Raw genomic sequence first — 130,277 nt, forward strand, 5'->3', positions numbered from 1 at the left:
CCGTATAACCATACCGGTCGGGATTGTGTAGTAAAATATTGAGCTTTTCAGGTTCGGATATCCGCTGGCTCCTATTTCTACGCTCCTACTAACAACCAACTAAAAGTCGCACAAAACCTATAAAAAAGAAGGCCTAAGAAACCACTTAAACAACATCAAAAGCACTCAAGGAGCAAAGCATCCAAGAATACAGTAAAGAAAGATAAAGAAGAAGAAAAACACATCTTCGAACTTCACCAAGAAGCATATGTCAATTTTTTTAGTTTCCATTACAATCTTTAAACACCATCAGATCTTATTGAGAGAGCAAATCTGGGGCATCAACTTCTAATCGATGAGTGAAGGTGCATAATTAACAGTATCTTCTTGGAGTCCCAATTTGGTTCAAATTCTTAGAAAATCATTTTATTCCGAATATACCAAATCGACCATGATATACATAAAACATTGAGATTCACAACTGCTTGATAAAATTGCAAAAGGGAGTGCCCAAACCAAGATAGGAAGCATGCTATTAGCTCCTTGGTAAGCAACGTAATATATTCCACCTATTGCATTAGTAGTACCAAAGGCTACTAGAGACCATCCAGGGGCCGCTGCAAAAAATTTTGTGAATATATAGGGGCTCTGCTATATTTTATATAGTCAAAATTTATGTTGATTTAAAAAATATTCTCTTGCATGTTCTATTTTTCTATTATGAAATGCCTCATATTAAATGGTTCATTTAATTTTACTATTTTTTGAATGAACCATACATTATATTAACTCATTTTTCTTTAATAATATATAAAAATATGACTATCACCTCCATTTTTTGTAAAACAACTCTTTTTATACATTTGGTGAAAATCCGTAAGTGAACATAATCATATGTTTTCATTTTTGTTACATGAAATAATATAATAACAAGCTTGTGACAATAGTAGTCGACATCATGCCTGCATAAATTTTGAATTGAAATTTACTTCCAATATAAATACATTAACTCGTGGTTTCAATATATCACCATAAAATAAAAAACCATTAGAATCTAAAGCAAGAGAATTAATTTATGCTTCATCCACAACAACTTCTTACACCCTAATAAAAACAAATTAGTCAAACTAGTACTACATTCACCCTATTTCCTTTTGGGCCGAAAGCTAATTTCATTTGAGCCCAATGTTCTTTGGATAGCATTTTAACAAATACTAAAATATTGTGAGCCCAATAAGACTAAGGCCTCACTCCATAAACGTTTTTATCCCTTCAGATTCTCCACTCCTTTGCTGTTAGTGTTACTACACAAGTTATTCAACACTTTGAAACCACACAATTCAATTAAGATTTCTAATAGAGATATTAGAAAAGAGAAAGAAAAGAGGAAATGGAGAGAACAACAGAGAAGAGGGAGCAGACGCTTATTTTACCATCTCACTCTTATATCGATCACTCATTACAATCTCTCTGTTTTTCCAATTTTTTATGAATTAAACAGAGGAAATAATTAAAGAAAATTAAACCCTTAATTAAGCCTTAAAAATGAAGCATTATTGAGTTGTAATTATTATTAATACTAATAAGCAACAATGATTATTTAATACAATTAATATGTAATGAATAACCAAGTGTTGGTTGATAACGTCGGATATAAGTCTGGCTTTTTGGTAAAAGAGATATTTTTTGTTCTAAAGGAACATAAGAGTACCAATTATCCTTTACAATGTGACCAAGTATACACACAAATTGGAAACACCTCTCTCTTTTCACCGTTTTGAATTTGTCTAATATACAATCAATTACAACATGGATATTGCGGATGGTTCTTCAACAAATTTTGTAAACCTCATTTTATCAACACATAAGCGGGCGGTTTAGGATACAGCAGATCTTAGCCGCTGAGACGTACGCTTTAAACTTAGTTTATGTTGCCGTAAGCCATGCCAGCAGGACGCGTCTAAACCAAGCCTCGCAACTTTGTTATGCAAGATTTCGAGATTGACAAGAGGGACGGTTGTTGGTCGGCCATGAGCACACTGGAAAGCAGCGGGATCAAATATGTAACAAAATCTAAACGAGGTGACAAACCCGAGTTTCAGTTTTAGTATCAGCTTTACCTGGAAACAAAGTGAAGTCTGTTTCAGCTCGTCGACAATGAGGGAACATTCTGAAGGCAGCAATGTATCTCCAAACATAATCGCCCCTGCATAAAGGTACGACTTATTGAAGTCGGAAACTAGATGTTTGGTGAGAAAGTTAAGGCTAAATAGACTTCTAGATGCTTGACGTTACCCCTGCATGCTTTGCTGTTTAGGACACGGTGAACGGATGGTGGTATGGTTGAGGACCCATCTGTGTCGGCAAGCTGCAGCATGAGAAACTCAGGTCAAACTAAGTTTTAGAGATACGAAGGGAAGTGAAATTGCGTTAAAGCAGCAAAAGAGACAAAGGTATTAAACAATGTTACCTGTTGAAGGAACTCTAGGAGATCAATATCATTTAAAACCACACCCAAAATGCAAGGTACCTGAATCAAATTCAAGCTTTTAGCAAATATAGTTGGAACTTGACTCTGGAAGAAAATGGGATAGAAGCAACATGAGCATGACACAAGATTGAGCCCAGTGTCTCATGCTCTCATCGAGAGTTTCAAAGTGAAACACAGCGGAGTGTAACAGAGGTTCTTAATTTTTCCTGCATTTTACAATTTCAAATGATACCATATCCAAATGGATTTAAATCCACTATGGATCAAAATGTAAAAAAATGAGAAATTCAGGATTTAAATTCCAGTGCATTGATATTATTCAAATATATGGATCTGAGTCTTCAGCCAACTTTGTTAATCCAGATTGGGCTTAATAGATCTCATTCTTAAGCATCTCCATGTACAATTCCTCAATCAACATTACAAATACTTGTTTAATAATTATATCCTTATCAGCAAGAAAATCAAAACATTGCTACAATGATATCCATCAAAATAAAATCCACTTTCTGGAACATTGTAAAAACAGCTATACCAAAGAGACCTAAGTAATTTCACAATAAAAAATAGCAGGCCAATTTTTACATGGAATAGATGCAACTATTTTCTCATCAGGTTTGCATGTCTAAAAAAAATTTTCAACATTATACATAATGTTCCTGTAAAAAAAATTCTTAGGTTCTCAAGCATCTAAACCCCGAATACATTCAGCAAACAAACATAACTGGAAGTTGACTATAAAAGATGACAAGTGTGCAGACAAGAAAAAATGCCAAATTTGAGATACCGAAAAAAAAATGGAGCTCTACCGCAAGAAGTTTGATTACTGTTGGCTGCCTGTGTAGAGAATCTAAATGTCTGCATTAAAAAAGACCATAACATGGTGAATATAGTCTGTCATAGGCTAAGGGCACCACAAGGGGACACTACAGAAGAAGCCTCACTGCATATAGGTATGTGCAGTTAAAACATATAAAGCGTTTGATGGATGCTTTAGTTATTACTTTGTAAAGGAATTTGAGTCCTGAGAATGTATATTGCAAATCCAACCCCAAGTTTGAATTTGTTCTGCATAATTGTGAAGTAATTGATAACCAATTTCAGGCAAGACCTGTACAAACATTAGATTCAATACCATAAGTACTTTAAGATTAATCTGAAGAAATCATGATGGCATCCGGTGATGAAAAGTATATACCAGTTCATGCTCAGAATCCAGATACTTGATAGTTTTCATTTCTCCCGATAATACCTGATGTTTTCAAAGAATGAGTCAGGCATGCTAATATTCCCCAAGAAGAATCTTTTAACACCTTAAGTGAGTAAAAAGGTTACCTTACTTCGTAGTTCCTCCAGTTTAATTCTTTCATCAGCAGCATGCTGTCAACCAGCAAATGTTCTGTCAGTTCTATTTTAGTTTTGAAATTGTTCAGGTGGCCTTATGTATGTCTGTTTTGCACAAAACATGTATTTCTAGTTTTCAGTTTTCATGCTTAATATAATTCTTAATGCAATATATACTAAGGATGACCATGTATAACCAAATCCTCTGAGATACTAATCTTGCCCCAATCATCCTTCAATGTAGAACCAATGAATAGATTGGCCTTTGACTCAAGTCCTACGAATCAATCATGATTATGTAAAAAAAAACTAAATGCTTACATGTAAATTATTTGAAACTCAACTAATATTGCAAAAGCAACAGGGAGGGGAATTTTGAAAAGAAGGAAACCAAACATTAATTGAGTTGAAAAGAAAATGAAAATTAAATAATCACATGCAGAAAAAGACATCTACAAAGAGTAAAATTTTCAACGATGGTGATAAGAAGGCAACAACCTGATCAATTATAGCAAGGGTTTTTCCAGCCACAATTGCAATGAATTTCTTATCCACCTGATCGAGAACTTTAGCATTCTCAAGGCAAGCCCTCTCAACTGATTTAGGAACCAAGGAGGCGCCATCAAGTTGCAAGGAATCAGAGATGTTAAGGATCCCGTCCTGATTTCTTTTAATGTCTGAGCTGCTATTACCCTGTAGGAAAAATTAAATCTCATTTCTGGAAATCAGACATAGAAGAGCCTGAAACTTAACGCATTATTCATAATTTGACAAATAATAAAGTTACTCAACTGCAGTGGCCAAACTACAATTTCTCCATTTCCACCTGGAGTCTAAAGAATCCTCAATTTCTTTCGAACCCAGACCTGACAAATAGAATTTGATTGTATTTTACGGGACATCATGCACGTAACCATGTAATAGTATATGTTAGTAGAAGAAAAGTAAAAGTATCATATTTATGTAGGAAACCAATTCAAATTCAAAAACCTGGAAAGAAAATAAGGTGTTGTGAAATGCTTATAAACATGTACTAATCATATAACAATTTGTAAAGTTTTTCTAGGTCAAATTATTCATTGTGTTGTTCAAACTAGCTGAAACATGGAGTAATAATTAAGTCAGTAAGCATATCAATATATGTTGATATGCACATTAAAAGGTACCATGGGTGTGCTTCTAAATATGAATGAACCATATAAAAAATGTGATTTTTTTCTCTAGTAAAATTATTGATTTAATGTTAGATAATTAACATAATATTATACACATATAGTATATAAGTATTATAGTGATAAAATAGTACTCCTAATTTTCAAACGTTCTTTTACCTGCAAGACAACCTGCAGGAGACCCTGTTATCTGAGCAGTACAGAGGTAGGTGCTACTCTAGTTTTAAAATTATTATTGAAAGCAGGATTACAGAAAGGGGACATGATCTCCACCTAATTGTTCTTAGTAAAGAGAAGACACTTACACTCAACAGGCTCAATGTTGGTAAATTCCTCTTCTTTTTTTCCTTTTTTCTGAACTGCTGTGCTTTCAGGTTTTATTTCAAGCACTGATCTGCAAGCAGAAAAAAATAGATTGAGAGCTGAATTTCCATTAAAATGTTTTGAACAAAGTCCAAAGCATTTAGACCTTTTAGAAGCTGTGCAATCCATGACTTGCTTTCCCCTTGGCGACAAGTAGAATTGACCATCAGGTTTATCTGAACATTTAAAGCCCATGTCTTCTACACGAAGTTGTTCATTGCTAAAGTCACCAGCCGCTGCACAATTTAGTGTTTTTTTTAACTTATCCTGGTACATACTTCAAATTAGGATATTGAGTTAATAAATAAGAGTTGGTCTTTAGAGCAAACCTATGGAGGAATATCCGCCAAAGATGCTCTCAGGTGATTTTATTACAGACAAGGACATGGTGTCAGTCAAATCCAGAAATCCTCTCTTGGTCGAGTAATATGGTGGAGCTGGATGGCTTTTAGAGAAGCACATTTTTTTGTTGAGCAGTGTCCCCTGATTCCTACAATTGTGCATTCCATGTTCACGCTCATCTGGAGAAGTGTCATCTGATGGTGCCCCTGTAAAATTCTTGGGACTTTCTTCACAGTGAACGGGTGACAGTGACCAGTATGCATCTGTTAATCTCTTGAAAGGCTTTAAAGAGAACAAATTCTCAAAATCCAACAGAGTTTCACCAATTTCCTCATCAGGGGAATGGTTCGTGAAGGAGCAATCCTGCTGCAGCCTATTATATTTTGTATCTCCAAGAATTTCTCCTTGAATAGGACATCTGTGTAAAATATCTTTGCCTAATCCAGGGTGACCTTCAACTGAAATTTTCTCAATTGGATAAGTCCTATAGTCAAGAAACTTGATCTCAGTTTCCATTCTAGTTCGAGGAGACCATCCAGATCTGAATGAATGCAAACTAGAAGTGGATTCCCAAAATTGCTCAGAGTCAGGTAGATTATTCCCCAGGAAAGATGACTTCACTGAATCCCTTACAGGAGACTCCAACATTCCATCGATATCATGTCTGGTCACTGGAGAAAACTGAAATGGTTGGAGAGCACTGCACTCAACATCACCTCCTAACATCACTGAATTGATATCATCTTCCACGATATCACAACAATCAATCCGCCTTCTTTTAGCTCTGCCATCTCGTCCAAATTCAAATCTCGCATCCTTTGAAGGTGATCTTCTCTCTTTCATCAAGCTTTTGTCAAAGGAGCAACTTCTAAGAAATGATATGCCACATTCCTCATCAATATGTCTATTATCACCAAAATAATGACAATCAATAGAAGCCCCACCCGCTATTGACCTGCTGTCCACATTCTCATTGGTTGCAGGTAAGGCGTACCCTAAAGCTGAAGATAGGTCATCCTTCTTTCGACCATATGTTTTTGCCACATGTAATGGTGAGGAAACGCACCAAGGAGAAATTTGGTTTATAGTCTCTTTTCCCCTAAATCCTTTCTCACCAACCATAGATCCATCACATGTCTCTTTTCCCCTAAATCCTTTCTCACCGACCATAGATCCATCACATGCTTGGCTTATGTAGTCATTTTCAGGTAGTAAATCTGCCTCTGCCTCAAAATTTTCAAACTCAAGAACTTCTCTGCAAGACTTTCCAGATTCATATGTGGTCTCTTCTAAAGCCAGTGAGTTATCGTGGTTTTCGTATGGCTTATCCCAGTCAGAGGAGCAAACATCTAGAGGAACTACGCTGGTCTGTGTCTGGCACCTTCTTTTTCCACTTTCAGGATTACCTAACATATCTTTATATTCAAACAGGAAAATTTTAGAAATCAACTATCATTTTCATGATTTTAAGAAAATTGAAATCGACATCCTAAAGACTCAAAATCAGTACAGTGCTCTTCCAATGCAGACAACGATGACAATGAAGACTCCTCCCTAAAGAAGGAAGACAGAAAGGGGTGGTGCCAAGGTGTAGAAGTGACCCATTGCTTCTATAACCAGTATTGCTCACTCATTCAAATGTTTCACTGATAATTTGATAGACAAGGCTAAAACAGCTATTTTCAAATATAATACTGAGAGACTTTCTGACAGGTAGAACATAATTGATAAAAACCAAATTTAGAATTCCCCATCATCAATGTTTCATAGACTCATATCAAAGACTTAGGACATTAGTTCAGTTCTTGAATCTCTCTATCATGGAGAACAAAAATTTATTTTAGCACACGATTTTTCAACATAAGTCTCGTGAATTACCATGAGAAGTATTTTTGGTCCAAAGACGCATCACACCATCCTCTATGAAAGTAAGGACGGGTGCCCAGTCCTATTACAGAGAAGCAAATACAAAAAATAAATCATCAGATTGTTGACATACAATTAAAATACATTTCGTTAGTAATCTAGTGAAACAACAGCTAAATTCCATTAATCTAGTGAAACAACAGTTAACACAATAGAATTAACTGAAACAATCATTTCTAGAGATGAAGTTGAGACCAGGAACAAGTTGAAGTATCCAGATTACTTAAAAAGAATCATAGGAATTACACATTAAGTTCTTATCAGCTCTGACAAGCACTTGGTCAATCTAATATTAACATGAATAATGCCATAGAATCTGTTTTGCCTCCCTATGAGCACATCTCATGTTAATAACAAATCGGTTTTACTCTATAGAGACAATAGATGCAAGAAACTTCACATCCAACATAACTTAATCATGCTACACCAGATCAAAGACTACCTTAAATTCAACTGAGGTCCTCAATCGCTCAGAACCAATAATATCATAATAAGATGTTGGGCATTGTAGATTCAAAATAAAGGCTGGCCATTTGTCGTACTTATTCTGCTTCATCCTTTGAGAACTGGTGGTAAGCTGCCAGGGGCTGGACAAATCAAATTTAGCAGCCAACTGATTCACTAGCTTATGAATGGGTCCCTTGTAAACAAGTCTTGAATTGATGTCTGTAAAGAAAATTTAAGAAATACAAGACTAAAATTTGACGTCTTCAGAATACTACTTCCACCAAACAACAACTCTAGAAGGGGATAGTAGACATGGATACAGACATACTGGATTGCCTGCAATATCAATCAACCATCAATCAAAAGAAGTTTTTTTCTCTATTAATTAAATAGTAAAGAACTAATTGAACCAAATCATACCTTCGGAGAAAAGATTCCATGAGGCTCAGAAATATACCCAGAAAGATTCAATTCTCTATCAGATAGAACCAGTTTGTGGAAACTAGCTGAACTCTCAATGCCAAAATATGTAGAAAGTATTGGTAACGGGGAAGCTGAAGGTCCAACACAAAGCAGCTCATCTAAGCTGCATCAAATAGATATAACAATTGATCTTAGAGAACTCTAAAATAGGAGGTGAAGAAGGAAGCTCCAGCATTGAAGCAGCCCCACCACACAATCTTGTCAAGGAACAAAACGGCTTTTATAAATAAAAGGTGAATGGCAATACCTTTCCACATCAACAACTCTGAAGAACACATTAACATGAACAAGGGCAGTTCTAAGCACACTCATTTTGATCGAATCCAGCACCTTCTTGGGGCTACAGTTTCAGAGACACAAATCATAATCACACCATACTGCTGTAAAACCATCATCAGCTAACCCTAAATTTGCTATAAGGCTAAAACTTTAAATCTTCAAAAATTATTTCACTTTCCAAATGAACCTGGATTGCATGTGTTTTCTTCGAACAGGCTGATTGTAAAATATATCATGAGATATGACTGCAAAAAAGAAAGGCCAAGATAGTAGATTAAACGAATGAAAGAATCGCACAAGGCTAATACAGCAAAAATTATTTCTACATCCAGGCTTAACCATAGAGAATCAGGATTTGTAATTTGAAGAATCTACAAATTAGTGTGTCCAATCCTAGTTACTAAATTTTGAGAAGGCTAGACCCTATAGAAATGTGTCCAGAGGAAACAAGTAGAATAATTGCTTTCTTAATAAGCAACAAGAGCATTAATCTAAACCCTATAAGCGTGTCTATCCAAATTCGTGATGAGGTAGATAGAATCAATTCAGAATACAACGTAAAAAGTCCTCCTTCCCAGGATGTGTGTTTTTAAATTTTCATCTTTCACCAATCAAAGATTTGCTACTTAATTTGTTACACATTTCAGCTGCTAATGGTGATAAACCATAAGAAGAATACCTGTAGTTCCCACTTCTTCTCTGTCATTATTGATTCCAATGAACACACACTTCCTTTTCTGCAACAGAATAGCAAGTCATAGACAAACACTAACAGTTGCACTTGGGTTAGCAAACATGCATTGTACCTAAAACAGCTTGGTAGTCAGTACCTTCAGTATCTTTTTGTATCCAGTTGATTTCCCTCTTGCTTTTGTCACAATCTCCAACAGAGAAACATCAGAAATCGAGCACAGAGCTTCTCCATGATAGTCAAGGTTTTCAGTAGTACTGGCATCCAGAGCCAAGTAATCAACTTTGGATGTTACTGTGGCAGAGCAATGATAAAAAATGGTCAAATAAAGGGACACAGGTACAGTAAGAAGCCTTGTGAAGATTTCATAGATGATCCGAAAATCCCTTGACTTCTCATCCTATGCAAGGGCAACAAGCTTCGACATTATTTTCATCAGCAACTATGCAACAGAATTGAACCAAGGGCCAAATCAGTATTTTCATCAGCAACTATGCAACAGAATTGCCTAAGAATCCAATTAACTACTCTTGTCCATATTGAGATCAACATTATTTCTTAACTCATTTTAAAACAAGATAATAAGACATTAATCATATACCAAATAGAAGTACAAAATTAACATAATTATGTCAGAAAATTTAGCAAAAATAAAGTCACTCAAATTAACAAATTGGCTTAAGCTTTCACAATAACCACTAGTTTTTGAAATGTAACCTTGTTTTCATACAAAAACTTACTAGGGCAAAATCACAGATGCAGGCAGAGACAAATAGTATGTGAATACATATGTTATCCATTTTACCATATCGTTCTCCTAATAGCAGTAGTCCATCCCGCGTAATTCCAGATCCTACAAAAGATAAATATTTGTATACTGAAGGAATTGCAGAATAATCTAGGATAGAGAAAATATGTTAAGCCACCTTATTCTTAGAGGTACTATCACTATATTAGTTATATTTGGGTGTAAGAGAAAAGGAAATGAAAAAAAAATCACTATTTCATCTTTCATTTTCGTTCTGCCTATGGCTAGTTTGCACTCATTTGCTATTCATCCATAGCCCTCAGAGGAAATGGAACCAAAAAATAAACGGGACTTACCATTATCCACCACTTTGAGGTAGGAGCTACCAACCCCTACTGACACTGCAACCTGGTTAAGCAACCAGAGTTAATATTCAAGAGTGAACCATCAAAAAAGAGGACCGAAAATATGGTCACTAATCACAATAATATAGGGCCCACCAGAAGACTTATTCCATGCCATTTTCGATTAACCCCTCCCTTTGCTAACATGTGAGCACAAAAAGACACAACAACAACAACAACAAACATGACAAACAAGTTTCTTTCTATATCTCAGTTATGATTCAGAGTTAAACCATCCCCATTATCAATCCACTGTTACACCTTAAAGCAATGCCTACTGCTCCTAACCATATCTATTGTATGTGTTGATACTATAAGGCCATGACCCACTGTTCTAGCAACAAATGCCATTTAACCTGTTTTGCACATCCAACAGCCAAACCTATCCATTACAGTCACTTCTTGAAAGAGGATGAGATGAAGCAAAGACAGAAGAGAAAATAACTCTCATGTAAAAAAAGAAAACAAAAGTCCCACTAAAAACAGAAGATCTTCTCATTTCATTCCAAGTGCAATACCAAATCCAATGTTGCACTTCCACTCCAGACCAACTATCCCTCCCTAATTACCAGAAGCCAGTCGGTAGCCACACCAATAAAGCAACTTAACCAAATATTAGTACCTCAGTAGCACCTGCATCAAGGCTGTTAAACACTAACTCCTCAACAATCCTCGTCAAATCACATATCACGACCCCGGACCGCACCGAGCTGTGAGTAGTCTCAGGCAACCGTTCGATGCTCCTCATCTCCAAAACAATTACTTCGCCACCCTACGTTAGGATTAACAGATGATCATCAAGAAAACAGAAATCACAGCACGCCGCATTCAAATTAAAATTACGAGTGTATCGTAGTGTAAATTTTCTCCGCACGATTACCCTAAGTCAGAACCTTCCCGTTGGTCAGTGAAATGTTCCAAGTGACCCCATTTTCAAATTTTCACGTCCCTGGAAAAATGGCGCAACGAATCGCGTCGCAAGAAGGTTGAAGATGTTAAAATGGGGATTAGGGTTTTGGATTGTGGAATTAGATTTCGCGATAGCTTCGTTACAACGTCGGTTCACTGCATGATGAACTAGTGCAGAAAACAAGCACCGCTTCTTTTTAATTAAAAATTGTTTTGTCACTTTTTGTTATTTTCATTCCCTCCAAATATATCCACCACATTGTATTTTCATTATTTTTTTTATCAATTTTAGTAGGGCAGGTAATTCCATCGGTTTACAACCCGGTTAATCGATATCAAAAGTAACTGAGATTGAAGAATCGAAATCGAAACCGAATTGGCCTCGGTTCGATTCGGTTCCACTGCATAGGAAAAATGCCTACCCTAGCCACACCACTTGCGCTACATTGCATTTTTTGTATTTATAGTTGTAGAAAGAATTATGTATGTACTTTGTATTAGAAATTAGTAATATAAAAACAACCTATTTATAATATACTTAATCCAACAAAACAAAAAAGTTTGCAACCTACTCAATCTAAAAATTGAAATATTTTAAAAAGTAAACAACTCCAACTTCAAGCTTCCAAAACAACAAATTCAATAAATCAAAGTATATAACCTACTTAGAGAATCTCCAGGGGAGAGGATAAATAGAGAGATAAAGAGAAATAACTACCATATTTACCTCTTCTTCATAAAATTTCATGCTCCAATGGAAAGGGTATTTGAGGAGGTATTATACCTTCTTTCATTTTGAGAAGGTATTTTTACCTCTTTTTGGTAGAAAAGGTAAAAAGTTAGTTATTTTGTTTGTCTTTTTAATTTGCCTTCTTTTTTTGAAGTCCATTATTTTTTAAGAAGGTATATTAATATTTTTAAGAAGATAAATGAGAAATATACATTCTCAATATACATTTTCCCCTTGGAGATGCTTGCTTAATCCAAAAGTTGAAATATTCTAGCACAAAATTACGAAACAAAAATAGGTTGCGTCGCAAAATTAGTGACCGGAAATCACTGAGACTTTCTGTATCGCCCTTAATCCATTATCTAAATAATAGAGTAACTAAGTGATGTCATACCGGAATGTTTTTAATTATTACAAAGGACATGATTTTGAAAAATTGGCAGATTTTTTTTCCTCAGTCTCAAACTTAGAACAATAATTCCCCAAATAGATATCATAACTAAGTTTAGCAGCAAAATTAATGTAGTAGAGGAAGAAGGAAACATAGGATTCGACATTGAGAGAGATTTTGAGGTGGAAGTGTCAAATGTACCAAATAGAAGACTTACCAAAGGAAGAGGCATGATTAGAGGAAGAAGATATTTAATTGATATGGAATAAATGTATAATACATAGGTTAAGAATAGATTGATCTATTACCTGAATTACATTGTATTTTTCCCTACGTAAAGGGGAATAGCCGATGTCATTGAATACATTGAATACAAGAATTATGTTATCCCTAAATCTTTCTTACTACTAAGAATTGCCCTATGAATTGCCTAACTCTTGATTACCATCTCTAAGATAGTATCAGAGCAGGTTTATCCGGGCTTGAAACTCGGGAAAATTTCATCATAGTCTCAAATACCTTTCCCGACCCTTTGAAACCTGCAAAAACACAGCCAAAATGTCAAACTCAGAATTTGATAATCCTCCAAAAACCAATACAGCCGTAACCCTCTCAGCAGTACAATTTGCTGAGTTCATGAAACTAAGCATGTCTCAGAAAAATCATACCCAACAACCTTCATCCGTTGAATCACTAGGCGAGGTGCGCCTGGCAGAGAAACTCAACGGGGATAACTACCCGTTATGGGCAAAACTGATGAGTCGAGGGATCCGAGGGAAGGGTCTGGCATCTCACATAAATGGAGTTACAGATCCCCCCTCTGACAGTCCCAAATTACAATCGATGGTAGCAGCGGGACGATTGTTGCTTCAATTGGATCATCAACAACATCGATGCCAGCCTCTTAAACGAGGTATCTGATAAGGCTAATTTCATGCATGGGTCTAGGGATTTAATTCGTGATTTTACTAGGACTAACGCACGTTTTAAGCCAGGTGTGTGAAGGAATTCGCCAGGTCCAAGAAAGAAGACCAAAAAATCACAAGGTCGAGGAACTGGCGATTTAGTGAACGATTATGAAGAGAATTGCTCGACGGAGGAAGCTCCAGAGTTGAAGGGTAGAATAGGGATTTCTACGAAGACTCAAGGGCTATGTCCGCATCTATAAAAGGCAGAAGCATGCAAGCTGGAGGGATCTTCTCGGGGGGAGACCTCACCACAGCCTGTTGCTTAGTTCACTTTCCCACACACACACTTGATACTAGTTTTGAGGAGATCTCAGTTCGCACGTTCGGGTTTCATCTTAGCTTCCGATATGGTGTAACACCGCTCTTGTTAGGAGCGAAGAAACAATTTATTTTCCGCTTTCCGTATTTTACTTACTCTGCCGAGCTTCGTTGTTCGAAGCTCGGTTCGCTGTTCTCACCGAATAGTTTCTGGTTTAAATGCAAGTTTGATTTTCCGTTATGGCGATTGTGTTGATTTCTGGTTTGATCGTTTCGCTTATTGAGATTTTGGAGTTTTAAATTGTCTGAGTTGGATGCGTTTCGCAGTTGTTTACTGAGTTATTGTAGGTTAATGGTCAGATCCGGGAGATTGGAGTTGGATTGTGGAAGAATTTTGGTTGGATTTGCTGGATTTGTTGGTTGTTGGGTTCGGATGTCTTGGATCCGGAGTGGATCAAGTATTCTGACGTGAATCTGAGTAGTTTCGATCTGATTTTCATGCTTAGTTTACGTGTTTTTCTTTCATTCCGTCTAGTGTACGCAGATCTGATGTGTTTCCGAGTTGCAGCAAGATAACGACGACCAAATCTCTATATTCTGTTCGAATCTCGCTTTTTGCTCTGTTTTGTTCATCTGCAAGTTTAATTCGGTTGAGAGGATGCATTTTGCTGCGAGCTAGCGTCAGAGTTTGTTAATCTGCAGTTCTTTCCGTACTTGCCATTTTTGGAATTATGGTCCCCACTTTCAGTCATATTCTGTTTAGCTAGATTAGGTAGTTGTTTACACTGTCTAGGAAGTGGTTATGTTTCTTGTTGTCGAAGTCTGAATTTACAAGTTTAACATGTCCTAGGTCTAGCATTTACATTTTCTGCCTAGGTCTAGAGTTAGTTTAAAATTCTCAACCCTTTTGTTGCGTGGCAGCAGCCATTTGTCTGTCCAAAGTCTCTGAGCACTACTTTGCGAGTCCATCTCTGTGGGATCGACCCCACTTCCCTATACTAATTCATAGTATTCGGGTTGAGGGATTTATATTTTTTTGAAGGGGAGTCGATGTGTGTCCAACGACCAAGCACTTTATGTTCTCTTAAGTTCCTAGACCTTGTGCTCTAGTGGATTTAAGGAGCGTGGTGTCTTGACCAAGCGCTTGCAGTGATCTATTTCTGTGCACACATGTTAAAAAATCCTCGTTTCAAATGGCGCCGTTGCCGGGGATGGATGGCGTACTTTGTGTTAGTGCCTAGAGTTTTTGGTGTGAATAATTTTAATTTACTTTTTCTTTCCGTTTTCTTTGTAGTACATGAGCAGGAGCTTCCACCGGAGTAACTCGTCTGGTTGGAAATACGGTCAGTTCGTTTGGAAGATCAAGGATACAGCCTCCACCGTGACTACCAGATCAGGGTTCACGACGGGAGATCCGTTCCCGACTGAGTTTTTGAGTGACGAATCCTGGGAATCTTCAGGACGAACAGATCCGGAGTCCCCACCAGAATCGGAAACACAGTCAGAAACAGGGGAGGAAGAGGAAGTTGAGATGGCACACGTAGCGGACCCAGATCCAGAAATAGGGTCACTAACGGCTCATCTCGATGGAGAGCCAGCACACGCAATAGTGATGAACCCACGTCAGAGATCTATTGAGATCAAAACGAATGTGTTAGGTGTCTTGCCAACATTTTCTGGGCGAAGGAGTGAATGCCCGTACGAGTTTTTGAACGAGTTTAGCAAGTTATGTGGCATTCAAAAGAGGCCTAATGATGCGACAGAGGAGGACTATCGCTTGCGCGCGATTCCTTTCACTCTAAAGGGGGAGGCAAATACATGGTTGTTGAGATTACCCCCGGATTCTATCCGCACCTGGAGGGACTTTAAATTGGAGTTCCTAGATTACTTCTTTCCATCCAACAAGACGAACGCTCTGAAGAAGGAGATAGTGGAATGCAAGCAGGATTACGATGAGTCATTGAGCCAATACTGGTCAAGGTTCAAGGGATTGCTGGACGCATGCCCGAATCATCGGATGATAGAGGCAGAGACCTACTCTCTGTTTTATGAAGGGGCAACTCCCGAGTCTAAGGATTTGATGAACTCCTCGAGCGGGGGGAATTTTACAAGAAAGAGAGGAAGTGAGGCAAGAGAGATTTTGGGAAGATTAATCGACGCCAAGAAGGCGTATGACAGTACGAGGAATGCTGTGAGAAGAGGCTCTGTGAATGTATTGAGGGAGCAGGAGGATGACAAAGTTGAAGCAAGGATTGATAGGCTGGAGAAAGCCTTGCTGAATGCTATCGAAAAAACTAATACAGCCGCACCAAAGGAAACGGCTAAGTTGTTAGGTCCAGTAGATAATCAACTCCAGCAATATTACGGACCTCAGGAAGGTGATTACCAGGCCCAGGCGAACGCGATGGGAAGTTGGAATCCTGATGGAAGTTGGAACCAAGGAAGACAAAGAGATGCACCCTGGAGGAATCACCCGAACTTTAGATGGTCTGAAAACGAGCAAAGCCAGCCAGCACCCCAACTGAGTATACAGTCCGCACCGCAGCCCGAGAGGCAGGGTAACTGGAGAAATCATGAGGGGCAAGGAAATTGGAACAACCGTAATCAAGGAGATCACTCGACCTGGGGAAACAAGAATCAAAATTATCAAGGGAATTCTTATGTACCACCACATCAAAGGAATTTCCAAGCACCTTACCCAGGTCAAGGAAGTAATTTCAACAACAATCCAGGAGGTCAAGGGCACATTCGCCCAGGCCAAGGAAGTGGAACAAACCAAAATATAGGGCCAGGCCCTAGTCAGCCAAGCTCTAGACCAAGGAACCTTGATGAGATGGTTCACGACCTCGTTAGTTCCCAGCAGCACATTCAGAACAATTTACAGTCGAACAATGATGTGGTCCACAAGCTTCAGGATGCGCAGCAAGAACAGAAGGCGGCAATGGATATGTTGGCCAAACAGTTGTCTCAAATAGCTACTTCCTTGAGTGATATGCGGGGAAACGAGGGCAAGATTCCTGCATCGGTAAGACCACCTGACAAAGCCAATATTAGCCAGATCACGCTGAGATCTGGGAAGGAGTACGAAGGGCCGGTCATGAGGTACAGAGAGGTCACGACCCCCATTAAGGATAAGGAAACAGAGGAAAAAACCACTGAATCAAGAAACTCGGTTGAAAGCAACCCTGCAGTTAGAGATGAACTTCAGGCAGGAGATTTAGAGAAACGGCTGCCCAGGACAATCGAACCATTTTTCCTAGATCCAGAACCGGAATTGGTAGAGAAAAAAGGAGTCGATGAATCTTCAGCAGGTGAATGTTCCGGAACCGGGAAACGACCAAAACCTTTCCCAAACCGAGGAGAGGCAAAGAAAAAGAAGGATGAGCCAGTGGATCTTATGGATATTTTCGGGAAACTGGAGATAAATCTACCCTTCTTACAGGCTTTGAAAATGCCAGTTTTCAGCAAGTTCATCAAAGAGTTTATAGCTGGGAAGGCTAGACCTAGTGGAAAAATCTTGATAGGCGAGAATGTGTCCGCGGTAATTCAGAAGCGGAGGATGCCTTCGAAATGCAATGACCCAGGTATGTTCACCTTGCCTATTTCCATCGGCGATGTAAAAATTGAGCATGCTATGTGTGACTTGGGAGCATCCATAAATGTGTTACCCCTGTCCATATACAAGAGGTTAGTGGGAGTAGGTATGGTGGATACGAAGGTTGTGATCCAATTGGCGGACAGGTCATGCATCTGCCCTGAAGGAGTGCTCGAGAACGTAATAGTCAAGGTACACGACTTCCTGTACCCGGCTGACTTCCATGTGATTAAGATGAGCGATAATGAGTCTGTAGAGTCTGGCGGAGTATTATTGGGGAGACCTTTCCTGCGAACTGCTAAGACTATCATTGATGTCTTTGATGGTACTATCTGTCTCGATTACAATGGGGATAAATATACATTCAGCATAGATGAGGCAATGAAGAAGCCACTTGATGTTGAAAATTTGCATTCTGTAGATATCATTAACCCCTTGGTCCAGGAATACCTCGAGACTGAATTAATGCAGGGACAGATTGAGAACTCAGAGATGAGTCATGCTGTTGATAGGGAGGTGGCCAGTTGGTGCCAAGCAATGAATACGAGCAAGTTGTCAGATGAAGAGCTAGCAGAAGCAATTCTGGAATTTTGCACCAAGCCCGAGCTAGCCAGATCGAGGGAGACACTTTATGGGGCAAGCAAGGAAGATCTTCCTGGATCGACTAAGGGGATGACGACTGGAGCAGCAGAAAAGAACCCCCTGCCCCAGGAAAAAGATGTTCCCAAGAAGGAGTTGAAAACACTTCCGCCAGGCCTAAAGTATGCTTACCTTGAGGCGAATGAGACTTTTCCGGTGATTATCAACAGCAACTTGATCAAGGAACATGAAGAGGAGCTGCTGAAAGTCATCCGAAGGAACAAGAACGCTATTGGTTGGACACTTTCTGACTTGGTAGGGATTAGCCCTGATCTGTGCATGCATCACATTCGATTAAATGAAGGAGCGAAACCCTGCAGAGACCCTCAACGCAAATTGAATCCCAATATGAGGGAAGAGGTATTGAAGGAGGTATTGAAGTTGTTATCCCTAGGAATCATTTATTCCATACCAGACAGTGAATGGGTTAGCCCAGTACACATGGTACCCAAAAAGTCGGGAATCCAGGTTGTCAAGAACGACAAGAATGAGTTGGTACCGACCAGGCTAGTCACCGGTTGGAGGATGTGCATTGACTACAGAAAATTGAATGAGGCAACCAAGAGCGTTCATTGACCAGATGCTGGAGAGATTAGCAGGCAAGCAATATTTCTGTTTCTTGGACGGATATAGTGGGTATTTCCAAATTTACGTGGACCCCGAGGACCAGGAGAAGACAACTTTCACGTGTCCGTTCGGAACGTATGCATATCAGAGAATGCCGTTTGGCCTTTGCAATGCACCAGACACTTTTCAACGATGTATGATGAGTATTTTCTCAGACCTGCTGGAAGATTGCATCGAGATCTTTATGGACGACTTCACTGTATACGGGGATTCATTTGATTCATGTCTGGCGAGCTTGGATGTAGTGCTGAGAAGATGTCAAGAGAAGCACTTGGTTTTGAATTTCGAGAAATGCCACTTCATGGTCCCTGAAGGAATTGTCCTGGGGCATGTAGTATCGGAAAGGGGCATACAGGTGGACCAAGCAAAAGTGGACGTGATATCAAAACTGCCCCACCCGACAAATCAAAAGGAAGTGAGGGGATTCCTAGGTCACGCAGGATTCTACAGGAGATTTATAAAGGATTTTGCCAAAATTGCTCAGCCACTCACTCATCTGTTGCATAACGATGTTGAGTTTGTTTTTAATGAGGGGTGCATTAAGGCTTTTCAGCTGCTGAAGGACAGATTAGTATCTGCCCCCATCATCAGAGCACCTGATTGGGGTTTGCCGTTTGAAATCATGTGCGATGCGAGTGACTATGCAGTAGGGGCGGTGCTAGGTCAAAGAGTTGACGGAAAAAGTTACGTGATTTTCTATGCGTCAAAAACGCTAAATCAAGCCCAGAAAAATTACGACACCACGGAGAAGGAAATGTTGGCAGTCGTGTACTCTTTTGAAAAATTCCGACCATATCTGCTCGGGTCGAGGGTGATAGTCTTCACAGATCACGCTGCGATAAAGTACTTACTGGCAAAGAAGGAGTCTAAGCCAAGGTTGATCCGATGGGTGTTACTGTTACAGGAGTTTAACTGGGAAGTCAGAGACAAGAAGGGGACGGAGAACAAGGTGGCTGATCACCTGAGTCGCATTTACCAAGGTGAGACGGATGAAGCAATACCTGATGCGTTCCCGGAAGAACATCTTTATTATTTTAACGATTCTCCTAGACCTATCAATTGGGAAGAAGTAATGGCAGCAACAGGTCCAGGAGATGCTGAAAAAAGGAAATGCCAGGCGAATGCAGAGCCATGGTTCGCTGATCTAGCAAATTACTTGGTCACTAGAGAAGTGCCCAGTTCCGACGAAATTTCCCGGGCCCAGAAGATGAAATTAAAAAGTGAAGCCAAATACTACTTTTGGGACGATCCGTATTTGTGGAAAATGGGAGCTGACCAGGTAATTAGGAGATGCATTCCGGAGTGGGAGCAAAGGGATGTGCTGAATCATTGCCATGCTTTAGCTTGTGGGGGTCACTTTGGACCTAGGAAGACTGCAAGGAAGGTTCTAGACAGTGGTTTCTACTGGCCTACATTACATAAGGATGCATTCGAATTCTGCCAGAATTGTGAAAGGTGTCAGTAGATTGGAGGAATTTCTAGAAGGGACGAAATGCCACAAGTTCCGGTGATTGTTTGTGAGATTTTCGATGTTTGGGGTATGGACTTTATGGGTCCATTTCCATCTTCATATGGGAATACATACATACTTGTGGCGGTGGACTACGTTTCGAAATGGATAGAGGCAAAAGCTACGACCTCCTGCGAAGCTGTGGAAGTAGCCAAATTTCTGCGGTCTAACATTTTCAACAGGTACGGGATCCCTAGGGCTGTCATCTCAGACCAAGGAACCCATTTTAAGAACCGTACAATAGAGGCTCTCATGAAGAAATACGGAGTCCACCATAGGTTGTCTACACCTTATCATCCTCAGTCCAACGGCCAGGCAGAAATATCAAATAGGGAGATAAAGGCCATTCTCGAAAAAACGGTGAACCCGTCTAGGAAGGATTGGAGTACGAGACTGGATGATGCATTATGGGCTTATAGGACAGCTTATAAGACACCTATTGGTATGTCACCATATAGGTTGGTATTCGGAAAAATGTGCCACTTACCCGTGGGAATCGAACACAGAGCATACTGGGCGGTCAAAGAGATCAACATGAATCCGCAGGCTTGTGAAGAAGAGAGGAAGATGCAGCTCCAGGAACTGGAAGAGTTACGGCTTGAGTCTTATGAATCTGCCATGTGGTATAAGGAAAAAATTAAGCTTTGGCATGATAAAAATCTCCGGGTCAAGGAACTCAGGGTAGGACAGAAAGTCCTTTTGTTTCAATCCAAGCTCAAGTTGATGCCTGGAAAGTTAAAGTCTAAATGGATTGGGCCTTACATCATCATGGGACTTCGAGCAAACGGAGCAGTTGAAATCCAGGGAAGTGCACCAAATTCCATACCTTTTCTTGTCAATGGACATAGGATAAAGGTCTTTAGGGATAGCTCAGAGTTGTGTGTAGTGGACGAAGTGCCACTACGCGCACTCTTTGATATCACCTAACCAGTCTAGGAAGGAAGTGTTTTTAAAATATCTCCTGGGTCTAGTAATTAAAAGTTTGACCATACCCTGATCCAGGAAATTTTGAGAACACTTGACAACAATTTTGTAAATATTTAATTGCTTTCTTTAAATCAAGAAAAATCCAAACAAATAAAAAATTTTATTCTTCCAAAAATATTTTCGAAACACCAGACCCATCGGGAATGTTTTTGATGCTGTCATATCCTAGACCCGGGGAGTTTGGCGTTTCATATTTGTTTTTTTTAGTTTGATGTTTTCTTTTAGTGTGTTTTGGCAGAAGGAATTTACTTGAGCAAGGAATTGTGGGGTAAAAGAGTTTTGGAGGGAGTTGGCACTGGTCCGGATTTCAAAGAGCACTTTATGGGGAGGCGTACGGTCGCTAGCGTCACCACATGCACCCGCCTGCAAAAGGAAACTGTCCTCTCCAATGCCTACACTATGATCGGTTTTGGCCTTCTTATTTTTTTCATTACTCATTCTCTCTCCAAATATTCTATCTCCCAAATCAAAAACCCCAAATTTCAATCTCTCTCTAACCCTAATCTGAAAATTTCGCCCAAGTTCTTTTCAAAATTTTCTGCAGAATACCATGGATAACCAACAAGGAACCAGCAGCGCTTCTGGATCCGCCGAGAAGAGTGCGGCGGAGTTCATGAATGAACTATTTCAGAAGTTCGGAGGGGCCGATAAAGCGATGCAAGCGTTCGCGATGTTTGCAATGGGACAACCCATGCCAGCCGTTCCAACAACCACCGTGACACAACCGGAGGTTGTCGAGACACCACCCACTGCTGTACAAGAAACCGCACCGGAGGCTACTACCATTATTCCAGAAGAAACCACCTCTGCCCAGGACACAGTCCCAGAAACTGCCACCAGGCCGGAGGACGATGCAGTGCCCGCCGTTCCAGGATCACCCATTGCGGAGATTCGCGAAGTAGAGACAGATCTGGCCGCGGGACTGACGTTATTGGCCGTAAGTGAACCCAGGTTAGGTTCTGATTCTCAGAAGGAAACCCCTGTTTTAAAGTTTGGAGGTGATGGTGTTTCAGAGGGAGTAAACCTTGATATTTCTGCTGTGAATTTGGTGGAGAGTGTTGTTGGGGGGGTAGATGCTCTTGTTGCGGTAGTTGAGGACACCGCTATTACTGTTAGTAGGGTTGAGGGGGAAACCCCTGTTCTGGAGGCGTCTGTTGAGAGGGATGCCGTTGTTGATGATGATGATGTTCAAGTGGGCGGAGAAGCCCTAAATTCTGAGAAGGATGTAGAAAAGGAAACCCTAGACGTAGTTGGGGGCGATGAAGCCCAATTTACTGAGGAAGATGTTGATGCGGGAAGGACTCCCGAAAAATCTGTGGGCACTGAAGCCCAACCTGAAGGAAATCTTACGGGGTTAGAAACCCCTGTTTATATCACGGGGGCAACCCCATTGTTAGCAGAGGAAAGTGGAGCACTCGATTCTGAGGGTGCTCAAGAAACTGTCGATGCAGGACTCAACATGATAGTGGATTTAACTGAGGTCTCTGAGGAGGCCGATTCGCAGCTTAATCTAAGGGAAACAAGGAGACGGACACGTCGGAGTATTCTTGATGACATTGACGTATCTGCCCAACAAAAGGAAAAGGATACGCTGGACCTAGCGACAGCCGTGTCTGCGCAGGAAGACTCCGCCAGGCCGAGTGGAAGGGAGAGTGACGAAGAGGGGCGCCGCACGAGGGCTAAGAAGAGGAAAGGGAAACAAATTGCTTCCTCCTCGACCGAGAAGGAGAGGGGGAAATCTACTGAATCCCCACTTCCTCCACCAGCCAAGGTACCATACGCCACAGAGCCCGAGAATCCTGCCAGGTCCAGTGATTCAGAGGAGGAGCAAGACGAGGATGTACTGAACTTTGAGCCGACGGAGATTTGGATTACAAAAGAGCTGCTAGACGATATGAGAAGATTTGACGATCCAAAACGTGTGGCCATATACAAGGAAAAGAGTGCTGAGGGAAAGGTGGCGAAGTCCGGAAAAATGTACCACCCGGCGGAACTCAAACATATTAGCTCTAACGATGAGTTCAGGGGGTATATAGATGCAATCGGTTTTGATTGGTTACTAAAGTACAGCACTTTCGAAGTTCCAGTCGACGCGGCCCGTGAATTCTTTTCCACCTTCCGGTTCAAATCCACCGCCGATTTGGATACGGATTCCATAGCTTTCAGGCTTTTTAATGAAGAACATAGGATGAGTATCCGGGAGTGGACGCTGCGGATGGGCTTGCTAACGAGAACAGAAGATGATGAGGGCCTGTGGAACGACAGAATGGTTGGTCCGCCGAAGTTGACGCCAGGATTTCAGGCACAAGGTGCGTGGGAGTTCTTGACTCACTCAAGAGTGGGTCAATTTAAAACAAGTTTTTCGAAGGCACACCATATAGAAAATCGGGTCCTGCGATTCGCCCAAACTTTTGTTAGCTACAACTTGATGGGCACTGCCAACAACGCCCTGACGACCGCCGACCTATACTTTGCGTGGTGCATGGCCACAGGAGTACGAGTTCATTTGGGTTATTGGTTAGCCCAAGCCTGCCATCAAGTCACCTCCAACCCGTCCAGGCATCTGTACACGTGCCATCTTCTCGGGGCCTATTTGCAGCGCAACATTGTAATTAAAATCAGCAAGGCCTGCCGTGTAGTAAAGATGTGCTCAGCCCCGGAAGTCTTCAATTTCGACTTTTTTTTCAACAAGGGGTTGCTGATCGCCCGAGGGAAGGAGGTGTGTTTTTATGAGGTCGGTAAGTCAGAGGCACAAGTCAAGTAGGAACCCGATGGTGTGGAGGTAAAGGATCAAGCCACTGAGGACGAAGTCAGGCTGATGGTTCAGGGAGTTCAGAAAGAAGTTGAGGAGGTAAGGAAAGGAATCGACGGGGTACGCAAGGAAATGACTGAGATCCGAAGGGAATTCGGAAAAAGCAGGGAAGAGGCCGCAGTCCTGAGGGGACGTATCACCGATTGGGTGGCTTCGTCAAGTGAGCAAACCAACAGGATGGCGGAGGGTGTTGCTTTGATGACGACCATGCTGAAATGGCTGCACAAAAAGTTCCCGGATGCATCAGAAACTATTCCTGGGTCTAGCGGCAACATTACAACGCTAAGTCCAGGAAGTGTATCCGCGCAGAAGCCATCACAAGGCCCGAGGCCTCACATCACCCCCCTCTTCCGCTAGACCCGTGATCCTGAGGACAGCCATACCCCGACCTACTGATGACAGACCAGAGAAGCCGGAGATGCCGGCCAGGAAGAAAGCAAAGGTGACCCAGCCGACGGTGCCACCAAAGTTTGGCTCCCACGGGGGCCAGACACCGAATTGAATTTCCCCTCAAACCCAAGTAACTTTTTCTTTCTTTTATTTAACAGTTCTTTCGTTTTATTTCTGTTTTACCTGCCAGCATGCTAGGTTCTGTATATATGTGTTGAACCCTTCCACTTAGACCAAGCATTGGTCTAAGTGTGAGAAGGGGTTATATGTCATAACATGTTTTGTGTTGTATGTTGTTCCTTCTCCCACTTAGCCCAATGCTTGGTCTAAGTGTGAGAAGTTTGTGTTTTGTTGAGTTCGTTTCATGTCGCCACTAACTGGCCTGCTTTCCACTTCATACGGATTGCTTGGGGACAAGCATAAATGAAGTGGGAGGGGGGACGCAGTTAGTGCAGTTAGTGTCTTGTACATATTCTGTTAGGTCTAGGAGTTTGTAGAAGTTTTTTTTAGGTTTCGTGTTTGCATAACTGGTAAAATAAATAGCAAAAAAGCCCCTTAGGGAGAGTAATTGAAGAGAAAATACATGCTAAATTGTGAATCCTTTTCTCTTAATAAATCAAAGTCAGTTGGATGAAGTAAGAACGATAGAGGATGCCTTAGATAACCCAGTTGTGCAGCCCTACTATAAGAGCGAGTTATAAGCCTATACACTTTGAGCTAACTTGTAAAAAGAATGGGCTACCACTTGATGCTTAGGGAGTAGAGAATAAAGGAGGTATAAGCTGGACGAAGTCCAGGAAAAGGAGGTATAAGCTGGACGAAGTCCAGGAACCGGAGGTATAAGCTGGACGAAGTCCAGGGGAGGAGTTAAAATAATAAAACCGGAGGTATAAGCTGGACGAAGTCCAGGAAAAAAAAAAAAAAAAATTTAAGGGCAGGAAGCAGTAGTAACCAGACCCAGGAATAAAAAGGAGACGGTAGGAAGGAGAAACTCTCATAACCTGATGCATCAGTGGAGTAACTTTAACTTAAGAGCGATCCGATCCTAACATCCCTGGTGAGGAATGAGTGATCGAGTGAATCTAACAATTGGGAAGTCAGAAGGCTATCTTGACGAACTGACAACTCGACTAGATAGAAGAAGGGAAGGGGAGGAATCTGAGGCTGTAAACGCTTGGATTGACCTTAAACTTGTGGGGATGGCTGCTAGGAAAATACCAGTTTATGCGTTTATGTGTTTTCTTTTCTTGTGTTTCGCCGTTGTCTAGGTCTAGGAGTCTGTTTTGTTTGTAGAATAGTACTTGGGGGGGGGGCGTGCATTGAAATTCGCCTTATTTCTTTTTCTTGTCTTTCATACTTGAGGACAAGCATGGTTTAAGTGTGAGCAGTTTGATAAGGCTAATTTCATGCATGGGTCTAGGGATTTAATTCGTGATTTTACTAGGACTAACGCACGTTTTAAGCCAGGTGTGTGAAGGAATTCGCCAGGTCCAGGAAAGAAGACCAAAAAATCACAAGGTCGAGGAACTGGCGATTTAGTGAACGATTATGAAGAGAATTGCTCGACGGAGGAAGCTCCAGAGTTGAAGGGTAGAATAGGGATTTCTACGAAGACTCAAGGGCTATGTCCGCATCTATAAAAGGCAGAAGCATGCAAGCTGGAGGGATCTTCTCGGGGGGAGACCTCACCACAGCCTGTTGCTTAGTTCACTTTCCCACACACACACTTGATACTAGTTTTGAGGAGATCTCAGTTCGCACGTTCGGGTTTCATCTTAGCTTCCGATATGGTGTAACACCGCTCTTGTTAGGAGCGAAGAAACAATTTATTTTCCGCTTTCCGTATTTTACTTACTCTGCCGAGCTTCGTTGTTCGAAGCTCGGTTCGCTGTTCTCACCGAATAGTTTCTGGTTTAAATGCAAGTTTGATTTTCCGTTATGGCGATTGTGTTGATTTCTGGTTTGATCGTTTCGCTTATTGAGATTTTGGAGTTTTAAATTGTCTGAGTTGGATGCGTTTCGCAGCTGTTTACTGAGTTATTGTAGGTTAATGGTCAGATCCGGGAGATTGGAGTTGGATTGTGGAAGAATTTTGGTTGGATTTGCTGGATTTGTTGGTTGTTGGGTTCGGATGTCTTGGATCCGGAGTGGATCAAGTATTCTGACGTGAATCTGAGTAGTTTCGATCTGATTTTCATGCTTAGTTTACGTGTTTTTCTTTCATTCCGTCTAGTGTACGCAGATCTGATGTGTTTCCGAGTTGCAGCAAGATAACGACGACCAAATCTCTATATTCTGTTCGAATCTCGCTTTTTGCTCTGTTTTGTTCATCTGCAAGTTTAATTCGGTTGAGAGGATGCATTTTGCTGCGAGCTAGCGTTCAGAGTTTGTTAATCTGCAGTTCTTTCCGTACTTGCCATTTTTGGAATTATGGTCCCCACTTTCAGTCATATTCTGTTTAGCTAGATTAGGTAGTTGTTTACACTGTCTAGGAAGTGGTTATGTTTCTTGTTGTCGAAGTCTGAATTTACAAGTTTAACATGTCCTAGGTCTAGCATTTACATTTTCTGCCTAGGTCTAGAGTTAGTTTAAAATTCTCAACCCTTTTGTTGCGTGGCAGCAGCCATTTGTCTGTCCAAAGTCTCTGAGCACTACTTTGCGAGTCCATCTCTGTGGGATCGACCCCACTTCCCTATACTAATTCATAGTATTCGGGTTGAGGGATTTATATTTTTTTGAAGGGGAGTCGATGTGTGTCCAACGACCAAGCACTTTATGTTCTCTTAAGTTCCTAGACCTTGTGCTCTAGTGGATTTAAGGAGCGTGGTGTCTTGACCAAGCGCTTGCAGTGATCTATTTCTGTGCACACGTGTTAAAAAATCCTCGTTTCAGTATCCCAATACGAAACGGCCTATGACTTGTGGTCTAGCCACGACGTATGGAAGCGGCGCCGATCAATTCCAGATCTCAGACCTGCACAGACAGGCATATAGCATCAAACAAGGAGAATCATCGTTGGAGAGTCTCTGGCAGAAACTACAAGATCTCTGGATATCAATCGATACCAGGGATCCAAACCCAATGGACACTCCGTCAAGTATCGAAATATACAACCAGAACATACAAAGGCACCGATTGTACCAGTTCGTGTGAGCACTGGACGATCAAAGATACAACAAGATCAAAAGAGAAATCCTAAATATGGATCCAATTCCAACAGCAAGGAAGGCATACGGATTAGTCCGAAGAGAATCGGTCAACGAGAAGTTGCTCAACCCAGGAACCAAAGAATCTGGAATCGAAGTAGGGCTCGCAGTACACTATCTAAATCGAGCACCACAACACCTCCATCACCCATCAAGGAACCCTAACTACCAGAAGAAAGAAGACAAAAGCAAGTTAGTATGCAACCATTGTGGAGGAAAGAAACACACCAGAGAGTCGTGTTTCCACATCTATGTGGGAAGAGATGAAGAAGGCGAGGCAGGCCCGAAATACAGGCCGAACTGGTGGAGGCAGGGGAGGCGGGAGAGCCTCAGCCGCCATTGCTCACGACTGCGCCTCCTGCGCCGAAAAACCGACGGGTGGCAGCGGCGGCAGTGGTGTCTCCGGCAGCAGTGGAGAGATCAGAACCTAAGAAAAGCCCCCAATCGCATCCGTCTCCATAGCTCGGACATGGTCAGAAGGTAATCCGTCACAGTTTGGAGTTTTTGCCGGCGAAATCGCCGACGGTAGCGGTGAAAGAAGGGAAGAAGGAGCTGCTAGGGTTCCCACAGGTAAAGAGGGGACGGCGGCTAGGGTTTCACACAAACCCTTTATATACGCCCTACTTTCAAATATACCATATCCCCCCCCACAAAACTAAAAACCCAGCACCTACCCTCCTCAACCATAAATCCCACATTTCCACCCCAAAATTCTTCGAAACCCCAAATTAACCCCCAAACTTCTCATATACTTCGGACCTACCCCCACCGAAACAGATATTCCCGAAACTCACCCCAAATTTCATTTTTTTTGCAAAACAACCCCCCAGTCGCAAAAACTTTGCAAATTGCACCCCAGCCTTCCAAACTCGATAAATCTCAGCCAACCATAACCTGTCACAACTCCTTCGAAGCCTTAGTCTGTTCCTCATCATCCATTTCTGGCCCTAAGGACACTCACTGGATTTTTGACTGTGGGGCAACCGATACGATCTCGTTTGAAGCCTCAGACTTTGTATCGATTACCACTTCCAAAAAATCCTATGTCCAAACCGCCAGTGAGGACCTAGCACAAGTTATGGGGGCAGGCACAATAAATATCTCACCAACTCTACGCCTATCTAATTGCCTTTTTGTCCCGTCTTTATCCCATAAGTTATTATCCATTAGTCATGTGACTAGGGAACTGAACTGCAAATTACTAATGCAACCTCGATTTTGCATGTTACAGGATATCAAGACGTGGACGATAGTTGGGCGTGGCACTGAGTGAAGCGGACTGTACTATGTGGACGAGATAGCCCAACAGAGTGTTGCAATGATGCTGACTCCCGGACTGACAGACAGACAGGCATGGCTTTGGCACCGTCGGTTAGGGCATCCATCTTTGGGATATTTTCGCCTGCTTTTTCCTAAATTAGCTAGATCTCTGAACTCTTTTAATTGTGATACTTGTGTGTTGGTCAAAAACCATAGACATTCTTTCAAGTTAAACAATACGCGAGTAAAAACTCCTTTTGCTTTAGTACACTCTGATGTTTGGGGTCCCGCTCCTGTCACTGGTGGCCATGGTTTTCGGTATTTTGTGTTGTTTATTGATGATTATTCCTGCATGACCTGGATCTATTTTTTGAAAAATAAAAATGATGTGTTCGATAAGTTCGTAGATTTCTATAACCTTATTCAAACCCAGTATAAACACACCATTCAGACCCTTAGATCAGACAATAGGGGGGATTTGTCAACAATAAAATGCAAGAGTTTTTTAAAGTAAATGGGCCAATCCACCAAACCTCGTGTGCATACAATCCGGAATAAAATGGGGTAGCTGAGAGAAAAAACCGTTACATCCTAGAAATCACCCGAGCTCTCTTAATTGAATCCAAAGTACCAAAATCGTTTTGGCCAGAAGCTATAGCCACAACCGTTTACCTCATAAATCGACTACCCACTGACATACTTAGCTTCAAGACTCCCTTAGATGCGTTTTCCCAGCACTTTGAAATCCTATCCTCCCTATCCCTTGAACCCAGAGTTTTCGGATGCTCGGTCTTTGTCCACATTCCTAAACACGAACGTTCTAGATTTGATCCCTGCGCCCTCAAAGGTGTCTTCCTTGGCTATGGAAAGAATCAAAAAGGATACCGATGCTATGACCCAAAAACCCATAAGATACATACCACCATGAACTGTGATTTTGTGGAAGGGGAATACTACTACGCCCAATCTAGAGGTCAGGGGGAGACACAACCTTTAGACAATAGTCCAAATGATGACCTCCTAGATTGACTACCGGATATTCAAAACCACCATTTAGGGGGAGAGTCACCAGGGGAACCACAGACAGGGGGAGAGTCACATCCAAGTCCTGTCACAGACGTTGGTCCACCTGAGGAATTTAGCAACACCGCCGGGCCGTCAAATCTGGTAATACAGAATGACGAGCAAGGTGACACTAACCTGCCCTCAACCCCGCCTTCGATTCCTGAGGTAAATAGTTCAGATTTCGATAATATGCCTTCGGACGACACTAACCTTGATAGGGGAAATGATGAGGAATGTGGAACCAGTGGAAGAAGTGACCCATACGAGTTTCCCCCGATGAGAACAAGAGGAGTACCTCCTCGACGATATTCACCAGACTGGAGAGGAAGGAAGGCAAAATACGCAGTATCCAATATTGCGCAAAGCCACCTATCAGAAATGGCCAGGGCCTTCGAAACTGCTCTATATGAGGAAGAAGACATTCCACAAACATTTGAGGAGGCAAGCAAACATAAACATTGGAGAGAAGCCATGAAGGAGATAGATGCCTTAGTAAAAAATGGCACATGGGAGAAATGTACGTTGCCAAAGGGAAAGAAGCCAGTTGGATGTCGGCGGATATTCACCATAAAAAGAAGAGCAGATGGTTCAATCGAGAGATACAAGGCGAGACTCGTGGCAAAAGGATACACCCAAGTTTACGAAGTGGATTACGAAGAGACATTCTCACCAGTGGCAAAGATGGAGACTGTGCGAGCACTACTATCTGTAGCAGCAAGCAAAGACTGGAATTTACACCAGTTTGATGTGACTAACGCCTTCCTCCATAGAGAACTAGAACAAAATAAGGAGGTATACATGGAGGTTCCACCAGGTTTCTCCGGAGAATTTGGAGAAAGAGAAGTTTGTCGGTTACGGAAAACTTTGTACGGGTTGAAGCAGTCTCCACGGGTATGGTTCGGTAGGTTCTGCCAAGCTATGTTCAAGCACGGATTCTAACAAAGCCATTCCGATCACACACTCCTCACAAAAAGGAGATGCAACAAGGTAACATGTCTGATTATATACGTCGATGACATGATTATCACTGGAGATGATGTAGAGGAAATCCAGAGGTTGAAGGAAAATCTGTTCAAAGAGTTTGAGATGAAAGATCTAGGAGCACTGAAGTACTTCTTGGGGATAGAGGTGTTGAGATCCAAACACGGAATATTCCTAAGGCAGAAAAAATATGTCCTAGACCTGTTGGCCGAAACTAGTCTCCTTGAATGTGAGCCAGCAGACACTCCGATGATTCCCAACCATGGTTTGAAGCTAGAGGAAGGAGCGGAACTCGCAGACAGAGACATGTACAAATGGCTTTTCGGAAAACTCATCTATCTCACTCATACTAGACCCGACATTGCATACGCCGTTGGCATTATGAGTCAATTCATGCACCAACCTCAAGCTAATCACATGGAGGCCGCATTAAGGATTGTGCTTTACTTGAAAGGTACTATAGGATATGGAGTATTCCTAGCCAAGAGGGAAGACTTGGAGATTGATGGATACACCGATGCTGACTGGGCAAGCAATCCGGTGGATAGAAAATCTACGGGGGGCTATTTCACTTTCATAGGAGGAAACTTGGTTACGTGGAGAAGTAAGGAACAAAAAGTGGTGGCCCTATCTAGCGCCGAGGACGAGTTCCGATGAATGAAAAGTGGATTTATGGAGATCCTATGGCTAAGAAGGCTTCTCACAGAGATTGGCTTCCCACCTACTAGAAAGAGTAAGTTGTACTGCGACAACAAGGCCGCGATTAGCATCTCAGAAAATCCAGTACAACACGACAGAACAAAGCACGTGGGAGTTGATCGGCACTTCATTAAAGAGAAACTAGAATGAGGCATTATTGAGTTCCCGTTTTTTCATTCTAAAGAACAACTTGCAGACACACTAACCAAAGTTGTTCATCCAAGAGTCTTCAAAGAAGTATTGGCCAAGTTAAGCATTGGAGATACCATTGCTTAACTTGAGGGGGAGTGTCAAATGTACCAAATAGAAGACTTACCAAAGGAAGAGGCATGATTAGAGGAAAAAGATATTTAATTGATATGGAATAAATGTGTAATACATAGGCTAAGAATAGATTGATCTATTACCTAAATTGCATTGTATTCTTCCCTACATAAAGGGGAATAGCCGATGTCATTGAATACATTAAATACAAGAATTATCTTCTCCCTACAACTTTCTTACTACTAAGAATTGCCCTATGAATCGCCTAACTCTTGATTACCATCTCTAAGAGGAAGGCTAGCGGCGGTCGCTGCGTCGAAAAACAGAGAGCTGTGAGAATGTGTGACGGGGATAGGGCAGGCAGCTGGGAGTCGATGCGTCGCTGGTCGGGGCAGACAGCTGGGAGTTGCCGGGCGGTGGGAAGGAGAAGTCGGGGCGGCGATGGGTGTCTCGATTATTGTATTGAATGGACGGTGGGTGTGGTGTGGAGGAGGAGGACTGCATGAACTAAAAAATTAGGGCTTGTTTGAGAGATTTCGGAATATGGGTCTCAATTCGTTGACCTTTCAAAATTTGGGACTAATTTCGCTAGCCTTTCAGATTATCGGATCGAGACAAGCGAATTTTTCGGAATAAGGGTTTTTTGTTTTTTAATCTTTTTTCTATTATTTTTTCTTATTATTTCCATCCCAACATTTATCCACCCCCAAACTACCCCTCTCAAATTTGGACTCAAATTCTCTTTTCACGTCTGCAACTCTCCATTATTATCGTCAATAGATCCTACACTCGCAGGAAGTGTGAAGCCTAAACCAAATATATAAATCAATTAGCAAATGCAGGCCATGGTAATGAACCAAAACAAATTGAAAATAAGTAACTGAAACACCCTAAACACAGTAGACTATAAAATTCGCGTTTAAGCCTGCATCTTTAGACAAATCAGGTGCACCAACAAGTTGAAATGAGGTAAACAGTAATCAATATGAGACGGTGAAAGTTCCAACATGATTGGAAACTATTTTCCTAAGTCAAACACAACAATTATACAAATTCTGCTTCGACACCACTGGTTGGTCAATTGTGAACTTTTATTCCAAATTCTTCAACTATGCATTGGAGTATTTGAGAAATAATGTCAACTAAATATTCTACAAATCACAACTGATCGTATGAACAAATCAATCGAATTTACGGGAGTGAAAACGAACAACGAGGAGATCGAGTTGGGTTTTCTCGTCGACATTGACAAAGTGTCTGTACCAGACACTGATTTCCTGATCACGCAAACGATTAAGCTTGTGATCGATTGATTTTCAAATTTTTGGTCTAAGTTTGAGATGGGTAGTTTGGTCAATTGATAAATATTAGGATGAAAGTAATAAGAAAAAAGTTGGAGAAAAATATTAAAAAAAATAAAAATCTCTTATTCTGAAAAATTCGCATGCCTCGATCTCATATTCTGAAAGGTCGGTGAATTTAATCTCAAATTTCGAAAGGTCAACGAATTGAGACCCATATTCCGAAATCTCTCCTCTTGTTTTAGATTTTTTATAAAAATGAATAAAAGAAAGGGATTAATTTTTAATAAAAATAATTATATAAATGTTTTAATCGGTTCCAATCGGTTCTAACCGATTGGTTAACCGATAACTGATCGACACCTTGCTCTTGGAACCGGACCGAAGCAATAACTGAAATTTTCAGTTATCGGTTAACCAATAAACATGATAAACGGTTCGGTCATCGGTTAACTGACTAACCGATGACCGAATTACCTGCCCTAAATTTATCCATGGGCCCACATTGTTGAGGTAAGGAATGGGCATAAAAAAATATTTTGGTTTTGTAGGTTTTTATATCTGCATCGGTTCGCCTAGAAATGAAGACATAATTCTCATATACCCCTCTGAAATTGATTTTCCCAAATTCACAGCTTCCCCCCCACAAGCTCATTTACTGAGTTTGTTAATGGCTCATAAGCCCTAATTCCCCTCTCTTTATAGTTGCATCCAAAGTATCCATTCCCGCAACGTTAAATTGAGTTTACCATAAATTAACCTTTCCCTGATAATCGAAGTTCTAATTTCGTCGGCAGTAGTGAACTAGTTGTATTAGACGATACGTCGTCTCTAAGTGTCCCACTGTAGTGCAACAATTCTTCAGCTCGTTAGTTACCAACATGTATGTCGGTTATCCATTGCTTCACACAGTTGCATCTGTGTCATCCGCCAAGTTGAGAGACCACCCACCGTGTGTTCACTCTTGCATTGCATCAAAGGAGGTCACGGTATCTTCAACATATTTGCTTGTATTATTATATGTTTAACCCAATTGATATCCCAATATTCTGTTAAATGTTAAACTATGTCCACACAATTGTTATATTTGTGTTAAACTTCGTCCGCACAATCATGACATTTGTGTTAGTCGACGTTGGTTTGTCACTGTTGTCGGAGCTGTTATCGTTCTAGCTAGGGTTCTCAGGCACAAGAGTATTTGAATCAAATGGGAGATCTTCAAACGACAGGTGGTAGTCGTTCTCATTGCACTGACTGCCACATGCTAGTTGGGAGCATGCACAGTACGCTACAGCTTCAATATTTTCTACACCACCCCAGATGCGCGATCTTTGCCGAAGATACAATTCGTCTCCCAGAAAGGCCACGATTTCGTGCCCATATACTTTGCATTTTTGTCTGCCTATGATATTGTCCAATAAATTAGTTACATAAAAGACATAGGGGTTAATGTAAGCTACTAGTTGTTTGTGACTGTTGCCTTAAGAAATGGTTGTCCATACCTGAACTATCTGATCCCATTGATCGTCGTCGTGATTAATCTTGTGATCACCGTATGTATTTGAAGCCGACACTGGTTCTCCCCAAAACAGCTTTTAGACTAGTGTAATTCTTCTTCCAAGTCGAGATTGTCAAGATTATATGTGGGGGGTACCCTTCAAGTCGGAGTTGCGAAACTCTGTACGGAGACTATCTTCGATCTTACTTAGATACCCAACACGAAAGCCGTTGTCGGATTTTCATCCCGTGGCCACAAGCTTTAGCAGTGTTGCGGCTAGTATTTCCTCTTCCCGAATGGTCCACATTCAACGCAACCTTTCCTCCTTGCGGAACTTTTGACGGGGGGACTCCGTAAGCACTGCAAAAAAAACACACCATTTGACATGCATATAGAACAAATTAAACCCTAATCAATTGTGCAACACCTATTTCATTGGATGCAATAGAAGCAAAAACACCTTCATTGTCGAGACTAGTTGAGAGCTCCCCATGGACGTTCCGTTCTGCTATACCACCCACCACCCCACAATTGATGCGTAAGAATAGTTTTCTAGTTTTTCTTGAGTATAGCAGGTGTAAAAAACAAATAATCGTTGAGACATCCAACTAAAGAAATTTGGAGAACATGAAACCTAACCGATCGCATGCTCAACAATGAGCAAACATAGTTAAGAAACTTTGGGTTAAAACTATTTAGGGGATAGTTTAAGGGATAAAACTATTTATGGGATAGTTTACATGTATTATAAATTAATTCGTAACCTACCTGTGGTGAAAGATTAGTGACTAGAGACTTTGAGACATATTCAGCTTATCTTAGTCATAAAATTCCCTTGTAAGTGTTCAGCTGCAAATGAGCGTAAAATAAACACGATCATTAATTGCCTAGATTGTATTAGGAACAAGCCATGCGAAACAAGTTGAAACAATGCAGAATCTAGTAAGGAGTAGCTCTTGTCCATTTGGTGATCTATCTGTATTTTACTTTTATTGCTTTTACTTTGCTTAATTTTTCTCTCCTCAACTTATCCCCGTTTCCCCCCATTTTTTAGTCTCTAATTAAAAGCTTTTCACCCAATTCGCCTTTCTATGAATTCGACAGACACTATTCTCTTGCAATTTATAATTATTTTAAGATATCTATTGCTTGTTTGTGAATCTATCGTTATATGTTTTCAATAAATCCCGATTAAAATGAAAAGAAAAAAGTTGTTAAAAAATTACAAAGTCACAAAAAATCGATTTAAAATGTTTTTATATGCCGCCACAAATATGAAAAATAAATAACACTAATGAATTTAGGTAATCTTGTAAAAATTCAAGCTTATGTACTATACCATCAAATTTAAAATTTCTTAGTTGTCAAAGCGAATAAAATAGTGACAACATAATATTAGCACACTGTATTCGTAAAGAAGGGATTTATATTATGATAATTGATTTAATAAATTTTAATCGGAACAGTGTTGAATTAAATAAAAAAAGAAAAGAACATCTGGAAATCGAAATTATCATTCGGTGAGAGAAACAATCATTTTTCCCCAATCTCCCCCTACTACCCTCTCTCGATTCTCCCATCACTCCATTTTCTCCGACGCTCTTAGATTCTTCTTCGGCGCCGCCGCCATCGCCGCCGAACCGGAGGTTCCTCAGACGCCTTCCTTCCTGCGGAATTCCGAAGCAATTCAATTCTTTCAGTCGATGCACTCTGCTGTTCAGCTTCGCACCCCACACCAAACCACTACCCATACCTAAAACCTAATCTAGAGATCCCGCTAGCATGCTTTACGGTTAATTTCGATCTGTGCATTGATTCATCGATCGGATTCGTAGGCGTCGCGATTCTCTTTGGAACTGGGGGAAATGGCGGGGCAGAATCCGAATATGGATCAATTTGAGGCGTATTTCCAGAGAGCCGATGTGGATCGGGACGGACGGATTAGTGGGAATGAGGCCGTTAATTTTCTCCAAGCTTCAAATTTGCCCAGACAAGTCCTCGCTCAGGTTCCTCTATTTTTTGGTTTTCTATCTATTTTATCTTTGTCGGTGTTCCATTTCTGGGTAGGAAAATCAGTCTCTTCTGCTCGTTACTCGATGATGAGATGAGTTGCTATAACCACTGTACTATTCTTTACGATCAGTCACCAACTTGCCATCTTAAGATGATTACTAAGTGATATGTTGGTTTTCCACTCTTATCACTGGCTAATTTAGTTCAAGATGCGGGTAGAGTGTCCGGTGGTGCTGAGTTTTCCTTAACTGACCGCTAGTTGCTTAGTAATTAGAAGGTCAAAGCATTTTTGCTGTTAAGTTTTTAGCTAAATATCTCCATAAATTATAGTAACTGGATGAGTTGTAAGCAAATCCAAGATGCGTAAAAAGCGGAGCAGGTTTGTCGTTTTTAGGCTGATCTTTGCTAAATAGCTCCGTAAACTCAGTTGTGAAGGTTAACTTTGCTGTTCCCTTGAGGATTTAGACCATCTTAACTTTGTACGAGGCAGCTGAAACAGTTGATCTGTGAGGATCTGAAGGTCAAACTCCATTGTCAGTTTGGTTTCTGTTGTTCAAGCTTAATCATCTATGGGATCTAGAATGAGAGCATAAGTCATTAGTCTCATCGTTTTGAAGTTGGATGGGATTATGTCTGAATGGTTCTCTGCTTTTTCTGTTTGTTGATTAATGTGTTTGTTTTGGGTGCATGTGTAAATTTTCAATGATGTTTTAGACAAAAAAAATCTTTAAAGTTGGGATGGAAGGAGGTTATGTAATATTACAACTTTGATATTTGTTGATAATTAAGGCAACACATAGGGTAGAGGTGTATGCAGCGGTTCACCTATATATATTTCTTAATCTCGAAGAGAGGTAGGGTATTCCATGCTTTCTTTCATCATAAACATTATATTTATGCATGAGATTTATGCATGTCACTGAAAATTGTTCATATGGTGATGGGTGTTTTCAAACTTGTTTTTAGTGATCTTGCTGTTCTTATTTGAATGCAAGAGCTATGTATTGCTTTAGCAAGAATAGTTGTTACAATTAGACTGTCATGCAAATACCTTAATCTGCTGCAACTACAGCAATGTGCCCTTTGGAAATGTTTTGTATAATGGATACTAAATAATCATTGTGTTGGGCAGATATGGACTTTTGCTGATAAAAATCGACTCGGTTTCCTGGGTCGTCAAGAGTTTTATAATGCTCTTAAACTTGTCACAGTTGCTCAAAGCAAGCGAGATTTGACCAAAGAAGTTGTGGAGGCTGCCTTAAATGGTCCAGCTGCATCCAAAAGTCCTCCTCCTAAGATAAATCTTGGGCTACTGATTCCTCAGCCAAATGCAAGGGCAAATCCATCTCCGGTACAATTGGCTGGCTCTTCATCCCCTTTGCCAGGTATCAGTGTAAGTAGCCAGCAGGCACTTCTAACTCAGCCAAACCAAGTGATGAGGCCTCCTCAGCCTTTGCCTCCTAGTTCTGGATTCCAATCTCACCCAATTGTTGCAACCCATGGTATGCCTGAGACTGGTTTGATAACCACATCTCCTCCTAATTCGTTCGATTCTCTTGGTGGGAGTGTGGATGGCTCCCGAGCTGGAATTTCTTCTCAAGGAAACAACAGCAACTTGATTCCTTCTGCAACTCAGGGTGTCTTTGGCCAAACAGTGTCACCTATGACTCAACCAAAAGCACCAGGGATCAGTGGGTCACTACAATCTGCTTCCCCCACCCTTTCAGCAACAGGAAATGGTTTACCGTCAGACTCGGTGTTTGGAGATGTGTTCTCTGCAACATCTTCTCAACCACAACAGAACTCCTCTGGACCAGCATATCCAACAAGTAGCGGACCTGTCTCATCGATGGGGAATTCAGTGTTGTCTAGAGACCAGCCTTCAGTTAAGCCAAGTGGTGTTTCTGAACCTCCAACTACTCAAGCTCAACAATTCCAGTCCGCTGGAAAAGCAAGCCAGGATGTTTCGGCACATAAACCTCCTCTGTTTCCACCTGCAGCTGGGCACCATCCTCCTGCAGCTGGCCGTCATCCTCCTGCAGCTGCACATCATCCTCCTGCAGCTGGACAATCTAAGGGTCCTTGGCCAAGAATAACCCAGTCTGATGTTCAGAAGTATGGCAAGGTCTTTGTACAAGTTGACACTGACAGAGATGGGAAAATTACTGGTGACCAAGCACGCAAATTATTCTTGAGTTGGAAGTTACCTCGAGGTAAGCTCTAAAATATTTAAATCAGAAAACCCTGAACCCTTCTTTTCCTAAAATAACTCAATCATAATTATTGCTGAAATCTTGTCATCTAAATCTGATCCTAATCCATTCAAATCACCAAAAACATCGCCAAAAACAAAAATAAAACCGTTGCAGCTCTTCTCCTCTTCTCAAGACATTAATTATTCCTTATTATCCTCTTCTCAATTAATTATTCCATCTTCTACTCTAGTTCTTTTTTAGTATAGCAAGAATAGAAGATTTCTAATCTGTTGGTGGACTATCTATGCCTCACTCAGTGCGTGACTGATTTTATCCAATTTGGGAGATTTGACTAGTATTAAAAGGGTAAAATCGTGCTCAAATAATTAAGAGGGTATAGTCTGGTGGAAGATCTATTTTCCCTGCCTTTTGCTGGTCCCTTTGCTGTGAAAGAATGAAGTCTCAAACTTAGGTGGTTTGTTATTAATGGTATTTGCTGGATGGATCTTATGATTGTTTGTAGTCTTTGTAAAAAGCATGTCGCCATTAAAAGTTTAAAACTATATGCTATCACGGCTGCCTCTTACCAGTTTTCCTGATATGGATTGTTGTATTTGTTTTGTTAGAGGTCTTAAAACAGGTCTGGGACTTGTCTGATGAAGACAATGACAGTATGCTTTCTTTGAGGGAATTCTGTGTTGCTCTCTATTTGATGGAACGATACAGGGAAGGGCGCCATCTTCCTACAGTGCTTCCTCACAATTTTATTTTAGATGAGACATTGTTTCCTGCCCCTAGTCTACCTACTGCTGTGCACGGTGTTACATCATTGAGACCACCTTCTGGTTGACATTTTATTCTGTTCATTAACAACATCTACATTGTCAAATGGTTTACTTGACTAATGTCAGTCTATTCTATGTAAGGTTTTCAACCACCCCAAGGGTCTAGCAATGCAAGAGCTATGCCTTCTGCTGGTCCCGGAAGGCCACCACGCCCAGTACCTGTTCCCCACCCTGATGAGCCCATTCAACAAAAGGCTAAAGTACCGGAGCTGGAGAAGCGTCTCTTAGACCAGCTTAGCTCAGAGGAGCAAAATGCATTGAACAAAAAGTTTGAGGAGGCAAAGGATGCTGAGAAAAAGGTTACTTATTTTACGCCGCTCTTCTCTTTTTCCAGAAATTCACTCTTGTTTTGGATACTAAATTTGATCTTGTTGTGGTTTTTGTGCTTAAATGATTTGATTACAATAGTGGATAGAGAAGTTATACTAATATAGTCTCATAGATTGAAATTGTGTATGCATGTGCCATGTATATCTGGACTATCTCTTCTATCCCAACCTATCCCTTTCCTGCTTATTTTCTCCCATGCTCTTATTCTTGTTAAAGTCACACATCAATAGTATGGTGCGGTCAATACACAGAACTTGTAAAATCAACTTTTGTGAAGTGACACTTAGAGTTCAAATCAGAATGCTTTAATACTGGTCAAACTAGTATATAATTTGCTTCTTATTTTAATTGACATTTCTTCAGTGATTTTAAATTGACTAGTTACAATACACAAAACTTGTAAATCAACATTTATGAAGTGACACCGAGTTCAAAGCAGAATGCTTCAATGCTGGTCAAACTAATATATAATTTGCTTCTTATTTTTATTGACATTTCTTCAGTGATTTTGAAATGACTAATTACTCATTGCTGTTAGTGCATTTTTTTGAACTCATGCCATGTAGCATTTGTTGATCATGAAACAGCTTGTTGTTGTAGCTGTTTTCTCACACATCATGTGTCTTTCTCAAGCCTGAAATTAACCTAAGTACATAACTACATATACAATTCAATCCTTAACATAACAGTATCTGATGCAAAATAGGCTATTATCTTTCATTTTGGAGCATTATGTTTTGTACAATGGAGCATTGTCTTTCGCTTAGGCTTGTAGTTGAGCTTGAGGGCAATATGATCAAACCAAAGAGCAGAGAATCTGACATCAGTTTTCTCCCCTTTACTTTGGAACCTTAATTTTTTGACATGCAATCTCTTCAATACAGGTGGTAGAGCTGGAGAAGGATATTCTGGAAGCAAAACAGAAAGTTCAGTTCTACCATGCTAAGATGCAGGAACTTGTGAGTTCTTTGTTCATTTATGAGAACGGCATACAGACACAAATTATGTGTGGGATATACACATGTCAATTTTTTTTATCTCAAAACTTATCTTGAGCTTTTACATGACCATTTCTTTGTTCAAATCACTGATGTTTTCTCCCATTACAAAAATTCTAATAATAAGAAATTCCCATTTGATGTGCACTTATGACATATCTGCTGCATCCCTCATGTACCATTTGATTTCAGGTCCTGTACAAAAGTCGATGTGATAATAGGTTGAACGAGATATCTGAAAAAGTTGTAGGCGACAAGAGAGAGGTATATTCTTGCATATGACTCATTCATGTCCACTTTTTATTGCTATTTGTTGACTCATTTGTCTGAGCTGTTCTTCCTCAGGCTGAATTGTTAGCGAAGAAATATGAAGAGAAGTACATGCAGGTTGGAGATGTTGCTTCCAAATTAACAATCGAAGAGGCCACATTTCGTGATATTCAGGTAACCATTGTGTTTCATTACTCCAGTGTTGTAAAAAACGCGCCAGGGGCGCGCTCGGGGCGCGGGTCGCCATGATCGAGGCCGGCTTCGCCCCAACATGGGTGAGCCGAGCGAGATACGTGGGGCGCCGTCGTGGCGCGCTCTGGGCGGTTGGGGCGTGCTCGGAGCGGCCGGGGCGACTGGAGCGACTGCGGGGGCGACGATGGCCGTGAATCTGTTTTGTGTAGAGGGAGGAGAAATATGACTTGTTTTCCTTTTTTAATACTAGTACCTTTAATATGGAGTAATCTTTTGATAAAACCGAGGCATTCCACCGCCTCTTTGCCCATTAAATCTTTCCAACTTTTTACTTTTCCTCTTTTCTATACTTCTACTTTTTACTTTTCCTCCTTTCTATACTGCTATTAATTTATTATTTCTTCCCATCTTTCATCTTTTTCCAAAATGACTCTATTATAAAATACGTTAATTAAATATTATAATAAGTAAATTGATTATAATTCCTCCAATAATTCTTTTCTACCCAATGTCAAAATTGAACTTTAAAAATATTTTTTTCCTATTATGTAAATATAAGTATTTATATTATAGTGAATTATCTTTAATCATTATTATTACTAATATATAAATAATAAATAATTTTGCGCCCCGATTCGTGGGTCCCTCGCCCCGCGACCGGGGTCCAGCCTCGTCGCCCCGGACCGACCCACGACCCTAACAACACTGCATTACTCTGTGATTTATAACAATGGTGTTACCAGTTCTATGATTCTCATTCTTTTCAGATGTCTGATGATACTATTTTGGTCATTTCATATGTAGGAGAAAAAAATGGAACTGTATCGGGCAATTGTTAAAGTGGACCAAGAGAATGCTGATGGTGCTCAGGTATGTACCACGTCCAATTGATTTAGAGGGGACCTGTGAGAATTTTCAGAGTAAAAAATGTTCACTGTCTACCAGGATCGAGCTAATCAGGTCCAATCAGATCTTGAGGAACTAGTGAAAGCTTTGAATGAACGTTGCAAAACTTATGGATTGCGTGCAAAACCAATTTCACTCCTTGAACTTCCATTTGGTAATCACAATATGTGCATGTGCCATCATTTGCATTTCTTGTAATTTGAATAGTTGAAAACCACTTTATTAGCCCTAGTTTATGCAAAGTACTATGTTATTTGTCACTGCAATCTAATTAATGTGTGGTCTGTTATCAAATCCAGGCAATTAGTTATATGCATATCAGGTACTAAAAGCCGGAATTTAAAACTTGAAAGCATTTAATGTTTGTTATCTATAATCTGCAGCTGTACACCTTCAGTGTTCTCTATCGTTGAAGCTGTTTTCAAATGTTACATGATTTTAGTGTTGACCTCTACTTGGTGTAAGGATGACATTTTGTTTCTTGCTTTGCTTTTGGTTGGTAAATTTTCTTTTATGCTTGACTTGCATAAGTGAGTCAAGCCAGTTAAAGATAATCTACATTTTATCTGTATACCTCCGTCATCTTCACAGTGCAATTGGATAAATGCCTAGGTTGCATACTTTCCACTAGTTATAGGTTTAAAGAAGTATTGATTTGCTCAGGATTTTCACACAATCATAATATATAAAGCTGCCGCTATAGTTTATACTTGGAACCCTAAATTTTACTAACTAAACCACAAAAGACTCTGTACCTTGAGAGAAGCAAGTTAGATGGCAGCTCAACCAATTGGCTTCATTAAACTGATTAAAATAGGATATGATGAAGTTTGTCATGTTTGATGAGATATATTTTTGTTTATCAATAAATCACTGCTAAAGTTCATGTCCAGGCTGGCAACCTGGTATTGAAGGAACAGCAGCCGACTGGGATGAAGATTGGGATAAGTTCGAAGATGAAGGTACTTTTTGTGAAGCTAGATTCTTTTGATGCTAAAAGCATTTTTCGATACTTATCAAGATTCAGAGCAAAATCAGGGTTCAGACAGAGCCTTTTACTTTTACCTAGAAAGAGCAGAGTATTCGTTTTCAAATAATTTGCTCTTATTTGCCTCTGGTGGTGTTCATTATTGTAGGATTCACCTATGTCAAAGAGCTTACTCTTGAAGTGCAAAATGTGATTGCTCCTCCCAAACTAAAATCTGCCTTTAGAGAGAAGGTTTCTTCATTTCACAACAGCACGACTGGAAAATCACCTTCTAAGGCTGATAACAACTCGGAGTTGCCAAGTTCTGTGGAGAGAGTAACTGAGGATGACAGGCTAGAGACCTACAACTCAGAGCATACAGCAAGAACTCCACCTGACAGTCCAGCAGGAAATAATGCAGTTGCCAGCCCGTCCAAGGAATTCCGAGATTTGCGAATGAATAAGGACTTCAACATGAATGGCTCACCGCAGGCATTTGACACCCAAAGGTAATGGCACTACTTGGTTCTCCATATTTTAGATTAAAAAATATTTTCCTCTTTCGATTGTCTGGCAATTTTGACATCTGAGTCTCCATCTAAAGGTTTTTCGATCTTTTTATAAAACTTCTTGCTCTTGTACAAGACATCCTGAAGTAACCTGCTAAACAATTGCAGTGTATATGGGGCTGAATCTATATTTTCTGGGGACAAACGTTTTGATGATCAAAGTTGGGGTACCTTCGATTCACATTATGATGCGGATGCAGCATGGGATTCTGTTTCTGTTGCTTCAAAGGTATGCTGGAATAAAGTTATTGTTTCAGTAGTTTTTCCAGCTTTAATTTGTTGGTTTGCTATGGCATCTTAAGCCTTCCCTTCACATTGTTACTCAGGAAGCTGGTTCGTTGTTTGGCCCTGATGACTGGGGTCTAAACCCAATCAAAACAGGGGCCAGAGGCACAGATGCATCTCTTCCTAGGCAGGGGCCATTTTTCGATTCAGTTCCAAGCACCCCATCCAACATTGGTCTTCCAAAGCAGGGCTCATTTTTCGATTCAGTCCCCAGCACCCCATCCAACGTACCTTCTCAAAAGCAGGGGCCATTTTTTGATTCAGTTCCAAGTACTCCACTTTACAATTTAAGCTCTCCTCATGCGGACAATCTGTTCGCAAGGAATAGTCTGTTTGCAGACTCCGTGCCAACCACGCCAATGTACAACTTCAGCTCTCCGAAAAAATTCAGTGAAGGTTCAGAAGAGCAGCATTCATTTGATAGCTTCTCAAGATTTGATAGCTTCTCAAGATTTGATTCCTTCAACATGCAAGACAGTGGCCCTTTCAGTTCACAAGAGTCCTTCACCAGATTTGATTCCATGCGAAGCACTAGAGATTCTGCTGACTTCGATCAGGGATACTTCGCTCAACCAGAGACCCTCACAAGGTTCGACTCTTTCCGCAGCACTGCCGACTCTGATTATAATTTTGGGGCATTTCCTCCACAAGCGTCAATGACGAGATTTGATTCCATGAGTAGCACACGGGATGCTGATTATGGCCATGGATTCGATGACACAGCTGATCCGTTCGGGTCAGATGAGCCATTTAGGTCGTCTCGTGAAGCTCAAACACCATCGAGGGACTCTGGTAGTTGGAAAGCTTTCTAGTTTCCAAAATTTTATCATTATTTTTTGTGTGTGTGCGCTATCATGTTTGCTATGGAGCTATGTTGTGTGGGAGTTCAAGTTGTAGGTGAGGCAACTTGGTTCTTCCATTTGACAGAGCATTGAGCCGATCAGTTTTATCCTTTTCTTTGTGTAATTACTTTATTTTGACTTGCTCTTGATTATTAGTACTAGTATTTTTTATGTTGTTGATAATAGCATATTCATTTTCAATATTTGTCAGGATTGTAAAATTTGTAACACTGTATGAGAAGTCCTTTCTTTAATGGTCAGACATTTTCAAATTTTGATGAACGTGCTTGTGTGGTTCCCTTCTCATTTGTCACTGAAAATTGTGACTCTATTAATGTGGAATAGAGGGTATGTTTCTTTTCTTTTATAAGAACTGTAATGAGGTTAAGATAAAAATTGTGATGCCAATAATGCTTAAAGCTAGGTTAACGTATCCTTGTTAACTGTGGAAGCTGAGAAGCCACCATTAAGAGCATTCACAATAGAGTTGCTCAATGCATGACTCTATTGCAGTGCGTAAGACAGAGGGACGGCCTTGAAATCCGCTCCAAGTGCCGTGCATTGTTGGGCACTACAGTGGTTTTTTCAGTGCTATTGTGGCCTGAGAGTAATAACAATCACAACGTAATTTATTTATTAAAAAAAACCAATGGGTGTAGTCGAGTGACAAGAGACCTGTCCATGATGGTTCGGGGATCGATCCCTACCTTTGAGTATGAAACAACTTTTAATTTTTGGACTAGCTGTTTCACCCATGAGGTGCGGGGATAGTCACGGGACACATTGCTGGTGAATGTTATTAATTACCAAAAAAAAACCATGTATATATATATATATTATCTATTTCTACACACTTTGGCACATATCTTCATTTCATTTATTTCCATTTCTCACTGTTTTCTTTCTTACACTAGCAAATACACCACCCACTATGAATATGAATCTGACGTGCATTCTCATTGGCATAGCCGGATGAGTAACGATATGAATCATTCGATCACAGCCATACACCGACAAGATCATATGGGGTACTAGTTTTGACTAATGTGAGTTACCCAAAGTAGTTGATGTTCATGAAGTCGCTTAAAAGTGGTACGAACGGACGTGAGGTGTGTTGCAATCCCACTGAACAACAGTAAAAGGTCCAACGCAAATGTGGTGTCAATCATGCATCACCAATGTAATCTACACATGTAGAATACGATAATTGAGGATGACGGAGCTACCACATATGATTGGGCATAAGTCGAGCTCTAAGCTTTAGGAGGAGGCGACACAAGGGATCTCCGTAGCAAGAGTTCGAGAAGATACAGAGGATGTCTCCCTCTTCAATCAACAACCGAGATCCAACATTTTTTCTAACACTACGCTTTTGCATAATCCAAACAAAAACTTCCGCAAAAACCAATTCAAATAATTCTAAATCCCCAACCTCAAGTCCCAACTGAAAGACTGCTATGGAAAGATTTATCAAATTACCGAAACTAGAACAGCCAGGGCTCGCTCACCTGACCCGAAAAAAAGGCCAATGAGCACAAACATGTCTGAAAATGATTTCCTCTACCAACCAAATAAAACAATAAACTCCAAACAGACCCACTTTTCTCAACCAAGGTCTAGACCCAACGAGGAGGTTCGACTCTTTCCCCAGCGCTATCCTGGGGCCAGTGAAGCTCAAGCACCATCTGAGGTTTCATTATATTTTTTGTTAGCCAAGTTGTGTGGGAGTTAAAATCAACTTGGCTCAGTTCCTTAGTCAATCTCAGTGCAACAAATATATAAATATCTCAAATTCAAGCATTTCTATGCTAACAAACACAACAAATAACTCAATCTTCTACTTCAGTATTTGACATCTTCAAGCACAAAGTTTTCAATTGGGATAATGATACATGCTAAACCCTCACAATGCAAGATTGAACTACAGATTCAATCTCTCTCCTTATTATGGTGAAAAGCATTTCATCACAGAGGTATTAAACATGGATCAAATTGCACAAGAATACGCTAAATTCACAAACAACAAGCACGAAGCATTCATTTTTATAATCATAACATCAAGAGTTGATAATTTGTTCAACAAAAATTAACCCTAACAAGCCAATCAAAATGATGAAATCAACCGAGCTCTTTCTGCACCTTAATCCCCATGGAATTCGCAGTTCCAATAATCGACTTCGAGATGGACTCCAGCGACATGTACTGGCAGTAAGGATCGCTCTGCTTGATCTTCGCGATCTCGTACACGTGCTTCACCGTGATCGTCGACGCGCTCACGTGCCCCGGCCGCCCGCTCCCGTTCTCGATCCCCGCCGCCTTCTTCAGGTACCACGTCACCGACGGAGACTTCACCGTGAACTCGAACGTGTTGTCGGTGAAGGCCGTTATCGTCACCGCCATTGGGGTTTCCGCCTTGTATTTCTGCGTTCTAGCGTTGAAATCCTTGCAAAATGCCATCAGATTCAGCCGGTACTGACCGAGAGCAGGCCCCACCGGAGGCGCCGGCTTCGCGGCTCCCGCCGGCACCGTCAGCCGGATCGTCGCCGCCAGTGGCCGCCGTGTTAGGATTTCTTTGAGCGTCGCCATTTTTGGGTGTTGAAGTGAACGACGGCTCTGTTTTACCCTTTTGCTTGGCCCATCAAAGGGTTTTAGGCCCAATAAATGCTTGGCCCATAAAAGGGTTTTAGGCCCAATAAATAATACTCCATGTTTTGACCCCAGAAAAAAACTTTTGTAATTCCTTATTTTTTGCTTTCAACAAATAAAAAAAAAGAGAAAAACACGCTCCGCCTCTTCCACCACTGCAACAGCCTCTCGACGCCGCCGTTTACCTCACAATCCCGAGAGCTTAACACCGAGAAAGAAGTTTGAAGATGTTGCAGAGCAAGTCGTTCGTGAAGAAAACGAAACAAGGAAAAGTTTTGAAGGTCATTGATTTTCCCTAGCTAGATAATTTCTCTGTTATAAATTGAACACGTCGCTCTATTTCATTAGCTTTAGTGATTTTAGTTTGTAGAAATGTAATTTGTAATTTGTTATATTGGAACTAGGGTTTAATTTGGCATTTGTTTATTCAGGTAGTGAGAGAACACTATTTGAGAGATGATATTTACTGCGGCGCTCCTTTCTGCAAGGTTTGCAATGTTACTGGCGCGCGTCTTGACTCGAATGCCTCAACGATTATCGTAGTCGACACCAATGTCGTTCTCCATCAGGTGGAATTTTATTATTTTTGGACAATTGTGAGGAGTTTCAGTACTGTTACGTGTAAGAATTGGATTGTGCTTATGCGTTGTTTTCTGGTCTTTCTTATCATGTTAGATTGATTTGTTGGAAAATCCGGCAGTGGATAATGTTGTCGTGCTATCAATCGTCCTCGAGGAAGTGAAGAACAAAAACCTTGCTGTATATAATAGGCTTAGGGCCCTTTGCAGCAACACACTAAGGAGGTTCTTTGTCTTTTCAAATGAGTATCACAAGTAAGTTCCTATACGTATTTCACAGTTATGCATTAATAGTTGGTTGCTCTGTTTGTCATGTTTAGCATATTGCCACCGGTATGGTATTTGCTTTGCTTTAGATTACATGTTAATTTGTTGAAAGAGCTTTAATGAGCTTTTGTAACCACTGGTTGTAGTCAATAAATCTGATAATTGAAGCTATGTAGCTGTAGTAATTAACTAGGTTGCTTAGTAAACTTCATCTGGGGGTAAGAAAATTTGGAAAATTTGAAAATGCAACAAAAGGTGATGGAATTGTACCATATGAAGTTGGTTTCAAGGTAGATGACAATCATGATATATGTCCAGGAATTCCAGAGCAGACCTTTAGTGGCATCCCATACAGACTGCCTCAGTTAATATGAGAGTAGAGCACAATTTTTGCTAATCATGGGATTTATTAATTCCTCTTTCTTATCCAACATTATTGCTTGCAATATTAATACTCGGTGAATTGTTGCCCTCTGAAAAGATGAAGAAGTGTTACTTATTTATTATTTCTCTTGCTTTAGGGATACATATGTGAAAATTGAGACCGGTGAAAGTCCTAATGACAGGAATGACAGAGGTATTGTTCTTGCTTTTAATACATGGCTCCACCCTGAATTAAGTATGTCAAGATAACTAATGCAACAAAATTTGAGTAATCATACTGGTATAAGAGCAAGAAAAAATCTAATTTTTGCTGAAACAACCAACTAGACTTTTCTGATGCAAAGTGATTCAGATAAATATAAGCAATCTACACTACGAAAGTTAAATATAATTCCCATTTAAATATAATTTTTATGCTTGAAATATTATACTCCCTCCGCCCCATAAAATTATGGCATATGATATGACACGGGAATTAAGACAAAATTGGTAAAGTAAGAGAGATGAGGAGAAGGGTAGTTAAAGTAGTGTTAGTGGATAGTGGGACCCACATCATTATTAGTGTTTTGATGGTGGTATAAGTTGTAAATAACTTGATGTATAGGGAAATTGGGATAACTTTTCATAAATGGAAATGCCTATATTTTTACGGGACGGACGAAAATGGAAAGTGCACAATTTTTATGGGACGGAGTGAGTAGTAATTTTTTACATTAATGTTAATTTCAGCAATTCGGGTGGCGGCCCAATGGTATCAGAATCACCTCGGCGCTGCAGCACGAGTATTGCTGGTTACAAATGATAGAGATAACAAAAGGAAGGCTATTGAGGGTGGCATTCCTGCAGAGACGGGTATTGTTTATTATTTCTGCGCCAAAAATATTGGCTTTCTCTGCACATAATATACAACTTGAGGAGCTGAGTTGGTTTGTAAATACCGTTGGTTCTGGGCTTCCATTCTGCTTGTATATTAGTTTTTCCCTAATTTATATTTATATGCTATGATAATATTTTTTAGCATACTTATTTCAATATAACTGGTAATAAAGTTATTTTACCATTGCAGTTGAATCATATGTCAAATCCCTTGGTCAACCAGCACTGCTTGATCTGATTGTTCAGGCTCCCACTGAAGACGTTGCAATGGAGGATGCTGAAGATTTACGACCCTCAAAGAGAAAAACAATATATGCTGAGGTATTCAGGCCAAATATTCTTCTGCCTGGATGTACTTACATTATAGATTTCTGTTCTTTCACTGCTGGATTTTAATAAATTTCTTTGTAATGTGTCCTCATGCAGCATAAGCCCATGTCTGAAATTACTTCTGGTATGCATCATGGAATTTACCACCAAGGGAAACTTCGGGTTAATCGTTATAATCCATTTGAAGCATATGTTGGGAGTGAAAGTATTGGAGATGAAATTATTATTTATGGACGTACAAACATGAACAGAGCTTTTGATGGTGATATTGTGGCTGTGGAACTTTTGCCTCAAGATTGCTGGAAAGAAGAGAAATCTCTTGCAATAGCAAATGATGGTTTGTGGTTTTAATATATCTATTTTATGTTGACCATCTCTTTGCCTGAGGATTTTTCAATATCTTAAATTGTCATAGTGTTGTTTTCATTCTTACAGTAGACATCCACGGCTATGCTTTTTTTCTACAGTTCTTACTGTGACGTTCCATCTAACCCTTTCTTGTATATCAGATGATGAGGAGGATGATGATGTTCATTTAGCGCCGAGCAGTGCTGATGATGCTCCTAGAGGCTCACATCCATCACAAATTTCAAGCGGAAACAAGAGTGACATGCCTAGTCGCCCATCTGGTCGTGTTGTCGGCATTATAAAACGAAACTGGCACTCGTAAGCTCTAGTAACTGAACTACACTCTTATTTTTCTACATGAAGCAACTTGTCCTCCTGCATTCTTAGGCATTGATTAAGTGCTTCACATCAATAAACCATTTAAGTCCACATCCCTAAACATGATGGTATGTGCATTTTCCTCTGAGCTATGTCTGTTCTGAACTGCCTCTCTAATCCAGAGAAAGTGCTACATTTCTGTGAGAAAGGGTAGAAAATTTAAGATGCGCTTTTGCTGGTCGAATCTACAGACTTAATTTGGGCATGATGATATGAGAATTTTCATGTGAGCTATGTCTGTTCAGAACTGCTTCACTTATCCCGGGAAAGCTCTATATTGCCCCTTATTTACTGTAAGAAACCTTGTAGAGGTAATCAATATGTGCCTGTAGGCATTGAAGGAAAATGTCTGTCTTCTGCTCTTGAACTTGTGAAAAAATCATATAAGCAGCTCATTACAAATCTGAACCAAACAAATAGAAGTTTTGTACAGATAGTATATATCAAACAGAAGGCTAGAACAAGTGTACACGATAGATGACTGTTTGTATTTCACAGCTATTTGTATTCTCTTTATAGTTTATTGCAAACTTTTTCTTATGTGCAGTTATTGTGGATCTTTGGAGCCAATGCCTATGCCTGCTGGTGATGGTGGTATTGCACATGCTCTGTTTGTCTCAAAGGATCGGAGAGTTCCAAAGATTCGCATACAAACCCGACAGCTTGGAAATTTATTGGACAAACGAATCATTGTTGCTGTGGATTCATGGGACCGCTTATCTCGATATCCTTCTGGACATTATGTCAGAACCATAGGCGATATAGGTGATAGAGACACCGAAAGTGAGGTATGTTGTAGAATTTTACCTTTCACAACATCTGGTGTCTTTTCAGTATCATGAAAGTGAGCAACAGTTATGCATTTTACCTAACTATGTTTTCACATTCAAAATCAGCATGCCTTCGTACTTTCGTTAATGAATATCATGCTTAAAGCTTGGCCAAAGGAACTTATAATTTTTTATGATTTTAATATACATACATGAATAAACAAAAAAACTAAAATTGAAGATATATAGTGTGCAGTTACTCTCTTACTTGTTAATGGTAATTGAATAACCTAGTCTTATATTTTGTTTATACCTGCACATTTACAGTTAGTTTGACTGTTTTGTAATCAATTGAATATAATAGGCGATGGCAAAAAGGCCTGAATAAGGTTTTAACCATCAAATAACTTCTCATATATTAATGATTTGAAGTAATAAGAATCTTTAACTGTTTATGGGAATTGGGAAAAAAATAAAGGAAAAGACCTGATAGACTTATGGAAGATTAAGTTAAAATGATACAGTAAAAATATTAGGTAACCAATAGAAGGCCTGCTTAGTTAACAGTCTGGTGGGACCATAATAAATGAAGCACCCATGATCAAACAAAATATCAACCAAAATATGATAATCAGAAAATGCTTAAGTTTTTCCTTCTAACTGGAATATCATGTTAAAATAATATTGGGATGCTCATACCCACCCGTGCATGAGGAGTGCTATTCAATAATATCTTAGTCTGAAACAGCATAAATTAATTTGCAGGTGGTACTGATAGAAAATGATATTGATGCAAGACCATTTTCCTCTCAAGTTTTGGCATGTTTGCCACCCTTACCGTGGTCTGTGTCTGCTGAAGATATAGCAAATCCCATCAGGCAGGATTTGCGTCATATTCGTGTCTTCAGTGTGGATCCTCCAGGTATTTGATCTATCTGTGATTTTGTAGAACTGAACTGAACTGAACCACATCCTCTCTTCTTTAATGATTCCCTTAAATCTCCTACAATATGCATGTGGTGATGGCGCTTTTGGGGTACCATACCTTGGATAAAAGAATTGGTTTTGTTGGTGCAGGTTGCAGGGATATTGATGATGCTTTACATTGTACACTTCTTCCGAGTGGTCATTTTGAAGTTGGAGTCCGTAAGTTGTAGTTATTCACAAATTCGATGAGTATTTAGTTTCCTTGGTTCTTTTGCCAGTGAAGTATTTTAATTCCCGCACTTTCTACATTGTACAAACTCAACTGCCAGTTTTTGACCCATATTTTAGCATGCCTCCTTAGTCCTTAAATCTATTCGAATATGGATGATCCATGGTGTGTTACAGCATAATATTTGGTTATTAGTTGGTTGTGCCATTTATTTTAGTTTGAAGACTTCAGCTGCATTTTAAGATTATTTGTAGTTAAAACCAATATGTGATATTTGTTCTCTCTATATGCTTTAGATGCTGTATCTTATTGAAATGCTATTAGAATGCTTTGTCCCCTTCACAGATAGACTGTAGTCTGCTTATTTGTTGATTTTTTGTTCTGTCCACTAGATATTGCTGATGTTACAAATTTTCTTCATTCTGGAACCCCCTTGGATGACGAGGCTTCACAAAGGGGCACTTCTGTCTACCTTGTCGAGAGGCGTATTGACATGCTTCCAAAACCTCTTACTGAAGGTGGTCTTGTTTACATTTTTTGTTATTCATATTTTGTTTCCAGAACTTGCACTGTTGCTGTAGTTTTACCTTAATGATTAGTCTATTTACATGATGCTTTCTATTTTTGCAGATATTTGTTCTTTACGCGCAGATGTAGAGAGACTAACTTTTTCTGTTATATGGGTACATTCTTATCTCTTTATAATTGGATTGAAAAGGATTGTCTTCCATTATTCCCCCTGTTGCTTTGAGGGTTTGAATGTGTTTCATGAATTGAGATCTGGATCTGCTATCTGAATCACTCTTCTAGAATAATAGTTTGACTAATTGAAGAAGGGTGTCAGCTTCGAGCTGGTACATAATTTGCAGTGTTACGGTTGTACCTAAAAATGATGTGCTTGCAATCATTAGTCTAAGTTATATGGATGCTTTGTGAGCTTAGTATAGTTACACAATTAAGACAGTGCACTGCTTTACACTGTAGAGATTTCTTGCGAATTGTAAAGGCTATTTTGAGGGGATATGGCTTACTTGTAGATACCCTATTCATTTGTCATTTTTCTTGCCGGGCTGGAGGTTTGGAGCTCTTTCAACCATCAACCAAAAGGAATTGGCATTTTGAAAGATATGGATTCAAAGTGTACCTCTCATATTGCTTTTGTGTGTCATGGATTGACATTTGGCAATTTGATTTATTAATTTTCCTTGCAAGTTCCTTTGACTTCCAGATTAGACCTAGTCAAACATTGAATCTTTTGATTTGCGGTTTGCTTTATTCTGTTCGGAATCTTTAGCATGCTTAACAGCCTGATGACGTACACTGCATTATATGTGGCTTAGTCTTATAAAATTTAGCTATTAATCTGTAGTCAATCTATCTCTTTTTCCTTCTTTCTTTATTCTCTCTTTCCCCATTTCTCTATTCTCTTGTTCCCCCTATCCCTGATTACATACCTGTCTATTTCCATTGCTGTGTGTGGGAAACCAACAGGTCACTGAAGATTTCACCTTCTACATTTTATGATGTAGGAAATGACTCCTGAAGCAGAAATTATTTCTACAAGATACACCAAGGCCATAGTTAAATCTTGTGCTGCTTTATCTTACGTTGAAGCTCAGGCTAGGATGGATGATAGGTAGCTATCCCAAGGATCATCTTTCAAATTCATCCTTCAGTTTCTTCCTTTACTGCATGTGGCTGTTCTCTTCTGTTTTATCTAATACTACCTCTTATGTTTTTCAAAACATCTTTCTTTTTTTCAATCTGTTTTTGGCTTGTTTAATAACTTAGAGAACAAATATCTGCTTCCAAATTAGTACTCCTGTTTTGTATAGTGATTGGTCGCTTGTCCATTCATTAAATGTCACACATCTGTAGTTTCATTTAAAATTTAATAAGCAATGTTATGTGATTGCTGAATCAAATAACTGTAACATTATCCATAGTTTCTCTTAATACATAACCTTGATTGAAATTTACTTTGCTTTGTGTGTATTTATTTCGAACTACCTCTTTTCTTAAAGCATTTGGCAATTTTCTGTCATTATTTTGTATGCAAGTGAGACATGGACTAGTTATCTGATTGATAATTTCCTCGCACATAAAATCTTATCTTCTATGAATGTTATTTCCTCCCCTAATCATTTAAATTTACAGTCGCATGGCTGATCCATTAACTACAGATTTGCGGAATCTGAACAAATTAGCTAAGGTAACTTTTGAAAACTTTTTTTAGTAAACATCCTTCCTTTCCCTTCCTATGGCCATTATATAAAATGTTTTAATGTGGTAGATAATGAGGCAAAAACGTATTGAAAGAGGAGCCTTGACTCTTGCTTCTGCTGAAGTGAAGTTTCAAATTGATACTGAAACTCATGATCCTCTTGACATAGGTATGTTTTTCTTTTCATGTCCTTTTAGAGAGAATTCGTTAATAACAGAAGCAGCAAAAGGGGTCTTAGTTAGTCCAGGCTATTTATTATTTCTCTCATATAATTGATTATGAAATCATACTACAAAAAGTCCTTATCCTCTCATTAAAGGGATCATTACTACAAGTATTGTTTTTGTTTTGGTGAGGGGGCAGGGCGAATGTTTTGGGGGGAGAAAATACCCTAATCTGCTACCTCTCATTACACAGACTAAGAACATTAACATGTGATTGAACTTCATTAGTTATGCTTCATGATTAATTTAATGTTTCCAAAATATAAGGTTCATTATCTGTTGCTTTTTAAATATCAGTATGTGTTGAACACAAACACATTTCCTGCAAAAGTAAATTGAAGTCGTAGTCAATAGGTCTAGCCTTTCTGCTTGTGCTGGTTTGCATTTATTGGACATCACTGTGTGTTCTATATGAAGCCCTTTTCTCTTATGTGGTTATTTGATATGTTTATGTGCAGGCATGTATCAAATAAGAGAAGCAAACCAGATGATTGAGGAGTTTATGCTTGCAGCTAATATATCTGTAGCTAAAAAAATTCTTGAACATTTCCCCCCCACTTCTTTGTTAAGGTACTGTTTAAGTCTCTTTCACCAGAAATATTATTTTCTCTTTTGGTGGATTGTCAGTTTAGAATCTGTTGTGAATCTTGTGATTCACAACTAACTGCTCCTTGCTTAAATTAATTTATTGACTGTTCCTATGCATACATGCTGCTATGTCATAGAGAAAGATGATGACTGGTGTATAGTTTTTATGATTCTACGATTATATTCATCGTTGGTGGTGTCAATTGTAGTGATGCTAAATTTCTTATGCAGACGGCATCCAACCCCAACTAATGAAATGCTCGAACCTTTAATTCAAACTGCTGCTTCTGTTGGTCTCTCTTTGGATGTAACGTCTTCTAAAGCACTGGCAGATTCACTTGATCGTGCTGTGGTGAGCTAGTCACTCTTGGAACTTCATTGCTTTAGAAGTCCAAGGACACTTATGTGTAGCGCTTACTACTTATCCGTAATACAAAGAAGAATTTTTCAGTATTCTAATATTCATGTGTAAAACAATTGTCTACGTTCAGTGTTCCCCTTTTCATCCTAGAAATAGCATTTTCTTATAAATACGAGTGCATTACATGGATAGTACTAAACTGTTAAGTTATGCCAGATCAATGTTATACTGCCTGTCTGCCTCAGACAGATAGATATTGTCATATTGCTGTACTCTGCTACAAAGAAATTAGATTTTTTAGGAGATAAGTTAAAGCATGTGGTATGTACGATATATATACCTATTCTCTGTTTTTAGCATGCATATTTATTGCATCCGATATCTGTTTTTCTCATTTAGATCTGAACTCCCTCTTTCCCCCACATATCAGGGTGATGACCCATTTTTCAATAAGTTGATCCGTATTCTGGCAACAAGATGCATGTCACAGGTAACTAACTCAATATAAGTAAATACTACTAGTATATGTTTCTTCGTGATAAGGTACAATAAGAAATGTGGGTTTATCCATGTTGAATTTTCAGGCAGTGTACTTCTGTAGTGGAGATTTAAGCCCTCCAGAGTTCTATCATTATGGTCTTGCTGCTCCCGTATACACGCATTTCACTTCTCCCATCAGAAGATATGCTGGTATGAGTAGGAATCTGTTATTTTTCATCAGTTTGTGATTTTAAAACTCAATATGCTTACAGATGTGATTGTACACCGATTGCTTGCGGCATCCTTGGGGATATGCAGGCTCCCAGATATATTCCAAGACAGACCACGGCTTACTGGCATTGCTGATAGTAAGTATACCACCATGACAGAATTTATTTACGTGAATGCTCTGGAATATATATGATACTTTTGCGATTGTTTTATTTGATAATCTTGGAATACTATAAATTTCAAGTGATGCATCCTAGTGCTACATTATTTGTCTTGTTCATTCTGTAATCTCCATGTGTACTTATTTTAATAATCAAACGATGGAGACACTTAAATTGGGCTAACCTAATCTGTGTTATAGATTGTCACCTTCGGTCATGCCAGATACTGTAGACGACAGATGGTCGTTTATTTCGATGTTCAAGTGACTTCTTCACTAATCTCATTCCACCATTTTCACAAGGAATTGGCTCATTAGCATAACCCATTTTGCCAGAGTATAGCGTAACATGTGGAGCCAATTTTGTTGCTCAATGTCTTACAGTATACTGGTTATGCGGATTAGATAAATTACACCTGATTTTTAGTGGCCAGTTAAATTTGATTTCATTCCGATTGCAGCAAATCGAAAGGTTGCATTGAGTCTGCCTCACATCAAAACTGATGTTATAAACCCAACTTGGCCCTAGGTGGTGATTCAATATGCAATTAACCCAAAAGAAAAAGGGATGCTTGTTTTTATTTTTGTTACTAGAATTATGGTTTAATTCTTTGCATTGATCTTTTGGAGATTGTTGTGTTCTGTTGCGTTGAAATTCTTGTCACTGGTAGTAAAGTGTGGTGTTTTTGTGCTACAGATTTGAATTATCGCCACAGGAATGCCCAGATGGCTAGCCGGGGTTCAGTTGAGCTCCATACACTCATTTATTTCAGGAAAAGGTAGCGACTGAACTAGTGAATCACACTCTTCCTTACTCTCTTTCTCTTCATTCATATGGCTTATGGTATCTCTTGTTCAGGCCGACTGATACTGAGGCAAGAATACTGAAAATAAGAGCAAACGGCTTCATTGTGTTTGTGCCAAAGTAAGTTTCCCTATAACTGATAGCATATTTATGTCTTTCTCATCTCTGACCCATGTCATTTCCCTTCAAACTTGTCTGCTAGTTTAGTAGTCGTTCATATGCTACAAACAAAATCTTACTCCGTTAATTTACTTCTCTGTCCTACAGTTTGAGGCTGTTAACTAATGGTTTTGTACACTAGTAATGTTACCATTTAGTAGTAGTGCCTTGGAGAAAGTCCTGTATAGCCATTTATTTCTTCTTATTGATGATGGTAACACTAAAACTATTGTGCATATTAATCAGATATGGGATTGAAGGACCTGTATACTTGACGTCGAGAGGGCAGAAAGGAGGTGGTGAATGGATCATTGATGAGCAGCAGCAAAAGATTAAGAAGACTAATGGGGAGGTGTCTTACGGTGTTCTGCAGCCAGTGAGGATTCACATGGAGGTCGTAGAACCACAGCCCAACAGGCCTAAGCTTGAACTCACGCTTATCTGATGATGGTGAGACTGTTTCCATGTAGTTTCTTCACTACCCTCTTGATTGTCTGGGTTACTTTACTTCCATTAGCTTTTATAGGAAACTAAGTTTTTGATTTGTTACCTTTATTTTATTTTTTACTCTGTGCGTTAAGTTTATTAGTGATTCTTCGTGGCTGTAGTGTAGACGATGCTGTTATACATCTGTTGTATACATTTTTCCCTAAAATAGATATACAAGTGTTACATTTATCTGGTATCTTATATATTTTTGAGAATTTTGTTTACTAATATTAATTTTTTGGCAACGGGACACAATATATACTTGTAAATACTCAAGAATGATGTTCTATCAGACTCTAATTCTCCACACATTTAGGGCAAAAACTTGTGTACATCCGGCCAGAGTTTTGTACTGTATTTCTTTGCAGTACATGTGCCGACTTGAATGAATAACACTCTCTGTATATATGCATCAATACAATCAACCAAAAAATGAAAATATGATCGAAACAATCAATAGAATACCAAACGAAATAATCTGCTGACTTCACTCGTATCCTTATTTGTTCGACTTTGCTTCTTCTTTTTCATTTTCTTCGGTTTATGGGGCTTCCAAGGATTGTTCGACTTTGGCATCCGAGGTTAAAAGGCATAATCGGTTGCTTAGGACAAAACCCACATGAAAACAGTGCACCACACAGTGAGCGAAAAGGCGGCCGCTATGTAGGTCCAGAGAAATAGGACAGAACACTCCTCTTGTGCGACATCAACTAGCTGTGTCATGGTCCCAATGTTCATAGCTGGTGGAAGAGTGTACTGGACCATGAGCACAAACTGGAACAGAGGATCGTCCGGGAGAAGCCCAAAATGCGCCGCTGCTTTCACAACTCCAATTCCTGCTGCTGGAAGCAACATGTATCTCACTACGATCACCACAACTGCCAGTTTAGGCTCCAATTTCGACTTGTTGAATCCTGCATCCAAACATCATCGTTACTGATAACTCGTTTTTGAATTCGATTGAATCTACTTGATTATTCAAAAGTAGTACCTTCTGTGAGGTTGCCCCCTAGGATAAGGTTGATGCATGGAATGGTTGCATCCCTAAACACAAACCCAAGTTAGATGATGATGAACATATATACATCAAGAGAGGTGAGTTAGGCTCCTACATACCCTATGACTGTGATGGAATCATTGACCACTTTAAGTGGAGCACTGCTGCCAACGACAAGGTTTCTAAGCCATGAAACAGCCCCAAATATGAACCCAACGAACTGAAAAATAACCTCCCAGGTGTGAGTATGGTCATATTCATATATTCATTGCAAGGAAGCGAAAAAACGAGAGAAAGAAACTGACAGCAGCAACGACGGGAGGTGCTTTTAGCTCTTCCAATATTTGACGCAAAACCGCCAACAATTTGTTCCCTAGTGCTTCAGCTGGCTTCAGATCCGTCGCCTACACAGATTTCCCATTTCGCAATCAGAGAAAACAACTTGTAAACAGAAACATCAGTTGAGGTACATACACTACTATGATGAAGAAGAAGACTTGTTGTCTGAGTAGCTTCCAAATCCTTATTTTGTTCGTTTGCTGTCTCCCCCTCCCCCTCAACCATTGCGCGATACACTGTGCTCGAGTTTTGTATCAAGTGGTACGTGTACGTCCACATGTAGAAGCAACCTAGCTGCTCACCATAATCAAACCAAACCAATATTACACATTAAAATCAAACCACATGAGTTTTACTTAGTAAATTTAGACTTACAGCCATTGAGAGAGAAGCATAGGAGAGACTGAGTGTTCTGCAGGTGGATTTTTCACCGAAGGGGTTGCCGGGCTCTTCACACATAGCTGGGATTAGAATGACCATAATGTTTCCCAAGTTGCCAGTGGCACACATAGCCACCACCAGATATTGGAGGTAAGGTTGTGGTTTTAGTATCTTGACAGCTATCCATCCAAGTGTGCCTCCTAACATAAAGGTGATCCCAATGTTGACAGGCATGAACCACCATGAAATTAGGTCTTGGAGCTTCACTGTCTTTGCAAGACTTGAAAACACCAATGCTGGAGTGAACACTGAAAACACAATCTGCCAACACCAACATAAATATATGAGTATTGCAAAAAGTTGGAGGAAGAGAAGGAGGAATGTAATGTAATTACTCGGTTCAAGGCTCGTCGAGTTTGGGAAGGGAAAAGCTTGAGATAATCAGTAGCCATGAAAGCTCCCAACATACACAGTAGAAGCACTTGTAGAATTGGCATCAGAGACACCTCCAACAATGAAACCAACCCCATTTTTCACCTCTTTTTCTGCCCAACTCCAAAAATTAAAAAATCCCACTTTTTGCTTAATCTGCCAACCAAATAAGATCTATTAGAGCAATTGAAACATTTTCATTTTCAACACAACTCATTTGAGGTTGACGTTCACAATTATAACGTGTTCTAGATTCAAAAATAGGATCATGCAAAGAATGACAGTAAGATATTAAGGCGACCTTGAAAACTACTCAAACACCTAGAGAAATAGTAGTAGTAATATTTAAATTCATGCATGTCTAATTTAAATAACTGCCGTTTTAGAATTTTTATTGTAAGACTTTCGATATTTTTTCTTTCTCAATTAACCTCTATGTCAATCAATTTTCTTTAGAAAAAGAGTATGTATAGCTGGATTCTTTTTTGAACAGTGGTCCATACCACATAGTATTTGATTCTCCTATATGGATTCCAGAAGTGAAAATAATATTTTTCATATGAAAAATATCATAATAGGTTAGATGAAATGAAGTGAATTAAAACCATATTAAATAATACTAGTACATTATTTAAGAAATTGACGTTTAAACATTAAATGAGAGAATAAATTAGGAAAAAAATAAAATAAGAGAAGTAAATAAAAAGTAAAGGTATAAAAAAATAAAATATTTTGCTATAAAAAGACTCAAATTAGATCAAAATATATGGTGTCAAAGCGGTCACACCACCTAAATTACATCCTCTACGGGTCAAATCCCTTCTCATATTCCGTAACGAAATTTAACTTTGCATAATGTGGCATCGTTATCACAATTATTCCAATCAAAATTATTTTTGTTCCACCCTAAATTAGTAAAGTATACAAAAAGTTAATAGAGTTCGTTAACTAGTATGATGAATACTTAGAAATTAAGCAATTAAAAATAATTTTAGAAAGTGAACAAAATAATCTGGTCGTACAAGTGTAATTAATTACTCCTACTATTCTACTGTATGTGCTTCTGGAAGTTTATTACTAATAGTAGTAGTACTCCATGTATTTTGCTGACGTAATTTCCAAATAATTATTGAGTTAAACAGATCAAATCATTCTGTTATTTTGAAGAATATTCAAGAATTGATGTTTTGGAATAAGAGAAGTGGTTTTGATAATGAATTTGGACACTTGGTTTTGAAGTCAAAATAATGTTTGAAAAATGAAAATGGTTGGGCACAATATTTATGACTGAAAGTACATTTTTCAAGACAAACTTACCTGTGCATGTTTTTAGTAGTATGAATTTCGGAAGAAAAAAAACAATTTCCCAACATAATAGAAAATTAAAATAGGAATAAAAAGTAAAGCAATTGGTCATTACGTCGGAAAATAGCCAATATTCTCCGTTGCCTGACTGTATAAATCTGGAGAAGAAATAGATGTCAAAATTAATTAATATAAATCCATTAATAAGCTACGCCATAACAACACAGATATTTTATGAATTGATTATATATATATATATATATATATATATATATATATATATATTCCTATATTTGTGCTGTGTGAGTGTCTTAGAGAGAGAGAGAGAGCATGCAAAATTTTGGTAAGCCACTTTGTAAATGGCACAAATCAACAATTTGTTTGAAAAGACAAAGCAAAATAAAGTAGAAGCAAATGTATTTTTAAGCAGATATAATCAAGTAGCAAGAATGAATAGAGAGAAATAAAATAAAATGAAGATACCTTAGTTTAAGTGAGAGAATTTGGAGGCTTGATGTTTTGTTTGTGTATATGAAATAATAGGTATATTAATTGTGGGTAGATGTATGTGTATATATAGGCGATTGGTAGGTGATGACTCAGAGTAGGATATATAGTTGGCAATTTTGGGTTTCACATGTTGTAATTTTATTACTGGCCCCCTACTAACGTGCAACTATATCATAAGTAATACTATTCCCATCAATTTCCTTTCATTATTTGTAACGCAAAAATATAAATACAATCATTGTTCACACTTCGCAGCATGTATGATTTTTGAACCAATGTGAATTTTATGCTACCTAAAATCCTCATCATCCATTATTATTTCCACACACTCATTGCTTTTAATTTAATTAGTTGTTTCCATCAAGGATAAAGCCGTGTATGACCATGCTAATTCTATAACTTTTAGGGTTGTTTATAAATAAACTATAAAGTTTTATAAATGTTAATATGTCCCACTTTAAATGGAATACATTTACTATTTGTCATATAATTTTATGCATTGTTATTTTGTGATTGGAGGGAATGAAGCGAGGATGGTGATATTTTTATTTTAGAAAACATATCTCATTAAGGGCAGTGAAATTAATTTGTCTCGTACCCTAAATCAACCCCCAAAAAATACTGCCATTTTTATAAATCTCCTAATATAATTCAACTTTATTTTTGATAAATTTTTATTTGAATGAGATGGGACCCTCATTCTAATAATAAATACTTCAATCATTTATTTATTTTTTCTATCTCTAATACTTTAACAATTTAGTATTAAAACTCATGTTAGTTTCAAATATTCCGTTTCTAAGAAACGGGGAATTATTGTTTTCAAATTTTATGTTTAATAAATTTAATTACTTTAATAAATATTTAAATAATACTCTCTCTGTCCGCGAATAGGAGTCCCGTTTTTTCATTTTAGTCCGTCCGCGAATAGGAGTCCCGGTTCACTTTTACCATAAATGGTAATAGGGTCTCACCTTTCACTAACCAATTCCACTCACATTTCATTTAAAATTAATATATACAAGTGGGACCCCTATTCCACTAACTTTTTTCCACCCACTTTTCTTAACATTTCTTAAAACCCGTGCCGCCCATAAATGAGACTCCTAATGGCGGACGGAGGGAGTACTATTTTTTTGGGATGCTGCACATGAGTTTGATGTAAAATCCCAACTGTATTGTTGGATTTTTTTTCTTTTTAATGTTGTAGAAATTTGTATTTACTATATATCAAGAATGAAAATGCCAAATTACAAAATACTTGTACTAAAAATTATATGTAGACATTAATTCAAGAAAATATTTTTTTTATTTAAAATGATTTTTAAGTTGTGATTCAAATTTATTTTTGGATTAAATATCAAGTCCCGTCATTGACTCACATCAATCCTAAATAATGCTCTCAATCAACTAACGCCAAGAAGAAAACCCAGTCAAATACACTCTACAATCTAGATAGATCTACTACTATTTTGTTAATACAGTAACTAACAATTATATACAAGCATAGTATTCAGTCATAAAAATTTAAACAAAATTGGTTTTGGGTGGGACTCTTAACAACGCTCATCAAGACAATATTTATATTCAAATTTAAATATTAGTAGTAAAATTATTACGTAAATATTATCGCATATATATACAAATTCGTAGAAAAAGTGCGTATAGCTGAAAACAAAGAATGTTGTTGTGATACAAACGCGGACGAGATTTTACATAATTAATATAGTCAAAAAGTAACATTATGTAAATGATGATAAAAATAATAATTGGTGTGCTTGCGCGTGATTGGTTAGAATCATTAGAAGAGTGTTGATCACGTGATGTGACACATCAATTATTTAATTGAATTTTACAATTTCGGGATAGAAAACGCCAATCAAATTAAATTTGATTTTTTAATAGAAATAAAATTTACAGTTTTGTTCCAATACGAATATTGGAAAGGAAAGAGAAGCGAAGCTGCCTATGTAAAAAATGACAAACAGTAGTGGGGAAATTGAAAGCGTCAAATTTGTCGTCGCATATATATGTAACTCTCTTCCCCAAATTTGTTAATGCTACTCATCTAAACTGGATTATACTCAATTTAATGCTGAGATGGTCCAACAACAACGACGATATATTTACATATTTGTAAAATATATTTAGATTGAAGAAATTTTGGACCTGCAGCCGTTGAAGTTTAATATAGGATTTTTAATTAAGTTATAATGGCTTGTTTAAATCTTACTGGTATTTTAATTTGTGTAATTTCAAAAATTAAAACAAAAAAATGGTGAAATAAGTTGACGCTAATTTTAGAGCTGGTGTTGGGGCGAAAATTAAAAATGCTGCAGGAGAAAAATGGACTCAAAGTAAATTTATTTATTTATAATTTGGCCTCATTTAAATTTATGTATTTACTCATAACATAGTCCAACTTTAGCACGTAATTGATGGAGTACTGTTCTTACTAGTTGTAAGTTCATGTATGTTAACTGTCACATATTATAAGAAGACACAATTATAATTATTAAATGAGCAACTTGTTTTTGGCAATGGTGAAAATTATTGACTTGTATTTTGTACTCCTAATTGATAAGCCTAACCTCGTCAGATATTTTGTTATTATCTCAAACACGATTTCTTAGCTTCAAACATTATGTGGTAGAGGAAAAAGTATACACAAACACATTATTTTAATAAATACATTAAATTTTATTGTTATTATACTCCATTAGAATACAAATTGTTAATGCACAGATATTATCGCCTCGAATGAATCTCGGGTATTCTGCAACTTCTAGTGATAAATGCATCTGAAAATAACTATTTTTAATATTAAAAGTAATAATTTATATTCACATTTTAATTTCATTTGAAAATTGAATGGTTCTAACTAGAACATGCGACATTATTAGACTGAATCAGTACACGATATATTATAGTAGTATAAAATTTGTTTTGTTGTAAATATTAAGTTGAATTATAGAACTGTATTGCTTAACAATAACATAGGTTTAGGAGCAATTCAAGTTCATAATGGGTGCACCACTTCATTGAAAATCATTGTAATATGCCTTGAATCTATATTATTTGCAGTTAGCCAAACGAGGCTCTGTAATCTATAACCGCTATCATAGTACAATTTGTTCTTTGTTTTTTATCAGTGGACGTAGCTAACACGGCGTTGATAAACCACGTAAATCTGTGTTTCTTTACGCTTATGTTTGTTACGATTACTCTATTCCGTCACAACAATCATAACATTTGAAATACAAGCGCATAACTCATGGTGTTTAGATCAAATTTCCCACTACTTGCTATTTAATTACATGAGAATTTTATATACTAATAATCTTGTAGTTTAACTGAAATTTTATTTAGTTAAAAAGTCAACTTCGTAAATCAAGACTCTTAGGTTACTTTTTGGGTTAGGCAAATCGTGTTCCAAATATTTAATAAAATCAAGACTTCTATCTAAGTGGCTATATACTTTATTTAAACACGTTGGTCGCATTAATTGTATGGAATTAATTAGTGCCACATGCCAAGAACGGATTCATATCGCCTGCTTTGATTTAATTGTGAAATCAACTTTTTAATAAACACCCATCACAAATATAATACTCCATATTTGTGATGTCGATTTGCAAATTGTAAAACTATATATACCTTCTACTATTTCACTCCTTCCATTCATCAACCATCATGATATTGATATGCTACACTTAATTCCAAAAGTAAGAGTTTTTTCTTTTCTTTTTTTCGTAAGTAATACTGATCTTTTAAAACCCATTGAGTACAATGGGAATTTATTATTTTCAACTTTGTAAATATACCAATTCCTTCATAACAATTAACAACGTACTTTTTGGCAGCATCAATTAAAAATTAAAAGGCTTGATTGCAATAAATGATAGGATAAAACCTTTAACTATGAACCTCTATATTTAGAAATTAAATTGCAACCGAAACAAATTAATTTATACAAATTAATTTGCAACCTAAACATATTGGGTATATTCAAACAACCCCTTGCAAAAACTATTGCATTAAAAAACATAAGAATAAGAGACGGCGGCTTTTGTAGAGATGGAAAAAAGAAGAGTCAAATTAAAAATGACCCTTTTGTAATTGAACATCCAATTTTGGGCAGTTTATGTTTATGTTTATCTTATATGCTTAATCACACTCTTGATCTTTGATTAAATTTTTCCTTATGACTCTTCCTTTTTCCAAACAACCATTAATTCTTTCTCAAGTGGAAGAGCTCTGCACCACATAAACACGCTACAAAATTTTGTGAATTATTTTTAAAAAACGTACAAAATTGTCACAACGCTAAACATATATAGAGTATTTATAAGAGTTAAATACATTCACACTAAAAAATTCTTAGTAGATAAAGCTGATTACCTAAAGAGTTTTATCTTAGAAACTCAATTATTTAAATAATTTCATAACCTAGAAAATTTTATATTTGAAAGAAAATTAATCAAAAGTAGGAAGAAAAAGTGAGAAATCACGTTACCAAATTGGTCGAAACTGCGAAAATCAACATCAAAATTGGTGACAATGACGTATGGATATGAGATGTTGATGATTGATATCTCAACAAATTTGATTATTTTATGTACGTAGGTTTCATACTAAAGTATATAAAAATATTATATGGAGATACTATCGATCAAACTGATTCACGTGATGCGTGTTGAATCTAGAATCTTAATACTCCCTCCGTCCCACATAATTTGGGACACTTTGACCGGGCACGAGTTTTAAAAAATGTAATGAAAAGTGAGTTGAAAAAGTTAGTGGAATGTGGGTCCCACTTTTATATATTAGTTTTATAATTAAATGTGAGTAGGAATGAGTTAGTGGAATGTGGGGTCCACTACCAAAAATGGTAAAAGTGAAATGAGTCAAATTATGTGGGACGACCTAAAATGGAAAACTGGGTCAAATTATGTGGGACGGAGGGAGTATTATCAAATAAAGTTATATAATAACTCGAATCAAGTTGAAGCCATTTCATTAACTATAACACTTTTTTCCATTTTTTTCATGGGCCAGGTTGCAAATTTTCCTGCCCATTTTTCTTTCCTTTCTAACCCCTCTTTTTTTTTCTTGGGTTATGTTACAGAATTTTCCTGCCCATTTCCTTTTCTACTTCTTACTATTCTCTTGTTCACAACCTATTCCCTACCCCAATTTAGTGAGCTGCCCCTACTCATGCCTCTTGTTCACATGGTATGCAAGCTGAGGTTTTAACATGAAGGTCAATACCACAGAAGCTCAACTTTGCTAACTAAGGGGTGCCCTTAGAATGAGGCTGGTCCAGCAAGTTCGAAAGAAATAAGCTCAACTGGTTTCTCCTATTGCCTTTAGTCCTTACTCTCCTATGTCATTTCTCCCTAAGCATCAAGTGACAGTCTCTCTCTTTTTATTTTAGTAGAAAGTGTTCTACTCTTAGGCTTTTAACTCACTTTATAGAGAGCTTCACAACAAGATCAAATTAATGCCTTTCTATCGTCCTTACTTCACTCAAACTGATTTTGATTTATTAAGGAAAGAGGTCTCAAAATTGACATGTATCCTCTTTTCAATTACTCTCACTAAGAGAATCTTGTCTTCTATTTCGCCAGTTTATACTTAACACATAAATCCTAAAAAAAAACTGACTCCTAGACCTGACAAAATATATACATGCTCGACACTAACAGCACTAACTGTTCTCTCCCTCCCACTTCACTCATGCTTGTCTCCAAACAGTCCTGATGAAGTGGAAACAGGGCAGTTGGTGAACACATGAACAACAAAGACCAACTTAAACACAGGTAATATAATCTTCTCACACTTAGACCAAGAATTGGGCTAAGTGAGAGAGAACGCAAAACAATAAAACTAACAGAGCATATATACAAGACAATCTTCTCACACTTAGGCCAATGATTGGGTTAAGTGGGAGAAGCACCCAAAACACATATACACAGACACGACAAACATGCTTAAAACAGAGAAAACATGTAGACATAGACACTCAACAAAAGAAAAGAAAAATAAAACTCAAATGTAAAATTACTTGGTTTAATTATGTTTCTGGCTACCTTGGGAGCCAAGATTCTGGGACACTTGCTTCGGGCAGGCGGTCTTCACTTTCTTAGGAACCGACGGTGTAGATTCCGCTGCTTCATTCACTGCTGGCTTCGGTATGGTTTTCTTCACTGACACGGTTGTTGTGGGCTTGGTGGTCATCTCCTTCCTCTTCTTAGATGGGTGAAAGTGATTGGAACCGTGTGTGCTTTTGTGCTAGGTTAGGCTTCTCAAACCAGAGAATCCGCTAGATCACGAGGTCTAGGAACTTTGAGGATCTCAGAAGTCTCAGTCGTCGGACACACAAATTCCGCATTCAAAACCCTCAACCCGCTATACTATGAATTAGTACAGGGAAGCATGGATCGATCCCACGAAGATGGACGCGTAGGAAGGCATTCAGAAGACTCTGGAAAGGTAAATGGCTGCTGCCACGCAAAATTGGGTTGAGGTAAACTATTACTAGACTCAGGAATTAAATATAACACTAGACCCAGGAAACTGTAAACATCATGCAGACTTAGAACATATTCTTAACTCCAATCTCTCAAACAAATTTCCTTGACCTAGTAAACAACTACCTAAATTAGCTAGACAGAAAGAACGCAAGCAGTGGGGACCATCTCCCTAAAACAGCAAGGTACGGAAGAAAAAGCTGCAAATAACAAACTATGAATTTAACTAACAACAAGCTGCATCTCGTTACCTGATTTAAACGCGGACATGGAGAGAACAGAGTAAATAACCAAATTCAAACAAGACGTACAAATTCGGACGTTGGAAACTGACGATTAACCGGAAACCAACAGATCTACTTCTACTAGACGAAGTGAGCAGAAAACAGAAATGAACCATCAAACTCATGCACAATCAGACAACTCTGCTTCAGATCCACACGTCGGATGCTTAATCCACTCCGGATCCAAGCAATCTGAACCCAATTACAACCAAAATTAACTCCATAGACTCCGATTCAACAAATCTGCTCCGATCAACGACAATCCATTCACGATTCTACTCCAATTCAACAGATCAAGTGCGAAAAGCATCCATTTAAGTAAATAACTATAAACTCAGAAACGAACATCATCCATACTCGAAAGCAACATCATCATAACGGAAAATGGAAATTGCGTAGATAAGATCAACGAAAATACGACAGTCAACACAGCCGAGCTTCGAACAGCGAAGCTCGGTGAAATTCGCAGCAACAAACGAAATATAAGCAGTAAATTGTATCTTCGCCATTCGTGAGGACGATGTTACACAACAACCAAACTGAAAGTGAACCCCCACAACCCCTCAAATTTCGAGACCCAAGTGTGTAGGAATGTTTGCGAGTGAACCGAGAGCCAAAACAAAAGTGCCAAAAAAAAGTCTTCGAGTCTTGCATGCTCTCTCCTTATATAGATGCGGATGTGATCATTCTAGAAGCCTTCGCAGAAATCTCTATTTTTCCTTTCAGCTTTAGCGATCTCCTTCGTCTGGTCATTTTTCTTCAAATTGTTCACTTTATCGCCAAATTTCCCTCGCCAGGCAATTGTCTTCCTTTCTTCCTTGGTCTGACGGATTCTACTACACACCTGGCTTTAAAAGATGTGTTAGACCCCGTAAATGCATGAAATTAATCCCCTGACCAATGCATGAAATTAGCCTTATCAATGGGGTAGCAGTAGGGTTAACTGTTGCTTGCTTACTGAAGGGTTTTCCTGTGGCTGAGGGTGACTCAGGAGGAATAAACTGCTGGGCCAGCGAATTCCTCTGTTCGACTGAGGCAACCATCCGCATCATCAGGTTCTCAGTCATCTTCTCTGTATGCGCCTCCAGCGATTCCTTTAGTCCCAGTACGGCAGATGTTATCGTGCCCATTCTTCCCCTGATTTCTCCGATCTCGCTCCTAACATCCCCCATCTCCTTTCGCTATTCCACCATTGTGACAACCCGAACTTTTGATGTTATAAATGTAAGAAGTGACGGCTAAATATGTATATGTCCCTCTTTTTCCCAACTTTAAAAATATATATATAATAAAAAATAAATAAACTAATTAATAAAAGAATATTAATTTTTTTTTCAAGAATAGCTTTGATGAGTCAAGAGTAGGTTATATTAGTCATTTTGTTGACTAATCAAAGCTAAGAATGTATGCTTGATTAGTAAATAGTACGTGTCATGAATTGTACATAAAAGATACCAATGAACACTTATATATATGTATGTGATCTTCTGTTACACCTCTTTGAGGTTTTAAAAAAAAAAGAGAGAGATTACACCACTTCATAAAATTCACATCTACACTAAAACATACGCCGGGTTTTGACGTGAAACAAGAAGCAACACAAAGAAGGGAGATTTATGAAGAAACTAACGACGGAAAACGAAGGATCTTTTCCTAATAGTTGGAAAGTAAATAAGGTGAGCTTTCCATCCTACATACTAATGTGGATAAAAATCGCAAAGTAATTTCGAGATTTGTTATGGTGAAAATCCAAACTCATGCTCGTCAATGTTATTGTCCCGTCAGAAATGATTTATGTCTATCTGCCTTGGTTATGCCAAATATGTTATAATCGAATTCGGGTTCAAGTAAGGCCGCAAACCTTGCTTGGACTAGTGTACACAAATGGACCGTGAGCCGTTGGCCGGTCATGTGACCGTCGTGGAAGGTGGCCACCTTCCCGGTACACAAATGTTAAGATATGGCAAATGAACTTAGACCGCGGTTGAACATAGAATTTTAGCAAGCTCAGGCCTTTTAAGTAAAAAAAATCCATGAGTGTTGCTGTAATGATGTGACAATATTTTCAAATATATAATTGTATTTTTAGTCATTTTGTTGACTAATCAAAGCTAAGAATGTAGGCTTGATTAGTAAATAGTACGTGTCATGAATTGTACATAAAAGATACCAATGAACACTTATATATATGTATGTGATCATCTGTTACACCTCTTTGAGGTTTTAAAAAAAAAGAGAGAGATTACACCACTTCATAAAATTCACATCTACACTAAAACATACGCCGGGTTTTGACGTGAAACAAGAAGCAACACAAAGAAGGGAGATTTACGAAGAAAGTAACGACGGAAAACGAAGGATCTTTTCCTAATAGTTGGAAAGTAAATAAGGTGAGCTTTCCATCCTACATACTAATGTGGATAAAAACCGCAAAGTAATTTCGAGATTTGTTATGGTGAAAATCCAAACTCATGCTCGTCAATGTTATTGTCCCGTCAGAAATGATTTATGCCTATCTGCCTTGGTTATGCCAAATATGTTATAATCGAATTCGGGTTCAAGTAAGGCCGCAAACCTTGCTTGGACTAGTGTACACAAATGGACCGTGAGCCGTTGGCCGGTCATGTGACCGTCGTGGAAGGTGGCCACCTTCCCGGTACACAAATGTTAAGATATGGCAAATGAACTTAGACCGCGGTTGAACATAGAATTTTAGCAAGCTCAGGCCTTTTAAGTAAAAAAAATCCATGAGTGTTGCTGTAATGATGTGACAATATTTTCAAATATATAATTGTATTTTTCGGCATTGTGTTCACTGAGTACTCCTGTACTCAGATCTGTATGTATTTCTAAACGTGCAGGTTGAGCTGCAAAACGGTGAAGCAAGGGGGTTGAGAGAAAGTTCTTTTGAGTTGATCTAGTAAGACCTCCGAGGTTTATGTCTCTATACATGAAACTGTGTTGTTTACTTCCGCTGTGAAAACTATAACTTCAAATCCTATTTTGTATCATAACGCTATCCTTTGATCCTATATTACTTCTACTCAAGTATTTCAGGATGTATACATGATATTTTGATAATTTCCGTCTGAATTTGTACTTGTTATTACTCATCCCTTTTTCCTCATCCCCACCTCTCTTAACCCTCCCCTTTTAGTCACGAATTTTTGTACTATACTATCCATAGGTAGTGCGGCCGTGACAACCATCACAACATTTGTCACTCCACCGCCTTCTATTTTCACAGTCGCCTCGGTCTTCCCCACTTCATAAAAGAAGAACTCTCCATCCACCATGTGTAGAAGACCCTTTCTGAAGAAAAATTCGAGGTTGAACTGCTTTGGAGGATCGTACATTCCAAGGGTAGGTACCGATTTCGCTATCTTCATAATTACATTCCTCAGGTAGGCGTCGAGGAGGTGACAAGTGTAGAGGTGGCGGGATGTGTGGGTAGTCATCAGGTGGCAAGCTTGGGCCAACCAGTATTCGAGGTGGACCTTCACACCCTTCAGCATACACCATGTGAAGTAGAGTTCTGGTGTAATGATGGTGGAGCTTACCTGACCCATGAGGTTATATCCGATAAAGACCTGGGCGAAGCGGAGGAGGTGGTTGGTGATGTGGACTCCCTTTGAGAGGTTTGTCTTGAAGTTCCCACCACGCTTGTGGGTGATGAGCTCTCAAGCCTTCTGAGTGTCAAAACCAGAGGTTTTCCTCGGGGGTCCGATTGCCCTCTCATTCCAGATACCTTCTTCATCCTCCTCTAGGGTAAACAACCCCATTCAAAACGACCATTCCCGGATTCTCATTGTTATCTCCTCATTAAAAAGGCAAAAAGTGATTGAGTCGGCGTCTGGGTCCATGGTGGACTTAAACTTGTATGATGTGAAGAATGCTGGGGTTTGGAGCTCCTTACACAGCGGAAGTCATGCATTCACAAATAAATCAGATCTACGGATCTATTTGACCGATTATGGGATTAATTATCTACATGTTAAACATAGAATTCCATCCAAGAACGCACATAATTCATGCTTAAGGAATTAAAATCCTAATTCATGATATTCTACGGTTTAGGATTACCGATCTGATTCTCCAAAGAATCGACGATTGCTTGGCCTTCTCCACATGAAGATCTTCGTACTCAACCACGAATCTTCTAATCTGTATCCCGAACTTAGAATCTGACCTTTGGGTGGGCAAAGCTTATCAGAATCGAAAAGGGCTTGATTAGAAAGGAGACAAAATATCAGTTTTCTCAAAAACTGATTTTTCGTCCACACCCACAGGGGAGCACGAAAATTAATGATAAAAATCTCATTTAATCTCCTTTCTAATCTCCTTTTATAAAGAGTTATGATGGGCCAGATTAGGGATCCATGGAGGTTGGACTTGGGCCAAACCTGTTGGACTTTTACTAATCAAATTGAGCCCCAATTTAATTTAAATCCAAACAGAATATTATTATCATCCACTATAGTATAATAATATTGACTGCCCGTCCAATCCCAAATTACGAGTAATCCGGGCTTTACCTCTTTAATTTATTATTTCCCGTGTTTAAGATATAAATATCCATTAATTAATTTAAGCTTGCTATTTGACTTTAATTAATTAATATCTTTTTCCAAGAGTTGTCTAGTTCAAAATCTTTATTTATTATTCTGGAATAAATTCCAACCGGCCGGGTTTCTGAAAAATAAAACCTTTTTCGAACACCTCTTGAGGATATTATCAAACTGGACTCACCCAACACACGATTCATTGCAATAACAATACTAGCACCTCTAGACATTAATCACCACTACCCAAGATATCAGGATTCTTGGATTGCGAAAAATCCGCACCATTTGATAAATCAAAGTAGTGCATAATCAATATCGTATGCTCAATGTTATATCAACAATGATTAAGAAATAACAATCACCGAGACCTCGTCTTTCAGTAAATAGCAAGAAAGACTTATCTCAACTGTTAGATCCTTCAGTGCTATACCACACCAGTGTCATTTATTTCCTAAGGTAAGGAAACATGCGGACTGACACTGCAACCTTTCACGATAGGTAGCCAAAACCTATCTAGGTTGTGAAATTCTATTTCTCTTCTACAAAGGACCGACTGCGTCACCTTCTGTGAACGTCGTTCACGACCAGTCTACTATGCAGAAGAATTAGACTTATTTGCTTCTTATACATTTAAATGTTTGAGATACATCTTATAAATGCACAAGCAAACATCAATGCGACAAAATTACTTCTTCTCACCTTGGAATAAAAGTGGATTGTAGAGTTTATTGTATACAAGCAATTCTATCCGTGCAACATGCTCGAAATATGCTTTTCAGTATACCAATTCTAACAATCTCCCACTTATACTCAAAATCATGCTTTCGAGTATACCCACTGCCAAAACTCTCCCACTTATACTCTAAGCAGGTCTCGAGCCATGATACATCGAACTACCGTACTTTCCACCTCATGTGTAAAACATGTTGCCATATAGGCATTTTGTGAAAAATTCTGCCAGGTTGTTCTCTGAAGATATCTTGGAAACCATAACGTCTTGCTGCGCACTTAATCCTTAATTAATTTCATACTTCATCTCTATGTGATTGCTTAGCTTTATCAGATCGTGTTTCCCTCGAGTTAGACACTTGGCTAGAGTAATCATAACAAAATATAATACTCATAGGCATACTCAGATTCACGGTCAAAGCTATTAGGAATTTATTGAGATTAACAACTACCTTAGTAGTTTCTGATGAAACCACACTTGTAATTTTCATGATAGAGTCTGTGATGTAATCACACTCCTTCATGACTCAGTTTTCAACTCCTAACGTTAACACATAGTCAAAGGATAACTCGATCATCAATCAATTATAAAATCGAGTCGATGTAACCTAAAGGACATAACATGGATGTCTGGTAAACTAGAGCATACCGTTTAGTCTTCTTCAAGTACTATAGTATATTCTTTACCCAATCCAATGTCCTTGGCCATGGTTAAAATGATATCATGCTTCTATGCCAACGGCAAAGCTAATATCTAACTTAATACACTTCATATCATATATGAGACTTCCAATCATGGAACTTGTCTCATTCTTCTTGATCTCATTCAATGTCGAAACACACTTGACTAGAGACAAAATAAAATTCCGTCTAGAAAAAGAAAAAACTTTTCTTGGAATTTTCAATTCTAAAGTGTCTAAGTATTGTGTAGATGTAGGATTCTTTAAGAAAACATACATTCTTTGTCTAGCAATCTAATGACACAGATGCTTAGAATGTAACTAGATTATCTTAAATCCATCATCCTTAAACTGGGTAGACGACCAGTTTCCTACGCTAGATAACCCTCTTAGTTGTTTATCAACTTTTATAGATGTCATCATCGTATAGTACCAAGAATACCAAATATAGTGCACTTTTAACTTTCTTGCCCTGTATTACATAACCATTAAGATGTTCCATGCAGATGATCTCCTCAAGACTTCTCCTTAAAGAAAACTGTCTTGACAATCATAGTACATACATCCTAATTTATGTATGCTACAACAGACAATATACAGATCGACTTAGGCAAAAATGGCAGGCGAGAATATAATTCTCTCTGGGTATAACTCTTTGCCATTATTCTAGCCTTTTGAGATCCATGCTTACACTTGCAGGTCCACTAGCTCCCACTGACTGAAATAATGTATGGGTAGTATCGCAAGTCTTGCAAACATTCTTGTCTATTTAAGATTGTTATTCAGAATCTATCATCTTATCAAGAATGATTATCTGAATAAGTCATTGCGTCCTTGTAGTTACAGGGATTATATTCAAGTTGATCTAAGACTGAGTCTTAAGACTCTTTTAGACCCATGAACTTATTATGTTCGCAAAGAACGCTCCCACTACGACACAACTCTTACAATCTTAGGTACAAACGTTGATTTTCTTAGTGCATAAGTTTCTAATGATATGACTTCTTGGTTAAGATGGAAAATAGATATTCTCATTATCTTGAGAATTATCATGTTTGTTAGGCTTGTAGTTCTCCTCATAATCTTCATCAAAGAATCTAGTATTCGTGTAAACAAACACATATCTTGCCGTGAAGATTATAGAACCTGTACCTTTTCTATCATTTGGGACAGCCTTAAAACATACCTCAGTACACAACTCCAATTACTTGGATACCTTTTTCCAAAACATGTGTTGGAATAACTCCACACCTTGAGATGTGCTGGACTAAACTTGCCTCTAGTCCACAACTCGTGTGTTGTAGAAGGTACTGATGTTATGATAGTTTCTTTAAGGTATAACTCGTTGTTTCCAACGTATATCCCATCAATGATAAGATGTTATTGAGTAAAACTGTTCACTTATCGAACTTGTCTTCGAGAGACTTCGATATCTTCTTATATGACTATCCCATTCTTTAGAAGAATGCTTGGAGTAGTCAACTAGGATTTAACTCCTACTACTGATCTTAACTCATTTGCTCGTCTCCTATGGTGTAAACCATTGAGACTTACTAGTCTTTCTATGTTGCATCTCTATATGTATTCTGAATCCCTTGAACCACCAAAGGATTCTAACTTATAGTGCATCAACCAGACTTACTTGACCTTTAAGCTATTTAACAAATAAGCTGTTAAAATCTTGATAGTCACTTGAGTTAGACAAAATTAGTTTGAACAATTACTAAGTATTTTCTTGGCCTTATGTTTAAGTACCATAAATACTTTATCATTCATTGTTTAAGAAGTTGAACTGTCGTGTTAAACACAATCTTTTTGCAATTATATTGTTTAGATACCATGATGTATAATTTGTTTTTCTATGGTACTATGACAGATATTCGATCCACATTTCTCAATAATGCACGCATTATCAAATGACATCGAACATCATTTAATCATTAACAAGTTTAGAAACTGAAACTGAATTCATTCCAAACTAAACTGTACCAAGAAAACAAAGTCTTAAACATCAAAACAAAACAATAAAGTGAGCATAAAAAAATAGTTCCCACTGCAACAACTGCCCAACTGGATCTAGATCTCTCTTTTAGAAGTTGCGTTGTTATCTAAGTCATTGTCCTTCTTTAGAAAAGGTCAATCCGACTTACAATACATCTTCTCTTTGCCTTTTCACCAAATTTTTCTTGTCTTTCTTGCTTTCAGCAGACATTGACGACAATTCAGCTCTTCCCTCTTTCCATTGCTAGTCTTCTGTTCGACTGAACAAAGACATAAGAAAGATGCAGCCTTAATGAATTCGTCAACTATCATGTTATCTTCCTCCAAAAGTAATAAAGTGAATACAATGCTGAAGGTTTCCAACTTTTCAGTAACAACCTTCTTGTACTCACTTCTTGTTACATTTGGCGATGAACTGAGTATAGAAACTATTTGAGTAACTGAATCAGAAGATTCTTCAAAATATTCTAACTCTCTTGGATGTTTCAACATAATCTGGACAACGTCCTCATTGGATATTCCTTTATCATCGATATAAACCAAGACTTGTCTCACTACTTAAAATAAAGTAGTTTGACCTTCTTCCTCAAAGAACTTATCGAGTACATACATAAAATGCATTCTCAAACTTTCTTTGTAGAATTTTGTCGAGGAAATGGAGGACATGAATTAGTGAGTACAAACTTTAAGTTTTCAGCAATGAGAATCTTATCCATTTAATATTTCCAGTCTACATAATTTTGGCCTTCGAGTTTGATTTCTTTAAGGTTCGCAGACATTATTAAGAATTTGGCTGAGAAGAAATAAAACTATTTATCACATACTATGCTTAATACATAATCGCAAACAACCACAAAACAATTTATGTATCTCGCAACCGTGACAACCAAAATAAGTACGCCTCTAGGGAGGTCATACAAATTTGGATTCCAACAATTTCCAGGTCACAATACCGACGGATAGTCCAGAGACCACTAAGGTGGCATGGCCGCCAAATATTGCCTAAGCATTTACCATAAATATTTGCATCTAGGAATTTCATTTCTGTTTTGATACTCCTTCTAGGGAAGGTCGTACGCCACTAACAAAATTCCATAGCTATTTATAAATATGCTTAAACATACGAACTTGCAATTTCGTAGGATTATGGCTCCCACTAGGGTGGGTCGCGATAATATTAGAAACAAGCTTCTAGTTTAAGCAACCTACTATAAAGAAGTCTAATCTTATGAAGTTGCTATTTCGTAGGATTATTGCTCCCACTAAGGTGGGTCGCGATAATATTAGAAACATCTTCATATATAGACCAATTTATGGAGACCATATACAACACACTGTTGTAATTATCGCTTAGTCATTTTAAACATGGTTTTTGCATAATTATCACACAAGCAGATAAGGCAGATAATCCACTTAAAACAGATCAACACCAAATAAATAGATAAGTCCATTTACTTCATGGTAATTAATCACACTGGATAATTATTGAAATTATTTAATAAATCTAGGGAGATTTAATTAAATAATTAATTCTTATTTATCCAAAATAGGAATTTCGGATTTGATACGATTTATTTGGATAATGACTATCCAAATTAATTTAGGATTTATCTAGATACAATGGAATCTATCTAAATCCTCTTAGGATTATTCTAGATTTTACATGGATAAAATCAAATCCTAAAATTCAAGATAAAACTGACCTTGGATTATCATTATCTAAATCTTACCAGGATATTTCAGGATAAAAACAAATCTATCCAAATCCATAAGATAAAATCCAATCACTCTAAGATTTAAGAAAATCTTAAATTATTTAGAATAAGAAACTAGAATATATCATATCTATTAGGATTTTTTCTAGATAAAATTAACTTTATCAAAATCCAATTAGATTAGGATTATCTTGTATTATCTTTATCCATATTTATCTAGGATATTTTCTAAATAGAAATAAATCTATTTATGTCCATAAAATTAGGATAAACTAGAATTAATATTTATTAATTCAACTAGGATTTAACTAGATAGAACTAAATCTATCTTAAATCCAAAAGATAATTACAATACTGGATTAACAATTATCTAAATCTTTTAAGATATATTCTAGATAGATATAAATCTATCAATATCTATAAGATAGAGATACATTTAATTATCTAAATCTACTAGGATATTTTCTAAATAGAATTACTTCTATAAATATCCACAAGATAAAGATAAACATGGATTTTAATTATCCAAATCTACTAAGATATATTCTAGATAGATATAGATCTATCAATATCTACAAGATATGGATAAACTTAATTAATAATTATCGTAGTCAATCAAGGATTCAACAAGATAGAATAAAATCTATCTAAATCCATATGACAGAAATAAATTTAATTATTCATCCAAATTTATCTAGGATTTCTCTAGATATAATTAAATATATCTAAATCCATAAAATAAGGATAAAATCCAATGTAATTAATTATTTATCTAGTCTAGCTAGGATTTATTTGCATATAATTAATTTATATAAATCCATAAGACAAAAGAAAATAAATTAATTGTTATTATCCAAGTTTATCTAGGATTTATCAGGATATCTATCCAAATCCATAAAATAAGGATAAATTTCAACTAATCCATAATTTAATTAAAATTAAATTTTAGAGAATCCATTTAAAGATATATTAAAATCTTAATCTAAATCATATCTTGAATTATTTTCCAAATTGAATCCAAGGATTTGTAAACCCTAATCATGGAAAGGGAAGTCACGGAACGAGACGATGCGATGTCGCGCGGGTTCCACCTGCGTGAGCGTCGCGCATAGGGTAAACCCTAATCTTGCGTCGCCGTACTCCCACTGAACCGCAGCCGCTGCTTTCCTTCTGCTCGTGAGGACGCACCAGGCGCTGCGTCGTTGCTACGTTGACAACGCTGCTGCGCCATCGCCCCCGAGCCGGATCACCGCTGCTGCCCGAAATCCGCCTTAGCAGCCTGCCCTTCTCGCGAGGTTTCGCAAGGACGCTGCTTCTTGTTCTATCCGTCTTTGGCTCTTAAGACAGCACTCGCGTGTTTCTGCACGCTGCTGCTATATTTCCCAGCCGTGGGCGTGCGGTTGTGATCAATTCAAAATTGAGACGCGGTGATTGACTCCCAAGAAACCATGAATTGATTCTCACAACAGCCATGTTTTGAAAACAAACCGGCACACACGTGATATGGAATCGATCGAAAATTGATTCATATACATACACATATCCAATTAATCAAAACATGCAATAATGATTACATACACCTAAAGTCCTCGCTCATCATTATTTTCACATAATTGGAAAACAAAAGCAATCATGTGTAATCAAAACACGCAGCATGCGATTCACAATTGATTCGGTCGCGAGCTTTTTCCCCGACAACATAATCCATTCATCGTCGTTTGTCGTTCATTTAAACAAAATAAACAACATCCACGTATCCAAAAAAATTGCATTCAAGCAATTCACATAATATGAAATTAATCCACATAATCAGAGCCAAAAATTGGCTCTGATACCAATTGCTGGGGTTTGGAGCTCCTTACACAGCGGAAGTCATGCATTCACAAATAAATCAGATCTACGGATCTATTTGACCGATTATGGGATTAATTATCTACATGTTAAACATAGAATTCCATCCAAGAACGCACATAATTCATGCTTAAGGAATTAAAATCCTAATTCATGATATTCTACGGTTTAGGATTACCGATCTGATTCTCCAAAGAATCGACGATTGCTTGGCCTTCTCCACATGAAGATCTTCGTACTCAACCACGAATCTTCTAATCTGTATCCCGAACTTAGAATCTGACCTTTGGGTGGGCAAAGCTTATCAGAATCGAAAAGGGCTTGATTAGAAAGGAGACAAAATATCAGTTTTCTCAAAAACTGATTTTTCGTCCACACCCACAGGGGAGCACGAAAATTAATGATAAAAATCTCATTTAATCTCCTTTCTAATCTCCTTTTATAAAGAGTTATGATGGGCCAGATTAGGGATCCATGGAGGTTGGACTTGGGCCAAACCTGTTGGACTTTTACTAATCAAATTGAACCCCAATTTAATTTAAATCCAAACAGAATATTATTATCATCCACTATAGTATAATAATATTGACTGCCCGTCCAATCCCAAATTACGAGTAATCCGGGCTTTACCTCTTTAATTTATTATTTCCCGTGTTTAAGATATAAATATCCATTAATTAATTTAAGCTTGCTATTTGACTTTAATTAATTAATATCTTTTTCCAAGAGTTGTCTAGTTCAAAATCTTTATTTATTATTCTGGAATAAATTCCAACCGGCCGGGTTTCTGAAAAATAAAACCTTTTTCGAACACCTCTTGAGGATATTATCAAACTGGACTCACCCAGCACACGATTCATTGCAATAACAATACTAGCACCTCTAGACATTAATCACCACTACCCAAGATATCAGGATTCTTGGATTGCGAAAAATCCGCACCATTTGATAAATCAAAGTAGTGCATAATCAATATCGTATGCTCAATGTTATATCAACAATGATTAAGAAATAACAATCACCGAGACCTCGTCTTTCAGTAAATAGCAAGAAAGACTTATCTCAACTGTTAGATCCTTCAGTGCTATACCACACCAGTGTCATTTATTTCCTAAGGTAAGGAAACATGCGGACTGACACTGCAACCTTTCACGATAGGTAGCCAAAACCTATCTAGGTTGTGAAATTCTATTTCTCTTCTACAAAGGACCGACTGCGTCACCTTCTGTGAACGTCGTTCACGACTAGTCTACTATGCAGAAGAATTAGGCTTATTTGCTTCTTATACATTTAAATGTTTGAGATACATCTTATAAATGCACAAGCAAACATCAATGCGACAAAATTACTTCTTCTCACCTTGGAATAAAAGTGGATTGTAGAGTTTATTGTATACAAGCAATTCTATCCGTGCAACATGCTCGAAATATGCTTTTCAGTATACCAATTCTAACAAAGAACTCCTTGGCCAAAGCAATCGGCACCTCCGTTGCGCTATGGCCCAACAACCATTCGTACCCGATAGCGCTGATACAGTAGAGGAATTCCTCCTCTGACTCAATCTCCTGGAGCGACTCGGGGTGGTAGCACTTTCCCGACTTGGCTAATTTCCCTTTCGCCCCTCGCTCCTCGTATGTTAGAGCTTTCTTGGGATCGTCGAAATGGGCCATGGCCTCTAATAGCTTCCTTGTCACCAGCACTTCTGTCATCTCGTAGATGGACTCCTCAGGCGGGTTAGCATCCGCTTCTTCCTCTTCCTCGCTGTCCTCATTGGGACCCTCTAATGACTTGGAAAACGGCACACGGATTGGCTCTGGGGTAGGTTCATTGATCTCCACGGTGGAGGAAGCCTGCCTGTGCTTCTTAGTCAGGGGCTTAGCCTCCTGTTTCCTTTGCGCTTACGCTCAGCAGCAAAGCGCTTCTCCACGACCTCAGCAGAGACCTCCTATTCCTTCTCTTGAGTCGCCTGGGCCTCAGGGATGTCCTCCCATGTTTCTACCTCGCCCTCTGAGGTGCCGAACTGCAACTTCCTTGGCCTTGTAGCCACCACTAATTCATCCACCTACCTGCTCCGGCAGGTGTTCCTCCTCGTCGTTCTCTCATCGACCGGTGTTTCCTTACCATTTGGTCCATCCTCCAAATCCACAATCTCTTTCCACCCTTCGCTCTCGGGTTCATTCACACTCTCATCAATAGGTTCCTCGTTCTCAACATTCTCACCATTGTCCGCACCGACGATCTATTCCTCATTCTCAACCGTACGCGTATCCACAAGGATTTCTCCCTCAACAACAACAAGGATTTCTCCCTCAACAACCTCATCACTACCCTGTCCAGACTCTACATTTTCCCTTTCATTACCAACAAGATCCTCTTCATCAACCTCCTCTCTCTCTACTCTCCCCAGTACCTTCAGCATCATCTCTCCCATCACCCTCGTTACCCTCTGGTTCTTCATCCTCCACTCGCTCATCACCCTCCCCCTCAGACACTCTTTCTTCATTCTCCACTCCTTCACTACCCTGAGTTCCCTTCTCCTTCTCCTTATCATTGTTCGCAGCCTCCTCCATATTTTCCTTGTGGGGGTACTCCACCTCCTCTGCATGTGGCAGAACAGGAGCAGGGGTAGATGTAGAGATCTGGATTTCGGCATGGATCGCCGAGGAAGGGGGTTCTGCAACAGGGGCTAGGGTTTTGGTTAAGTTTTGGGAGTTTTCTTTATGGGAAGATAGGGCTTGGGCTATGGGTGTTTCTTGAAAAGTAGACTGTCGTGGTGGAATTTCAATCGGGGTCAAGGCGGTTTCCTTTTCTTTACATACCTCCACCAAGCGAGTGTAGATTGCACTTGCCTTTACTCCACGACCAAACTTTTGTAAGAATTCCTGCATAATTTGTTCCGGATCGGGCTCTTCAATCGGCTCTGTGGTGGCGATGACGGTTGTAGTCGGCGGAGCGATTGAAGTCACCAGCGTTGGTTCTGGCCGCACTGCAGTTGGGTTGGGAATTACGATCTGGGATGAAGAAGTCGCCACCGCGTCTGGTTGATGGACGACGACAGGCTTCCTTGCTGCCGGGTTTGTCAGTGGCTTCGCCGAGGTTTCGCCGGTTTTTGCTTTAGTAGGCTGGGGTTTTTCCTTCTAGAGTTGTGTTTAGGTGGCTGATTCTCTATGACTTCGTGATCGGAAACCCGTGGTGGTTGGTGGCGGTTCCGTCGAAAATTGACACAGAGAAAGTTTGGAATGGTGAGGTTAGAGTTTTCGAAAATTAAATGTGTGAGTTGTGAGATAAAACAATTGTGAGGGAGAAGTTTTAATAAGGTGGGGGAAATTATTTTAGGAAAATTTAAAAAGAAGAAAGGCAAAAGAAAATAAGGTAATAAAAATAAAAGAAAAAGAAAAGGGAGAGGGACGGTTGCATGATGATGCAATCATGGCTGGTTGACCCCTGCAGTGGACTAAGCCTCCATTCCATGCATCTCTACACTAATTCACAAGCATACACAGCATCATAAGCTCTCTCCCTCTCTGCATTGTTTTTCTGTCGAAAGCTCTGCCCTCTCCTCCATTCAGTTCGCCGGAGCTCTGTTGATAGCGGTGCTGCTTCACCAGAGACGTAGCCGTTTTATCTTTGGGGACAAAATGTCAATCCGAGAGCACTACCAGGGCGTATCTCGTCTTGCGGAAAGATGACTCCTCGACTCGGCTAGCTTCTGTTTACAATTTAGTTGTTTAGTTTTCCGTTGTAATTTCGTTTCAATTTCTCCATTCTTTATTCCTTCTTTTGGGTTGTATTATGCCCGGTTTATATCTTGTAATCCCAGAAAACCAACAGAAATAAGTTGAAAACTTAATGGCATGAAGACGTGGGTAGAAGAAAGGATTTATCCATATAATGGATGTTGATCAAATAAAAACCTCCCAATCAATCTACGTAGCCTTTTCATAATTCACATATTTTTAGCTTTTAATCAAATACTTATACATTTTTAATTTAATAAAAATTTTTAAATTAAATAATAATCTTATAAATTTCTTCAAAACTGCCTTTTATATATTGTATAGATAAAGGGGACAAGGAAAAACATAAGCAGCAAATTGGTTTTCAGTTTCGGAATTAACGAATACTTTTTTAATGGAAAAGAAAAGGTCAAAAAAGGTGTGTAAATTTTCAAAACTTCAAAGAATAAATTAAGGACCGCAAAGAAAGAATATATTTGATCAATTATTCGATTCAGATGGATTGCAATAATCGCATGTATAATATATAAACTCGTGCTCAGCATGATAGATTTGATTAGAATTGTGACATTATTTATATAATTAAAACAAAAGAAAACAACTTAGCAGATCCTGATCCTTAATTTAATTTCCTATTCTAAAATTATTGGTCTGGAATTAGATCAACAAATTTAGTAGCCCTCTGCCCTCCTCTTAAATTAAAGAAAAATAAATTACAAAAAAAGTAAGATCTATTTATGGTTTCTCCGAAAACTACAAAAACATCAATAATTGTATTGTCTGATAAAGGCAATGTGATCTTGTCCATGCAATTTAATCTCTACTTTTCACTTTAAAATTTTTATTGTGTTTTAACTGAATTTATTAGCTTACCAACAAGTATACATTTCTATTATCATTAAAGAAATACCGTAGCACTTGGTTCCTTGATATGCAAAATGTGGATCATGAAAACCAATTTTCTAAGAATTGAAAGATGCAAAAACAAGCAAATAATTGGTTCTCATCCCAGAATAAGAAATTTTCTGCAGTAAATAAAAGCTGAATCATATTTCTTCACAATAAATAGCTCTATGAAATCCCATTCCTTTCATGAACATTACAAAGTTATAAGAAAAAATACATAGTAATTAATTCTCCTGATATCACCTCAACCTTCTCCAGATCCTCTCACCATTAGTATAAGATTATGATACAAAATCGAAGTATCTGATAAACGAAAAAAAGAGCAAGTGGCCAGACAATATTCTCCCTATCAACAATCTATATGCCTTCTGATTAACATACATCATTAGAATCTATACTCCAAGTTGTGAGTGCATATCCTTCACCATTTCCTCAATCATATCCCCGATGATCAGGCATTCGATGTCTCGACTCAGAGCATTTACATCGTCATCGATCAATCTAGACCACGGGGTAGATTTCAGATCAAGGGCCAACAAGTTATCAAGAGCATAATAACATCTGTCTGCTGGAGGATGTACATACGCTCGAATACTATTCCATACGAGAGATAGCAACATTCTTCCATTTGGAGACTTTTGCGCGAGCCCATTATCCTTCTCCATGTATCTAGATATGTTCACCGGTTCTCTAAGTATGTCTGGAAGCACTTCATTCAACAAATCAACTATCATCTTGTGATTTGTTTTTTCTGCCTGATCTTTAACCTTGGTGCTTTCTTTATACATCTCTTCAACTTCCTCGAAGACCTGGGCGGTGATAGGCTTACCAAGTGGTGTCCATTTTGACAGCGATCGACTAAATGAATCATCATACAGACCAGCAGCAATCAACAAATCTCTAATGTAGGCTTCAGATTGGTCCTCTATATCTGTTTCAACTTCTGCAGGATGTGGTTCATGTATAGTTTCCTCCAGACAAGCTCCTTCAAATTGATCTAATTTCCTCCGCAGCTCTGAAATTTCCAAGAAAAAGAGGATTAAACAAAATGGGACAGGAAAAGAAGAAGAAGAAGAAGTTTAAGTTGACTGTGTGTAGTGGTATCAGAGAATGACATTGTTATACTTGAACTGATTGCTTTGACTTGTTTCAATCTTTAAAGGCCTATTCAATCTTTTTAAAATAAATGGAGGTTTGGAAAGTTTCCAGAAACTCAAGATAAGCATTTCAATTCAACCTAGCTAGAACAGCAGCTAAAATAACTAAAAGCCTACATGAAGCTAAACTAAAGATAAACAATAACATGGTTTTGTGAATTGAAGATTTTTCTAAAAAACTATTAAAGATAGTATAGTTTGTGGACTATGTGCTTGACCATTTATAAGTTCAATCATAAAAAAGAAACTCGTGAAAGATTACTCCATGATATTTGCTTCATAATGTTCAAACTACGACACCTTATAATCAACATCATGGGCTACTTCCATTACTTACCAGTCAAGTTTGAGTTTATTTCTCTGAAAACATTGGACACATCGCTGTCCTCCAGTTGATGTCCACCTGATGATGATATAGGACTTAGGTAGTCATTTGACCTCCAAAACTCATCATGAACACTACTGCACACGGATGCGGGGCTGGGTGGCACTTCAGTGGAATTCCCCTATAGTATATCAAAACGAAGTTTAGTAAGAATTTTGCATTTTGGCACTTCAGTGGAATTCCCAACAATATATCAAAACTCAATTATCAGTGTGAGTTGAGTAAGATCCTCACATGTGTGTCAGAGAAACTCATCATGGATACTGGTCCATTTGGAAAATTGTTGAAGAAGTTGTTTTTGTTTTGACCGGATCTCTCCATAGACTTCACTCTCCTACGGAACAGTCTCACTCTGAGCGTCAAGTTGTATCGAAAGCTTGAAACCTTTTCCCTTATGTTAAATTTATCCTTTTTCTGTTTTTTAATGTTCATGGAGACCTTCTCAGTTGCTTCATGCTTTCTTCTGATTTGTGTCCCAGTTAGTACATGGCGATCCTCCTGAAGGAGATTTCCCAATGATCTTCCTGACACCGAGACTGGAGTTGATAAAGATCTCACAAGGTTCCTCGGAGACATGTCTTCCTGGTGGGGCATCCCAACTTCATCAGGTTCCTCTCTGAAAGAGCAGCTGCGCTTTTGTAATTCATTTGTGAAACTATCATGATGGTGCATTTTATTGTCAGTCCATGTACTTCTTAACTGTCCAGGTTTACGCTTCTCAAAATCTGACATGGAAAACATTGAACTATTACGGACAGCTTGACAATGTCTTTCTCCTTTAAGGACATTACTCAACCTCTCTGCTAAGAATTTCCTCGTATTTCTGTTGATGAACTCAGGAGAACCTGTCCCGTTCTGAATTCCACTTCTGTACGATCTTGTAGACTGAGAACGAGGTAGATTCATCCCAAGATCCCTTGAGACACTATCTCTCACCTCTTTTGCGATACACTGAGCTATTTCTCTTGATTTTGATGGTTTTTCCATATAAGGGGTCTCAATCCCTCGTCCTCTCACAGTTGTGCTCCTCTTAGAACATTTACCTTGCAACTCAGACTCTAGTCTTTCCTTCACATCTGCAAGAAAATCTTCTATAGTATCGGCCTCTGCTGAAGTGCTGGGAGTATTGCCCCACGAATTATCACTGATACTTGTCATGTCAGGACCAGGCCTTAAAACCACAATCTTGGAAGGAGCTGAAACAATATTTAGCAAATGACCAGAACTCATGAGTTGAGAGGCCCTAAAGTCTGTTCTTATCCCTCTATTTGGACGTAAAGATTCCTTTCCCCCATCTGGATATTGTAAATTTTTCTTTGCAACCCTCTCAAAGTCAAGCATGTTGCAAGAATCATTTAGTTCTGATAGATCATCATCTTCCCTTAGGCTCTCACACTTGTTAGTTCTACAAGAAGTAGCATAAAGATACATCTTCTCTCTATTGAGTTCTTCTTGTGCAAGCAGCTCGGGTGGAGGACTGTCAAATTTTACAAAATTAGAACATTTGTTAAATCGTGCTGCTTGCCATACTTCAAAGTCCTGCTTGAACTTCTGTAGCTCCTCTTCTTGTGGATGTTCCCTGGGTTTAGGTCTATTCGACTTCATCCGGCTGCTGGACTGATAAGGATAGCCATCTATGTACCGACCAGTGTGATCAACTTCCAGCTGCTGGGAGCAATTGGGGATAGAGACTATATGACGTACTGAGCCCTTCTTAGATCGATTCTCGTCCATAAACTTATCCACTGGACTTCCATTTCTTATATCAGTCAGTTGCACCGCAGGGTTTGAATCAAAAGGTAACACATCAACTCCCATTAGGCGAGCCACTACGCTTGGTGATTTTGATCTTGTATCAGGTCTTTTAGAAAATTCTTCACATATTAACTTCTTTATTGGAGCCTCAGTAGAGTAGTAGTCCTCACCAGATAATTCCTTCGTCATGTGATGAGCATACTGAGACACGTATCAAACATAACAAATATTATTCACAGGACATCACAAGTGTAATATGCACAAAGAAGAAAAGAATATTATTCACAGGACTTCAAGTGTAACTAAGCTCAAAGCATTCATGCATGGTAAAATTTAAATTTAGCAGTTTAGATATAACCAGCCAAACAACCACCTTGCAAAGGCAAGAAAAGAATGTCGCAAGTAAAGGGTGAGAGCGAAGATGGAACCAGGTTCGTCAGACAACCCTTCTCCCTCTAATGCATTAGATGTATATAAATATGAACCCACAGGCCCCCAATGTAAAAACTACTCTAACTCAGAATCCTTAAAGTTCTTAGAGTTCATCATATTGTTAGAGCCAGAATATCCTTTAGCACTTAGAAGATTAACCAATCTCACAAAGAGCAGTAATCTTGGGTATCAAAGTCCATAAGCCCAACAATCAGTTACAAAAAAAACTAGTAATATTGAATCCTAGAACATTAACTCCATCTTAGGTCACAACAGAAACAAGTGTGACAAGTTTCAAAGTTCCACAAAGCACATGAAAACGGACACCCATAAGATCCCTGACAAGGGAACTGCTTGTACCAGTATATTATCTCTTGCAGCATATAATCCATAGGATGACTCAACTGGCAGTTCCATACTATTTCGTGGAGCTTCAAAACCTGAAAATGTAGTAAACAAATCCATTACCTTTTAAGTTAATGAACAAAATTTAAAAGAGCTTTTAAGTGAGTATACTATTTCTACTTTCATGGAACATGGTTCCTTCAAATATGAGGTAATCATGATAAATCCCAAATTAAAATATCCTTTATGTATCACCACTATCTACATCAAGCATGGAAAACCGGAGCTAAAATATCCTTTAGGACATAAGTCTACGAGGTGTATCTCAGTAATCTAACAATTCACTTGAGTACCACCAGTGCCTTGCTAGTCCTTACCACCATCATGTCTCTTACGCATAACAACTTTCCTAGCCATCTCGTCCTCGTTATTGTCAGGCAGGTATATCAAGCTTCCCATGCAAATATACCCAAATTAAAGCAGCAAAGTGCACAGAATGTCATCAAAACATTATCCAGTAAACTGGTCCCATCTCACTAGCTACTTCCCAGTCACATCCTGCATAGTCAAGAATAAGAGTTACTTGCGTTCCAAATGAGTATGCTTGAACAACTCCCTAATAGAATACAATTATAAGCAATATCCAATTATAATTTATAACTAATCCCAACTGATCAAAACTCATTCATTCACGTCACTGGCTAAACTTTCCTCCTCATAGAGAAAGAAATATACAAGCTTGTATGCTGCCCCTTTGAGGTAGCCTAGTGCAGTAGAGTGGGCAAGCTTACGACTGAAATCAAATTTCACTAATACATTCTCTAGTGTACTCTACCTCTCCTACGTGAGTATCGGGCACCACACACCGAACACAACCTACTCCATGTTTCTCCTTCTCATGCTTAAAAAGACAGTAGCATTAATAACAATGAGATATCAAGTTTGATCTGCACTATTTCAGAAAAGGTTCAAACTACTGTATTTTGTCCATTCATTTATGGGAATAAAAAGAAACATGCCCCTCCTGTGTATAAGAAGATGCTTTTCTGGCAATCATTAGTACATTCCACAGCAATCTAAGAAAAATGCATCTCTTTAAAAACAGAAAAAGCTGGCCACAAATATTGCAGAGAAAAATTACACAAAAAATACTATAGTTCTGAAAAGCATCGCATCACAAATCATTAGATGATAAACTCGATAGCAGCCACATTATTTTCAAAAAAATCTAACATTTCCACTGTTGCATCAAAGACAATTATTGATGATGCTAAATTATTTCAGAACTTTAACAGTATAATGATTAAAGTAACGCCAAGTCAATAAAGTCGTTGATTATTCCTTTTCAGTAACCAGCACAATAATAATGCCTACAAAAACTCCGAATCAAAACAGAAATCCGCCATCACAAAGCCCGAATTTCCAGTTAAAAAGGAAAAAAATGCTCACCTTCAGTAACTGTAATCAGAATTTGAACAGGATCACCAATTGTTCATAAAAAAAAGTCAAAACTGAATTTCAAAGCAGCGGAATGAACGATTGGACGAGGTTCGGATTGAGGAAGATTGCGATGGAATTCAAAGAAGGATTAGAAAATGCAGTTGGGGAGAGAAGGAGGTGGCAATAATGAGGGGAGAAAAGTAGTAGTAATGGTTATAGCATGACGATCCATTGCTGGAATCACACCTCCACCAAAACTGTAACCTCTTTCTGGATTTATTGGGCTGCGATCTGGTGTGGCAAGGCCTACGTGAGGGCTTGTACCTATCAGTAGAGCTGGCAAGAGACCGGGTCGGGCCGGCCAATCGTAGTCAAGCGGGTTATGGACAGCGAAGGTGGGTGCGAAGCAGGGTATTATGGGACCGAAGTGATGTGGACAGCGGGGAATGACCAATAGCGTATTACCAAATAAACGGAACTGTTGCTTTCTTAACAGAAATTTTTTAGGATATTTATTAATGATATATTTATTCGCAGTTGTGGAATGAGTCAAATGTAACAGCTCAGGTTGAGATGTTGTTGCCACGACGCCACCATATCTATTGCCTGCAATATACCTCATTTGATTGTTTTGTTCTACTCCCTGCTCCACGAAATATTATCTATGTTTAACTCGACACGGATTTTAAGAAATGTAAGTGGAAAAAGTTAGGGAATGTATGTCTTACATTTATATATTAATAGTTTTATAAGTGTAATGAGTTAGTGGAAAGTGTGGTACATTTGCCAGAAAAAATAAAAGAGTAAAGGCTAAAATTGGTCCTGAACATATAGCCATTTTACGATTTTGGTCCTAAACATTATCTTTTGGATTTTTTGGCCCTGCACATATGGACATTTGATCATTTTGGTCCTCCGTCAATATTTCCGTTAAAAACTAACGGTCAACATTATCTTTTGGATTTTTTGGTCCTGCACATATGGACATTTGATCATTTTGGTCCTGCACATATGGAATTTTGATCATTTTGGTCCTCCGTCAACATTTTCGTTAAAAACTAACGGTCAACGGCCGATTTTTGACTAAAACAATGGGTTGGGTCGGGTCGTGTTTGGGTCGGGTTTGGGTTATACGTTAAGAAAAAAATAATATTTTCTTAAAATCTAAGCATAATATTTTCGTTAAAATCTAAGCATAATATTCTTAAAAAATTAATTAATATTTTTTAATTAATAAAATTAAAGTATAGTATTTTTTAATTAATTTTTTCATGAATTTGAAGAAAATATTATGCTTAGATTTTATTAAAAATAATTTTTTAATTATTTAATTTTATTATATAGATTTAATATTAATATACTTTAATTTTATTATTTTGATTAAAAAATGATTATTTTAATTTGGTAATTTTTTATTTTATTGTGTAATATCATGTTTAAATCGTATAATAACATCATGTTTTAGTCGTTATAATATTTTTAATCAACAAAAATAACTAAAAAATTAAAGTTTTATAATTTTTTAATTAATAAAATATAATTATTTTTTTTCTTAACGTGTAACCCAAACCCGACCCAAACACGACCCGACCCAACCCATTGTTTTAGTCAAAAATCAGCCGTTGACCGTTAGTTTTTAACGAAAATGTTGACGGAGGACCAAAATGATCAAAATTCCATATGTGCAGGACCAAAATGATCAAATATCCATATGTGCAGGACCAAAAAATCCAAAAGATAATGTTGACCGTTAGTTTTTAACGAAAATGTTGACGGGGGACCAAAATGATCAAATTTCCATATGTGCAGGACCAAAATGATCAAATGTCCATATGTGCAGGACCAAAAAATCCAAAAGATAATGTTTAGGACCAAAATCGTAAAATGGCTATATGTTCATGTTGGGATTTACGCACACAAGGCTTTCACACACTCAAACAGATCACACACACACTCACTGTTGTATGAGATCACACAATGCAGGAAACACACACACTCACACTTTGAGTATTGAAGATGATAATCTTGGAGAGAAAACTGGAAAACTCTTTATTGATTAAACTCTACTCTAAACTACATACACGGTGAGCTATTTAAAGCCCTATAATCACGTAGCAACTGCTACTAACTAACTACAAGAAGAATCAAGAAAGCAAGAAGAATAACCGCTACATCTCAGCTAACTAACTGCTGCTCCAACGGCTAGTTCGGCTAGGTTGCTTCTACCTTCTCGGTTCAAGACCGAACTCCTTTTTCGGCTCAATACCGAACTCCTTCTCGGCTTACAACCGAACTCTTCCTTCTCGGCTCATTCCAGCTCAACGCCGAGCTTCCTTACCGAGCTTCCATACCGAGCTTCCATACCGAGCTTCTTTACCGCTGAGCTTACCGACTTCTGCCTTCTTCTTCTTCTCGGCTAGTTCCAGGCTAGTTCCAGCTCGGTAAGCCGAGCTTACCGAACTCCTTTCTAGCCGAGCTTCTTCCAACTGAAATGAGCACTCCATTATTACAATTCTCCACCTGAGGGCTCATCTCAGTTCTTGCACAAACATTGATCCATTTCTTGCAATGATCAAACTTGTCTCTACCTAGAGACTTTGTTAGCATGTCAGCCGGATTGTGCAAGGTGTTAATCTTAATCACCTTCACTCTCCCCTTTTCAATCTCATCTCTAATGAAATGCAACTTTATGTCTATGTGCTTGCTCCTTTCATGAAAACCCGGATGTTTAGCCAAGCACATAGCTGAGCTGCTGTCACAATGAATCACCATTGTCTTTTGGTCAAAACCAAAGTCAGAAATCACTCCCTGAATCCAAAAACTCTCCTGTACAGCTGCAGTGAGAGCTATATACTCTGATTCTGTTGTTGAGAGAGCAACAACACTTTGCAACCCTGACTTCCAGCTGATTACAGTTCCAAACATGGTGAAAAGATAACCTGTTTGGGACTTTCTGTTGTCCAGGTTTGCAGCATAGTCTGCATCACAATAGCCCTGCACAACCTCCTCAGATTCACCTTCCCAGCCATTGAACACAATCCCCCAGTCCTTAGTTGACTTCATGTACCTCAATATCCACTTAAGAGCATTCCAATGCTCCTTCCCCGGGTCTGCCATGTATCTGCTAGTCACTGAGATAGCATGAGCCAAATCTGGTCTTGTACAAATCATAGTGTACATAACACTTCCAACCACACTAGCATAAGGGATAGCCTCCATCTCATCAGCCTCTTGCTTAGTTTTAGGGGCTTGTTCCTTTGATAGCTTAAAACTCTGGGACAGAGGAGTTGATGCAGCTTTTGCATTTTCCATTTTGAATCTCTGCAAAACTTTCTCAATATAGTCAGTTTGCAGCATCCACAGCTTCTTGCAGCCTCTATCTCTCTGAATATGTATGCCTAGGATCTTCCTTGACTCTCCTAGATCCTTCATTTCAAAGCTTGACTTCAGATCTTGTTTAACTTTCTGAATTTCTGTCATAGAAGGCCCTGCAAGTAGCATATCATCCACATAGAGTAATAGGTAGGCAATGGGAGTCTTGCCTGCCTTCTTGATGTAGATGCAATCATCATATTCTGACTTGGAGAAGCCAATCTTCTTCATCTGTGCATCAAACTTCTTATTCCACTGTCTAGGACTTTGCTTAAGTCCATAAAGACTTTTCTGTAACAGGCACACCTTGCCTTCTTCTCCAATCTTCACATAGCCCTCTGGCTGTTCCATGAAGATAGTTTCCTCTAGATCTCCATTGAGGAAGGCTGTCTTCACATCAAGCTGTTGTAGCTCCCAGTCAAGCTGATTCACCACAGCCAATAGAATCCTAATCGAAGTGTGCTTCACAACAGGTGCAAACACTTCATTGAAATCGATTCCCTCCTGCTGTGTAAAGCCTCTAGCCACCAGCCTTGCCTTGAACCTGATTCTGTCTTTATCAGTGGTTTCTACCTTCTTTTTAAACAACCACTTGCAACTGATCAGCTTCCTCTCCTTTCCATCTGTATTCAGCTTGGATTTGTCCACCAAAATCCATGTTTTGTTCTTGAGTAAAGACTCTATTTCCTCATTCATGGCTTCAATCCATCTTTCTCTATCTTTACTCTGCATAGCTTCTTTATATGTGAGTGGATCTGCACCATCAATACCTTCAGCTGCACACAGAGCATAATACACAACATCAGAGAACTTTGTTGGTGGCCTTGTTTCTCTTCTAACTCTGTCCCTTGCAAGCTGATAGTCCCTGATAGAGTCTGATATAGACTCACTAGCCTGGTTGCCCTGAGTTGGAGCCTCTTCTTTATCTGAATCAGACTCACTCCCTGAGTCAATGACTCCACCTGCTCCTAGGCCAACCCCCACAGGCTCCACCTTGAAGAAATCACCCTCATCTTCATTGGAGTCCGGCTTATCTTTCAGGAATGGCATCTGATCCTCCAAGAACACCACATCCCTACTCACCAAGACCTTCTGCTTACCGGGCTCAATACACCAGAGCCTATACCCCTTAACACCTCTCTGATACCCCAGCAAGATACATTTCAGAGCCCTAGCTTCAAGCTTACTTTGCCTAGCATGAGCATAGGCTGCACACCCAAACACCTTGTATTTTGAGTAGTCACTGTGAGCTCCATACCACATGTAATCAGGAGTTTCAGATTTCAGGGCAGTAGATGGGCATTTATTGATGAGATAGGCTGCTGTATACACAGCCTCACCCCAGAATCTGCTGCTCAAACCAGACCCAAGAAGTAGGCACCTCACCCTCTCTAGGATTGTCCTATTCATCCTCTCCACAACACCATTTTGCTGAGGATTACCAGGAACAGTCCGGTGCCTCTTCATACCCTTCTCTTTACAAAACAGATCAAACTCAGCAGACAAGAACTCTAGGCCATTGTCTGTCCTTAAGCATTTAACACTTCTACCCTTCTCTAGCTCAACCTCCTTACACCATATCTTGAACTTTGTGAGTGTTTCAGATTTTTCTTTAAGAATATATACCCACAACTTCCTTGTATAGTCATCAATGATAGCTAGATAATACTTTCCTCCACCAATTGAACACACCGGTGAAGGCCCCCAAAGATCACTATGTATGTAGTCTAAAGGGGCTGTAGAAGAGTGAATACCTGTAGGATAGGGTGCCTTCTTAGCCTTTCCAAGTATACATTGCTCACAGGGGTCCATCTTGTTGAAATCTCCAGAGATCAGACCCTTCTTGATGAGTTCTTTCAAGCTTCCTTCGGCTGGGTGGCCCAATCTCTTGTGCCATAGCATTATGGAATCATCTGACACTGCATTGCTTTCTCCATCAACAGCCTTAGCCTTCAGATAATAGAGAATATGCTCTCTGTCAGCCTCCATCATCACTGCATCTCCAGATTTCACAAACAATTTTCCTTGACTCATCAATATGGTGAACCCTTTCTGTTCCAGCATTCCCAATGAGATGAGGTTCCTCTTTACTTCTGGAATATACCTCACCCCAGTTAGGATCTTTATAGAGCCATCTTGTAGGCTTAGCTTTACCTTCCCTATTCCTTTGATCTGACAAATGTGGTTATTACCAAGAACAACCGTACCCGATGCTTCTTGAAGATCATGAAACCAGCTTCTATTGGGGCACATATGGAAGCTGCACCCCGAGTCCATAATCCACCTATGACTGACCCCACTATCACTGATATTCATGAGTTGAGCCGGGGGATCAGCACTCTCCACACAATCAGATTGATTGTGTCCCTCTGAGGCCATCTTTCTCTTCCATGCATGACAATCTTTCTTCAAATGTCCAGGTTTCTTGCACCAATAGCAAGCTCTGGTTTCCTTCTGAGCATCTGAACTTGAGGGTTTAGGGCCCTCAAACTTCTTCTTGAAGTTCTGCTTCTTGAACTTCTTCACATTCAAGGCCTCTGCAGCTTGAACATTGGAGCTTGCAGAGCCTCTGTTGGCTGTCTTCTGGAGTTCTTTGGCCATCAAGGCTGAATAGACTTCTGCATAGGTGATAGGTTTATCTCTTCCATAGATAATTGCATCACTTAGCTGGTCATACGAGCTAGGCAAGGCATTCAATGTGAGAATGGCCTTATCCTCATCTGAGATCTTGACATCAACAGATCCCAGGTCATCAATGATCTTGTTGAACTCCTCTAGCTGCTCAATGATGGACCTATCTCCAGAAAAACTATAGGCATACAGCCTCTTCTTGAGATACAGCCGGTTAGCCAAGGATTTGGCCAAGTAAACTTCATCTAACTTGTCCAAGATCTCCACCGCAGTCTTGGCTTCTTGAACTTCCCTCAAGACCTTATCTCCAAGGCACAGAATCACTGCAGAATGTGCCTTGAGCTGCATCTCCTCCATCTTTGCCTGAGCTTTTTTCATCAAGCACTGGAGCCTTTCCTTTCTCATCTGGTTTTGCAAGAACTGCCGCCAAGCCTTGTTGAATTAAGATCGCCTTCATCTTCATCTTCCACAGGCCATAATCATTCTTGCCTGTGAACTTCTCTGCATCAAGCCTTGCTGCCATCTCTGAAACCGTTTGATCCTCTGCAAATCAGCTTCAATATCCCTTTCCCACAGACGGCGCCACTTGTTGGGATTTACGCACACAAGGCTTTCACACACTCAAACAGATCACACACACACTCACTGTTGTATGAGATCACACAATGCAGGAAACACACACACTCACACTTTGAGTATTGAAGATGATAATCTTGGAGAGAAAACTGGAAAACTCTTTATTGATTAAACTCTACTCTAAACTACATACACGGTGAGCTATTTAAAGCCCTATAATCACGTAGCAACTGCTACTAACTAACTACAAGAAGAATCAAGAAAGCAAGAAGAATAACCGCTACATCTCAGCTAACTAACTGCTGCTCCAACGGCTAGTTCGGCTAGGTTGCTTCTACCTTCTCGGTTCAAGACCGAACTCCTTTTTCGGCTCAATACCGAACTCCTTCTCGGCTTACAACCGAACTCTTCCTTCTCGGCTCATTCCAGCTCAACGCCGAGCTTCCTTACCGAGCTTCCATACCGAGCTTCCATACCGAGCTTCTTTACCGCTGAGCTTACCGACTTCTGCCTTCTTCTTCTTCTCGGCTAGTTCCAGGCTAGTTCCAGCTCGGTAAGCCGAGCTTACCGAACTCCTTTCTAGCCGAGCTTCTTCCAACTGAAATGAGCACTCCATTATTACAGTTCAGGACCAATTTTGGCCTTTACTCAAAATAAAAAAATAAAGTGGACAACATTTCGCGAACGGACCGAAATGACAAAACTAAACAACATTTCACGGAAGGAAGGAGTAAGTCTTAACCAAATCTCATTTTTGTAAACACTTTCTCTAATCATATACCAAACTCAAATTCATTAATGCATTTTTTTTTATGGAACAACACCAAATTTTAGGGTAAACACCAAATATGGGTAGCTACGAATTTTTTTTTAAAATGTTGCATATCAGTCTTTATTATTTTATTGTTGTAAATATTGCATGCATATAAATTATAATATGAACAAGACGTTATGGATTGGAATATCACTCTGGATTGGTAGTAATGAAAAACTAAAGAAACAGCGTGGTAAGTGAGGGTGAAAGTGAAGAATATTAGAGGTAAAAGTGAAGAATATTAGAGGTAAAAGTGAAGAACAATGGGTATCCTGCCGCGAGGAAGACGAAGACATAAGTTTCAAAAACTTGAAGTCCTATATAAAGGTAAAATTGTGCTGGAGTATTGCTTTAAAATAAAGGTAAAATCGCTTTTAAATTTACAACTTCTTTCTCAAAATACAAAATGGTGTATGCATAATTTTCCAAATTGATAGTTTGGTCTTCAATAAAGTATTTCAATAATTTTCCAAATTGAACATCATCCCCTTCTTACGTATAGTGCCATAACCACAAAAACAAGGTTGGCAATTGCATTACGTATTTGAATTTATGAATATTTAAATTTAATAAGCAACCATGGCCCACACACATTGCGGAGCCTTGGCTTAGTTTTCCGAAATAGTATTTTTCGAGGGAATTTTTACATCTAAGAGTTGAACTTATAAAATTTATTTAAACGATCTACTAACATAAATATTCATATTCTGTTCACAAGCAATTCTAGTTTTTTATGAAAATTGACGTAAAGAAATGAGCTGTTCTGTATGACTATATGAGGAGCTTATACACAAGCTAGTTTTAACTTTCATGGAAACAAGAAAAATACAAAACTTTCCTGAGAAATTTTCATGTTTTGCTACAAATTAACCGCATCGTTCAATAGTAGTAGTGTATATATTCTTATATTAATGCCCGACTGACATCTCCAAAGTTACAAAAGCATTTTATTTAATGTAGAAACTCATAAATTCTTTTAAACGAACTTAGTCAAAAGTGAAGCTTTCCAATCATCAAAACTGGAGTATTATGTAATTTATGTTAAGAATGAAAATACTACTTATTAAAAACATTTACCATTCAAAATGTGTACAATTGGCCTATTAGCTCAGTTGGTTAGAGCGTTGTGCTAATAACGCGAAGGTCGCAGGTTCGAAACCTGCATGGGCTACATTTTTTCATAATTTTTCGGATTTTTTGTCCTTTCATTCATAATTTTTCGGATTTTTTTGTCTTTTCAATAAAACTTTTCAGTCTTTTCCATAAAACTTTTCTATGTTAATCATAAAAATCATCGTCTTTTAATGTATGAGTGTACAATTGATAATTAACAGGATAGTATAATAATATAATTGGACATCCCAATCTCGTATTCCCTCTGTCCCATTAGAAATGAAACGTTTTCCTTTTTGGTCTGTCCCATTAAAAATGAAACGTTTCTAAAAATGGAAACAATACTCTCTCTACTTTTTCTTCTCTCTTACTTTACTCTCTCTTCATTAACTCACAAAACAATACTACATAAAATCCTGTGCCGAAAAGCAAATGTTGCATATTTAATGGGACGGAGGGAGTATAATTTTGGTACAGTATGTCACATTTATGTCTATTTTGTAAAAATGTGGCATAGAAAATTTATAATAGCAAAAAAAAAAAGGATAGGAAAATATAGAAAAATATACTACTCAAATTTAGCGGTCCTCGGAAATTTGATCTTAGTAAGGAAAAAATGGTGAAAAATATTATGACATCAATACTCCAGGATAGTATTATCATTTCACCGTTTCACGCATCAAATTTGATCCTTACGTTCAAATTTCCAAACAACTTATATGTCTTTAAATTGATGGGAGGCTTCAATGCCATCATCGGGTGTGGATGAGTCCCCTTTCGTCGTCCAGGGCAGCATGATTACAGCGAAAAATGGTTGGGATATTTTCCTGAAAACAATTGAACAAAATCGAATACTCGCTCAAAAAATCTAAGTTGACAGTAGTACAACGAAAAACGACCTTGTTTTGTGTGTTTTTTAAACGTCTTGCGTAAATGGCCCAAATTTGGAGTGTCGGCTAGGTAAAATATGCCAAATTTTAGTGGTCAGAATATAAATGTGAGAGTCTAGTTTGTCAATATACATCAGACAGAGATGTAAAATTTTTGCAAACGTCAAAATATCAAATGAAATTTAACTTTAAACCAAATATATTTTACTTGATTGTTAAAAAAATACGCTAATGTAGGTCTATGAGTTGTATTGCAACTCATTCAGTATTACTCCCTCTATCCAACAAAATAGTACACACTATCTTACGACTTACAATGCAGCAGAGTAATTTAATTAATATTACGATAGAATTCACTGTAAATAGACAAACTGTTCCCATTTTATTGGTTAGAATATGTTGTGAGTAGAGGAATAGTGGAACATGTGTAGTATAGTTGTAATTGATTAGAAAAGATATGGATAAAAAAGGATAATGAGAATGTGTCCAAAAAACAGAGAAATAAGTTACACCGCTCATTTCAATAGTATAAGTTACACCGCTCATTTCATGAAAAATTACGGAAATTTCATTTTCAGTTTGTCTATAAAAAAAAGTTGTTCATTTACAATATGGTAAATTGCCACAAAAACACTGAAGTTTGATTAAATTTTGGTACATGCTCACAAGTCACAACTTTTAAATATACTCAATTAGTTATCATAACTTTAACATTTTTCTCAATTGTTCCGTTGATTTAGATTTGGAGATTTGAAAGCTAAAATCCATAATCATTTTTGCAAATTGTACTCTTTCCGTCCACATGTAATTGAGTCATATTACGTTTTGAATTGTCCAAAGATAATTGAGTCATTTTTTTTGCAAAAACTTTATCTTCTCTCATAACTTTACCCTCTCTTCCTCTCTCTTACTTTATTTCATATCTTACTTTACTCTCTCCACTTTAATCTTTGACACATCAATTTAAAAAATTCATGTCTAAAAGAATGCCTCTTCGGACGGAAGTATATATCATAAAAAAAACAAAAAATAAAAAATTGGACTGTGAGAGTGTTAGAAAATAAATCTATCTTCATGGTATAAATGAGCGGACAACTTATGTGTGAAGACATGAATTTAAACTAGTCGGGCCACCACACAGAAAAAGGACCTTTCGACTAACAATAATTAATGAGGCAACCTATATTTTTTTCTTGTGTATGTTTAATAAATTTATTGTGGTTCCATGCATAAATGTGTATAGTGTTTGTGGGTGCAATTATTATGATAACTTTTAAGAATTAGCATCTTATCATATAGGCATTTGTTGACGAGGAAGTTCCATTGGCATTCATAATAAATTTTTTAAAAAGATACCAAAAGAAAAAATCCTTTTAAAAAATCTAGAGTAATAACCAATGATCAAGATTTTTCAAGGTAGTACTGGTTTTTGTTTTTATACCAAATTCAGTGAAGAGCGTAAGGTGTTTGGTTAATATTTTTCCTTATAAAAGGTCAAATATTAAATGCTTGTTGGTCCATTATAGCCTTGGATCACAAATTTTCATGTTCTTGTTAAATTTTCTAAAACAGGCCAGTTTTCAAGCTACAAACCAAAACTACCAAGTGCAAAAACATAATTAAAACAGAATTACCTGTAGCAAAGGAACAAATTTGATATGGACTCACTTTAATCCTTGAAAAGTTGATGCACAACAAGTGGGCAAAACTCACTTTCATTCCACACGGATCTTCTACAGGTTCGAGAGGAAGTCAGTTGCATGAGTCACAGGGTAGGAAGGTCAGGCTTTTGACAGAAGCTAGTGGTTTTGCAACAAGCCTACCAAGTTGGAGTATATTTGTTCTTTCATGGCATCTCGGTTGCTTGTATTCAGCGTATAAATGGTTGCTCCTGGATGATTTTTCAACCTTGCAACTGAGTAGCAGAATACTTACATTATAAAATGATCAGCCTGGATCACCAGAAAGAATATAGAGTTGTCTACAACTTTTAATCAGGACTAGGCACTCAAAAGAAAAACTGCATGCGGCTTGCATGAGATGTAAAGGAAGATCGAACTTGTTTTAAAGGGAATGAAACAAGGGAAAACCACCAGAATAAACCATTTTTGTTGATATCTAATTCCCCAATAAAAGGAAAATTTTCAGTTCAATTCAAAGTTGGATGAGGATTGCCAATATAATAAGGAAGCTGACATATGGTTGTAAAGGTCCAAAGCCACTTTTGTAGTCATGATGAACAAGAACAAATAGATCTAGTTAAGCAAGTACGTACAAATTGACCATTTTTAAATTTTACATCATGTAGCATTTCAACAAAACCATACCATTTTTAAATTTTACATCATGTAGCATTTCAACAAAACCATACCCCTCATGGAGTACTTGCGGAAGAACAGGCTGATGCTCCTTCATTGACATGCACTTAAAGACATGGCTTTCATAATCAAGTAGATTCATTTTACTATGTCTTATCATCATGGAATAATAAAAGTTGCAGCAATTGTCAGATTTGACTCAACCAAGTACCTCCAGGAATATCTCTGCCAGATTTTGGGACAGGGACAGTCGCCAACAGAGGGATATTGGATTCTAGAACTCTTAAGACAGCAGGGAAGAATGATGCGCTGAACAGCTCCATTTTACCAACTTCATCAATAATGAACAGATCAGTGTCTTCTTTAACCTGGACATAGGTGCATTCAGTTCAAACTACAAGATTCACCTGCATTAGAAGAGAACTGTTCGACAGACGCCATCCTAGATCTACAACTTTAACAAGATTCGCCAGGAATTGATCTCAAGGTTCACATAGCACTCTAATAATACTATAGTACAAAATGGTAGAACAACAGCACAGAGTTTACTGACCTCCAACTCAGGCAATGCTAATGACTCAAACGACGAGACATCTACTTTGTACCTCCCCACGTTAGGCCATTTGTGAGATTCACGGTTGCCATAAACATGAAAATTTGCATCCTAAATATAGCGCCCACAGTCAAAGGATAACAATGAATTGCATATAAGGAAATATAGCTAATTAACTGACACTGCATGAAAATAACAAAGAAATAATTATACTCAATTATACTGCCAAGTACCTAGCATAATAAGAAGAAAACGTACTACGAAAGAACCTATTAGGAACTACACATTCTGGATGCAACAACTTAGTCAAATTTTGTTGTCGGTGTTCTCGGTTAGAGTAATACAGATATGACTGAGACTTCAATCTCAAGTAAGAATCACATGCCTTGTCAAGGACTATCGTAAAAACAGCTTTGAGGTGATTTTATAGATTGGACATCTTGAAGCTCTCTCAAAGGCAAGAGTAGATATCTGAGCAATATTGTTATCGAGTCGTATCCTCTTACATATTTTAGGTATAATCAAGTGTAGTAAGTCATATATGACTTCCAAAGTTTACTCATTAATACTAGATTTTAGAGTTCCCTAGATAAGCTTTGAAGCATTCAAGCTATTAGGATACTTAAATTCCACTCTCTTATGTAGAAAGAAGCAAATAGATTTGTGTTAGTAATGTCAGCCTCAAGCAGAGAGAGTATGAAGGTTAGCTTTGCTCTCACATTTAAATATTCATTTCAGGAAAAAGTGCCAACACAATGGCTGCTTGATTCTTATCTTTTGTTGTGTTATAGCAAACTTAAAATAGCAAGCAAGTTCAGGCATTGTGATAACATATAGTCCATGGTGCAGAAGATTGAAAAATACTAATTGCTAAAATACAGTAGTGATGAAAATAGACACTAAATAAAAAGAAATGATCATCTCAACCTCATAACCAAACGCTATCCAATGCTGGTATACATGAGATAACAATGTCAACGACTCAATGTGGATGGACGAATAAAAGAGCAAATAGTACCTAGTGATAATGGTGGATGCAAGAGGACCTCTGCGGCCATCAACAGTAACCACTTCAAATCCTACCCTATCACACCCTTCTCTTACCTCACCTACAATTGTATTCATCAATTAACACTCAATTACAATTATTTTAGCTAATTTTACTTTATTCACTTCAAATCAATTCCGTAACACACATAATCAACGCAATACAATAGAAAACGGGACGACGGAGGCGTACGAGTATAAAAACCCTGAATTTTTAAGCTGGGAATGAATTGTTTGAGGGCATCCAGAACTCGGATTATCAAAGTAGTTTTCCCCACTCCCTGCATAAATCACCAAACAAGGACTGCACTGAAACATATACAGAGTTTCTGCTTTTATTTATATAAACATATAGGGATACAAACTCACCGGAGATCCGGTGACGAGAAAGCATTTTCCGGCGGCCGCAATTACAGAAGCGCTTCCCAATTGCCACGACACCTTCTAGCTAGCAACACCGGACTCACAAATATATTTGGATTCTGTACTTCAATAATTTAATATTAAAAAAATCATTGCCTATATTTTTTTACTAATAACAATAATTTGGGTACTTCAATATTTCAATATATATAAAAAAAGTAGGAATTTCAATTGCCTAAGAACTTTTACTTATTTACTTTAACAATTAACATGGGTTTAATTTGGTTCGGTATGGTGTAATTTCTCGTACTCCTATTTTGTGATTTATGATGGTGTAATTGTGTATATTCTCATATGAAAAAGATCAAAATGATATTAATTCAAAAAAAATAAAAGGAAATTTGAATTATTTATATTTTAAACATAATTTATGAAATAGTATTATAATAAATCATCATATCCCAATATCGGGAGATTTTTTCTTGCTTTAAAGTGCACAATATGATGTGGTTTTGTTGATGTGAATATGCCAGCTTAATTTGTCAATACTCAATAGCATAAATTGACCTTGGAGTATTTGTCAAGTTCGCATTTGTCAACAGTGATTTTATGGATATTTCCGATTTCATTGGATTAAAATAATAGTAGTATATTTCGCTTTCAACATTTGTGTTTAAAGTATGCAAACTTCCATGTTGAATATCAATATTAAATTCTTAATTGCTCAAAGCTCATCAATAATCTTACTCAACTAACACATTATTTTCGCATTAGTGAGACCGAACAGCACATAACCTTGATTGTATTAGATATTCCACACTAGACTCTAATACCGTATTGATTTTAATTTATTATATTCCCCACTTTCAAGATATTTTTGTGTTAACAAAACTCCATAATAGAAGGTCAAAGTCCATAGTATTAAAATCACAATGGTAATAACCAAACATACATAGTCAATAATAAGGTTCAAAATTGAAACTTTAATAATGAATATTCGTTTCCATTAACACAATAAAGTCGGTAAGGGAATTCATTCTATTCACTGAATTATAATACAGAGTTATATATTTATAGGTTAGCTGTATTCTATGTAAGATAAACCTAATTTACCACGAATGATACTCTAATCTTGGCAAGGTATACTCCAAATATTACATATTATTTCCTGATTCTATGCGATATTCTTCTAACACTCCCCCTCAAGCTAAGTAACGGAGTTTCCGATACTTAGCTTGCACAGTACTTCTCGAAAAGACTTTTGAGTCCATCGTCTTTGTCAAGATGTCGGCCAGTTGATCTTTGGATTTCACATATGGCATCTCCACAGTTTTTGCTTCAAGGTTCTCCTTTATGAAGTGTCGATCTACCTCCACATGTTTCGTTCTATCATGTTGAACTGGGTTCTCGGAAATACTTATCGCTGCCTTGTTATCACAGAACAATCTGCAAGGAAGGATCGAACAAAGGTCCAATTCCCTCATGAGTCGCCGTAGCCATAGAACCTCTATTAACCCACTCTTGATCCCTCTGAATTCCGCCGCTGCACTTGAAAGTGCTACAACCTTTAGCTTCTTGCTTCTCCATGTAACAAGGTTACCTCCTACAAAGGTAAAATACCTCGCAGTAGACTTCCTATCATTCGGATTTCCTGCCCAATCTGCATCAGTGAAACCATGTATCTCCAAGTGTCCGCATTTTTCAAATAGAAGTCCATGTTTCGTTGTTCCCTTCAGATACCGAACAATTCTCAAAGCTGCTTCCCAATGTTCCTCTTGCGGCGCATGCATAAACTGGCTGACTACTCCAACTGCATACGCAATATCTGGTCTAGTATGAGACAAATAAATGAGCTTCCCAACTAACCTCTGATATCTCCCCCTGTCGGCCAAGTTTGTTCCATCTCTTATTCGTAATCCGTGATTTTGCACCATTGGAGTGGCTTGCAGTTCTGCTAGCAAATCTAGTATATACTTCTTCTGATTTATGAAGATTCCCTTTTTTGACCTCAGTACCTCTATTCCCAAGAAGTACTTAAGAAGGCCTAGATCTTTCATCTCGAACTAATGAAACAAATTCTTCCTTAGTTCGGCTATCTCCTCCTCATCATCTCCGGTAATGATCATGTCGTCTACATATATAATTAAACACGTGATCTTCCCATTTCTTTTTTTGAAAAACAGAGTATGGTCTGAGTTACTCTGTCTATACTCATACTTCTTCATTACTTCTGTGAATCTCCCGAACCACGCTCGTGGGGACTGTTTCAGCCCGTATAGTGTCTTCTTGAGCTGGCAGACTTCCCCATCAGAAAACTCTTCTGTGAACCCCGGCGGTGGTTCCATGTATACTGGTTTTGACAACTCCCCGTGTAGGAACGCATTTGTCACATCGAACTGGTGAAGCGGCCAGTCCTTGTTGGCTGCGATGGAGAACAACACTCTCACGGTATTAATCTTGGCAACTGGTGAGAATGTTTCAGCATAATCCACACCGTATGTCTGGGTGTATCCCTTCGCCACGAGTCGTGCCTTATATCTCTCGATAGTCCCATCTGGTTTTCGTTTAATCATGAACACCCATCTGCATCCGACAGTTCTAGCTCCTTCGGGAAATTTGTTCTTAACCTACGTAATGTTTTTCATCAACGCTTTCATTTCAGTGAGCATTGTTTCCCTCCGTTTCTTATGCTTCATTGCTTCTTCGGCTGACTGTGGAATTTCCTCTTCTTCGTACAGTGCAGCTTCAAATGCCCAGGCCATTTTAGTTAGGTTTCCTTGAACAAAGTTTGCCACCTCATAGCGGCTCTTCTTCTCTATCTTTTCAGGGGAATATCTCTTCGGCGGAACTCCCCTTGTACTTCTGTGAGGAAGCACATATCTCCTGGTGTCTCCATCCACAGTGTTATCTTCTTCTTGGAGATATATATATCCTAGATTAGTAATAACCGGACTTTCAACAGTACAAGGTTCAGAAATTACCTCGGATATCGTCGGAGAAGGATTGCTCGGGAGCAGATGAGATGACTCTTGTGGAGAGACCTGCTCGGTAGCTGTGACTGTCACTGGGTCTGTTGGACCCTCGATCGAGGAGCTTGGCAATGGCACAACCCAACTTAAATAGTCCTCGGAATTAGATTTATCTGGACTCTTCTCCCCCTGACTACTAAGGTGGGTGTTATAGAAAAATTCGGTTTCAAGGAAGTTACAGTTCACAGTGGTTATAATTTTCCGAGTGTGGGGATCGAAGCATCTGTATCCCTTTTGGTTCACCCCATACCCTACAAAGACACATTTGGTTGCACATGTGGACAATTTGGTTCTCTCATGTTTAGGGATATGGGTGTAGATGGAACAACCGAAGACTTTGGGCTGGAGGTTCAAGTGTTTGGGTATCTTGGCTTGTTTGGATAGTGCAAAGTGGGGTTTTCATGTTTAGGATCTTGGTGGGGAGACGGTTTATGAGGTAGATGGATGTAACAATTGCTTATGGCCAAAAATATTTAGGGACTTTGGAGTCAATCATTATAGCTCGGGTCATTTCTAGGATTGTCCTATTTTTTCGTTCTGCTACCCCATTCTGTTCAGGTGTATAGGCACAAGAGGTTTGGTGGATTACGCCTTTTTCTTTGCAAAACTGGATCATATCACTGTTAACAAATTCCCTCTCATTATCTGACCTAAGGGTTTTAATAGTGGTTTGGAATTGTGTCTGGATCATTTTGAAGAAAGAGGTAAATCTATCAAACACATCAGATTTGTTTTTCAAAAAATATATCCATGTCATTCTAGTGCAGTCATCAACAAAAATCACAAAGTATCGGAAACCATTCCCACCAACAATTGGTGCAGGACCCCAAACATCAGAATGTACTAAAGAAAACATGGATTTTATACGAGTGTTTGTAGGTTTAAACGATTGTCTGTGGCTCTTGGCCAAAACACAAGTTTCACAAGAAAAATCAGAAGGAATTGAAAGGTTCGGATAAAGCAATTTAAAGTAACCAGGAGAAGGGTGTCCTAGTCTTCGGTGCCAGAGCCAAGTTTTCTATTTCGTGGATCCGTGAGCCAACATTGCACTGCCAATTTGAGCTATGTCGTCCACGTAGTAGAGTCCTTGTTTCTCAGTGCCACGCCCAAGAATCCTCCTCGTCGGAATATCCTGCAAAATATAAAAGTCGGGTTGCATTAGGAGTGTACAATTCAGTTCTTTAGTCACATAACTAATAGACATCAATCTCTGGGATAATGTGGGAACATATAAACAATTCGTGAGCCGGAGAGTAAGTGATATCTCAATAGTACCCGCCCCCATGACAGTAATAAACTCCCCACTTGCTGTCTTAATATAAGATTTAGCAACATCATGTAGATCAACAAAATCACTTCGATAAGGTGTCATAGTATCAGTTGCCCCGCAATCAAATATCCAACCTGTAGTACTCGTATTACTAGAAACGTGAAACGCAACGGAAATATCTCGTAGGGGTGCAAATTGATTGACATGCACAAAATTGGGGCAATTATGTAATTTCGGGATATCTGGGTTTTATTTTCGAATTTAAGGAAGTCAGGGGGGTTGATTTTAATAGGATGGGGTCTATTTTTATAATTCTCGTTTTCTGGGGTTCCAATGTTAAAATCATATATGTGCCAATTAGGGTTTGGCTTAACACCAAACCCGTTACCTCCTTTTCCGCCGCCAGTCGGCTCCGTCCACTCTGCGAAATTCCCGATGCTCCGTACGTTGCCGCCGGCCGGCGAACTCGCCTGATGCTTCCCAGACCCTGGTCTTGTTGCTTCCCATGGTTGTCGGTTTCGATTCGTCGCGGTGCCCCATCACCGTTCACCCCGACGACCATCTTCGCCTGAGCTTGGGTAGCCCTAGCCTTCTGCCTGTCCTCCCACCATTCGGGGTAGCCCAATCTCTTAAAGCAGGTCTCCCATGTATGTTTTTGCCTCCTACAGTGGGAGCACCATAACTTCGAGGTGTCTGGGCGATTTCCCGTCAGTCGGCTGGTGGCTGCGGAGTGCGGTGGTGGCCGGCTGTAGCGGTGTGACGGGCGGTTGCTCTGTGCGGCGAAACCGTGTCCAATTTCTCCCCCAAATGACGAATCGGTGTCCCCACCGTTGGCTTGTCCGGTGGGTGAGGACGACGTCGGTGGCATGATGCGACGTCGAGCCGCCTCCGTCTTCACCCACCCATATGCCGCTTCTACTGATGGGGCTGGTTCTTCTTTCAGGATATCCCGCCGGATCGAGTCATACTCTTGATTCAATCCGGTCAAGAACTTGATCAGTCGCTTTGAGTTCGAATGGGTTCAAAATTGATCGATCCCCTTATCACAGCAGTCGATAGGTTGCTTCTGACAGCGATCTATATTGCTCCATAGTCCATGAATCCTCCGGTAGTATGTTTCCAGATCGAGATTGCCCTGTTTGATATTGATCGCCTTTTCTTCTAGGTCGTAGATGAGGTAGCGGCCTGTCTTGTTTTCGAACGTGACCGCCAGGCTGTCCCACAAAGCCTTTGATGTCAGGTGATGTGCAAAGTCGGCGACAATCTCGTTTTCAATGTTGTCGACGATCCACGAGAACACCACAAGGTCTTTCTCCTCCCACTCGTCGAACCCCTTACTGCCCGCTTCTGGAGGTTCCTTCCTGATGTAGGAGTAAGCTCCTCTGCCCCCTATCTTGACTTTCATTAGTCGAGACCATAGAGGGTAATTTTTCCCGTTCAATTTGAACGCTACCGCGATGCTTTTGCTATTTCGTAGGCTTTTCGTCTAATCTGGATTGGGTTTTGTCTCCTCCTCTGTATCTGACATGTTTTTGCTGTAGGATGTGATTTCTGGATTTGATTTTTGACTGGAAAGAGTCGAGAATTTGTATTGGCAATGATGAAATTTTTCTAAGCCTAGGATCGTTTTTTCTGCTGTGAGGCCATGTTAAAGTCGGTAACGAAAATTCATTATATTCACTGAATTATAATACAGAGTTATACGTTTATAGACTAACTATACTCTAAGTAAGGTAAACCTAATTTACCACGAATGATACTCTAATCTTAACAAGATATACTCTAAATAAATTATATATTATTTCCTAATTCTATGTGATATTCTTCTACCAATATATTTAAAATACTAAGCAAATCAAATTAAAACATTTAAATAAAACACATGGGGAGTGGATCGGGTGATTATTAAGAGACACATGACCCTAAACCATATTACCGTTACTAATTATTGTACTCCCTCTGTCCCGGGCTACTCGCCCCTTTCCTTTTCGGCACGAAGATTAAGGAATGAGTGTATAGGAAAGTAAAAAATGATGGTTGTAGGTGAAATTTTTTACTAAAAATGGAAAGAGTACAAGTAACTTAGGACGCCCAAAAAGGAAATAAGTGCAAGTAGGGCGGGACTGAAGGAGTTTAAAAAAGGAAAATTTTAGAAAAATGGAAAATAAACGAAACAGGAAGAGACAAATCAATGTGTGGAATACAAATATTTCATGTATCTACCGCACAATTCATTAAATTAAATCCAAATCAACATTAAATCAAGAATATAAAAGCATTAAATCAGGAATAAAAAAACAATTAAGACAAGTGCGATTGATTATCATTAAGCACCGAAAGATCTAAACAAAGAGTACATAAGCCAATACCATCCGAACATCACCTATTTTTTAATTCTTTTTTCCTACACCAAATTAAAAACAAAAAAATATAGGAAAATAGCGACGAAGAAGAAAAGATGAAAGCTATTTATAAAAAGAGGGGTAACTAGTTCAGATGGCAAAGTGGTAGTAGCATAGTTTCTAGAAGACCACGTCTCCTTCACTCGTCGTCCTCATCCTCATCATCCTGCAAATTGGAACATAAATTAAAAATATTCTTAGTAAAAAATAATTTAATTAAGCAGTGCTTAATTACATCTGCGCTGCCATCTTCGTCGTCATCATCTTCATCGTTTACCTCTGACTTGGATTTGTCGGACTCGTCATCAGCACCACCACCGTCGTTCTGCTTAGAGATTTTAACTTAGTTGACGCGGGAAAAATTAACCAAAAATAACAGAATATGGTGAGAGAATTACGAGTTTCTTGTTGTAAGCCTTGAGTGTTACTTCATAATCGCTTTTCCTCTTCTCCGCCTTAGCGACGTATGGAGCTTTCTCCTGTAAACCGAAGATCGTGAACTCAATTGATTGAACAATTGAAATTTGAAGAAAAATGATGCTATAATCATATTTCAAAGCAACGTCAGGCTTACAGCTTCAGTCATGGATTTCCATTTCTCACCACCAGCCTTTCCAACCTACGAAGAATTCGTATATATGATTCGTCAAAACTTCATAGAAACAACCAAAACTACACTCAATTCTGGATCTGGATCTAAACTAGGAGTAACTACTCACAGCGGAGACCGATTTGTTGTTCGGGTGCTTCTCTTTGTAAGTCTTCCTGAAGTCCTCCCTGCGAGTTTTACAGATAACAAATCAGAAAAACAAATTCATATATAAGTAGAGGAAAAATCAACATGTACAAATCCATACATGAAGACGAAGAAGGCACTAGCAGGCCTCTTAGGCTTGTTCGGATCCTTAGCCGCCTTCCCCTTCTTCACCGCCGGCTTTTTACCGCCCGCAGCTCCTTTCTTCACCGAAAGCCTACACAAAGCAAATAATCAATTAGCCTCGGAAACAAACTCACACACCATAAATCACGGATCTAAAGCAAAACCAATCGGAAAAACCTACTTCGCATCCGCTTTCTTCGACTCTGCCTTGGATCTTCCTCCTTTCATGTCGAACCTGCGAAATCGGCGGAAAACTCGGTCAGGATCGGTGCAACTCGGCGAGAAACACAATTTTGAACTCACCTAATAATGAGAATTCTAGAGAGAGAGAAAAACGAAGAGATATGCTTTGCGTTGGCGTTGTGTGTGTGCGTTAGTGAGAGAGAGTGGTATATGTGAGAGGGAGGGATAAGGGGTCTGAAAGGAAAGAGCCTCAAAAGTTCTCCCAAAATTCACTCACAAACCAAATTGAAGTCCGGGTTTGGGCGGGATTTCAATTTCCCCCCGCCATGTCACCGATCCGCGTGAACCTCATCCGACCGCTCTCATTGGTGGGATTCGTTACGCGCTGCACCTTCTCTTGGCTCTGTGTTTTCTCTGTGTTTGTTGCGGAGGGGGTCGAGGCCGTTGGATGTGGTGCTGACGGTACTGTAGGTGCACGTGGCGAGATCGCATCGGCTGGGGGGTTAAATGCCCTTTGGGGTGTAATGACTGAATTAGCCTTGTGCGTTATGACGATTAAGGGTCTGGCAGAGGTTGTGGCCATTTATTAAACAAATATTGATAAGCTGGAGAGTCTGGATTCGAGCTTCGTGAGTGGCGGAGCGGGAAAATTGGAGTGTGCCTGATTCGCGTAGCGCGATATTTAAGAGCCGGAGCTTGTTGGGGCCGGAGAAGTACCAGTTGATGAACTTCTTCAAGCTCATCCATTGGAAGGTCAATTCTCTTCTCGCCTTTACCACTCTTAGAAGAACATTTATTCTAGAAAGCTAATGCTAGTTTAGTAGTGAATTTAGCTGATTCCAGTGTCAAACTTTGTCATACCTCATAATATGAACCATTAAGCTAAATAAAAGTAGACCTGAAATAGTAGGTCCAAGACTTAGTTCTTGACATCTTGTTGTAGTAGTAGTGATGCTGCTGCAAAAGTTTTGGTTGTTTACCACTGTTATTTTGCCTATTTGATTGTCGACTTTTTTTAAGTGAACATTTTAAAACGCGGAAGCTGAATTTTGATCTGAGGCTCATTAACTCAGCCTAAGAATCTGGATGTTTAGGAGGACAATAATTTGTTCCTTTAGAAGGCTGAATATACCCAGATGGACCTTAAATTTTACCCATATTTGCATATTCCATATCCCTACATCCTAATTTACGGACTTGTCTTTATTATTCCATTTGTAGGCGTGACCAATTAGATAGAGGGAAATCAGAAAGTAGTCGTGCCTCAGTAGAGGGAAAATCAGAAGGTTATTGTTCCTCATCAATTTGCAATTGCATGCATATTGAATCTGGGGAATGCTGAATTAATGTTAACAGCATTATTTGATATTAATAGTTGGACATGCTAAAGTGGTTATGACGTACCTATCAAGGTGTAAGATTAGCATCTGGTCAGGAGCTATCCAGTCCTCTGCTGATTCTTGCTCCCTCTTTCACAATTCCAAAAACTTCACCTCCTGGTGTTGAGGTGACAAATTCTAATGATTAAAGTCCCTCAAATGCTGAAGGGAAGGTTGCTCGGGGAATATGCATTGCCAAGAATTCTGTAAAGTCAGAAGCTGCTAATTGCCTGGTGTTCTTTCCTCCAAGATGTGAGCTTAATATATTTAATTACACTGACAATTGTCAAATTTTAACATGTCATGTGACATGCGCTAATTATTTTTACATGCAGCTCTGTATCCAGAACAGAAAACATCAGTCTGTGTATTGCAGCTGAGCAGTAATGTGGGCATTTGCCCCTCTAACACGTAAGTATCTGTGGCGCTTAAAGAAGATGACTTCACTCACATAATATGATGCTTTTTTCCATTGAATCCGAATTGCTTTCTCACATTTAATCACGAAAATCATTGCAATGGTCTTTTGAGATAAACTTATCTATTGCTGCATCTATATTTTTGACATTAATAAATTTGTTTTAGTTGGCAACTAGAGTATCATCCTACATGTGTTATTGTGCCTACCTAATTTCAGGTTTGTGACATATCTGTCAGCTGTCTGTGATGAAGCTGTGGAAGGGAAGAAATTTCTAAATGCAGCCGTAAATGCACTGTTCCATATAGCTGTATCTTCGTCGCCTGAGAATAATGAGATAGATAATTTACGTGAGCACACAGAAGAAAAAATAGAAAATGTAGTACAATGCTCTAAATTTTTAGGATGACTGACTGATCGGTTAATTACTCAATTGTTACAAGTAGTGATAAAAAAATAGAAAATGTAGTCTCTAGGCAAGGAAACACTTCCATTAAAATCAACATGCAGGCATCATCCCATGTAATGTCTTCACTTTGAAAGGATACCTTTGTGTTGAGTATTGATTTTTATTCCACTAAACACATACTACGTGTTTAATAACTGTACCCTTCTTATATTAGTACAATATTAAATGATACACTTCAAATAATATTTTCTATCAGCTGTTTTTTCCATATATGGAATATCAACCTGCCCTAGATCGTTTGGAATAGGGATCCAATCTGTTGAATCTTTTGATTTTTGATCTAAAAATTTAATTGAAGCTGCTAACCATTTGGTTAATATATCTAAATCATTTCTAAAAGGAACTCCTATAATGTAATGAATCGCTTGTAAGATTATGTTTCTGTTAGGTGATCCATGAGAGTTTCAGATTGAGTACATAAACTTTTAAAATTGCATTAAGCATGTTCCCTTAATCTTCATCTGATATGATTGATTGCAGTTCCACGGTGCTGCTTGTAACTCCATCAGGTTCACTCCGATGCCAGATGAGCATTTGCACTATGATGATATTCTAGATGCGACAGAAAAGGTATTTGTTCTCAAGTTCAATGGCTTCCAAGGTTTGTAATTTGTGACATGCGCTTCACTGTTGTTGATCAAACACGAACCATATTCCTTTTGCAGCTCTTTAAAGAATTATTTCCAAATGAAGACTTTTTTGCAACAGCAAGCACATCTGATTCTGATGAGCATCTTGATGACGGGAATACTGAGCCGGATCCATAGGAGAAATATTCTGAAAAACCTACTGGGCTGTCCATGTTAAAACCGAGTGATTGTGAAGAATGTGCTTACAGAGATCACATGCTCTTGTATCTACCAAGCCTGCCCATGGTGAATTCCACATGTCATCACAGCTGAAGTTGATTATCGATCAGAAGATGCAATGCAATTAAGAGGTAAACTAGTGCGCTTGATGTTCTAAATCTCCTCTGTTGCAACATTGGGTTGACACTCCACTCAGTGATGACCGGAGGCGGAGAGTATTTCAGTGGTGAAAACTAGGGGGTGTGTCGTTCCTACTTGGTTGTTTGGATTGGAATTAGATACGCGATGTTAGAGCTATGGTCATTGGGGAAACCTTAGCTGAAGGTGTTCTACTTCATCCAATTATTCCAAATTAAAAAAAAAGTGTTTTTTCTCAAGTCTCATGCATGTTTTAATTTTGTTTTTTGTATTTGTATTTGTTGCTTCTTATTTATACAGCACAACAGGACCCCTGTATTATTTAACGTTTTTAATCATATTACTTACTAGCCGAAGTTGTTGAGGTTGTGGTAAGTCGGTAATTGTTGGTAAATCTGTACATTGTTTGGCAATCAAAATATGAACCAAAAATTTGAAAAATGTTTTGGTCCGAGGCGACAATTAAATTGGAAATTGAAACTCATTTCATTACAGGAAAACTTATCATAACTACAGTGTTTCGAACACATACCGAAAATGATTATTTCCGCCCTATAGATTGTTTGCGGATGATAGCGTTGGAACACGCACAGTCCGCGGTACTGTCCGTCCCACTGTGGGCGAGACGGACGATACCACGGATGATTCAACGCGTTTTCCTTTTTTTTCCGAAATTTTATCTATTTAAACATCATTTTTCAGTCTATTTTCTATACCAAATTTTATCTTTCATCTCTCACTTTCCCCACACGCTAATATTTCTCCAATCTTTCTCACTAAAAAAATGAACCTCGGCGATGACTGGAGTATCTCGGAGGGCGTTACTCGGACCTTGACTCAGGCCTTATTCGATGCCATTAATGAGGCAATGACGGAATGTTTATCCGAAATGCAGCGCGAGGAGGCGGCGGAGCAGATCCCCACACTGTAGCTCACGAACGTCTATTTGCATACTATTTTGCCGAGCAACCACGGTGGGGCCCGACAGTTATTTACCGCCGATTTAGAATGCATCGTTATCTTTTTTCAGCATTGTCGAAACGTTGGAGTCATGTGATTAATACTTCCAGTATCGGGAAGATGACATCGGCAGACCCGGACTTACGCCGTTGCAGAAGTGCACGGTTTCGCTCCGGCAGTTGGCCTACGGCACCACGACGGACATGTTCGACGAGTACCTTCACGTCGGGGAGACAACTGGCCGCGAGTGCCTGAAGAATTTTTGTTGGGGAGTTGTGGAGGCTTATAGCAGCACATATTTGCGAAAGACGACTGTTGTGGATTGCAAGGGCCTGATGAAGATGCACGAGACAACCCACGGCTTTCCTGGGATGTTAGGGAGCATCGATTGTATGCACTGGGAGTGGAAGAATTGCCCAACGACTTGGAAAGGCCAATTGACTAGTGGATACAAGGGCAGCCACCCGACGATGATCCTCGAAGCCGTCGCTGACCATCGGCTCTGGATCTGGCATGCTTACTTCGGTGTAGCGGGGTCGAACAACGACATCAACGCCCTCAACTCATCCAACCTCTTCACCCAGCAATGCAATGGCAACGGCCCGACCATCGAGTTCACTGCCAACAGACGCCAATATCATATGGGGTACTACTTGGCCGATGACATATACCCAAGGTGGCCTGTTTTTGTGAAGACGATCAGCTGCCCAATGGGTGAGAAGATAGTTTTATTTGCGCAAAAGCAGGAGGCTGTGCGGAAGGATGTGGAGCGTGCTTTTGGTGTGCTCCAATCGCGGTGGGCAATAGTGAAAGGTCCGGCGCGGAAGGATGTGGAGCGTGCTTTTGGTGTGCTCCAATCGCGGTGGGCAATAGTGAAATGGTGTGCTACAAGGATGTCATCGCCGATGTCATGTATGCGTGCATCATCTTGCATAACATGATAGTCGAACACGAAGGTGGAAACGTCACCGATTAGGGCGATGATGAAGGTGGATCTAGCTCCAGCAGGGCGACCCCGCCCCACGTTCGAGGATTACCGACAGGCTACAATGAGGTCCTATCTAGACAGGTATCAATGCGTAACCAACAAGACCATGCTCAGCTCATGAACGACATGATTGAAGAAGTTTGGGTCCGTAACTGCTGTTGAAAATTCGTAGTTTTTTTTTTTTATTTTGTACTGTAATGTTTGAATTTTCAATAAAACGAAGTTTTTTTTCCAATTTTTGTAGTGTTTTACTAATTTAAATAAAGAAAATGCTTAGGGCGGCCTATAGGGCGCCCCACTGCAGGTGGAAGGGTAGGAGGATAAAATGAGAGACAATTCTATTTTTGTTCTAGAGAATTAATGGATTCCATTTTAATGAAGGAGATTAGATTTATTCCGAATGGGGGAGTGACACACAAGGGTTATGCGTCGTTATTATTGAACGACGCACAACCCTTATGCGTCGTTGGTTAACGACGCACAAGGATTATGCGTCTTTTAAAGACGCATAAGCATTATGCGTCTTACCCTAATGACGCATAACCCTTATGCGTCACATTGGTAAGCATTCTCGCCTGTCACCCGGGTGACCCGGGTTCGATCCCCGGCAATGGCGCATTTTTACTATTATTATTACTATTATTTATTAGAGTATAGTCACCGCTATTATAATAAGCATTATTTTATTTTCTTATAATAGTGGGTAGAACATTCATTAATCAATATTGCAGCAAGGACTTTTGGAAATTATTTTATTTTATTTTCTTATAACATAAAGACTTGGATTATTTAATTAATAGTATATAATATTATGCCATGTATTTTATATAAGCGTAATCTATAAGTGAATAAAGTTTTGATTTTTATGTTATTATACAATTAACGGCATAAACAATAGTAATTTTTAAGATATTCGAAAATAAACTTAATATATAAAATAAAATAAACAACGGTCATAGATAATAGTAGTATAAATTAATTTGTCAATGTACATGTATTCGTTTTGGGGGACCAATTAGATTGAGCATTTATTCTTAACTTCTTTAATTAATTCTTTTATAAGAGTCTATTTGCCAAAAACAAATGTTTAGAATAACTCATTTTTATCAAATACTAATCACTTAAAAAAATGCGCCGTTGCCGGGGATCGAACCCGGGTTACCCGGGTGACAGGCGAGAATGCTTACCAGTGTGACGCATAAGGGTTATGCGTCATTAGGGTAAGACGCATAATGCTTATGCGTATTTGAACGACGCACAACCCTTGTGCGTCGTTAACCAACGACGCATAAGCGTTGCGCGTCGTTCAATAATAACGACGCATAACTCTTGTGCGTCACTCCCCCATTCGGAATAAATCTAATCTCCTTCATTAAAATGGAATTCCATTAATTCTCTAGAACAAAAATAGAATTGTTCTGATAAAATGATGATGTGGCGGAGCATAGGGCACCCTTTAGGGTGGCCTATTGGGAGCGGCCCTATGGATGTCCTAAAACATTTGATTTGCCTTTTGTACTTGCAAAATTTCTCCGCCCTAAAGGGCGCCCTATGCTCCGCCACATCATCATTCTATCATCTTACCCTTCCACCTACAGTGGGACGTCCGGTAGGTCGCCCTATAGTCCGCCCTAAGCATTTTATCCTCTCATAAGTGGGATTCGTTACGCGCTGCACCTTCTCTTGGCTATGTGTTTTCTCTATGTTTGTTGTGGAGGGGTCGCGGGCTCGCGGCTGTTGGATGTGGTGCTGGCGGTACTGTAGGTGCACGTGGTGAGATCGCATCGGCTGGGGGTTACGTGCCTTTGGGGTGTAATGACTGAATTAGCCTTGTGCGTTATGACGATTAAGGGCCTAGCAGAGGTCGTTGTGGCCCTTTTTTTTAAACAAATATTGATAAACTTGATATGATTGAGATGCGCTATGTGAGCTGTAAGGTCCGTTTCGTCATTGCGTGTGCTGCTGCGATATGTTGAATTTAATGTAGTCTAGTTACCTATACGTGTTGCATTATTATACACTCTAATTTTAGATTTTCGATTTTGAGGCAATGTTTCTGACTCAATACTGCGATAATAGGCTAATAGCCACTTTAAAAGATTTGAATGACAATAAAGTATTTTCACTTATTTTATTTCTACTTTTACAATGTCTTCTTATTTTAGACATAATAAAGTCAAAATAAGTAATTTGCATAATAATCAATTTAGTAGAACAAATTAAGTGAGATCTAATCAAACAAAATTAGCACATGTGGTTGATGTTTAGTCACATGAAAATAATGAATAATTTTTCCATAATTATCCATCTATGATTAATAGGTGAGATTGAATCTCATGAACCAAATACGGTACATATTTAATCACGGGATACAATCTGCAAACCCGTAGTGCGCGTTCGGTTGCCACAATACGCCAAGACTTCATCTCTCTTCTTGGATAATCCACCGTTCGGTTGCCATGACAACCAAATTCACCGGCCCTGACTATATTGCTTTTATGTTAGATGAAGAACTAACATCTATAAAAGTAACATTTGATGGCCTAGACGGGCTACATTTGAGAGAAGCTGTTCAAAGCGAAATTGATTCAATTTTGCTAAACCACACTTGGGTGTTGATTTATCTACATGAAGGTGCGAAACCTTTAGGATGCAAATGAGTCCTTAAAAGGAAATTTAAGGTCGATGGAACAGTTGATAAATATAAAGCCCGACTAGTAGTAAAGGGTTTTAAACAAAAGGAAGGACACGACTTATTCGATACCTATTCACCTGTAACAAGGATTACATCTATCTGAGTGCTTCTCGCTATTGCTGCATTGCACAATCTTGAGATTCATCAAATGGATGTAAAGACTGCATTTCTAAATCGTGAATTAGAAGATGAAATCTATATAGAACAACCCGAAGGGTTTGTAGTACTTGGACAAGAGAAAAATGTATGCAAGCTCGTAAAGTCCCTATATGGATTGAAACAAGCGTCGTTGCAATGACACTTGAAGTTTGATAATGTGATGTTATCAAATGGGTTTAAAAGCAATGAATGCGACAAATGTGTCTATATTAAGAGCACTGATAACGGTCATGTTATAGTGTGTCTATACATTGATGATATATTAATCTTGGGTAGTAACATGATTAACGATACAAATGTCATGTTAAAGAGAAATTTTGACATGAAAGACATGGGTCTAGCCGATGTAATTCTTGGAAATTAAGATTCTAAGAACATCCAACGGAATCATCTTAACACAGTCACATTATGTTGATAAAATATTGAAGAAATTCAATGCCTACGATAGCGCGCTGGTTAAGACTCCAATTAAACTCGACGATCACTTGAGCAAGAACAAAGGCGAGCCCGTTGCACAAGAAGAGTATGCACGGGTCATCGGGTGCATAATGTACTTGACTAATTGCACTCGACCTGACATTGCTTGTGCCGTGAACAAGTTCGGTCGTTACACAAGCAATCCAAGCAGAGAGCATTAGAGAGCTCTTGTAAGGGTTTTGAGATATTTAAAACATACTTAAAATTATGAGCTACACTTCTCGAGATACCCTCGGTACTTTAAGGGTACTGTGATTCAAATTGGATATCCGACAATAAGGACCCACTTTCAACTAGTGGATACGTCTTTACAATTGGGGATTGTGTTGTATTGTGGAAATCCACGAAACAGACATGTATAGCCCGATCAACCAAGAAATCAGAATTCATAGCTTTAGATAAAGCTGGTGAAGAAGCCGAATAGCTTAAGAACTTCCTTGAAGATATTCCATGTTGGTCTAAGCCAGTGCCACCAGTGTTGATCCACTGTGATAGTCAAACTGCTATTGGAAGGGCAAACAATGGCTTCTATAACAACAAGACCGTGGGATATTTGATCACAACAGGGATGATTACAATTGATTGTGTGAAGTCAATAGATAATGTAGCGGATCCGCTAACCAAAGGGTTAACAGTGATCAAATGAATAAGCTGCTAGAGGGAATGAGTTTGAAATCCACTAACTAAAGAATTGTCATAGTGGTAACCCAACCATGATGACTGGAGATCCCAAGAACTTGGTTCAATGGTACAACTAAGCTATGAGAGTTCGTGTAAAACACTCATCTATATCTATTCCCTAGAGAGCAATAGAGTATTGAAAAATGAAGCTAACGATTTTAGGAGTGTGTAGTGCACTTGATATATCACAAACCCCTAGGTCCAGAGGATTCGCTAGATCACATGGTCTGGGAGATCGTGGAACCTTCAGAATTCAGTCGTTGGACATACACTTTTCCGCTTCAAAACCTCAACCTACTACACCATTGGCTAGTATAGAGAAGCAAAGGATCGATCCCACGAGGATGGATGAGTTAGTATGCATTTGGAGGGTTTTGGGAAGGGTTGGTTGCTGCCACGCAACAAGTGGGTCGAGAAATTTAAACTACTGGGTCACGAGAATTAAAAACACTTCAAGTACTAGACCTAAGAACAGAGAAACACAAACATGTTCATGATCCGAGAAATTGAAATTGACTACAGTCGGTTTATCAAACTACTAGGGCAAGTAAAAAGGTTTCCTAAAATGGTTAGACAAAAGAGCAAGAAAAAAAAGTAGTGGGACAGATTCCCGATTTAGCTATTGCGACAGGTAAAGCTGCAAAAGAAAACAAACAACGGATCTGGATCTAACTATCAACGATCTTCATCTTCTTCAGTAAATAAACATGAACATGAACGAAACAGAGTATCAAAAATAGAGCAACTCAGATCGAAAGTCAAACATTATGATTAAGTAGAAAACTATCAGATCTAAGCTACCAGGTCGAGTAAATCCAAAGCAATCAGTAAAACAACCATAACCATGCAGATTCAAATCACCATGAATCAGATCCACAACTCCAACTCTCAATCCACTCCAGATCCAACCGATCCAATCTCAACCACATTCAGATCCATCTCCGTCAACTCCGATTCAAACAATTCCTTAACAAACAAACTCAAATTCAACCAATCTCAACTTTAATTCAACAGTCAATTGCGAAAAGCATCCAAAAATCAGTAAATCAACACCAACATCAGAAACCAAAGTAAAACATAAAATTGAAATTGCCATAGCTACGAAAATAAGATCCAGAATACAAAGGAGTCGCCGAGCTCCCGGCAAGGAAGTTCACGGCCAGAATAAACGACAGAAAATAAAATAAAATAAAATAATAGATTGTATCTTCGCCCTCGTGAGGACGGTGTTATACCACAAAAACTAACTATCGCCAAGCCTGCCCAGAATTTCCCATCGGTGCCAAGTGCGTGTGTGAAGTGAGCTAAGACTAGAAAATGAAACTAAGGAGGCTAAGAGTGAAAGATAAAAAGTGATAAAAAGATCCTTCTCTTTAAAAAGGGGTCGTCCCTTTATATAGGCATGGATCCCTAGGGCACTCCTTCTTCATAATTTGCCTTTTTTGCCCTTGATCCTTATACTTGCTCCTTGCTCCTTGCTCCATTTTTTTGCATTCTGCCAGCGTTTTTTTTATTTCCTCGGTCTGGTAAATTGCTGGCATTTTTAACTTCATTTTCCTCCTTTTCCTCTGCCCCTGGTAATTTGTATGCGCTTCCTGAGTTCATCAGATTAGGAATCCACCTATGTAAGTGTGAAGTGTGGCCGCTTCAAATAACACACTTATGAATCCAAAATGATGTCTAAGGCCGCAAAGGACACAAAATGTGAGAACGGATGAGGTTGAGGTGTTTAAGTGTTAACACCATTATCTCGGTGCACGCCGTGGAGGAATAGTTCAAAGCATCGCGCTACTAAGCCGCATGTGTATCCGTTGGTGTTGACTATAGATGGTTCAAAGCCAACAACTACCTATCCTTATGCTTATATAACTATCGAGGGTTGAGCTTGTGTCTGCATGCATATGCATTTGGCTATTTCCACTCATGTGGGGGATTGTTGGAATCGTATGCCCAGTCAAAGGACTTTTACCAATAATTATTCTAACGAGACATTTAATTTTGTAAAATTATATGATATAGCGTCGATCTACGTTCGGAGTAGATGACCGTGGTATATTCATTTTCTCAAATCCGATTCCCGGTGAGTGAAAAATAATGAATTAAAGTCGTATAAAATTGCGAGCTATTTAATTGAGCTATGAGATAACTCATGTGATTAATTAAGTGAGTTAATTACCCCACATTGAAAGTAACAAGCTTATTAAACAAGTATTTAATAAGTAGGATTATTACATGTAATAATTCTAGTGGACTAAGATGGGCACACGATTATTACATGTAATAATTCTAGTGGACTAAGATGGGCACACGCCGCCGCCCGCCTCGTCGCTTGCCGCGAGCCTCGAGCTTTGAGCTTCGTGCCCAAGCCCGTGCTCGTGTTCTTGGACTTGGACTTGGACTTAGACTTGACTTAGACTTGGATCTTGGTCTTTGTGTGGTCTTTGGGCTCGGTGCTTGGGCTCGACCCAAGGTTGGTTGGTCTAGTTCTTTTTAGAGCACCAACATTCCATGTCAACGAGCCAAGCGGGATGACACCACGTCAGTATGACGCGGTAAAGCCTACATGGCTGACACGTGATGAGGTCCACATCGTGAATGAACCCAGACGTGCAGCGTGTCCCGATACGTCCGTCCAAGGTCAGCCTCTCCAGCTCTCGTAACGGTCGGCGGTTACAGCCTCGCAATGATGACAACCATCATGGCCGGTTGACCCCTGCAGTGGACTAAGCCTCCATTCCATGCATCTCTGCACTAATTCACAAGCATACACAGCATCATAAGCTCTCTCCCTCTCTGCATTGTTTTTCTGTCGAAAGTTCTGCCATCTCCTCCATCCAGTTCGTCGGAGCTCTGCTGATAGTGGTGCTGCTTCACCAGAGACGTAGTCGTTTTATCTTTGGGGACGAAACGCCAATCCGAGAGCACTACCGGGGCGTATCTTGTCGAAAGGTATTTCGCGTGGATCAAGTTATATGGGAAGATAACTGAACCGGGTGAATCAGTTTGCAATAGTCGTTGTGACTTGATCAAGTCGTTTTCTCTTTCACGAAAATATTTGTAACTCCCTAACTTGCAATACTTTAACAGTAAAGCGGCAAGTAAGGGGTCGATCCTACAGGGAAGCTGGTGTGTTTAGTGTGTGTTTAGAGAACAGGGTTCGGCTGCTGCCACGCTTTAAATTGGGAGTTTTAACTACTGGATTAAGCTAGGCGGAATGTAAACTAACTACTAGATCAAGTTACTCATCATGCTGGAAAACAAATAACGGACCAAGTAAACGACAGATTGAAATAAAGACTTAACTACCTAAACATGCTATGAAACTACAAACCACTTCGTCATTTAACATAATGAAGATTCAAGCACTCAATCTGGGACTTCAAAACGAAACTAAGCTGGAAGAGTAAACAAGAATTCTGAAAGCAAACAACTTTGATTTTTATACTCAGAACTTAAAACAGTACTGTACACATGCGAAATACAAAACAAGAACTATTCTTTAACTACGCAACAACACGGAATTAAACTTAAACAACTAAAACTAGAAAGTAAGAAAGCGAATAAAGCCGAGAAGCTCTCGGTCGGAAACTTGAGACGATGCCGAACAGATCTGGGTTTCTCTGTCGCGCTCCCTTCGGTCGCTCTCCTTCTAACTGACCATTTCTACTCTCTAACCTAGGCTGTTTTGGAACGTGGAAGAACTTGGAACCAGACGAGAACTAAACTAAGGGACCAGAGGAAGAAGAAGATTCTTATTATGGTGCTGCGTCTTCTATTTATAGGCTAGTCGCAACAACCTCCAGATAGGATAACGACTTCGGCAGCGAACATTTGTCCTTTTTGGGATTGTGCGCCGCATCAATTGATACGTGCCCTCCTTCTAGAATGCAGTGGTTCTTCAATAACCGAATGAGGATTGCTTTCCAACGCATCAGCCTCACGTGTCCCCCTTCTAGAATGCAGTGGTCCCCCGGCTAACTGCTTGATCACTATCTTGATCAAACTGCTCATACTTAAAACATACTTGACCCAGGACCGCCCCTACTGCATAATCGCTTGCATCGCACATTACCTCGAATGGGTGACTCCAGTCGGGGGCGCGGATGATTGGAGAACTAATCAGTCTGTCCTTCAATAGCTGGAAAGTGGCCTTGCAGGCATCAAAAAACTCGAACTCCGCATCATTCTGGAGTAGCCTCGTCAAGGGTTGGGCTATCTTCACAAAATCCTTGATAAACCGCCGGTAAAAACCTGCATGACACAAGAAAGCCATGATCTCTTTTTGATTTGTTGGGTACGGGAGTTTTGCAATAACGGCCACCTTAGCTTGATCAACCTCTATCCATCTGCTTGACACTTCGTGGCCCAAGACAATGCCTTCAGTGACCATGAAATGACATTTCTCAAAGTTTAAGACCAGGTCCTTCTGCCAGCACCTCTCCTGCACTCTGTTTAGGCTATGTAGCCCTTGATCAAATGTGTCCCCATAGACGGTAAAATCGTTCATGGAGATCTCTATACAATCCTCCAACAAATCAGAGAAGATGCTCATCATGCATCTTTGGAAGGTGCCTGGGGCGTTGCAGAGGCCAAATGACATTCTTCTGTAGGCGTAGGTGCCAAAGGGGCCTGGGGCATGTGAAACTGGTCTTTTCTTGATCCTCTGGATTCACTGCAATCTGAAAAATAGCCACTGTATCCATCGATGAAACTGAAGTATTGTTTCCCGGCTAACTTCTCAAGCATCTGGTCAATGAATGGCAACGGGAAATGATCTTTCTTTGTGCCGCGTTCAGCTTCCTGTAATCAATACACATCCTCCACCCAGTGACGGGTCGTGTCGGAATCAACTCATTCTTCTCGTTCTTCACCACCTGAATTCCGCCCTTCATCGGCACCATATGAACTGGACTGAACCAGTTGCTATCAGGGATGGAGTAGATAATTCCTATGGAGACCAGCTTGACTATCTCCTTGAGTACCTCTTCCCTCATGTTGGGGTTGAGTTTGCGTTGCTGGTCACGGTGTGGTTTAGCTCATTCTTCCAACCTGATATGGTGCATGCATAAATCTGGGCTGATGCCCACCAGATCTGTCGACTTCCACCCGATGGCCTTCTGATTTCGCCTTAGTACTTCCAGCAATTTGTCTTCCTGCCCCTGGGTCAATTGACTGTTGATGATAACTGGCATTGTTTCGTTTTCCCCCAGATAGGCGTACATCAAATGTGCTGGAAGCGGCTTCAATTCCTTAGCGGGTATGGATACTTCAGTAGGAAGGGGGTTTTCTTCCGTTTCTCTTCTCAGTGGCGTGCCTTGATCAGGCAGCTTCTCGAGGCTAGACACTGAAGCGATCCCTCTTGACCCAACTGGCCGCGGTCACTCGCAGAAATCCATCATTGCCTTCGCTATGGCTTGATCATCCATTTCGCCCACTTTCATTGTCTCATACCAGTCTGCGATTTCCCTCTCAACTCCCTCGTCCGCGGCGGAGTCTGTGAACTGCCTTTGTAGGTACTCCTCCTCCAGATACTCTTGCAACGACGGCTCGGCCACATCCACCGAATACACGTTTTCACTATCTGCCGACCTCTTCATTGCTTCGTCAATATTGAATGTAAATTGTTCTCCATTGAAATCTAAACTGATCGTCCCATTACGGTCGTCGATTATAGTGCTGGCCGTAGACAGGAACGGTCTTCCCAATAGAACTCCGATGAACTCCTTCGCTGCTGGCTCTGTCATCTTGATTACGAAGAAGTCGGCTGGGTACAGAAAATTGTTCACCTTCACTATTACATCTTCAAGAATTCCTTCAGGGTGAATGCAAGATCTATCGGCTAGCTGTATCATGATGTCGGTATCGACCAGCCTAGCCTATTCCAGCTTTTTGTAGATAGCATACGGTAGAACATTGATGGATTCCCCTAAATCGCACATTGCGTGCTCCACTTGAATATCCCCAATTGAAATCGGAAGCGCGAACATCCCTGGGTCGGTTTTCTTTGATGGGAGGTCACTCCGCTGGATCACTGCGGAGACATTCTCTTCTGTAATAATTCTCCCTTCTTCATTTACCTTGCCCGCCAGGTAGTCCTTGATGAATTTACTGACTGGGGGCATCTTTAACGCCGTCAAGAGTGGCACCTTGACTTCCACATCTTTGAACATACTGGCCACATCGATCGTGGCGTCTCTCTTCCTGGTGACCATTCCACGATATGGGTAGGGCTTGACCTTCTCAGCTTCTTCTCCTTGACTCTCTCTTGAGGTCTCGCCTCCCATTTTCGCTCTCATTCTGTCTCTTTCTTTAGCTTGATCAGGGGGACTCGACTCTCCTTCTTCTTCTTGGCTTGGTCCATGCATAGATACTGGGGACACCGCAGGTGGGTTTGGATATACCTTCCCTGACCTTAGGGAGACTTCACTGATGTTTTCCTGCCCAGTTGGTTGCACCGTGGCGGGGATCTTCCCTTCGTTTCCTCGCAGCTCTCCCAGCTACATGACAGCTTGAGATAGTTGCTTTGTAAGCATGTCCAGTGCTGCCCTCTGCTCCTTCTGAGCCTCCTGGATCTCACGCATCGCATCATTAGGATGGTGCGGAACCATCATTTCTCCCGGGACTTCATTGGGGTGCCTGTTATATCTTTGATTCGAAGGCCCTCCACCGTGGTTAGGCTGAGGGTAGTCGGATGTCCAATAGTGCTCTGACTGATACTGTGGCTGATGATGCTATTGATTCCCTTGGGAGTATTGTTGGTTCCCCTGGTGCTGTTGGTTGCCTCTTTGATGCGGCGGGACATAGCTCACCATCTGATTATTGGGTTGCCTTGCGGTGTTGCTCAGCTGGGGGCTTTGATGTCTGTAAGTTTCCTTTCTGCTGTCTACCTGACCAGTTAGGTTGTCCTCCACTGGACTAGTTGTCCTGGTGACCGCTTGACCAATTGCCTTGTGGTCCACCTGACCAGTTCGCTTGACCACCTTGCATCATGTTTCCTCCATTGTGTGGTTTCTCTTGATTTCGAGCAGGCCAATTGGGTTGCCCCTCAGAGGGTTGTATTTGCTGTGTGGATGGTTGAGGCGACTGGCCTTGGCTCTGGTCACTCCACCTGAAATTGGGATGATCTCTCCACGGAGCATCCATCTGCTTTCCCTGGATCCAGTTGCCGTTTGGATTCCAATGGCCGACGGCATTCACCTGATTTTGCCGCTCCGCTTTAGGAGGGAACTCGCAGTAATAGTAATGGTGCTCCTCCGGTGGTGGTGGCACATATGTCTTCTCCTTGGGAGCAGGCAATGGAGGCGCTCTGGACTTCTCTACTGCTTCTAGCAGCTTTTTCTCCATCTGCTCAAATCGAGCCTCCAGCTTCTCGTCGCTTCGTGCCTCTGCTGCGTGCACCGCTCCTCGTCTGTACTGGCCGCGGGAGGTTTCATACGATCTCTTTACTTCGATTAATCTCTCCAGGATGCTCTTCGCTTGGCTGAATGAGGTCTTGGAGAAATCCCCTTGGGCAGCTAGATTGAGGTCGTTTTTGTTGTCCACATTCAACCTACCATAAAAGGTTGAATAGACCTCCCGCTCTCCCATTTGTGATTAGGACACGCTTGCAGCAGTCCCTGGAATTTGTCCCAATATTGCCTGAGAGGCTCATCGTACTCCTGCCTTGCCTCTGTAATTTCTCTCTTCAAGGCACTTGTCTTTGACGTTGGGAAGAAGCGGTCCAGGAAGATCATGCGGAACTCGGCCCAGGTTCTAATCGAGCCTTCTGGCAGCCTTCTCAACCAGATTCTTGCATCACCTTTCAAAACAAAGGGTATCGCCTTGATCATGTAATCTTCTGACGTGGATCCAGCTGGTACTGGTTTAATGTCACAATATCTGCAAAATTCCTCCAAAAAGTCATAAGGGCATTCCTTCGAGAGTCCATAGAAATTTGACAACACCGCGAGCACCCCCGATTTGATTGCGATTGCCTGTATCCCTGGGGTAACTATGATGACATGAGTGGGATCCTTCTCGTCATGAGTGTGTAGGGAGCCACATCCCCAATCGTTGTCTACGACGGACATTTTTGCTTCTGCTTCTTCGAGTAATGGTATTTCCTGTTTAATCGGCGTGGACAACTCTCCTTCCTCCTCACTGGTCAGTTGCTCAGCAATAGATCACGATGTTGCTGCTTTCAACGCGGCTCTGTAACGAGTGGTTACTACACCGGCCTCCTGAACTCGCCACTGAGAGTTTGTGTTTCTGTAGATGAGAGGATGATTCCAGTGTCCTCTGCGGTGGTACCTTCCCATAAAAGGAAAGAAAAACAAATTATAAAAAGAAGGAAATAAACCTATTTACACCAATGCATTAAACACATCCATGTAATAACACCATGCATCCCCGGCAACAGCGCCATTTGGCGAAAGGTATTTTGCGTAGATCAAGTTATATGAGAAGATAACTGAACCGGGTGGATCAGTTTGCAATAGTCGTTGCGACTTGATCAAGGCGTTTTCTCTTTCACGAAAATATTTGTAACTCCCTAACTTGCAATACTTTAACAGTAAAGCG

At 39.2% G+C, this 130,277-nt stretch overlaps 7 protein-coding genes and 1 pseudogene across 17 annotated transcripts; 2 read left to right on the forward strand and 6 right to left on the reverse strand.

Moving 5' to 3' along the window:
- Window positions 1-1,633: 1,633 nt before the first annotated feature.
- LOC121787499 (DNA mismatch repair protein MLH3-like) lies at window positions 1,634-11,771 on the reverse strand. Of its 5 annotated transcripts, XM_042186234.1 has the most exons (25): window positions 11,550-11,768; window positions 11,292-11,441; window positions 10,622-10,673; window positions 10,323-10,370; window positions 9,657-9,811; window positions 9,506-9,563; window positions 9,014-9,071; window positions 8,795-8,887; window positions 8,485-8,650; window positions 8,385-8,400; window positions 8,060-8,283; window positions 7,570-7,639; window positions 5,679-7,106; window positions 5,456-5,585; window positions 5,292-5,380; window positions 4,607-4,680; window positions 4,313-4,507; window positions 3,806-3,850; window positions 3,669-3,722; window positions 3,475-3,581; window positions 3,280-3,328; window positions 2,450-2,509; window positions 2,275-2,347; window positions 2,100-2,185; window positions 1,634-2,018 (listed from the first exon to the last, which is right to left on the reverse strand). In XM_042186234.1, the coding sequence occupies exons 2-25, from the start codon at window positions 11,415-11,417 to the stop codon at window positions 1,857-1,859; spliced, it is 3,618 nt and encodes a 1,205-aa protein (XP_042042168.1). In that variant the 5' UTR covers window positions 11,418-11,441; window positions 11,550-11,768; the 3' UTR covers window positions 1,634-1,856. The 5 variants fall into 5 exon arrangements, 2 of the variants coding, with proteins under 2 accessions (XP_042042168.1, XP_042042169.1); XR_006047502.1 differs by lacking the exon at window positions 1,634-2,018 and having other exon boundaries at window positions 2,118-2,185; window positions 3,258-3,328; window positions 11,550-11,771; XR_006047503.1 differs by lacking the exons at window positions 1,634-2,018; window positions 3,280-3,328 and having other exon boundaries at window positions 2,118-2,185; window positions 11,550-11,771.
- A 24,487-nt stretch (window positions 11,772-36,258) lies between these two features.
- Window positions 36,259-45,453, forward strand: LOC121786606 (epidermal growth factor receptor substrate 15-like 1). Its single transcript, XM_042185245.1, has 13 exons — window positions 36,259-36,765; window positions 37,905-38,985; window positions 39,594-39,812; window positions 39,894-40,111; window positions 41,027-41,101; window positions 41,333-41,404; window positions 41,486-41,584; window positions 42,407-42,472; window positions 42,548-42,662; window positions 43,402-43,470; window positions 43,645-43,984; window positions 44,153-44,273; window positions 44,371-45,453. The coding sequence occupies exons 1-13, from the start codon at window positions 36,625-36,627 to the stop codon at window positions 45,139-45,141; spliced, it is 3,387 nt and encodes a 1,128-aa protein (XP_042041179.1). The 5' UTR covers window positions 36,259-36,624; the 3' UTR covers window positions 45,142-45,453.
- A 1,730-nt stretch (window positions 45,454-47,183) lies between these two features.
- LOC121785884 (50S ribosomal protein L11-like) lies at window positions 47,184-47,780 on the reverse strand. Its single transcript, XM_042184351.1, has one exon. The coding sequence runs from the start codon at window positions 47,755-47,757 to the stop codon at window positions 47,290-47,292; it is 468 nt and encodes a 155-aa protein (XP_042040285.1). The 5' UTR covers window positions 47,758-47,780; the 3' UTR covers window positions 47,184-47,289.
- Window positions 47,781-47,908: 128 nt separating this feature from the next.
- Window positions 47,909-58,821, forward strand: LOC121785881 (exosome complex exonuclease RRP44 homolog A-like). 2 transcript variants are annotated; one of them, XM_042184348.1, is made up of 24 exons: window positions 47,910-48,098; window positions 48,249-48,386; window positions 48,493-48,650; window positions 49,184-49,239; window positions 49,776-49,898; window positions 50,113-50,243; window positions 50,349-50,589; window positions 50,762-50,918; window positions 51,526-51,766; window positions 52,514-52,670; window positions 52,826-52,894; window positions 53,297-53,422; window positions 53,535-53,587; window positions 54,434-54,540; window positions 55,062-55,116; window positions 55,198-55,297; window positions 55,811-55,922; window positions 56,172-56,292; window positions 56,732-56,791; window positions 56,886-56,991; window positions 57,054-57,149; window positions 57,870-57,951; window positions 58,032-58,097; window positions 58,383-58,821. In XM_042184348.1, exons 1-24 carry the CDS (start codon window positions 48,045-48,047, stop codon window positions 58,579-58,581), a joined length of 2,808 nt encoding a protein of 935 aa, XP_042040282.1. In that variant the 5' UTR covers window positions 47,910-48,044; the 3' UTR covers window positions 58,582-58,821. The 2 variants fall into 2 exon arrangements, 1 of the variants encoding a protein (XP_042040282.1); XR_006047080.1 differs by lacking the exon at window positions 58,383-58,821 and having other exon boundaries at window positions 47,909-48,098; window positions 57,100-57,149; window positions 58,032-58,088.
- A 63-nt stretch (window positions 58,822-58,884) lies between these two features.
- Window positions 58,885-62,687, reverse strand: LOC121785882 (protein PIN-LIKES 7-like). 2 transcript variants are annotated; one of them, XM_042184349.1, is made up of 9 exons: window positions 62,563-62,663; window positions 62,195-62,237; window positions 60,738-60,930; window positions 60,337-60,663; window positions 60,097-60,255; window positions 59,928-60,026; window positions 59,742-59,842; window positions 59,617-59,669; window positions 58,885-59,539 (listed from the first exon to the last, which is right to left on the reverse strand). In XM_042184349.1, exons 3-9 carry the CDS (start codon window positions 60,870-60,872, stop codon window positions 59,229-59,231), a joined length of 1,185 nt encoding a protein of 394 aa, XP_042040283.1. In that variant the 5' UTR covers window positions 60,873-60,930; window positions 62,195-62,237; window positions 62,563-62,663; the 3' UTR covers window positions 58,885-59,228. The 2 variants fall into 2 exon arrangements, with proteins under 2 accessions (XP_042040283.1, XP_042040284.1); XM_042184350.1 differs by lacking the exon at window positions 62,195-62,237 and having other exon boundaries at window positions 62,563-62,687.
- A 23,052-nt stretch (window positions 62,688-85,739) lies between these two features.
- LOC121787497 lies at window positions 85,740-91,474 on the reverse strand. 2 transcript variants are annotated; one of them, XM_042186232.1, is made up of 6 exons: window positions 91,114-91,474; window positions 90,042-90,222; window positions 89,680-89,759; window positions 87,367-89,088; window positions 87,085-87,253; window positions 85,740-86,605 (listed from the first exon to the last, which is right to left on the reverse strand). In XM_042186232.1, exons 2-6 carry the CDS (start codon window positions 90,121-90,123, stop codon window positions 85,983-85,985), a joined length of 2,676 nt encoding a protein of 891 aa, XP_042042166.1. In that variant the 5' UTR covers window positions 90,124-90,222; window positions 91,114-91,474; the 3' UTR covers window positions 85,740-85,982. The 2 variants fall into 2 exon arrangements, with proteins under 2 accessions (XP_042042166.1, XP_042042167.1); XM_042186233.1 differs by lacking the exon at window positions 91,114-91,474 and adding an exon at window positions 90,500-90,976.
- An 8,731-nt stretch (window positions 91,475-100,205) lies between these two features.
- Window positions 100,206-105,060, reverse strand: LOC121786064 (cancer-related nucleoside-triphosphatase homolog). Of its 4 annotated transcripts, XR_006047106.1 has the most exons (8): window positions 104,788-105,060; window positions 104,612-104,722; window positions 104,390-104,480; window positions 103,372-103,456; window positions 103,030-103,186; window positions 102,324-102,415; window positions 102,135-102,233; window positions 100,206-100,437 (listed from the first exon to the last, which is right to left on the reverse strand). XR_006047106.1 is itself a non-coding variant. In XM_042184584.1 (7 exons), the coding sequence occupies exons 2-7, from the start codon at window positions 104,703-104,705 to the stop codon at window positions 102,216-102,218; spliced, it is 537 nt and encodes a 178-aa protein (XP_042040518.1). In that variant the 5' UTR covers window positions 104,706-104,722; window positions 104,788-105,060; the 3' UTR covers window positions 101,967-102,215. The 4 variants fall into 4 exon arrangements, 2 of the variants coding, with proteins under 2 accessions (XP_042040518.1, XP_042040517.1); XR_006047105.1 differs by having other exon boundaries at window positions 102,135-102,415; window positions 104,788-105,042; XM_042184584.1 differs by lacking the exon at window positions 100,206-100,437 and having other exon boundaries at window positions 101,967-102,233.
- A 6,321-nt stretch (window positions 105,061-111,381) lies between these two features.
- On the reverse strand, window positions 111,382-112,865 carry LOC121786869 (annotated as a pseudogene).
- Between the last annotated feature and the right edge of the window lie 17,412 nt (window positions 112,866-130,277).

Source organism: Salvia splendens, chromosome 22 (genome assembly GCF_004379255.2).
Source record: "Salvia splendens isolate huo1 chromosome 22, SspV2, whole genome shotgun sequence".
In the NCBI taxonomy this organism is placed as follows: Eukaryota; Viridiplantae; Streptophyta; class Magnoliopsida; order Lamiales; family Lamiaceae; genus Salvia; species Salvia splendens.

Coding starts and splice junctions, on each gene's coding strand:
- LOC121785881 (XM_042184348.1), top strand. CDS start 48,045: ATGTTGCAGAGCAAGTCGTTCGTGAAGAAAACGAAACAAGGAAAAGTT. Junction 49,240..49,775: donor TAATGACAGGAATGACAGAG/GTATTGTTCTTG, acceptor TGTTAATTTCAG/CAATTCGGGTGGCGGCCCAA. Junction 52,671..52,825: donor CTTCAGTGTGGATCCTCCAG/GTATTTGATCTA, acceptor TTGTTGGTGCAG/GTTGCAGGGATATTGATGAT.
- LOC121787497 (XM_042186232.1), bottom strand. CDS start 90,123: ATGGGAAGCTTGATATACCTGCCTGACAATAACGAGGACGAGATGGCT. Junction 89,089..89,679: donor CTGCAAGAGATAATATACTG/GTACAAGCAGTT, acceptor TACGTGTCTCAG/TATGCTCATCACATGACGAA. Junction 86,606..87,084: donor AATAAACTCAAACTTGACTG/GTAAGTAATGGA, acceptor TGGAAATTTCAG/AGCTGCGGAGGAAATTAGAT.
- LOC121787499 (XM_042186234.1), bottom strand. CDS start 11,417: ATGAGGAGCATCGAACGGTTGCCTGAGACTACTCACAGCTCGGTGCGG. Junction 9,812..10,322: donor GCTATTAGGAGAACGATATG/GTAAAATGGATA, acceptor GCTCTGCCACAG/TAACATCCAAAGTTGATTAC. Junction 3,329..3,474: donor GACTCAAATTCCTTTACAAA/GTAATAACTAAA, acceptor TTTTTAATGCAG/ACATTTAGATTCTCTACACA.
- LOC121785882 (XM_042184350.1), bottom strand. CDS start 60,872: ATGGGGTTGGTTTCATTGTTGGAGGTGTCTCTGATGCCAATTCTACAA. Junction 60,664..60,737: donor CTCGACGAGCCTTGAACCGA/GTAATTACATTA, acceptor TGGTGTTGGCAG/ATTGTGTTTTCAGTGTTCAC. Junction 60,256..60,336: donor ATGCTTCTCTCTCAATGGCT/GTAAGTCTAAAT, acceptor TATGGTGAGCAG/CTAGGTTGCTTCTACATGTG.
- LOC121786064 (XM_042184583.1), bottom strand. CDS start 104,705: ATGCAGGGAGTGGGGAAAACTACTTTGATAATCCGAGTTCTGGATGCC. Junction 103,457..104,389: donor GCATCCACCATTATCACTAG/GTACTATTTGCT, acceptor TGTTTATGGCAA/CCGTGAATCTCACAAATGGC. Junction 102,416..103,029: donor TGGCAGAGATATTCCTGGAG/GTACTTGGTTGA, acceptor TCTGCTACTCAG/TTGCAAGGTTGAAAAATCAT.
- LOC121785884 (XM_042184351.1), bottom strand. CDS start 47,757: ATGGCGACGCTCAAAGAAATCCTAACACGGCGGCCACTGGCGGCGACG.
- LOC121786606 (XM_042185245.1), top strand. CDS start 36,625: ATGGCGGGGCAGAATCCGAATATGGATCAATTTGAGGCGTATTTCCAG. Junction 39,813..39,893: donor ATCATTGAGACCACCTTCTG/GTTGACATTTTA, acceptor ATTCTATGTAAG/GTTTTCAACCACCCCAAGGG. Junction 44,274..44,370: donor CTGTTTCTGTTGCTTCAAAG/GTATGCTGGAAT, acceptor ATTGTTACTCAG/GAAGCTGGTTCGTTGTTTGG.